The following is a 144179-nucleotide window of genomic DNA, read 5'->3' on the forward strand; positions in this document are numbered from 1 at the left end:
ACCTCCCTGAGGACTGTCATTATGGTTTGGTGACGCCAGGCATCGTGCAGCATGGTGACCCCTGTCGGGACTAAGGCATCAACCCCCTCCCATAACCTCCTGTGCACCAGTGTCCCATTTGGATATCAAAATCCCCCCCCCCCTCCACTTTAAGGTCCTTCTCCCCTTGATATCCCAGATCACTGCCGCCAAACCCCAGGGCTGAGATTCTCTACCTCCTTAACCTTACAGTGCCCCCTGATACCTCCCCCTACGGATACTCATTCCAGGTCCAACATGGTCCAATCCCTGCAGTGATATGGAACCCCTGATCCTGACCCATTAGGGGACCATTACCAAGTCCTTGGCCTTGAGCAGACACTGCCCTTGACTGACTGCACCAAAAGCCCTGACTGACAGCAGTCCCTCTTGCTTTGACTGAGTACTACCCGCTTTAGGCTTTAAGAAATGGACGTATGGTTGATGAACATACAGTCTGTTTACTGTGCAGGCACATGCTGTATGCGTTGAGATTGACAGTGTGTTTTGTTGCACAGCAATATATCCACCCTTTTCCCAATGATCGATGTCAAGCATAACAAGCTCCCTGGCTTTGGGTCTACATTGAACAACAAGGCAAGGTTTTAAGCTCTGGCTGAGGGGGGCAGGGCTCAAAAAGGAAAAGCAAGGCAGGGCAGGGATGCTGTGGGAATCCAGGTAGGTGCTAAGTAAATGTGCATTGAGGGAGCAAGCAAGCAAGCAGCCCTGAGATATACCCTTGTAGCATCTATGAGCAGGAATCCTGTACTTGCACACTAAGTATACATGTAGCAGTATACCAGTTAGGTGAAGATAAGTCCCTAAATGCAGTCTTCAAGTTCAGAAGCATTCGGTCAGTGGATCAGAGATGTGGTGCAATGGTGTGGTAAGGCTGACACATTGATGCCAGCATCTGCTGCTCAAGACATTGGCGGCAGTTGCACAAGATGATCACCCAGAGAAGCAAGCTGGAAATCCCAGGTACCTTCTCCAACTTTCATATAAGGAATCTTGACATTGAGTTTCAAGCCAGTGCATGGTAGAATAAGAAACTGCATTTTAACGAAGGGAGATTCACTGGCAGTGAGTATGATAAAAAGCAATATATACCCGAATAATAGGTTCATTCTCAAGGAGCTCATTATGACATCCGTAAGTCAGTCAGTCAGAAGTCAATCATTGCTCGAGAAAGGCTCACTGGACTTTCCACACAATTTGCCCAGACATGAGCCTGTTGTTCAGGGCCTAGGAAAATGCCATCAAAAGTTTAGGATAGGCTGGGAAGGGAAGGGAAGGGCTGGGGTGGGTGGTGTAGTTAGTAGAGAAGAATCATCTTGGAGGAAAGGGTAAAACAAACCAAAAGGTGCTATGAAAGAGAATAGAAAGTATGACCTGATGGAGAGACAAAGGCACAAAGGTTCTGCCACTACCTCATTTACTTAATCAGGACAAATGATGGAAAATATATCTATGAAGGACCATAAATTAACTCTCAATTACATCAAAACATATCAAAAAGAACATCCATAATAAGGTTGTGGATGCTAAGGGCTTTGTTTATGAGTGGATATTCAACTTGGTGATCTACCAGCAGAGCTCAAAGGGACAGTGATGTTAAAAGGAGTAAGGTAGGAAAGGGAGGTGCCAATGGAGCAGGATAGTAACAAAAAGGGTCAACTGCAGTTACTTTGATGAGCCCTTCATAGAATGCTGAGTGGGACTGTGAAATGATACTTTGTGGGTTTCAAACTTGGGCTGACCACAGGAAAGTAGGAAGGTAGAAGACTACACAAATTAGAGGTGGATGTGGACCATTCGGTTCTGAGTCTATTCTGCCATTCAATGAGATCACATTTGATCTGTTTGTTTTGAGTTCCACATTCCCACCTACACCTGACCATTCCTGATGAAGGGCCTTTGCCCAAAACGTCGATTTTCCTTCTCCTCGAATGCTGCCTGACCGGCTATGCTTTTCCAGCACCACACTTTTGGCTCTAATCTCCAGCATCTGCAGTACTCACTTTCACCACCTTAAAACTTGTTAGACAAAGAAATCAATCTAGCTCAGGAGGAGATAAGGGTCATTAGGAGGTGGAGAGGAGTGTTGGGGGGTGGGGTGGGTGGGAAGAAGGCAGGTAGGTAGAGAGGACATATTGAAGGGGTCGTCCACTGAGGCAATATAGGAAGAGCTCAAAAGTAAGATTGATGCAATCACTCTGATAGGATTACACTATAGGCCCCCCAATAGCCACCAAGACATTTAGCAACAATTTGTGGGAAGATTATGGAAAGAACTATGACGGAGTTGTCATAGTTGGTGACTTTAATTTCTCCAATATTGTGTGGGACTCCCTTCGAGCAAGAGGCTTAATTTATTAAGTGTATCCAAGAGGATTTCCTCAAGCGGTATGTGGATAGTCCAACTATCGGGGCCATACTTGACATTGTATTGGCTAATGAGCCTGGACAGGTGACTGACCTTAGGGAGAGCATTTTGTAAACAGTGATCACAACTCCCTAAAATTTAAGATAGCAATGAATAAGTCAGGACCTTGCAGGAAGGAACTAAACTGGCAAATTACTAGGCAGAAGTGAGGACTGCAGATGCTGGAAACCAGAGTTTAGATTAGGGTGGTGCTGGAAAAGCACTGCAGGTCAGGCAGCACCCGAGGAGCAGGAAAATCGACGTTTTGGGCAAAAGCCCTTCATCAGGAATGGAGGCAGGGAGCCTCCAGAGATATGTGGGAGGAGATAGCAAAGAGTACAATAGGTGAATGGGGGTGGGGTCAAGGCGATAGGTCAGAGAGGAGGGTGGACTGGATAGGTGGAAAGGGAGATTGGCAGGTAGGACAGGTCATGAGGACAGTGCTGAGCCGGAAGGTTGGAACTGGGGTAAGGTGGGGGGAGGGGAAATGAGGAAACTGGTGGCCCACATTGATGTCCTGGGGTTGAAGTGTTCCTCACCCCTCCAACCATAACAAGGTCAGAACCCCCCCCCGGTCCTCACTTTCCACCCTACCAACCTTCGCATGAACCGCATCATCCGCCGACATTTCCGCCACCTCCAAACGGACCTCTCCACCAAAGATATACTTCCATCCCCATCCCTATCTGCTTTCCGCAAAGACTGTTCCCTCTGTGACTACCTGGTCAGGCCACACACACCTCTACAACCCACCCTCCCCTACCACTGCAGGAATTGCAAAACCTGCGCCCACACCTCCTCCCTCACCTTCATCCAAGGTCCCAAAGGAGCCTTCCACATCCATCAAAGTTTCACCTGCACATCCACCAATGTCATTTATTGTACCCGTTGCTCCCGATGCGGTCTCCTCTACACCTGGGAAGACTGGATACCTCCTCGCAGAGCGCTTTACGGAACATCTCTGGGACACCCGCACCAATCAACCCCACCGCCCCGTAGCCCAACATTTCAACTCCCCCTCCCACTTTGACGAGGACATGCTGGTCCTGGGCCTCCTCCACCGCCGCTCCCTCACCGCCCAGAGGAACACTTCAACCCCAGGACATCAATGTGGACTTCATCAGTTTCCTCATTTCCCCATCCCCCACCTTATGTCAGTTCCAACCTTCCAGCTCAGCACTGTCCGCCAATCTCCCTTCCCATCTATCCACTCCACCCTCCCCTCTGACCTATCACTTTCATCCCCACCCCCATTCACCTATTGTGCTCTTTGCTACATTCTCCCCACCCCCACCCCCCTCTCATTTATCTCTCCACACTGGAGGCTCCCTGCCTCCATTCCTGATGAAGGGCTATTGCCCGAAATGTTGATTTTCCTGCTCCTTGGGTGGTGCCTGACCTGCTGTGCTTTTCCAGCACCACTCTAATCTAAACAAAAGGCAAATTACATCAGTATTAGACAGGAGCTAGGGAGTGTTAATTGGAAGGAGCTGTTACTTGACATGAGGGAATTGTTTAAGGACCTACTGATCAGAGTTCAGGACTGGCATGTTCCAGTGACGAGGAAGGACAAGGATGGCAAGGTAAGGGACCCTTGCATAATGAGAAAGGTTGTGAATTTAGTCAAAAGATAAAAAAGTACATAAGGTTTAGGAAGCTAAACCCGGACAGGGCCCATGAGGAATATGAACAAAACAGCAAAGAACTCAAGCAGGGAATTAGGAGAGCAAGAAGGGGCCATGAAACAACCTTGGTAAGGAGGGTTCAAGAGAATCCCAAGGGGTTGTATACATATATGAAAAATACAAAGATTATTACGGGAAAGTAGGACCGCTCAAGCATAAAGGAGGCAACTTGTGCTTGGAAGCAGAGGGTGTGATCCTAAATGAGTATTTTGTATTGGTATTTGGTCATGGAGGATAGTGAGATTAGTGTACAGCATGCTAATATGTTAGGGCATTTTGAGATCAAGGAAGAAGTGTATTAGGTCCCTTGAAGAGCATTAAGGTGGATAAGTCTCCAGGCCCTGATGGTACCTACCCAAGTAACTGAGGGGAGCAAGACAGGAGATTGCTGGGGCCTTTGTATCCTTGCTAGCCACTGGGGAGGTCCCAGAGGACTGGCAAGTAGCTAATATTGTTCCTCTGTTCAAGAAGGGAAATAGGGATAATCCTCAAAACTATAGACCAGTGAGTTCACAATGGTGGTGGGAAACGTTTGGTGAGAATTCTTAGGGATAGGATTTACACACATTTGGAAAAGCACAGCCTAAGTAGGGACAGCCAGCATAGCTTTGTGCAGGGTAGGTCATGTCTTACTAACTTGACTGAACTTTGAGATGTCAAAGGTGATCATGGAGGGCAGTGGGTGTTGTCTATGTGGATTTTAGTAAGGCTTTTGTCAAGGTCCCCCATGGTAAGCTGATCCAGAAGATTAAGATGCATGGATCCACATTGACTTGGCCACCTAGGTTCAGAATTTGCTTGCCTATAAAATGTAGAGTAGTGGTGGACGGATATTTTTCAGGCTGGAGGACTGTGACTACTGGTACTTTGCAGGGATCTGTACTGGGACCTCTGCTGTTTGAGATTTATATAAATGACTTGGATGAAAATATAGATGAGTGGCTTAGCAAGTTTGCAGGCGAAACAGATCAGTGGAGTCATGATAGTATAGAAGATTGTCAAAGGATAACATGGAACATAAATCAGTTGCAGATACGAATGGAGAAATAACAAATGGAGTTTAATCTGGGTAAGTGCGAGGTAAGTATATAGTTAATGGCAGGACCCTGAACAGTATTGATATATAGAGAGACCTTGAGGTTCAAGTCCATAGCTCCCTGAAAGTGGCCACTTAAATAGATAGGGTGGTAAAGGCATATAGTATGCTTGCCTTTATTGGTCAGGGAATTGAGGACAAGAGTCAGGAGCTAATGTTGCAGCTTTACAAGACTTTGGTTAGACCACACTGGGCATTGCATTCAATTCTGGTCACCATATTACAGGAAGGATGTGGAAGCTTTGGCGAGGATGCAGAAAACATTTAAGCAGGATGCTGCCTGGATTAAAAGGGTATGAGCTACAAAGAGTCTAGAAAAACTCAGGTTGTTTTCTCTGGAGCAGTGGATGCTGAGGGGAGACTTAAAAGAAGTCTATAAAATTATGAGGGGCATGATAGGGTTGATGGATTCTGGAGGGGGGAAAAGGTTCTGACCAAGTGTCTAACACTAAGAGGAATAGGTTTAAGATGGGAGGGAGAAAGTTCAAACACAATGTGGGGGGTAGGCTTTCTTAGCGGGATAGGAGTCTGGAATGCACTGCTGGGGTGGTGGAGGAGGCAAAGACAATAAGGCCTTTTAGGTAAGCACATGAATGTGCAGGCAGAAGGGATTAATTAATTTGGCATCATATTTGACACAACATAGTTAACTGAAGGGCCTGTTCTGTACTGTACAGTTCTATATTCTAAATGGCAAGTCATGAAGTTACAAATTGCCTCAATACAATTCAGCCTCATGATTGCCTGTGGAGGGGTTTGCATGATGCAAGATCTACCCTAATTAGCGGCAATGCTGACCTTTCCAGTGGTTAGGTTGATGCTGGGCCATTCAAAAAGAATTCTTTGAGAATTTAGTTATTTGATTCAACTGTCTAACAAGCCATTCACAGGCAAGAGTCAACAACATAGATTTGGAATCAGATGTAGGTCAGATCAGGCAAGGACAGCAGATTTGGAGAACAGAACAGCTGAAGTATTGTGTGATTCTAATCACCACATTGAGCATCTGATTGCACTAGAGAGAATGCAGAAGAGATTCACCAGGATGCTGCCTGGGCTGGAATGATTCAGCTATGAAGACAGACTCGATAGGCAGGGGCTGTTTTCCTTAGATCAGAGAGAGAATGCTGGTGAAGGGTGTCTGTACGTGTGCACATGCATAGAATCTAAATGACAAAGTTCCGAGGAATGTAGTCAGCTAGGTAGGGAGAAACACCCAAAAGAGAGGTCAAATGACTATGGGGCACAGTTTCAGAGTAACAAACAGGTGATTGATTGGGAATTTGAAGAAAAGCTACTTTTACCTGTAGGGTTGAGTGCATCTAGAACACACCATCTTTAAAAAAAAAGGGTAGTCAAGGCTGGAATCCAAGACATTTAAGAACTATTTAGATGAGCACTTGAAATGTCATAGTACACAAGGCTATCAGCCAAATGCTGGCAAACAGGATTGGAACAGATGGACATTTGATTCCTGGCACAGACAACAGGCTCAAGAGCCTCTTTCTGTGCTGTTAAAAAGAAAAATATAATTTCCTTTCCAAAAAGGCTTTAGTGAACCAACTGGGTTTTTAAACAACAAACTGAATGCAGCTCCATGATCATCAAAAAGAAACCTGGAATTAGTGGTCTAATGCTTGGGTCTCTGGATTATTAGCCCAGTGACACTACCATCACCTCCCACTATCAGCATTCCCATAATCCCAGTATTCTGTCTGAGAGATAGATGATAATGAATGTTTTCAGAAACTTAAGTCAGGGACAAGTATTTTAAAAATCCGGAATGAAATGGAACACTGACATTCTGAAATCTTGTGATCCATATTAACCCAATGGCTGCCAGTATAGCCAACAGCTCACTTCTGCTCTAGTGTTTTCCATATGTCCCAGATTTCTATACATTTCAACAAACTACCTTTCCTCCAACCTCCATTTAATCTATTCACCTAACCCTAAATACCAGACTTTTTTTTTCTCCCCACCCCCAACTCAAATGTTAACGAGTAAACATTGAACCAGCTGCTGGACAACTAAATTAAGTCCACGGGGTCAGATTCCATCCAGACAGTGAAATTCCTAGTGTGCTGGAGAGAGTCAACATTTTTATTTTAAGAGTCATCTGGTTTCTTATAACTAGCAGCCAGGTGGGATTAGAAACTGCGAGAGCACTAAAGTTAGCTTTTTGGACATCGGAATCCTTCCAGAGGACTAAATGTTGTAATTATTCCAGTTAGCTATTACTCCAAATTTACACACCATTCAGTACACAGTATCATTTTATTTGAGAATTATGCATGACTTCAAAAATTACAACGCCCAAGAAGCAAAACTTCAAGAACAGAGAGGTAATAGCTCACTAACAAATCGAGGCAAAGATTTTATTCAAATTTTAAGAAAGGTATTAAATTATCAAAAAGGAAAGAAGGGAGAAGGATCATTACTTCCTAATAAAGTACACACAGAATCAGAAATGTAATTTAGGGGGCTGGGAATTTCAACTCAACTGTACAAGTACAATTGAAACAAACAAACAAACAAAGTCATTTTAAAAAAAGAGTTTGCACAATTATAGTGGATTTAAAATTGCTACATACTCCATGCTGTTAAAAACATCTGAAGCAAAATGTTTGAATAGGGGCAAATTATAGCTGGCTCCAGAATAAATGCCAGCTGGAAGAAATCCCCTGCCCTTCAAATAGCGCCATGAGATCATGCATGTTCACTAGAGAAGGCAGATTATGTCTTGGTTTAAAATATTACAGTATCAGCCTGGTTTGAACCAACATTTTGCAAGGGCACTAACATAGAACCAAGGCCAAAAGTAACAAATGAATCGGTGAATGAATTTCCACATCCTAGAACTAAACAGATAAATGCCCTCTGTTGTACATCATTTCACATGCAGCACTCAGTAAGAGTGCAGGGGGAAAAAGTTGAAATCAGCTCATTTCAGTTCAATCCATTACAGCAAGTACAAACAAAGCACATTTCTGTATAAAATCATCTGTCAATGTTATTGCTGAAAAAAATTGGCACTGTACACAAATTTCATGAACAAGACAAAATACAATTTTTCAAAAATAGGATTGTATACAATTTCTATTTAATTTTATACATTTTTACTGAATTTAGAGATCACTTCTATTTTCACTTTTCTTTAAAAACAGCAGCAGATCCTTACAAAGTCAGGATCTTACAAAGTCCTGTTCATTTTAAGCACCCATTATGGTTTTGCCATCAACTGCAATCTAATAGCTAGAGGCCCAGACAATATTATTTTAAAAAAACCCTGGAGCCACTGCTGACTTTGCTTGAACAAACTGCTTTGGAGTTTAGCCTTGAAGCACAGGTGAAGGGATTATTGTAGAAAATACTGAGGACAAGAACAGCATCATGATCCAAATACTGAGGTAAAACAAATATAAGCCTCTAAACACATACTTTATTGGAGGGCATGGTTGTGAGAAATCGCTGCTTCAACAATATAGCAGCCAAACAAACAAACAGTCTGTGCAGTAAGAACATGTTTTCTTGATCTCCAGTTAAGGGCTCAGTTTGAGGAAAGATATCTATAATAGATACACTTGCACTGTCTCCAGCTCTGGGTCTAACCCCCGGATCTAAACTTTGGTAGAAGTAGTTACGAATAGTGGCGCTTCCATGTTTCAATAGCAGTTATAGTCAGGCCTAAAAGGCTGGGTGCAAAGACAGTATGCAATTGTGAATCACCGAATAACAGATCAGAGAGCAGAGAAATGGCTGGCAATACTGACTAGTTCCAAACAGCATAGACCAGTGTAGCCCAAGAAGGAAATAATACTAGCCATTGAATCAGACTGTAAAATTTTAAATAATGATTTTTGACAATCAAGGAATGATTAAGATATAGATGGCAAATTCTTTTTGACAAGAGATCCAAGGTTACACAACTGGAGTTATTCAGACAGGTTCCCCAATACTACAGATTGCCCCAACCACAGTTAGTACGTGACAGACCAAAGCCCAGAAAAAGACGTCATTGTAGACTATTTGTGAAGTAGAACTATCCAGCATTAATAACATCCAAATTTGGATTTTCTATTTGCTGTAACAACAGCAATTATTTTGGAAATAAGAAAAACTACCAGTAAAAGTAAATGTCTGTATTTACTACAAAGTGAAAGGCAAAATTACTACAAAATTACATCCTAATTAATATTTGCACCAAAAGCTAAATTTGATTATATAGTAAAGGGATGCCATGGCTTCAGGTCTTTGCAAGAAGGCAAAAAAAATCATTAAACAGAAAAATTCAGTTTTTGTTTCTAATCAAGAAAAGGCAACACATTTTGTAGATGGAGATATGAGGCACAAATCAGCGGTAGGATTTAAGTACTGGCTCTTTCACAGTCTAATTACAAGGTCGATGGATGTGACCTTTGTAGCCAAGTCTTGTACTTGATAATGACCTCCCTCTCTTCTTCCAGGGTCATGTCAAGGTAGTCTTCTTCATGCTCTGGGATGTCTGCTAAAACCTCTTCCACAATTTCACGTTCCTTTTGCTTTTTTTCTGAGGACTCTTCTGAGGCAGGTACGAAACAAAAAAAAAAGCCATTTAAAAAAAAAATTGTCTATGCTGCAGCATAGTTTCATTCTTGGCTGAAATGTAGAAACTTCACGATTTAGCTGCTGATAAGGCTTTAATTCACATTAAATACAATCTCAGGAGGGAATCTAGTCACCACTGCGCCATTTACATGGATTATGACACCTCAGGGTAGAAGGGACCACATGTCCTCAATGTCCAATTGCTGTTATCACTGGAAAAAAAATTTATTAGGCCAGCGATATAAATACAATGGGTGACAAGAACGGCTTGAATTAACTTCAACCGTAACCATCTAGTATTCAAGCCAGGAGCACAATGACATGCTTTCTAATTGCCTTGATGAGTGCAGCTCCAACAGTACTCAAGGAGCTCCGTTGACTTTAGGAATTGGGAAATCATATTGTGGCTGTATAGGACGTTGGTTAGACCACTTTTGAAAAACGGCATGCAATTGTGGTCACCTGTCATAGGAAGAAGGATGTTATGAAACTTGAAAGGGTTAAGAAAAGATTTACAAGGATATTACCAGGGTTGGAAGGTTTGAGTTTTGGGGAGAGGCTGAATAGACTGGGGCTATTTTCCCTGGAACAGAGGCTGAGGAGTGACCTTAGAGGTTTATAAAATTATGAGGGGCATAGTTGGGGTAAATAAACAAGGTCTTTTCTCCAGGATGGGGGAAATTCAGAAGGCATTAGGTTTAAAGGTGGGAGGTGAAAGATTTAAAGAGGGACCCGGGACAACCTTTTCCACAAAAGAGGGTGGTGAGTGTATGGAATGAGCTACCAGAGGAAGTGATGGAGGCTGGTACAATTACAACAACATTAAAAGGTGGTTGGATGGATATATAAATAGAAAGGGTTCAGGAGGATAATGGGCCAAATGGGAGTAGAATAATTTAGGATATCTGGTCAGCATGGACCAGTTGAACTGAAGGGTCTGTTTTCATGCTGCATATCACTGACTATGACCATCCGGGACAAAGTAAGCCACTTTATGTGCGCCCCAAATACCAGCTTCAGTTTCAACTTCAATCCTTTCATCATTGATGCACAAGTGGCAGTACTCTCAGCTACAAGAACTCCAGCAACTCACCAATGCCTGCCTGGGTTTGGAGTGATTCTGAAGTCCAGAGTAGCTTTGTTGTTCAGCTAGCTTGCACTGTACTTGACCGGAAAACAATTCAAACTCCATGAAGCAGCATTTTGAAGAGGGGGTGGGGAGGTCACTGGACCCAAAACATTAATACTGCTTTCTCTCCACAGATGCGGCCAGACCTGTTGAGGTTTTCCAGCAATTTGTTTTGTTTCACGTTCATAATTGTTGCCAACCTGACTCTGAAATGTACCTCACGTTAATGTCAATCTATTTATTGCCACACACAGAAAAAGAAAGGTGAATAGGAATTAGGAGCTTTGTGCTTCTATTACAAATTAAACCTTTTCCTCACAAGAAAAGGCATGCCACAGGACAAGATGGGCTCGCATTGCAACACCTGAAATATTCCAAAGAATGGAGGAAAGGGAAGGAAAGGAAAAAAGGAAAAAAAGGAAAAAAAGGAAAAAAAAAAAAGAGTGCCAGAAAGGTCATACATGCCAAGGGGGGAAAAAATCAGAACACAAATTCTTTGTTAGAATTAAATTCCAAAAATCTTCTACAGATTATTTTCTTAAAAGATAGTTCAAGTAGTAGTCAGAGATTCCTTATTCTCTTCACAAGCTTCTCCCTTTCAAACCAAGTGTCAAGTCAGTAATTCATTTTATTAATACACTGTCTAGCTCAGTGACATGGGCCACTGCCCCATCTGTGTACAATGTCTTATATAAAAAGGTCTATGGTTACTACTTCAAAAATCAAAAACCTGGTGACATTCATGCCAAATCCTAGCTGATATTTATCCCTTCAACATCACTCAGATTACGGGATCTTCAATTATACTGAGTTTGAGGCCTTGCTGTGTAAAGTTTGCTGTCATGTCACCTACACTATATTTCCAAAACAAAATTCATAGAATGCTCCAGATGTTTAACAGGCTGAGCTCATGAAAGATGCTAAAGAAAGGTTTATAGTTTGTTCTTTTCTCAGTAGCTTTGCACATTGACTCCAACTGCAGCTTTGCTAGTTAACACAATTACCTTCAACATCCATATCCTCTGGTGATGTCGATGAGGGAGGTGAATTAAGTAGACTTGATGGAAGGTATCCACCATGATCGATCAAGGCCTGAACAGCACGCTCAATGTTCCCATTAAATCTCCTGAGGGCAATTTCAGCAGCAGAATGATCAAAACCCAAAAACGCCACCTGTAAGGGAAGACATTATTGAAGAGGATTTACCAGTTATTAAAATTTCCTAAATTCAGAAACTTTAGGTGAATCACCAAACTGGAGTGCAATCCAGTGAAACCTGGAGCAGGAAACAAGTTGGACAGGGGTACTTAAGTCTGAGGTAACATGCTAGCTACTTGAAGAAAGATAGTTAAGTTGACAGAAAAGTGAAGGTGCATTGTGCTTCCCAACAAGCAGTGAGAAACATATACCTTGAGATTCATGACTAGTTTGAAAAAGGAGAGGAGGCATTGAGTGGGGCCCTATAAAAAGGGGGATCCTGGGGGACAAAAGTTGGAATATACAGGGAAGGGTTACACATGCAAGATCAATGCTTAGGTCTAGAGAATCAAAGCTAAGAGATACAACAGATGGAGGGCTCTGGCAGTTCCATGCTGCTGGGAACTAAATGGATGGTGCATTCGTCAGAGTGGCAGTTGGGTTATGAGGAAGTTCTGGGGTCAAATGATATAGTGAAGGGTGACATGATTGTAGAGTGTGGAGGTGTCTTAGTACAAAGCTCACAGAGGACCGGGGGAAGGGTGAAAGAGGAATACGCAAAAATAATGTGAGTTAGTTAATATTACGAGTAAAATCATATTCAGCAAGCCTTGTAATCTTATACGGAATTTTAAAAAAAACACTTTAGTTATGACTTCACCTTTACCAGCACATACTGTAATGTTGGCCTCAATCAAGTAAGGCTAGAGAAAGAAATACAAAGGCAAAATAATACTCTGGATATCGGCTTCTCTTGTTCTATTTATGATTATCTGCAAAATGCAGATGGTGGGACTGGTAAGACCATAAAGACAACCAAAAGAAATAGCAACAGGAGTAGGCTATTTGCCCCCTCGAGCCTGCTCTGCCATTCATAGCCATAATATACAACATGGATAAAATTATTTGAGATATGTATTGCAGGGTGATTCAACCACAGAATTGTGCTCTTGATCGACTGGCACCTGGGGCAGGGAGAGGAGGGTGGTATTGAGGAGGAGGAAAACAAGCCAAGGATTGGGAGTATGGTCAATAGTCTCTCAATTTTTGCTCTAACACTTTTGCAAGAACATTTATGTAGATTCAACCAGCTTGAGGGCAAATTATCAATCCATGTAACAAAAACAATGCAAACCTGGTTAATAGTTTCTTCAGAAACTTCGATTCTGTTACTTGGTCCAGCTTCCTCATCATCCATATAGACTTGCTCTGGGGTGTGTTGAAGTATCTGAAAATAGTGCAATTGGTGGAGGATCAGTCCAATTACCTACAATAAAATAGCCCATCTCAGCAATGGGCAACTTGGGATATTTAAAATGGATACAATAAAAAATGCTTTTAATAACCGGTCCATTGAACAGAATATGGATATGTCTAAATGATAAGGTTGAGAAATTTTGTTATTTGATAAGTTATGGGTGCCTGACATAACTGGAGGAAAAACAAACCAAAAGAGCTTCAGAGTTCATCATGTTGATATTTAAAGCTGAAATGTACATTCAGCCTGCATTGGATCCAGTACATCATCTTGATATTTGGGTTCAAGTTTTAAGCTAGGAACTGATACCCAGAGGCTTGTTAAGGAGTTCTTTGGCACTTAGGCTTTCTGCTGGTGTGCATTAAAAAAAGAGGATACACGTCACTTGGGTGAATAGTGTTCAGCTCAACACCCGAGCAACAAATAAGCTGATTGCAAGTAAACAAGTCATTGCAGTCGATTTTGAATATTACTTTAAAAAGGTAATCACCTTTTAAATGCTTCTTGTTCCTGTAGGTTTGGAGGAGACCTCTGAAATGCGGTAAGGTAATTCAACATTTAATCTAGGAATTCACGAGGACTTCACCTTAAGTGCTGCTTTATATTTATCAATTAGAAATCACAAGAGAAAACAGTTTCAAATCATTAGGATCTCGCTCAATATCCTCAAGCTTTCAGGAGAAACATGTGAAGACGTTAAGGCAGTCAGAGCACAAACAGCAAGTGAGAAGGACTAGGTGAGTGGGACTCCAGTCTTTCAACCCCGCTGATGGATCTCCTTTGCTAGGACCTACAGTATATCAGACAGCATGTCTGCCTGCTCCCTCAATCCATCATTTTAAATCCTGGTCATATTGCACTTCCTTATGGGCCTGCAATTATACCATTATACAGAATTTGTTTCACCCAGTAGGATGTGCACTCATACTGAAACTATCCCACTTAATTCTTCATTGATATCAGTTGTGGAGCCAAGATCTCAATATCTTGCATCAGTCCCACCGGGTCAAATAAGTAAGGTTCACACTCACCAATCATTCTACACAGCATGAACTATCACCTGCAGCATTCCCTCTATGCACACAATCTCCAATAAATTGTGCAAGAGAGCATAGCACCTCAGCAGAATTTACATGTTTTGTGCACTGCCTCTGGTAACCACCACTGCTTCCTTCAAGATACAGGAGTCTTAATTATAATTGTCTGGTTACACCAATATACCGTAGAAACAAACACGACTAGGCAATTTATAAGTAGACAATATAAAACAAAATGTCCTCTTTAGTGGCTGATTAAACTTTGTCACAAGTGACAATATTAACTATTTTGCAGGAATGGATAGGGCAAGGCAAAAGCTAAATTTATAGTAAGTTTGCAACTGAAAGATTTATGATTTGTGCAATATAAGGAGTAAACTAATCTGATACAAATGGAAACATTGTATTTTTTCCCTCCAGGTGAGGTACGTAAATGGTAGAAGATTATTCAGTTCCTATTTTGAACATTCAAGATACCAATTTCAGTATAACAAAATGTAGAGACAAACAGCTACTTCTGATTTATATAAATAAGTTTTAGCTTTAGTCACAGAATGGTACACAACAGATTCTCAATCCTCAAATCACCACGACATCCCCACACCTACCTCAAAAGCACAGTTGTGTAAGGTCCCTTTGATGGAGATGGCCAACTTGGGTACATTTTACAGTAAACATTGACTCCTCTGTCAAAGGAGGACAATAGGGATAGGCTAGGTAATTGCAGACCACTTAGTCTGACAGCGGTGGGAAGCGTTGGAAAAATTCTAAAGGACAAGATTAATCAATATTTGGAAAGGGAGGGATTGATCAGGGATTGTCAGTACTGACAATCAGAGTAGCCAGTTGACTCAGTGGTTATCACTACTATCTCACAGCGCCAGGGACCCAGGTTCGATTCCATTGTCAGGCGACTGTGTGGAATTCCCATATTCACCCAGTGTTTGTGAGAATTCCCCCAGGGGCTCTGGTTTCCTCCCACAATCCAAAGATGTGCACGTTAAGTGGATTGACCATACTAAATTGCCTATCATATCCAGGGATGTGCAGGCTATGTAGATTAGTTATAGGAAATACAGGGTTACACAAAGATAGGTTTGGGGGCTCAGTCTGGGCGGGATGCTGTTTGGAGAGTCTTGCAGACTTGATGGGCCGAATAGCCTCTTTCCACACTGACGGAGATCCTCCCTGACTAATTCAGAGTTTTCTTTTGCAAAAAAGTGAATAAATATACTCAAGAAAGCGCAGTTGATGTGGTCTACACAGACTTCAGGAACATTTTTGATATAGTCCCTAAAGAAAGACTGGTCAAAAATATAAGCACTCATGGAATCCAAAAGGTAAGTTGGCAAAACAAAAAAAAAAAAACTGGCTTAAAAGTAGAAGGCAAACAATGATAGTAGAGGGTGGTTTTGTGATTGGAAGCCTGGTGTCCAGCAGTGTATCACAGGGCTCGGTGCAGGATCCTTGATGTTTGTTATGTACATTAACATCCAGGTCATTAATGTAAAAGTTTAATTAGTAAGTTTACAAATGACATGGAAATCTGTGGTGTTCTTAATAGCAAGTAGGATAGTCTCAGGCTAAAGTCTGCTCTGCCTAGCTGGTAAACTAGGCAGAGCAGTGGCAGACAAAATTTAATCCCAACAAGTGTGAGGTGATGCATTTTGGGAGGTCTAACAAAAGGATGGACACAATGAATGGTAAGCCCATACGGAGTAGTGAGGAACAAAAGTACCTTAATGTACTAGTCCACAGAAGGTGTCAGCTCAGGTAGACAGGCTGGTGAAAGCAGCATTCATGATGCTTACATTCATTAGTCAGGTTGTTGGATATAGGTGCAAGGGAGTCTTGTTACAACTTTATAAAACATTGGTTAGCCCAGAGATGGAATACGGTGTACAATTTTGGTTGCCACAGTATTAGAGGAATGTGATTGAACTGGTGAGGGTGCACTGGAGATTCACCATGCTGTTGCTTAGGATGAAAATTCTCAGGTATCAGAAGGGCCTGGATAGGCTGGGTCTGTTTTCCTTGGAGCAGAGTAGGCTGAAAGGAGATCTGATTGAGGTACAAAATTATGAGAAGCATAGATAGAGTGGATCGTGAGAATTGCTTCTACATGGCAGGCGTGTCAAAGACCAGACAGCATAAATTTAAGAATGAGGAGCAAGTGGTTTGGAGGAAATCATCTCCGGAAAGGTTTTTTTCACCCAGAGGTTGAAAAGGTATATGAACATGCTGTCTGAGGGGGTGGTGGAGCAAGGTACCTTCACAACCTTTGAGGAACATCTGGATGAGCACTTAAAATGCCAGGGCATAGTAAGCTGTGGACCAAGTACAGGTAAAGGGGATTTGTGCAGTTTGGTGTTTGCTAGTCAGCAAAGACATGGTGGACTGAAGGGCCAGTTTCTATGCTATACAACTCTGACTTTAAATTGAAGTTTTCAATACTCTCTCAAGTGGAGATAAGAAGCTATGCATAAACTAGCTTTCATATTTCCTGTATTTCTGCTGAAGGGCCTTTGCCCGAAACGTTGATTTTACTGCTCCTCGGATGCTGCGTGAACTGCTGTGCTCTTCCAGCACCACTAATCCAGATTCATATTTGTTACATTGACAATAACTTCATTGAATGCAAAGTTCTTCCTTTGGGTTGAAGATGCGAAAGGCAGTTTATAAAATGAAAGCATTTTCCCAAACTAATTTCAAAAGAGAAGCAATCTCATGGAAACTGACTCCACTGTTTGGGTGCAAACAAACTCCATCAAAATGACATTACAGCTTAGTGCATACTTGAATGACATTTTCTTAGGTGAATTTGCATTTTACCCCTCTGCTCGCCTGATTTTTTTTTTTTTAAAATTAATAATCACATATCATCTGTCATTAATAGAGGAGACGAATAGCGCAGATTTTCAGAGATATTCCTTTACTGGCCATAGCCAAAACCAAGGTAAAAACAATGACTGCAGATGCTGGAAACCAGATTCTGGATCAATGGTGCTGGAAGAGCACAGCAGTTCAGGCAGCATCCGAGGAGCTTCAGCAAAATCGACATTTCGGGCAAAAGCCCTTCATCAGGAATAAAGGCAGAGAGCCTGAAGCGTGGAGTGGTAAGCTAGGGGAGGGTGGGGGTGGGGAGAGAGTAGCATAGAGTACAATAGGTGAGTGGGGGAGGAGATGAAGGTGATAGGTCAGGGAGGAGAGGGTGGAGTGGATAGGTGGAAAAGGAGCTAGGCAGGTCGGACAAGTCCGGACAAGTCAAGGGGACTGGAAGTTTGAAACTAGGATGAGGTGGGGGAAGGGGAAATGAGGAAGCTGTTGAAGTCCACACTGATGCCCTGGGGTTGAAGTGTTCCGAGGCGGAAGATGAGGCGTTCTTCTTCCAGGCGTCTGGCGGTGAGGGAGCGGCGGTGAAGGAGGCCCAGGACCTCCATGTCCTCGGCAGAGTGGGAAGGGGAGTTGAAATGTTGGGCCACGGGGCGGTTTGGTTGATTGGTGCGGGTGTCTCGGAGATGTTCCCTAAAGCGCTCTGCTAGGAGGCACCCAGTCTCCCCAATGTAGAGAAGACCGCATCGGGAGCAACGGATACAATAAATGATATTAGTGGATGTGCAGGTAAAATTTTGATGGATATGGAAGGCTCCTTTAGGGCCTTGGACAGAGGTGAGGGAGGAGGTGTGGGCACGGGTTTTACAGTTCCTGTGGTGGCAGGGGAAAGTGCCAGGATGGGAGGGTGGGTCGTAGGGGGGCGTGGACCTGACCAGGTAGTCACGGAGGGAACGGTCTTTGCGGAAGGCGGAAAGGGGTGGGGAGGGAAATATATCCCTGGTGGTGGGGTCTTTTTGGAGGTGGCGGAAATGTCGGCGGATGATTTGGTTTATGCAGAGGTTTGTAGGGTGGAAGGTGAGCACCAGGGGCGTTCTGTCCTTGTTACGGTTGGAGGGGTGGGGTCTGAGGGCAGAGGTGCGGGATGTGGACGAGATGCGTTGGAGGGCATCTTTAACCACGTGGGAAGGGAAATTGCGGTCTCTAAAGAAGGAGGCCATCTGGTGTGTTCTGTGGTGGAAAACCAGTCAGGAGCGAAAATTAAGAGGCTTCCTTTTTTGTGGACTAAAATCCCAACACCATCTTTGAAATCACTACCACAGAATTCTGTACAATGAAAGTTCCTGACCTCTATAGCACGTTCCAAGTTATTATTGGCTGATCTAAATGCCTTGGCTGCAGCTTTTTCCGAATACCCCATTGCCACCAAAGAATTCACTGCTTCTTGTTTCTTCCTTTTTCTTTCAGCCTTCTCTTTTCTCCGGATTTCAGCTTTCTCCTACAAAGTACAGAATCAAAAACACAGTCTCACCTGTCAGATGTTTGCGTTACTGAGTAGTTGGAATCAAGAGTTCAAAGTGTTTTGGCCTTTATTTTTGTAAAGGAAAAATACACCAAATTAGACAGCATTTTGCTACTCTATTTGGCTTCTCCACCATAAAAGGAACTTGTTATTGTCCATATGTACAGCACAAACAGTGGTATAGTCAGTTTTATGGACATGTTAAATGGGAAACAAGTTGAAACGATTAGTGGCTAGGAGAAAATCCATGATAAATCCCTATCCCTAAACAGAGGGGTTCAGGTTCAAGCACCACACACCCCTTCCCTTCAGGTGTATAATCACATCTCTATTGAAAAATAGGTTAAATAACAAAAAGATTGTTAAAGTCATGTCAATCAATCTGCCGAGAGAAACAGAAGAATAATCTAAGCAGTTTGATGTATTGCAAAAATCCATGTGACCTTTATTTTCAGAGAATTATTAGGAGAAAGTATTACCTCAATTTAAAATGCTCTACTTATGAGAAATGATTTGAATGAGATTGAAATATCTTTCTGGAAAACAAGTTACATCAAATTTAAAAAATGATTCTCATCTAGATTCTATCCTCAAAAAAGGTGTGTTTACTCCATCTGCTTTAGTCTGCCCCAGATTTTCCACTTACTCTAGAATACTTTTTTTTAAAAAAACACGCTCAAGGTTTTTTCCAAATTGAATAGATTGGGAAGCTGGCTTACAAAAAGATCAAAAATTAACAAAGAAAGTGTGTGAAAGACGTTTATACAGTTTTCAGTTCAAAACAAAATTTATTGTATCCTAGGACAGTAACATTATAAAATTAGATATTAGGCAGTCTGGGAGCAATGGTTTCCCTAGCAAGAGCTTGTTTGGCTTTGTCAAATAACTGATTCATTTACCATGCTGCAATGGTTGTATTTAATATTGCACCTCAACTAGCTGCAGTTCCCGGTAGCACAGAACAGCTGCTGGCCATCTGGAAGTAGGTGTTTGGCCATTTAAAAAATACGAGCACTGATGGTAGCTCGTTAGCTGCAAAATGGTCCAAATCAGCTTTCCTATTTGATTTAAACATGGGATTGGTTTCCCCAACCCTTAAACTTTCCAGTCCTTTATCAGAGTCACAACTAATCTGACCAAGTGGAGTTCAAGATGCCAGTATCACTCGAGTGACCAGCACCACTGCACCAGATAAGATTAGAACATAGAACATTACAGTGCAGTACAGGCCCTTCAGAACCTCAATGTTGCTCCAACCTGTGAAATTAATCTGATGCCCATCTAACCTACATATGGATAATAACAGAATGTCCAATGTCCAATGCCTATTTAAATGCCCTTAACATCAGCAAGTCTACTACTTTTGCAGACAGGCTGTTCCATGCCCTTACTAAGGGAACTACTCTCAATAACTGTCCTAAATCTATCACCCTTCAATTTAAAGCTATTTTCCCTCATGTTATCCTTCACCAGAGGTAAAAAACTCACTGTCCACCTTACCTAACTGTATTATCTTAGACATCTCAATCAAGTCACCTCTCAACCTTCTTCTCTCCAACGAAAACCGCCTCAGTTCCTTCAGCCTTTCCTCATAAGGCTTTCCTTCCATACCAGGCAAAATCTTAGTAAGTCTCCTCTGAACTCTTTCCAAAGCTTCCACACGCTTCCGATAATTTGGTGACCAGAACTGTACACAATTCTCCAGGTGCGGTCTTACCAGTGTCTTGTACAGCTGAAGCAGGACCCTGTGGCTCTGAAACTCCATCCCCCTACCAATAAACGCCAACACACCATATACCTTCTTAACAACCCCATCAACCTGAGTTTTATGGACCTGGACACCAAGATCTCTGTTCAGCTACACTGCCAAGAATTGTACCATTAGCCCAGTACCCTCTGCATTCCTGTTACTTCTTCCGAAGTAAACTACCTCACTTTTCCACATTAAACTCCATTTGCCACTTCTCAGCCCAGCTCTACATCTTATCTATGTCCCTCCGTAACCCACAAAATCCTTTGGCATTATCCACAACTCTGCCTACTTTAGTGTCATCTGCAAATTTACTAACCTACCCTTCTATGCCCACATCCAGTTCATTTATAAAAATGACAAACAGCAGCGACGCCAAAATCAGATCCTTGCAGCACACCACTGGTAACGGAGCTCCAGGATGAACATTTTGCATCAACCAACACCTGTCTTTTTACAGCTAGCCACAGTAGCTGGTCCTTGAATAAACTCCACATTTCAACTGTGTCTATCCCCTGCAGTTTCCTTCCCCATCCTATGCATCCTAAATCTTGCCTAATCACAACATAATTGCCTTTTCCCCAGTTATACTTCTTTCTCTAAAAAGTATATACTGATCCCTGCCCATTGCTATTGTAAACATAACCAAAGTATGGTCACTATCACCAAAGTATTCACCTACCTCCAAATCTAACACTGACCAGGTTCATTCCCCAGTAGCATTGACACTTGTTGGTCTGTCTACGTATGGTGTCAGAAAATCCTCCTGCACACACTGAACAAAAACTGACCCATCAAAAGTACCCGAACTATAGTATTCTCAGTAAGTATTGGGGAAGTTAAAATCCCCCATAACTACCCTGTTACTCTTGCTCCTATCAAGAACCATCTTTGCTATCCTTTCCCCTACATCCCTTGAACAATTTGGAGACCTATAGAAAACTCCCAACAGGGTGACCTCTTCTTCCTGGTTTCTAACCTCAGCCCAAACAAATAATCTCAGTGAATGAGTCCTCAAAAATTCTCAGCTGCTTGTAATTCCACCCTTTGTTAACAATACCACCCCCCCCCCCCAACATTTGCCTCCTTCTGTTCTACTGAAGTATCTAAATCCCAGAAGCTGCAATAACGATTTCTGTCCCTCTAGCAATGTCTGAAATGGCCACAACATCGAAATCCCAGGCACCAACCTATGCTGCAAGTTCACCCACCTTATTTCAGATGCTCCTGGCATTGAAGTACACATTTCAAACCAACATCCTGATTGCCGGTGCCCTCTCACGACCTTGTAAACCTATCCCTGACCTCACTATTCTCAACCCCTTGTACACTGGAACCATAATTCAGGTTGCCGTGCCCCTGCTGCATTAGTTTAAATACCCCGGAAGAACATTAGCAAATTCCCCCTCAAAATATCAGTATCCTTCTGGTTCAGGTGAAGACAATCCTGTTTGTAGAAGTCCCACCTTCCCAAAAACAGTTCCAATTATCCAAGAATCCAAAACCCTCTCTCCTGCACCATCCCTGCAGCCATGTGTCCAGCTCCACTCTCTCCCTGTTCCTTGCTTCACTAGCACATGGCGCAGGCAACAAACCAGAGATAATAATTCTTTGTTCTAGCACCAAGATTCCATCCTCGCTTGCTGAATTTCTGCCTTCGATCCCCATCTTTCTTCCTACTTATGTTGTTGGTGCCTATGTGGACTACGACTTGGGGCTGCTACCCCTCAAGGATCTCAAAAACACCAGCGACATCACAAACCCTGGCACCTGGGAGGCAACACACCAAGCACGAGTCTCTCTCGTTCCCACAAAACCTCTGATCTCTCCCCCTATCTGTGGAGTCCCCAGTGACTAAATCTCTGCTCCTCTTCCCCCTTTCCCTCTGAGCAACAGGGACAGACTCTGCGCCGGAGACCTGTGCCTCATTGCTTACCCATGGCAAGATCTCCACCCCCACCACCACAACAGTATGCTTGTTGTTGAGGGGAACCACCACAGGAGATCCCTGCACCGCCTGCCGGTTCCCTTTCCTACCACTGATGGTAACCCATCTACCTTCTTCACATGGCTGTCGAGTAGCTGCCTCCCTGTAACTCTTTTCAATAACCTCCTCCGCCTCCCAAATGATCCAAAATTCATCCAGCTCCAACTCCAGTTCCCTAACAGTTTGAGGAGCTGGGGTTTGGTGCACTTCCCACAAATCAAGTCAGCAGGGACACTGGAGGTGACCCTTACCTCCCACATACTGCAGGAGGAACATTCAACTGCCCTAACCTCTATTTCCACTATTCTAAATTCCCAAATAGATCACTGGAAAAAAAATGAAACATGAAAGAAAACACTTGTCACCTTACCGGCCAACACAGAATTTATTTTTGGTTGCAGGAGGCAGATGGGTGAGAGACACCGAGTAGTGTTTCAGGTAAAGCAAGGTAGGTCCAAAAGTGGCAGTAACAAAAGTTATATTACTAGGTATTCCGTAATATAAATTACCTCTCTCCTGTGGTAGATGTGCGATGCAGCAACTTCAATATCATCATTGCACGCTCGTAAACCTAGCCGTGCCTCCTGGGCTGTGAAACCAAGACACATCAGTTGCATCACCTTTGTATCATCCACAGAAAGCTTTCCCAATAATGTTTCTGCCTGAAACAAAGTTAATATGGTTAAAAATGAGGAGGATGATTTATTGTAGAGAAAAGTATAAACTGACACTTAAGAATTGAGTTGCAATGTAAAAATTTAAGAAATTACAATTTGAAATGTACAAGAACAGCGATCTTGGGATATATGTGCACAAATCATGGAAGGTAGCATGAAGCATTGCGAAGGAGAGAGAACAGAAACATAATATAAGAGGAAGCTATGACAGGTCTTTAACAAACAAAAAAAAAAAAAAAGAGTTGCATATGGCTATTTTGAGATCAGAATCTAGGAAGGTTGTGAAAGCTTGAGGAATGATGGTGAAAGAAAGAGTCAGAAACCAGAGGACACCAACAGTAAAGGGAGGCAAATGTAATTATACTTGAAGGGTATTAGTCAATCAATTAAAGATTTAAAAAACAAAAAACTGCAGGACCATGGGGAGAGAAATTAAGAGGGCATGGAGCAGAACTCATTGAACTACATTTGTAGAGAACTGATACAGAAGTGATTCCTTTGTGTTGTAATTATCCTTATGATTTTACTTCTACGATCCCTCGGAATAGAACATAGAACATTACAGCGCAGTAGAGGCCCTTTGGCCCTCTATGTTGCACCGCCCTGTCATACTAATCTGAAGCCCATCCCACCTACACTATTCCATGTAAGTTCATATGCCTGTCTAATGAATAATTTCTGTTTGTTTGCATGATTTTTCTTGATGTCAACATTAAGTGGAAAACAGAAACTTGTGTTTTGCTGCCAAATAAAAGCAAACATTAATGCAGAATTAGGTGGAACTGAAAGTGATCTTAAAATAAAGTTAATGACTACAAAACAGAAGAAGGTGGAGATAAAGGCCTGCACCTCATTCAGATGATTTTTAGTCTGATCCAGCTTTCCTTTATGGTACAATACCACTCCCTGAAGAAGCTTGAGTCGCAAATATAGCACCTGCTCATTGGCAGTATTACCCTATGAGATGCAAATGAGCAAACAAAAGTAAACAGAACTAGCTTAGACAACACATCAAAATACAAGTCATGGCAAAAAACAACAAAAATACATAGGTGCATAAATAAACATACTGAAAATTCCACAACTTTCTGCTCTAACAATAGTTTGGAAATACCTCCAAGATGGTAGTGATAGCATGGCAGTGAATTCACTTAAGGTTTAAGTAATGATTTAAAAAAAAGGTAAAAATCAGAATTTGCAACAAAGTTAATGTAGTCTAGGAGAGATTACTGCTACTTTCAGGCTGTGTACTGACGTGGCAAATTTAGTGCTGATTTAGAGTTTTTAAGAATATCTTAAGAAAAGCATTGATGCGACCAAGCAAAATCAAATATCAAGAACCATGAAACATCAACCTTCAGGTTGTAGAGTCGCTCCAAATTCTCGCCATAGCAGTTATTCAGCCGGGTCTGGGCTCGTTTTAATCTCTCTTCTGCATCACGAAGGCAGTCGAGTTGCTCCAGTTGAAGGTAACACCACACTATTTCCAGTTGTAGGACCGCATGGTTATCTACAATGTTCAGGAGTTCAGACCCACATTTCCTGGAATACAAATTCTATCAAATTTAAATCACAAAATATTTACAGTTGACAATTAATCACTTCGAAGCTCCAGAAAGTGACACTCACATCAAATGAGCAAACAAAAAAAATTCTCAAATCCAATTTGTTTACCCACAAACTTTAAAAAAAAAACTTTATTCCCATTGAGATCAAAGTCTGAATTTTGACTCCAATTTGAAATAAGTAATCAGAGAACACAGTAAAGCTGCAACAATATAGCTGTTTAAGTTAACAAAATGCTATCAAAATCAAACAATAAAAAAAAAGGTGAAACTAATTTTGCAACAAAATCTTTGTCCCATCCTAGGAGATTTTGGTGTCTTATCAAATCTCTTATGGACTATGGAGGAAAATAGAAGGGAATAGGAAAGAGGATCTCTTTAGCTTGGCTATTAAAATCACAGAAGACACAATGTTCAGCAATACAAAAGGGCAACAGTACTATTTTCTTCCCTCAAGAGAATCTCTGTCAACAAAAATTGTTTGTTTAATTAAAATATAAGTTATAAACAGTGTTAAATGAATAAAATCAGGATACTGAATTACAAATAGCAGGATAAGACTAAGTCAGAAGTCCCACGACATCAGGTTTAGTGTCACAGGTTTATTTGAAATCACAAGCTTTCAGAGCAGTGCCCCTTCATCAAGTCCCATCCAACGCTTCCACATCAAGAATAAGACCAAAGCCTAGATCTTATGCAATGATGTGCTTAATTCAAACAGACAGTTTCATTGAAATGTAATTTTTATTTGAGCTAGTTAACTGCAGCCCTGATTGGGAACTATAATGCTCCAGAGAATCTCCTTGGTGCCTTGTAGATGGAATAGTGTAGTTTAGTTGCATTAGCCATGCAGGATTACATGGCTCAACGCTACAGCAGGCGCACAGAGGGGAGCCGGAAGGTAAGCGGAGACCAGTTTAAGTTAACGTTTTTCTTTTCGCAGTCTGTTTTTTTTCCCAACTAGGAGCAGGAACCCGGAAGTCGTCAACAGAGGCTCTGGGAAGGTAAGAAGTTTGAGTGGAGAAGGAACCAGAGACACGACATGTGTAGTGTCTCCCATCCTCCCACATTAAAAAAAAAAGGACTGAGTCGGCTGAACAGCTAAGCTACTTAGTTTTGGAGACTAAGTGTAGAGTTATGGCAGCACAGGCAGTGCAGGATGTTTGAGGTAGGGGTGACCACCGATGCTCCTGCCGACTTCACCTGCAGGAAGTGCAGTCAGCTCCAGCTCCTCACAGACCACGTTAGGGAACTGGAGCTGGAGTTGGATGAACTGAGGATTATTCGAGAGGCTGAGAGGGTGATAGATAGAAGCTACAGGGACATAGTTACGCCAGAGAACAGAGGTAGCTGGGTAACAGTTAGAGGTGGGAAGGGGAGGAAGCAGGCAGTGCAGGGATCCCCTGTGGTCGTTCCCCTCAACAATAAGTATACCGCTTTGGATACTGTTGGGGGGTGGGGGGAAAACGGCCTAGCAGGGGTAAGCTGCAATGACCGGGTCTCTGGCACAAGGTCCGGCTCTGAGGCTCAGAAGGGAAAGAGGGAAGAGGTGGAGAGCGCTAGTTATAGGAGACTCTATAGTTAGAGGGACAGACAGGTGGTTCTGTGGACATGGGCGAGACTCTCGGATGGTTTGTTGCCTCCCGGGTGCCAGGGTCCGAGACATCTCAGACTGCGTCTTCAGAATCCTTAAGGGGGGAGGGTGTGCAGCCAGAAGTCGTGGTGCACATTGGCACCGATGACATAGGTAGGAAGAGGGGTGGGGAGGTCATTCAGGAGCTCGGAGTTAGGCTGGAAGCTAAAAGCAAGGACGGACAGAGTCGTCATCTCTGGGTTGTTGCCGGTGCCAAGTGACAGTGAGGCAAGGAATAGGGAGAGTGCGCAGTTGAACAAGTGGCTGCAAGGATGGTGTAAGAGGGAGGGCTTCAGGTATTTGGACAATTAGACTGCATTCTGGGGAAGGTGGGACCTGTACAAACAGGACAGGTTGCACCTGAAGCAGAAGGGCACCAATACCCTGCGAGGTAGGTTTGCTAGCACTCTTCAGGGGGGGTTTAAAATAATTTGGCAGGGGGGGGATGGGATCCGGACTTGTAGTCCAGTTAGCTGTTTTTAGTAGGTTAGCTGTTTTTCAGGATGTCCAAGAATGTAGGAGGCTGTGGAGAAGGTAGCACTGACAGGAAATACTTGCAGACACAGATGGGCTCAAGTGTGTATACTTCAACACAAGGAGTATCAGAAATAAGGTGGGTGAACTTAAGGCATGGATCGGTACTTGGGACTACGATGTTGTGGCCATCACGGAAACGTGGATAGAAGAGTGACAGGAATGGTTGTTGAAGGTTCCTGGTTACAGATGTTTCATTAAGATTAGAGGGGGTGATAAAAATTAGAAATGGTATAATGGCTGCAGAAAGGCAGTTCGAGGGGGACCTGCCTTTGGAGGTAGTATGGGCTGAAGTCAGAAATAGGAAAGGAGCAGTCACATTGTTGGGTGTTTACCAAAGGCCCCCAATAGCAACAGAGATGTGGAGAAACAGATTTTGGAAAGGTGCAGAAGCCACGGGATAGTAGTCATGGGCGATTTCAACTTCCCAAATATTGATTGGAAGTTCTTTAGATCAAGTAGATTGGACGGGGTGGTGTTTGTGCAGTGTGTCCAGGAAGCTTTTCTAACTCAGTATGTAGATTGTCCGACCAGAGGGGAGGCCATATTGGATTTGGTAACGAACCGGGACAAGTGATGGGCTTGTTAGTGGGTGAGCATTTTGGTGATGGTGACCACAATTCTGTGACTTTCACCTTGGTTATGGAGAGAGATAGGGGAAAGAGGAAGGTAAATAGGATGCTGCAAGACAGGATCTGAGGAGCATAAATTGGGAGTATAGGCTGTCAGGAAAGGATTTGTTGAAATGTGGAACTTTTTCAAGGAACAGATACGACATGTCCTTGATATGTATGTACCTGCCAGGCAGGAAAGAGATGGTCGTGTGAGGGAACCTTGGTTGACGAGGGAGGTTGAATGGTCTGGAGGAAGAAAAGGAGGCTTACGAAAGGTTGAGGAAACAAGGTTCAGACAGAGCGTTGGAGGGATACAGGATAGCCAGGAGAGAGCTGAAGAAAGGGATTAGGAGAGCTAAGAGGGGGCATGAAAAATCTTTGGCGGGTAGGATCAAGGATAACCCCAAGGCCTTTTATGTGTATGTGAGAAACATGAGAATGACGAGAACGAGGGTAGGTCCAATCAAGGACAGTAGTGGGATTCTGTGTATTGAGTTGGAAGAGATAGGAGGGATCTTGAATGAGTACTTTTCTTCAGTATTTACTGATGAGAGGGACCATATTGTTGAAGAGGAGTGTATGAAATGGACTGGTAAGCGAGAGGAGATACTTGTTAGGAAGGAAGATGTGTTGGCATTTTGAAAAACTTGAGGATAGACAAGTACTCCAGGCCTGACAGGATATATCCTAGGATTATGTGGGAAGCAAGAGAGGAAATTGCAGAACCGTTGGCAATGATTTTTTCATCTTCACTGTCAACAGGGGTGGTACCTGGGGACTGGAGTGTGGCGAATGTTGTGCCCCTGTTCAAAAAAAAGAGAATGGGGATAACCCCGGGAATTACAGGCCAGTTAGTCTTACTTCGGTGGTAGGCAAAGTAATGGAAAGGCTACTGAGGGATAGGATTTATGAGTATCTGGAAAGACAATGCTTGATTAGGGACAGCCAGCATGGATTTGTGAGGGGTAGGTCTTGCCTTACAAGTCTTATTGAATTCTTTGAGGAGGTGACCAAGCATGTGGATGAGGGTAGAGCAGTGGATGTAGTGTACATGGATTTTAGTAAGGCATTTGATAAGGTTCCCCATGGTAGGATTATGCAGAAAGTCAGGAGGCATGGGATGGTGGGAGGTTTGCTGAAAATGTGTTGCTGGAACAGCGCAGCAGGTCAGGCAGCATCCAGGGAACAGGAGAATCGACGTTTCGGGCATAAGCCCTTCTTCAGTCATTCCTGAAGAAGGGCTTATGCCCGAAACGTCGATTCTCCTGTTCCCTGAATGCTGCCTGACCTGCTGCGCTGTTCCAGCAACACATTTTCAGCTCTGATCTCCAGCATCTGCAGACCTCACCTTCTCCTCATAGTGGGAAGTTTGGCCAGTTGGATAGAGAACTGGCTAACCGGTCGAAGTCAGAGAGTGGTGGTAGATGGTAAATATTCAGCCTGGAGCCCAGTTACAAGTGGAGTTCCGCAGGGATCAGTTCTGGGTCCTCTGCTGTTTGTAATTTTTATTAATGACTTGCAAGAGGGAGTCGAAGGGTGGGTCAGTAAATTTGCAGACGATACGAAGATTGGAGGAGTTGTGGATAGTGAGGAGGGCTGTTGTCGGCTGCAAAGGGACTTAGATATGATGCAGAGCTGGACTGAGGAGTGGCAGATGGAGTTCAACCGTGTCAAGTGTGAGGTTGTCCATTTTGAAAGGACAAATAAGAATGCGGAATACAGGGTTAACGGTAGGGTTCTTAGTAAGGTGGAGGAGCAGACGAATCTTGGGGTCTATGTTCATAGCTCTTTGAAAGTTGCCACTCAGGTGGATAGAGCTTGTAAGGAGGCCTATGGTGTATTAGCGTTCATTAGCAGAGGGACTGAATTCAAGAGTTGTGAGGTGATGTTGCAGCTGTACAGGACCTTGGTAAGACCACATTGGGAGTACTTTGTGCAGTTCTGGTCGCCTCATTTTAGGAAAGATGTGGAAGCTTTGGAGACGGTGCAGAGGATAGGTTGAGAGTGGAGAATAGGTCGTACGAGGATAGGTTGAGAGTGCTCGGCCTTTTCTCATTGGAATGGCAAAGGATGAGGGGTGACTTGATAGAGGTTTAAAAGATGATCAGGGGAATAGATAGAGTAGACAGTCAGAACCTTTTTCCCTGGGTACAACAGAGTGTTAGAAGGGGACATAAATTTAAGGTGAAGGGTGGAAGGTGTGGGCGGGGTGGTGGGGGGGGGGGGTAGGTTCTTTACCCAGAGAGTGGTGGGGGCATGGAATGTGCTGCCTGTGGGAGTGGCAGAGTCAGAATCATTGGTGACCTTTAAGCAGCAATTGGATAGGTACATGGATGGGTGCTTAAGCTAGAACAAGTGTTCGGCACAACATCGTGGGCCGAAGGGCCTGTTCTGTGCTGTATTGTTTGATGTTTTATGTTCTTAATAGAGTGGGGTAGGGGCGGGGGAGAGGAGAAGGGGAGGAATATGGGTCTGCGTGGGATGGTTTTCAGAGGGTTGATTTGGACCGAATGGCCACTTCCTACACTTTGGGGATTCTATTCAAAAAACATTTACGAGGATGTTGCCAGAGTAGGAGGGTTTCCGTTATAGGGAGAGGCTGAATCAGCTGGAGATATTTTCCCCTGGAGCATCAGAGGCTGAAGGGTGACCTTATAAAAAGGTATATAAAATTAAGAGCAACATGGATCGGGTGAATAGCCAAGGTCTTTTCCTCAGAACTAGAGGACACAGGCCCTTTTTAAAATCTTTTCTCTCACCTTAAACCCAGGGGGCAACTTTTTCACACAGAGAACCGTATAGCCAAGAGGTGGTGGTGGTGGAGGAGGCGGCTGGTATAATTACAATATTTAAGATGTAAATGATATAAATAGGAAGGGTTTGAGGGGGATATGGGCCAAATGCTGGCAGGTGGGAGTAGATCATTTTAAATATATCTGGTCGGCATGGGTGAGTTGAACTCGAGTCTGTTTCCATGCTGTACATCTATGACATGAAGAATGGGCAAGAAATGCTGGTCTAGCTAACAAATTTCCCTTGAACAAATTTTTAAAAATCCCAATAGGGAAAATTAATCTGATTTGCAGAACAGAACTTCAGTTTCATGACTGAAATGTTTGAATCTGAAAAACGGGAATCTATGACTAAATAAACATGCAATCATTAGAAAAAGTACAGGAACTCTTGCAACAGCAAACTAAAAGTCAAGTTCTGGAAGGTACAGCATATACAGTGCAAGTAGGAAAAACTTCTTTAATATGCCATAGCAAAAATTAATGTTGAGAGTCATTAACCACAGCACATTTTAATGATAAATACAATATTGTAATAAAAAAGCATTACCCAAATTCTTCATCAGAATCCAACAGATACAACAATGCTGAAGCATAATCTTTCTTCTTCATAAATGCTCTGCCTTTTTCATGTAGTGTCATAGCTAACAATAGTGCCTAGGAAGCAATGAAACGGAAATTTAATGAAAAAGCTTAAGGCAAACTGGAGTTGAGCATATTGCCATTAACAGCCTGACAGGAAATCGGTCAAAATCTGTGTGTGTTCTCAAAAATGAGTTTTGGGGGCGTGGGGCGCTGGCAGGGGGAAAAACCAAAAATGACTATACACTTAGTTGAAGTTAAATGCTTCTAGTGTCTTACAGGTGGAATGGAGTAAGGTGCAAATTCCAGAAACTAAGGTATGGTCACCAAGCAAAATTCTGACTTGCAATTATATAGGTATGACAATCTTAAATATCTCAAAACAATACCATCACCATCCCCAAAAGAAGCAGCAGCAATGTCATGTGGCATTAACACAATGCCAACTGAGATAGATTTCAAACAGGTCTAGCATCTCAAGTCTGGATATACATGAGGTGGTGTGGGCCATTAGCAACAGCTGAATTCTACTTTGGTCAGAGTATTGAGTACAGGAATTGGGAGGTCACGTTACAGCTGTACAGGACATTGGTTAGGCCACTGTTAGAATATTGTGTGCAATTCTGGTCTCCTTCCTATCGGGATGCTGTTGTGAAACTTGATAGGGTTCAAAAAAGATTTACAAGGATGTTGTCAGGGTTGGAGGACTTGACCAATAGGGAGAGGCTGAATAGGCTGGGGGGCATTTTCCCTGGAGCGGATGCGGCTGAGGAGTGACCTTATAGAGATTTACAAAATTATGAGGGGCATGGATAGGATAAATAGACAAAGTCTCTTCCTTGGGGTGGGGGATTCCAGAACTAGAGGGCATAGGTTTAGGGGTGAGAGGGGAAGATATAAAAAGAGACCGAAGGGACAACTTTTTCATGCAGAGGGTGGTGCATGTATGGAATGAGCTGCCAGAGGAAGTGGTGGAGGCTAGTACGATTGCAACATTTAAAAGGCATCTGGATGGGTATGTGAATAGAAATAGTTTGAATGGAGATGGGCCATGTGCTGGCAGGTGGGACTAGATTGGGTTGGGATATCTGGTCCAACTCGTCCACGCTGACCAAAGTGTCTGTTTCCGTGCTGTACATCTCTACGACTCATGTCCAAATCTTCCATTACCATCATGTAAGGAGCTCAGCCAATGTTCAAAGAGTGCAGAAGGACATGCCAAGCGCAGCATCCCTTAACATAGTATAGTGAAGCTATACTACTGGACTACATAAAACAACAGGTGACAGAACAAGCTCAGCAATCCACAACCAACTAGATCAGATCGGAGCTCTGCTGTCCTTTCAAATCCAGTCACAAATGATGGTGGACAATTAAAAGTAACTAGAGGTAATGGACCCTCAAATATCAGGAGCCCAGCACATCCATGCTAAACATAAGGCTGAAGCATGTGCAATATACTCAGCCAGAGATGCAGATGGACAATCCAATTCAGCCTCCTCTGCAAGTCCCCAGTGTTGCAAGTCTTGAGCTAATTCAATTCAGTGATTCAAAAAAAAAAACACAGCTGGAGACACTAGATACTGCAGAGGCAATGAGCCCTGTTAATATTCCAGCAGTGGTTCTGAAGACAAGATAATCAGACAATATTCCAACAATGGTTTTGAGACATACAAGATGATCAGAGGATTAGATAGGGTAGACAGTGAGTCTTTTTCCTAGGATGATGTCAGCATGTACAAGGGGGCATAACTACAAATTGAGGGGTGATAGATGTCAGAGGCAGGTTCTTTATGCAGAGAGTGGTAAGGGCGTGGAATGCCCTACCTGCTAATGTAATCAACTCAGCCACATTAGGTCAGGCAGCATCCAGGGAACAGGAGAATCGACGTTTCGGGCATATGCCCTTCTTCAGGGCATATGCCCGAAACGTCGATTCTCCTGTTCCCTGGATGCTGCCTGACCTGCTGCGCTTTTCCAGCAACACATTTCCAGCTCTGATCTCCAGCATCTGCAGACCTCACTTTCTCCTCAGCCACATTAGGGAGATTTAAACAATCCTTAGATAAGCACATGGATGATTTTGGGATAGCGTAGGGGACGAGCGGAGAATAGATCACAGGTCGGCACAACACAGAGGGCTGAAGGGCCTATTCTATGTTCTAAGACTTACCACACCCTTAGACAAGCTGATCCAGTATAAATACAACTGGAAAATTACCAGGTACATCCTACACACATACAAGACAAATCCAATCCAGGGCCAATTACCATTACATCAGTCTACTCTCAAATCATTAGTAGTAAAAAAGGTAATGAAAGGTGTTATCAATAGTGCTATCAAGCAGCATGTGCTCACTGACACCCAGCTTGGGTTCTGCCAGGGCCACTCCTGACTTCATTATTGCCTTGGTTTAAAACAGGGACTAAAAACAAAAAAAAAGGAACTCCAGAGGTAAGGGGAGAGAGTGACTGCCCTTGACATTAAGGCAGCATTAGACTAAACGTAGCATCAAGGAGTCCTGACAAAACTGCTATCAGAGGGGAAAAAAAAAAAGGAAAATCTCCAATGTTTGAAGTCATCCCTAGAAAGATGATTGTGGTTTTGGAGATCAGTCATCTCAGCTGCTGGATGGTTGTGCAGGCATTCTTCAGTAGTGTCCTAGGCCCACCTACCTTGAAGCTGCTGCTTTGATGACCTTCCCTTCTTCATAAGGTCAGAAATGGGAATATTTGCACAGTATTCAACATATTTCATAACTTGAGATACTGAAACAATCCATATCCAAAAATCAGCAAGACCTAGGAATATCCAGGTTTGATCTGGCAAGTAACAATCATGCTACACAAATGGCAGGCAATGACCATCTCAAACAAGAATGAACTTAACTATTGCTCCATGCCATTAACAATGAATCTCCACTATCAACATCCTTAGGGTAATCGTCAACTAGGAATTGAATTAAACCAATCACAGAAATACTGTAGCTTTAAAGGGTAAGTCAGAGGCTAAACTAGAGGACTGTATTATGTTCTTAAAAATTTATTCGTTACATGCAAATCACTTACCTTTTTTTCTGCAGCAGGAATAGGGATTGGCCGCCCTTTCTGATCTGCGATTTCTAAGTATGGAACATTACTGAGATCTGTATTTTCACCTAGAAGAGAAAAATGTTCCATTTATTTCAAACACCCACTCAAAATAAAGTCTACAAATTAAAAAAGTGTTCAAGTTAATAATGAATAATGAAATATCACACGGTCAACTGGAGTCCACACCCCTATGTAATCCAAGGATATTGGCAAATTTTCAGCAACAGGTTTCACCTAACACCTTTAAGAGCACATGAAGGATTGCTATATGTCATCATCTTTCCTCACTGAAGTCAGAACAGGCACAAATTGTTCCCATGCTGTTGAAAACTTCACATATTTCAAATGTTGCTAGGAAAGGCAAGCAAAACAATGGTTGCTCTTCCTGCTCACAAAACACTCTCTCCCTCTCCCCCCCCCCACCCCCCCCCCCCCATACTACCCCCCTCATAACCCCAGCTGATTCACTTACTAAATCTACTGAAAATTATTACAGACAGAATGTTGAAGGGGTTAGTAGCAAGGCAAGAGAATTTCAGGACATGATATAAATCACACATGACTCAGACAGTAATTAATTACTGGTTCCATAAACATGAGGGATAGGAAATTTTATCCCAAATTATTTATTTATTTAAAGAAAAATAAGATAAGCTTACCATGCTGAGCTAAGATTTCAGCACCCTTTCTGGTCCTAGATATTTTGGCTTTCCTCTCATCCTGTTCTTTCATCTCCTCTTGATAATTTATCTCCTGTTCTTTTGCTTCTTCTTCAGTCAGAGTTATTTGCATAACCATAATTAACGAATTATTTTTTACATTCTGTTCGGCAAGCGATCGATCTGAAAAAAAATGAGACTTTTGCCATGAAAAATACTATATGACATTGTGTATTGTGACATTAAATTTCTATAAGTTTATTGGAATGGGAAGGACCCAGTTTAATTTTTCCTTAAAATTTTTCCTTAAAACTACTGATCTCTGCTTTGTTACTGAACAGAGCAGGTTTGTTTTAGTTTAGAAATATCAGCATATATTAAGCATGTAAATACATTAAATTCTAATGGTCAAACCTACAAAATAATTGAACCAGAAGCTGAAGTCTGTGATTCAGTTAAGGAAAATTGTCCATTGCTACTTAGATTAGCAAGTGACAAAACAATGAAAATGATTTCCTATAGGGCACCACAATTACTTAGCTAATTATCTATTGGTAAGAACATGACATCCACAATAAAGGAAAGGTCTCACAAGGCCTTTACTTGTGGATTAGAACCCAGACAGTGATTAATGTGGGGAAGTCACTCGAAGGACTGGAGGTTAATACAGATCTTCTTTGCGGACTTAGTATTGTTCCATTCTAATAATATTATTGCAATCCACTTACCCATTTTAAGAACTTTGGAGTTCATTATGAGTTTAACATGTTGTTCATTCATTCCAGTCAATTTCGCAATTCTGTGCAGGAATGAAAGTACGATTATGGAGATGCAATTCTCAAAAAAGGCATGACTATAAAAGACTATAGTCCAACTTCTATTGCTTATACCAGTGTGAAGAAATGCAAGGTAGCAAAGTAGGCATTTTAAAGACATCTGGTCTCTTTGGTATTTTTAGATAGTTTTGCCTTACTACCCTCAGTTTCTAAAAAGTTATTTTATTTCCCAGCACAAAGTATAAACTGCATAAAGTAAACCAATGTTAGCATACAATCCATTTATCAAAGCCTGCATTTTGTCTTGTAAAGTTTTATCATTTGTAGCAGCAATACAATACAGGCTTTGATAGCAATGCCCAATTCCAGAAAAAAAATCTATTCTCTATTACATTTTAATAGAGTAAAAATAGGAATGAAATTTTATTTTAAAAAGTAGATACAAATAACATTTGCTAATAAGTGCATATGGAAGAAATCACATTTGTTTTATAATGCACCAATCTTAAACTGATAATTGTAACCATCTTCTAAAGAATTCACAGCTCAAACAGGCACAGGACTTACTCAGCTCTTAGATCTTTGGCTGAAATGTTTAGTTTAGTTGTCAACTTAGTTTTTTCTTTTCTTTTTGTCTGCAATATTAAAAACAATAGTTTTCAAACTGTATTCACTGATATATTCTAAATCATATTAATAAACCATATTTTAAGTTTTGAAGAGAACAGCCAGCAACTATAAAAAGTCAGTTTTAAATCTAGTTGCTAAAAGTCTGCATGATTTGGAGATGCTGGTGTTGGATTGCGGTGTACAACGTTAAAAATCATAACACCAGGCTATAGTCCAACAGGTTTATTTGGACGCACTAGCTTTCGGAGGGATGCTCCACAGCCATCTGAAGGAGCACCCCCTTGAAAACTAGTGCTTCCAAATACACCGGTTGGACTATAACCTGGTGTTGTGTGACTTTAAAATCAAACTCTGCAAGTACCCTGCACAGAGCAAAAGTTATTTGAACAAGGATCTGGAGTTTCTCTGTTAAAAAAGGTTCTTCAATTTAAAAAAAAAAGGTAAATAATTGTAGCAAATGTTATTTTTGACTTGGAAAGAACAAATGTCACTCAGATACAAATGGAGTTTCAGATCAGAGTTCATTAAATGGTTGCAACATTACAAATGAAACAAAAAGTCACTTACATGACTAGTATAATTGATACGGATTGTCGCAAGTCCAGTGTCCTCAAATGTCTTTTTTGCATTCAAGCCTTGCAGTGAATTACACCTCAAATTTTCAAGAATATTTTCCACCATACTCGAATCAATGCACAACTGTAATGCATATTTCTCACCCAGAATCTGATTGGAAAAAAGGAGATTTTAAAGAATCACTTTTATTCTTGACATAAATTTAAATACTCATGCCAACACTTCATGAGATTATACAAGTATTGATCAGTAACAAACACAAGTAAACACTGAAGAAATTCAGCAGGTCCAGCAGCTTCTGTGGTGACAGAAACAGAGTCACCATTTTTAAAACTTAGTCTTAACTGTTTCTGTCCAAAGAAGCTGCCAGACTTGTTTAATTTCTCCAGCATTTAGTTTGTTTCAGATTTCCAGCTAATGCAGCATTGCACTCATATTCAAGTGTAGATTAGTGATTAACAAAGCCTATCTACCAGGCAAGCAACAAACCCTTGGTATTCATCACCAGAATGATAGCACTGAATACTACCTTTAATTTGGTTATTATTGCTTAATAGCAGAACCAAATAACTTTTAATCTATTCTGTATATCACATGGCCCAAAAGCTGCAAACAAAAAAAAGTGGATATTCACTGAATCAAATGTTTTTAATGCAATCCATTTTCTCTACATCAAGTAAAGTGCTTTTTTTTTTAAAAAAAAACAGAATTGAAATAACTACAGTAAAAAAAAGAGAAATGTAAGTATGGGAAATCCCAGTTTACCCACAAGACATGGGTTCAAGCATCTGGTTGCAGAAATGCATTTACTGCATTGGTAATGAAATTTAATTTTTAAGTGTGACTGTTTTTGATCTCTAGGATCTTACAGCACAGAAAGAAGCAATTCAACTGTCTATCTACTTTGTCCAATTCCCTGCCCTATCCCCATAACTAAGAATAACAATTTTCCAAATTTTGAATTTTTTTTAAAGTACAGAATTTGGTTCAACCACTCTTGCAGACAGTATATTCCAGATCTTAAATAAATACTGCCGGTTTAAACAAGTGATAAAAAAAGTTATTAACCAAGATCCTTATCAACAGTCTATGCTTACCTGTGTCTCATTGCAGTTAATAAAGTATAATAAAGCAATGTTTATTTATCAGGGTAGGTTATTCCAGGTGAAAGCTTAAAAAAAAACGATGTTCAGGTTTTAAGAATTGAAAAGTATATATATAAAAAACACCCTGAAAGTTCATGATTATAGGTGCAGCTGGTTAGTTGGTTTTAATGTTGTTTTATAAAACAAAATCAGCTGCAGGATTTTTTTTTAGATTACTTACAGTGTGGAAACAGGCCCTTCGGCCCAACAAGTCCACACCGCCCCGCCGAAGCGCAACCCACCCATACCCCTACATTTACCCCTTACCTAACACTACGGGCAATTTAGCATGGCCAATTCACCTGACCTGCACATCTTTGGATTGTGGGAGGAAACCGGAACACCCGGAGGAAACCCACGCAGACACGGGGAGAATGTGCAAACTCCACACAGTCAGTCGCCTGAGGCGGGAATTGAACCCGGGTCTCTGGCGGTGTGAGGCAGCAGTGCTAACTGCTGTACCACCGTGCCGCCCACAATGTTATTTTAGTTTCACTTAACATTCAACCACTCTAGGATTTTTCATTATAATGGCGATGAGGTTGTTGCAAAACAAGTAGCAGGTAGACATTATCACCACCAGAAACATTATTTGAAACTCTCTTCTCCCTAGAATTTGCAGAATGGATCCATGAGCTAGGGTTAAGTTCTTGCCAATAATACTTTGCAAATGCTCCTGGTGTTAAGGTTGATGTAAAAGGGATATCAGTTCTGTAAATAAAATTTAAAGATTAATTTTCTTATTTTCAGATGATTTTAATGGTTAGACAAAGCTTTAAAACATGGGCAAATAATCCATTGATATTTTCATCTGTACACCGCTTCATAATTTTCCAACAAATACACTTATGTACCTTCAATGATCATTTTAAAATATTTTATTTTATCTGTTTCTATAAAATTGATCCCATACTAGAATGCTTTCTGAAAACATTCACAGCATGAAGTTCACACTGCAAGAGAGAGTGTGCGCGCTGCTGTTTTGGACTGCTTTCTCTTTGCAGATATAGGACCAGTGTTAAGATAACAATTGTATCTTCAAACAAAAAAAAAATGCACAAACACCTTTACAGCCAGACATTGCTAAGAGTAGAAACACCTTGAAAAGACAGCATATTCCATGGACAGTTTGTTGTTTAGTGAGAAGTGGAGTTTCCCTCGCAAAAGAAATCTGACATTGCTGGTTACTACATATTTGCATGTGCAAGATGTTTCTTACTAGTACTGCAACTTATGTTCCATACTTTTAGTTCTGGTGAAGCATCTTTATTTTCGGCTGTATAAGGAGGCTCCCAAAGTTTGACCTTTTCGTTCTCCAGTAGTGACCTAACTTGGTCCTGAACCACATTCTCTGGTGGGCCGTCAGTTGCCATTCTAAAGAAAGAATAAAATAAAATCCCAGTTAAAATATTGTATTGCAACCAACACTTCGAACAAATATTCTATTACTATTAATGAACCTGCCCTGTAGTTAGTGATTAAACTCAATAAAAGCCCATTTCATGATATTGATACAATGCAATCTAGGAATTAGGTACAACAGGAAGCTAGCAAGCAATTAAACTGGTTTCTCACAATTCAGGATTTCTGTAATTCCACACTAAACATACTGAAAACGAGGAGGGAAATAAAGCTAACTGGCTCAAGATTAACATCACTCAAGGAATCTATTTTAAATTTCAAAAATACTTTTTGTAAAAAGTATATTACATATATAATACATTAATATGTAAAAAGTATAAAACACACACGAAGAATGTAGTTCAGTTTTGTACAAAGGAAACAAAAAAAAGTCACTGGAGTTTCATTCAATCCAAACAAACAAACAATCCAGAGGCATCTTGCTTATACAAGACTACACACTAAGATGGATTTGAGACACTGGGAAGGTTTGATAACTGAATGGACCCCCATTTAACTTTAGCAGAAAGATCTCATACAGCAGCTGCCCCAAGCTTTAGTGCATCATTCAGTATGTAGTCCTGGACCTTGGAATGTGCCAGTCTGCAACGGCTGGTCAGGGCCAGCTCCTTGCTCTAGACGGCTGAAAAGATTTTCAGGCAGACCACTCTTTCGCCGAGTTAATGATCCTCCAGGTGCAGTCGACGTGTCTGTGTGTCCCAGGAAACAGACCGTAGAGCACAGAGTCTGCGTCATGGAGCTGCTTGGGACAAATCTTGACAAAAATCATTATCTTACTCCAGACTTCCTTTGCAAAGGCGCATTCCAGAAGGGGATGCAAGACATTCTCATCTCACCTGCAGCCACTGAGAGGGCAGCATGCGGTGGCACAGTCAGACTGGGCATACAAGGATCTCACAGATAGTGCCTCTCTTACCATCAGCTAAATGACTTCTTGGTGGAAGGTTCTGGTGGTGATGAGATATTCTGCTAAAATGACTTTGTCTGCTCAGGGAACCACGTGACAGGGTCCATCCCCTCCTTTCCCTGCAAGGATGCTACATGCTGACTGGAGTGTGGAAACAGGCCCTTCGGCCCAACAAGTCCACACTGACCCGCCGAAGCGAAACCAACCCATACCCCTACATTTACCCCTTACCTAACACTACGGGCAATTTAGTATGGCCAATTCACCTGACCCTGCACATCTTTGGACTGTGGGAGGAAACCGGAGCACCCGGAGGAAACCCACGCAGACGCGGGGAGAACGTGCAAACTCCACACAGTCAGTCAGTCGCCTGAGGCAGGAATTGAACCCAGGTCTCAGGCGCTGTGAGGCAGCAGTTCTAACCACTGTGCCACCGTTGCCCTGCTATAAGAAAGATAGAGGCTTTGGAGAGAGTGCAAAGAAGGTTTACCAGGATGACTGGAGGGTTGAATAACCTCACAGAAGCGGCGGGGGGGGGGGGGGGGGGGGGGGGGGGGGCGGGGGTGGAGAAAAGGAACGGAACAGACCTGATCGAGGTATACAATAAGAGGAAATGGATAGAGTCAATAGCCAGAGACTTTTCCCCAGGGCAGGATTGACTGGTACGAGGGGTCATAGGTTTAAGATGGTAGGAGAAAGGCTCTTTACGCAGAGAGTTGTGAATGCATGAAATGCGTTGCCAGCGGTGGTGGTGGAAGCAGAGTCATAAGGGAAATTCAAGCGACTGCTGGACATGGACATGATATCAATGAGTTGAGGGATGCGTACGTTAAGTTATTTTATTTTGCACGACATCATGGGCCAAAGGCCCTGTTCTGTGCTGTAATTTTCTATGTTCTATAGAAAGGTGCCTTCTTGAACCAATGCTCTTGCTGGCTGGTGAGGAGGTTAATGTGCTGAAGTCGATGCAGTCCATCCCGTGGATGATACACACTACTGTGACTGTGCATTGATGGCAGAGTGAGTGCGTATTTGTGTGTGTATTTGTGTGTGTATTTGGTGTCAATTAAGTGGGTTACTTGGTCCTAGGTAGCATCGAGATTGATTGCTGTTGGAATTGTGCTCTAGACAAGTGGGGAGCAATGACTTGCACTTGGGAGGAGTCAGTTGGTGAGTTGCTCAGATTTCTAGCCTCTAATCTGCTCTAAAATCAGTGAGTACATGGGGCTAATAGAGTTCATTTTCTGATCAATGATATGGACAGTGGATGACTCAGATTGTGAAGCCACTGGGGAAAGTGGATAGATTCTCTTTTGTTAGAGACAGGTGCTGCTTGGCATTTGTGGTACATTGGCCACATATTAGCTTCAGTATGATCATTGTCCATTCCCACCTTCAACATCTTGAGCATTCTTTAGTACTGAGCATTTTTGATGTTCGCACAAATGTCACCTTCTGAAGAGCAGGACATTGTTGCAGCTGAAGGTGCTCAGGCCTAAGATACTACCAAGGAACCCTTGCAGTGAAGTACAGGAACAGAGATAATTAATCTTCAGAAATCTCAACCATGTCAAATGTGTTCCAAAACAGCAAGAGCTTTCCCCCAATTCTCACATCCCACTTTTTGGCTGGCTACTTGGTGACATAGCCAAATCAAATGTTGCCTTGATGTCAAAGGCTATCACACTCACATTCAGCTCACTCTGTCCACACTTAAACCAATGCTACACTGAGGTTAGCAGCTGAGGTAGAATTGAATGTCAGTGAGCAGGTGACAGACTGAAAGTGCAGGCGTCAGTTCAACAACATTGTTGAATCATCTCCAACTTGCTACAGTGAAGACTAAAGAAAGTGTGTGGTGCTGGAAAAGCACAGCAGGTCAGGCAGCATCAGAGGAGCAGGAGAGTCGACATTTCGGGCAAAAGCCCTTCTTTAGGAATCATTCAGAAACTAAATTTCCAGCATCTGCAGTCCTCACTTTCTCCACGATCAAGAGTAACCTGATGGGGCTATAATTGGCCTGAATCCATTTGGTCTTTGTGAAATTATGCATGTTGCAGATGCTGGTGGTGTTGTAGTTATAGTGGAACAGTTTAACTTGTGGTGCAATTAGTTCTGGAGCATAGCATTTCAGTACAACTGCGAGAACTTTTCCAGCCCCAACAAACTTCACAATATGTAGCAGCTTCGGATCATGGTTGGAAAAAAACTTCTCTGATCAGGACACTAAGCTGATGACCCACTTAGCAAATCTGGATGAAGGTGAGAGCTAAACTCTGTTCACCACAGCATAAGCCACTGTCTTGAGATGGAAGGCTATGACTGACACTTAGCACTGCTGCCTCACAGTGCAAGGGTCCCAGGTTCAATTCCAGCCTCGAGTGATTGTGTGGAGTTTGCACATTTTCCCTGTGTCTGCGTGCGTTTCCTCCAGGTGCTCTGGTTTCCTCCCACAGTCCAAAGATGTGCAGGTTAGGTGAACTGGCCATGCTAAATTACCCCATAGTGTTAGGTACATTAGTCAGAGGGAAATGGGTCTGGACGGGTTACTCTTCAGAGGGTCAGTGCAGACTTGTTGGGCCAAAGGGCCTGTTTCCACACTGTACAGATTGAGCTAATCTAATCTAATATAGCATTCAAGAAAAACTACTCTACGGTGGTCGGTATTAGGATTCTCACTGATGGGTCCCACCACCAAGGAAATGATAGACAGGCAGTGGTCTCAATAGGGAACTTTATGCAGTCTGCCGTACCATGTAAAAGCATGGGTCACATTAGTATATCACCATTCTTTAGTTCAAGCTTTTTAAGAATGGGGTAGGGGATAAAAAGAGGAGAATCAGCCAGCAAATGGGTTTAGTCAAAGTGACTGTAGTTTGCATTGCTCAGTGAATTTCCAGTTGGTCACAAAAGTTCACTTTAGGAACACATTAGGAGCAGGGGTAGGCAGTTCAGCTCTGAGCCCACTCTGCCGTGCAACACAATCATGGCCGATCTTAGCTCAGTCTCAACTCCACTCTCCTGCATGCTCCCCATTGCCCTTTATCATGTTTCTGACAAAACAAACCAGATCTATTTCTTTACACAGTCAGAATCTGGACAACACAGACAGGCCCTTTTGCCCATGCTAACCAAGATGTCCATCCACACTAATCCCATTCCCCTGCACTTAGCCCATATCCTTCTCATCCTTTCCAATCCATGTATTTGTCCAAATGCCTTTTAAAATGTTGTTAATGTATCCACCTCAACCACTTCAACTGGTAGCTCATTCCATATGTGTACCACCCTCTGCATATCACCTACTTGCCTGGTGGATTGCAGCTCCAAGAATACAACACCATCCAAGACAACCACCCTGTTTGAACAATAAAACAGGTAGCTGTGGGCATTTTCTAAAAGATGGACTACAGCTACTCACCAAGTTTTTTTTACAGCACCTTCTAAATATGCAACTGTGACAAGTTGGACAAAGGAAGTATAAACATGGGAACTTCAACACCTGCAAATTCCTTTCCAAGTCATTCACCATACTGACTTGGAATCATGTTGACATTTCTTCACTGTCAGTGCGTCAAAATCCTGGAACACCCTCCCCAACACGACATGTACTGTAGCAGTTAAGACTGCAGTTCAATACAATTGCTTGAGGATCAGCAGTAAATGCTAGCCTTACTTGTGATAGCTATAACTCCTCGTAAAGCAAAAACTAGTCCAGTTTACATAAATTTATGTATGAAATAAATATCTGTTTAACAATCCACTTTGTCCAACTCTACTTCCACGCTACATAAATCAGAAACATTTCATACAGAATAATAAAGTTGGAGACATAATTAGTTATACAAGTGGTATTTATTTACTGAAAAAAAGTTATAAAAACTGATCTAAAACAGATCCATACAGTCACTCTTTCTTAAAACTGCTACTTGATTCTGCCTGCACTGCACTCTGGGGCAGTGAGTTTCACAGATTTACAACCTTCTGATTCCTCATTTCCATTTGAAATCTACCTACTCTCACTCCATATCTATGACCTCATGTTTGAGACAATCCCACAAGGGGGAAAAACATTTGTTCAACGTCCACCTTATCAATCGCATTGAGCATTTTATATATCCCAATTAGATCCTTGTAAGCCTTCTGTTCATATACCCATCCAGCTGCCTTTTAAAATGTTTAATTGGACCAGCCTCTACCACTTCCTCTGGCAGCTCATTCCATACATGCATCACCCTCTGCATGGATAAGTTGTCCCTCAGGTCTCTTAAAATCTTTCCCCTCACCTTAAATTTTTGCCCTCTAGTTTTGAACTCCCCCACCCTGGAGAAACCACCTTATCTAATTACCCTATCCATGCCCCTCAAGATTTTAATAAACTTCTACAAAGGTCATCTCTTAAACTCCAACACTCCAGAGAAAAATAGCCTCTGCCTATTCAGCCTATCCCTATAGCTCAAACCCTCCAACACTGGCAACAGCTTTGTAAAATCTTTTCCGATCCTTTCAGGTTTCACAGCATACAGCAGAGAGGCCAGAATGACACAGTATTCCGGAAGTGGCTTACCTCCTCCTTTCTGATTGATGCTAGCAACTTCCCCACTACAGAGGTCAAACTAGCTGGTTTACAGTTTTACTTTTTGCTTATTTCCTTTTTTGAATAAGGTTGAAAATATGCTAACCACCTTTCCAGAAATCAGGGGATTTTTGAATATCATAACTAATACATCCACCATCTCCATTGCCACTTCCTTTAATACCCTAGGATGTAGGCCATCAGGCCCTGGGGCCTTATCTGCCTTTAATTTCAACAGTTCTCCCTAATCATACTAACTTCACCAATTCCTGTATTTTTGGAAAGAAATCTTCCATTATGAAAAAAAAAGACAAAATATTGGTTTAGTGCCTGTGCTACCTTTGAGTTTCCCCATTATTACCTCACCATTCTCATCCTCTAAAGGGCCAACACTTGCTTTTTAAGGAGCTTTTGGTGTCAGTACTTACGTTTTCTGCTAGTTTCCCTTAATTGTTCATCTTAGCTCTTCTGATTTTGGTTTTAGTAAACCTTTGCTAACGTTTAAAATTCTCCCAATCCTCCAGAGTGCCACTAACATTTGCAGTATGCTATGCCCCAGTTTTGCCTTTATGTTATCTTTGACTTCCTTGTTAAGCCATAGATTATTTTTCATCTTACAAATCTTCTTCCTCTCGGGGATATATTTTAAATCAGAAGGCATTTAGTATCTGCCAAAGCATCTGCCACTGTTCTTCAACTGTCCTGCCCAGTCAAATTGGCGCAATTCCTTTCAAGCCTGTAAAATTATCTTTCCAACACTAAAACTCTCATATGCAACTCTGTCTTCACTCTTTCAGTTAGAATTTGTAACTCTAGCATATTGCAATCATTCCTTACAAGAGGATCCTTAAATACAAGGTTATTTACCAATCCTTCCTCATAATCCAAAATCTAAAGTAAAGTAACCAGTTCTCTGGTTGACTCCATATGTTGCTCTGAGAAACAATTCCCTCATATGCTCTATCAACCTTTCTCAGAGGCTACCCTTGCCAAGTTGATTAATCAAACCAAACAGCGGCACGGCGGCACAGCAGTTAGCACTGCTGCCTCACAGCGCCAGAGACCCGGGTTCAATTCCCACCTCAGGCGACTGACTGTGTGGAGTTTGCACGTTCTCCTTGTGTCTGCGTGGGTTTCCTCCGGGTGGTCCGGTTTCCTCCCACACTCCAAAGATATGCAGGTTAGGTGAATTGGCCATGCTAAATTGCCCGTAGTGTTAGGTAAGGGGTACATGTAGGGGTATGGGTTGGTTGCGCTTCGGTGTGGTCTTGTTGGGCCGAAGGGCCTGTTTCCACACTAAGTAATCTAATCTAATATGGATGAGCAAATCACCCAAAATTACCATTGTGCCCTTCTCACAAGCCCTTCCTGGCTTATACTGTGCTCTACTTCGGAAGGGATGTTCACGTGTGTGTGTGTGTGTGTGTGTGTGTATATATATAATATCTGAATTCTGTCTTTCCCTTTTAATATTTTCTTGTGCACTGAGCTTTCCACACTCTCCACTCTTATGAATTTGTGATAACACTCAGCCTCATCTCTATCATTTGTAGTAGTCCTGGCTGTTATTTTCCAACTTTTAAAGAAAAATGAAAAATACTCAGGACTTGACGATTGCTGAAAGAGACATTTTACTAAGGCTTTGTTTCTTGCACGCATCAGGACATTTCAAGAATACTAATTCAGCAGGAAAACCAAAATTTATACTGCAGGTTGGTTTTCCCCTTGGCTTTGTATTCTTGAAAGGTCTTGAGTATAACACAAAAAGCTTAAACAAGATGTGACTTTTTAAAGCAATTCTCAGTTTTCTACTGTGAAACAACTCAATTTTTTCCTTTAGATCAACTTTTACAGTTAAAACTATAATTGCATACATGTCATGAAAACAAACTACCCAATAAGACAATGTACAAGACCAGCCTTTTGTGTTGTACTTTCGATATCTAAAGCTGGGGATTTCCAACCAAAACGCATTAGATCATAGAACAGGTTGTGTTAAACAAAGTCCGTGCAATAAAATAATTCACTTTGTCCAGAGTTCCAGAATACACTCACAAAACTGTTCTAATCTTGAATATTAATCAGTGATGTGATATTTATTGGATCAGAAACAAGAGGAAGTTGTCTCAATTGTTAAATAGGTAGGAATACAAAAAAGGAAATCTGTTAAAAAAAGCTCTAAGTGCAACTTGTTAGGCGTACATCACAGTACAGTGTACAATGGTTAATAATAGTTTCATTTTCATTTTATAGGAAAAAATGTTACACATTTTGAAATTAGGGAGTAAGCTCAGTGTTAGAACATAGAACATAGAAGAATACAGCGCAGTACAGGCCCTTGGGCCCTCGATGTTGCGCCGATCCAAGCCCACCTAAACTACACTAGCCCACTATCCTCCATATACCTATCCAATGCCCGTTTAAATGCCCATAAAGAGGGAGAGTCCACCACTGTTACTGGCAGGGCATTCCATGAACTAACGACTCGCTGAGTGAAGAACCTACCCCTAACATCAGTCCTATATCCACCCCTCCTTAATTTAAAGCTATGCCCCCTTGTAATACCCGACTCAATACGCGGGAAAAGGTTCATACTGTCGACCCTATCTAACCCCCTAATCATCTTGTACACCTCAATCAAGTCACCCCTAAACCTTCTTTTCTCTAGTGAAAACAGCCCCAAGTGCCTCAGTCTTTCCTCATACGATTTTCCTTCCATACCAGGCAACATCCTGGTAAACCTCCTCTGCACCCGTTCCAATGCCTCCACATCCTTCCTATAGTATGGCGACCAAAACTGCACACAATATTCCAGATGCGGCCGTACCAGAGTCTTATACAGCTGCATCATGACCTCAGGACTCCGGAACTCAATTCCTCTACCAGAACCAGAATAAGAGTCCCAAAGAATGTTGTGTACTTAAGATTTGTAGTCCTTGTTTTTAAGATTCAATTAACTGTTCAAATGCTAGAAGAAGCTAGAGCTTGTTTCAAAACAGACAACTTTGCAGAGGTATCCCAAGGGAGCCTGGCCCCATCCACACAACAGGATTTACCCTTTTTAGTAAGGACGACTAGGTCAGTAAGGAAATCTGTACTGTCCTCACTCCCAAGAACTGAAGTCAAGTAGAGACTGACCAACAAATAAATTTTCTGCTGTCTGCTGAGATGCTCTTTAAACTAAAGAGAGGAAACCCACGCAGATATAGGAAGAATGTGCAAACTCCACAGAGTCACCCGAGGCAGGAATCAAACCTGGGTCCCTGGTGCTGTGAGACTAATGTCCAAAAAACGGAATTATTAAATATAGAGCTAAAATATCTAACCACTAAATCAAGTTATATGCAGTGCTAATCAGACTTCGAAATACTAATCAATCAGCACATTCCCCTCTCACCCCAATAGACTGAATTAGATGCCGTGAAAAGACAGGTGAGATTAAGAACACTTGCAGTCCAGCACGTAGTGGTTTCGGTTTGTCTAGCCGGTCCTCCCGAGTGTTTAGGGGGCTTTGTGAAAGATTTGTTTGAAGATTGAACTGTGCAGCCCGGAAATGTATGTCAGTGCTTCAGGCGAGAGGAAAGAAGAACAGATGATTTGATGGCAAAAGGTTAAAGAAAGTAAGTCGGATGATTTGTCACCTGGAGAGGAGCAAATTATGCCTGGTCAGTCAGTCCTCGGCTGGCCGCTAACCCAGGCCAGAGGGGTGAAGCCGTTGCCAAAAACCGAAAGCGTCAGTCGGCGCAGATCCCCAATACCCGGGGCTGCTGTTGATATAAGCCGTTACAGGGGGCAAGGTGTCCAGGCTTTAGTTATCCCACCGTTGTACGGGGTGGGTAGGCCCAAGCTGCCGGCTGTACTGCGAAAGGGCTGTGGGAAACTATGCACCGGCCGAGCGTTCCTTACCTTCTTCCCTCTTTCTCTGTGCCAGATACCTCAGCAATCACCTCTCTCTTTTTGTTGTTATATTGATCACGTGACAAAGACACGGTAGGTGACGATTTTATTCTCATCGACCGGCTTCAGGCGTGACCTGACGTCACGGCCAGGGGCGGGGTTATATTCGCTCCGCCCTTCGCCCTAAACCGTGACTTTCCGTTCCGCCCCTTCCTCTGGCCCCGCCCCGTGAACTTCGGCTCCAGCTCACCCTTTTCTCCGGCCCCGCCCATTTCAGTGACGGCACGCCCCCTTCCGTGATCTTGTATGGGCTGGTTTCGATAAAGAATCAGGGTCAAGCAAGTATATTCAATATGAAATCAAAAATTGCTGGCGAGAATCAGCAGGTCTGACAGCATCTCTGGGGCGAATGCAGAGTTAACGTTTCGAGTCCGGTGGCTCTTCATCAGAACTGAATGATATTCAATGTAACTGTCGCCAGGCAGATTCAGTATTTCCGTCTTTATTTCACTGGACGTTTATTATATTTCTACACTGCAGCCCGTTAGTAGCATGCACTCATTTACTTTCTAATATTTAACAAATCCATACATAGACCGAGTTTATGACGTCAGAGATAACGGATCGTGTCCCTCACGCAGACCGCGCCCTCTCAACAATGCCGACCCCGCCTGACCAGCCCCACTCAATAAAAGCCCTCCCACCTCCCCTCAACTATGCCTTCCCAACTGACCACGCCCACACAAAGACCCGCCCACCTCCTTGCACTGACCACGCCCCCTCAGCAATGCACTCCCCACCTGGCCACGCCCACACAAAGACCCGCCCACCTCCTTACACTGACCCCGCCCCCTCAACACTGCTCTCCCCACTTGACCACGCCCACTCAATGACCCGCCCACCTCCTTACACTGACCACGCCCCCTCAGCAATGCGGTCCCCACTTGACCACGCCCACTTATTAAAAGCCCGCCACCTCCTCATTCCTGAAGAAGGGCTTATGCCCGAAACGTCGATTCTCCTGCTCCTTGGATGATGCTTGACCTGCTGCGCTTTTCCAGCAACACATTCTTCAGCACCGCCTTACACTGACCACGCTCCCTCAACAATGCCCTCCCCATCTGACCACGACCACTCAGTTAAAGCCCGCCCACCTCCTTAAACTGACCACGCCAACATAACAAAACCCACTTCCACATTGACCACGGTGAAAGTGAGGACTGCAGATGCTGGAGATCAGAGTCAAGATCAGAGTGATGCTGGAAAAGCACAGCAGGTCAGGTAGTATCCGAGGAGCAGGACAATTGCCCGAAACGTCGATTTTCCTGCTCCTCAGAAGCTGCCTGACCTGCTGTGCTTTTCTAGCATCACTCTAATCTCTATAATGGACATGCTGACCAGCCCCCTTAACCAAGATTGCTCACCCACACTGAACAACGGTCCCCTGCACTAACCATGCCTCCTTCCCTAATCCTGAATTTCAAACGAATTCTTGCCAAAGTCCAGCCTTGTGACTGCTTGCTCTGCCCATTAATCACAATAACCACACCCTCTTCTGCAGGCCCACCATCCCCCCCCCCCCACCAAAATCCGAAACAACTGCAAATGTGACAGATGGGTACCACGAGGCGTGGATTATTTTATTTCCCCCTCTGATTGTATTTTGATTTAATCCCTACCCTCACCTTCACTTCTTTGATCACGTAGGCACTGCTTCTAAACACTGCTTGTCACTAGCCACTGTTGTGGAAAAAATATAGAGAATCACCAGGAGACGCAGAGAGTTCCTCAAGAAGTAGGTCTTTTATTTGCAAACAAAAAACTGTGACACCGAGAAAGCAGATTCTCAATGCCCACGAACCTCAGGGTCCATGGATTTTTATATCTTTTTTATCATGTTTCTGTTGGCTTATCAGCATGTCCAACTATATTAATCACTAGCTACACAATAAACCAGTGATGTTAGTTCCCATTATCTCTTTAGTTGTATATTCTACTTAATGTTATTCTAATGTCACAGTTAGGTATTTATTGCTAACTCTGCTACAGTGATCTTCAATTCTAGACTAACCTGTCATGAGAGATATTTAGCTATTCCATCTATTACAATAGTCTCCTGTCTCAAGCTTACTCTACTAACTATTAATTAGATATTTTGATGTCATGTCCCAAATATTTATTGTCCAATCCTGTCATAACACAAGAGAAACTCGCTTTATTACTTGTGTTATCTCATCCCACCATAGTGACCTTTCAGCCTTAACCTTACTCTGCTAATTGGTGTAAGAGCAATCCACTAGTCTTATCCCATTCTACCTTCCACAGACCACAAATTGTCAGTGGTCTTCATGCTTTAACCCTTCCCATGCTTTCATGTTCTTTATTTTCCATACCACTCAGGTGTTTTTTTCTTCTTGGTGATGGAATATGAATAAAGTTTTCTGCACTTGTTTTTCAATGTCTTGCACCACACGCACAACATGGGTGCTGGGGAGAAATAAGCACTTCTGCTATTAGACGGTAGTGTGAGGTTTTCAATATATAAACAGTGGATTTACAATCTCCTTGTCCAGAGGACTGACTCCAAACTGGATGCCACAGCTGATGTACATAAATAAAGAATGTCAGGATAACAGACTCAGTGCTAAAAAAATACTGCAGATGCTGGAAATCAGACCCCAAAATAAAAATTGGCGGAAAAACTCATTGAGGATCAGAGTTAATGTTTCCAGTTCAGTGATTTTTCTTCTGAACTGTTCCCTAGAGTCAGAGATGTACAGCATAAAAACAGACCCTTGGCTCCAACTTGTCCATTCTGACCACATACTCTAAACTAATCCAGTCCCTAGATGTAGGTTTGCTCACTGAGCTGAAAGATTCCATTTCAGATGTTTCGTCACCATTAGTGACATCATTAGTGAGCCTCCAGATGAGGCACTGGTGGTATGGTCCACTTTCTATTTATATGTTTAGGTTTGCTTGGGTTGGTGATGCCATTTCCTGTGGTGATGTCATTTCCTGTTCTTTTTTCAGGGATAAAAAAGTGGTAAATGGGATCCAAGTCAATGTGTCTGTTGATAGCGTTCTGGTTGGAATACCATGCTTCTAGGAATTTTTGTGCATCTCTTTTTGGTTTGTCCTAGGATGGATGTGTTGTCCCAGTTGAAGTGGTATCCTCCCTCATCTGTATGTAAGGATACTAGTGAGAGTGGATGTTCATGTATCTTGATGGCTAGTTTTCTGCCTATTTGTCCAATGTAGCGTTACAGTTATTACAAGGTATTTTGTAAATGACATTAGTTTTGCTTGTTTTCTGTATAGGGTCTTTCAAGTTCATTAGCTGCTGTTTTAGTGTGTTGGTGTGTTTGTGGGCTACCACGATGCCAAGAGGGTCTGAGTAGTCTGGCAGTCATTTCCGAGATGTCTTTGATGTAGGGAGTGTGACTAGAGTTTCTGGATGTATTTTATCTGCTTGTTTGGGTTTATGGCTGAGAAATCAGCGCACTGTATTCATTGCGTAGGTGATTCTCCTCTGCTCTGCGTAGTTCCTCTGTGCTGCAGTGTGTGGTGGCTCACTGAAATAATAATTTTAATGCAGCTTTGTTTGTGGGTGTAGGGATGATTGTTTCTGTAGTTCAGTATTTGGTCAGTATGTGTTGTTTTCCTGTAGACACTGGTTTGAAGTTCCCCATTGGCTATTCGCTCTACTGCAACATCAAGGAATGGCAGTTTGTTGTTATTTTCCACCTCTTTAGTGAACTTTATGCCAGTAAGGGTATTATTGATGGTCTTGAAGCTTTCCTCTAATTTGTTTCATTTAGTGATGACAAAAGTGTTATCCATGTAGCGGATCCAAAGTTTGGGTTGGATGTATGCAGTGTATTCAAAAAGGACGGGTACCCAATGAAGACAGTTCACTATTAATGGCCCACATTCACAGCTCTTGATTCTCCAGGGTGATGTTTACCCATTCTGTTGTCTACCCAACTGCTGTTCTATCCGTTAGCTCCATTTCCCTCCTCAACACCTCATCTTCAACATATACCAATGATTCCCTTCCTACAATCAGTTCTGAAAAAAGGTCTCCATACCCGAAAGGTTAGCTCTGCTTTCTCTCCACAGATGCTGCCAGGCGTGCTGAGGTTTTTCCCAGCAATTTCTGTTTTTGTTTCTGATGAAAATACCTGGTGTGTCTGGGGGAGGGGGGAAGACAATGGAGCAGGTGCTGAGGCCCTAAAATTATTGAACTCAATAAATCTCCAGCTTCCCAAGTGGAAAAAAGATGCTGTTCTTCCAGCTTGCGCTGAACTTCACACACATACACAGATTCTACCAGAGCTAGAGATTCTCCCAGCAATTTCCATTTTTGCTCGACCACAATTTGCTCACTTCCCCTTCGTTGTGCTTGCAACACCCATTAAAGCAGATCCCGAACGCGGCTACATCCCTTGCCCAGTTTTGGCCACGCCCCACTTATAACCCCGCCCCTTTTACCCGCTCCCTGCGTCACTACCCGATTCTTCTCGCTTCCTTCCACCCGTCATGCTCTCCTGAGTCCAGCCACGCCCTTCCCTGGGATTCAGGCCCCGCCCATCCTCGTAATTTTCCCACCCTGTTCATTACGTACAGCGTCAGGCTCCGCCCCTTACCTCAGGCTGCGCCCTCAAGGGGCCTGCCCGAGTGTAGAAGTCTTTTCAAATTTGGAGGTCAGTTAACAGGCGAGAAGAACAAGGTAACTGACTTGCGAATTGTAAAAGCAAGTTCACCCTTCCTGTATTCAGTTTAAATTGGTAACACTTCAAGTGTTCAACTGTGCGTAGATAAGATATCAAATGGATCCCTTCAAAATATATGTCCAGATTTTTAAACATTGATCTTTTTTTCCTTTTTATGAATAGCTATTGATTATTATAGCTCATTTAAATGTATTCTGACCTGGTTTATTAATTTTCCGGATTAACCTGTTCAGAGATGTTATGATACATCCCTGGAAACAAGTGGGTCTTGAACTTGGGCTTCCTAGCGCACTACAATTGCGCCGAAAGAGCCCTTCTTTCCTAAGCCTTTTTATACGCACACTCAGGCCTGGTTTATGAGTGCTAATTTAAATCCATTCCATTTAGGTTTATAAATGTTGAAATCCACCCTATTGTTTATTAACATTGGGCTAAATCAAACATATCTTAGGTATCAATCTTAAAGAATTCGGTTTCCTTTCTTTACCATTTATTTATTTGTTAGTCTATACTTTTCAGAATCCTACCATTTATTCCCAAACATTTTGTACACTAATTCACATTTGTGTAGATTGAATTCTATTAGTTACTTGTCTGCCCATCTAAATTGCTATACTTATCAGAATTGTTATTATTCTTTTAATAGTAGAGGCAAGTAAAAATTGAGGCACTAGAGATTGGACAATTATTTGGGTAAAAATAATGTGTTAGGGTATGGGATAAACGCAGAAGATTGGCATTAAGTACTGCTGTAGGGACCTGGGTTTAGTTACAGCCTTAGATGACTGACTGGAGTTTGCACATTCTTCCCGTGTCTGTGCAGGCTTCCTCTGGTTGCCCTTGTTTCCTCCCACAGTCCAGGGATGTGCAAGCTTGGTGGATTAGCCATGGGAAATGCAGGGTAATGGGGCTTGGTCAGACAGGTTAATCTGGGTGGGATGCTCTTTGGTGTGGACTCGATGGGCCGAATAGAGATTCTATAATTCTATAAGAGCCTGTGCGCACAAGACTGGCCAAATGGCCTCTTTGTGCACCCTAAGACTTCTGTAATTCTGTAACTATTTGCAATCTGTAGTTTTCTTCATTTAATATTTTTAAGGCAAGACGTTGATAGTTTCTTTTCAGATAAGGAAATCGAAGGTTATTGGTAGGAATGTGGAATTCAGAACACGAACAGATCAGCCAAGGTCTTAAACGATGGAGGGTAGGGTTAAAAGTGGAAATAATAGTAAGAAGGCAAAATTAAAGGCTTTTAAGTTGAATGTGCATTGTGTTCTGAACAAAATAGATAAATGAACTGCACAAATACAGGTTAATGGGTATGATCTTACAGCAATTACAGTGACAGAGTTATAAGGAGATTAAATCTGGTAAGTAAATATTCTGGGGTTTGAGACTTTTCAAAAGAACATGCATGACCGAAAATGTTCGGGGGTAGCATCCAGAGGTAACTGAGAGATTGCTGTCTCCTTTGTTTTCACAGACTCAGAGTCATAGAGATGTACAGCATGGAAACAGACCCTTCGGTCCAACTTGTCCATGCCAACCAGATAGCCCAACCCAATCTAGTCCCACCTGCCAGCACCTGGCCCACATCCCTCCAAATACTTCCTATTCATATACCCATCCAGATGCCTTTCAAATGTTGCTATTGTACTAGCCTCCACCACTTCCTCTGGCAGCTCATTCCATACAAGTACCACCCTCTGCGTGAAAAAATTGCCCCTTAGGACTCTTTTATATCTTTCCTCTCTCACCCTAAACCTATGCCCTCTAGTTCTGGACTCCCCCACCTCAGGGAAAAGACCTTGTCTATTTATCCTATCCATGTCCTCATAATTTTGTAAACCTCTATAAAGTTACCCTTCAGCCTCCGATGCTCCAGGGAAAACAGTCCCAGCCTGTTCAGCCTCTCCCTATAGCTCAAATCCTCCAACCCTGGCAACATCCTTGTAAATCCTTTCTGAACCCTTTCAAGTTTCACAACATCTTTCCGATAGGAAGGAGGCCAGAATTGCATGCAATATTCCAACAGTGGTCTAACCAATGTCCTGTACAATCGCAATATGACCTCCCAACTCCTGTACTCAATACTCTGACCAATAAAGACAAGCATACCAAACGCCTTCTTCACTATCCTATATACTTATGACTCCACTTTCAAGGAGCTATGAACCTGCACTCCAAGGTCTCTTTGTTCAGCAACACTCCCGAGGACCTTACCATTAAGTGTATAAGTCCTGCTAAGATTTGCTTTCCCAAAATGCAGCACCTTGCATTTATCTGAATTAAACTCCATCTGCCACTTCTCAGCCCATTGGCCCATCTGAACAAGGTCCTGTTGTAATCTGAGGTAAACTTCTTCACTGTCCACTACACCTCCAATTTTTGTGACATCTGCAAACTTACTAACTATACCTCTTATGCTCACATCCAAATCATTTATATAAATGACAAAAAGATCCAGCACCGATCCTTGTGGCACTCCACTGGTCACAGGCCTCCAGTCTGAAAAACATCCCTCCACCACAACCCTCTGTCTTCTACCTTTGAGCCGGTTCTGTACCCAAATGGTGAGTTCTCCCTGTATTCCGTGAGATCTAACCTTGCTAACCTTGTCGAATGCCTTACTAAAATCCATACAGATCACACCTATTGCTCTGCCCTCATCAATCCTCTTCGTTACTACTTCAAAAAACTCAATCAAGTTTGTGAAACATGATTTCCCACGCACAAAGCCATGTTGACTACCCCTAATCAGTCCTTACCTTTCCAAAGACGTACATCCTGTCCCTCAGGATTCCCTCGAACAACTTGCCCACCAGCGACGTGAAGCTCACTGGTCTATAGTTCCCTGGCTTGTCCTTACCACCCTTCTTAAACAGTGGCACCACGTTAGTCAACCTCCAATCTTCCGGCACCTCACCTGTGACTATCGATGATACAAATATCTCAGTAAGAGGCCCAGCAATCACTGCCCTAGCTTCCCACAGAGTTCTAGGGTACACCTGATCAGGTCCTGGGGATTTATACACTTTTATGCGTTTCAAGACATCCAGCACTTCCTGTTCTGTAATATGGACATTTTGCAAGATGTCACCATCTATTTCCCTACATTCTATATCTTTCATCTCCTTTTCCACAGTAAGTACTGATGCAAAATACTCGTTTAGTATCTCCCCATTTTCTGTGGCTCCACACAAAGGCCGCCTTGCTGACCTTTGATGGGTCCTATTCTCTCCCTAGTCACCTTTTTGTCCTTAATGTATTTGTAAAAACCCTTTGGATTTTCCTTAACTCTATTTGCCAAAGCTATCCCATGTCTCATTTTTGCCCTCTTGATTTCCCTCTTAAGTATACTCCTACTCTTCTAAGGATTCACTCGATCTATCCTGTCTATACCTGACATATGCTTCCTTCTTTCTCTTAACCAAACCCTCAATTTCTTTAGTCATCCAGCATTCCTTAAACCCACTATCCTTTCCTTTCAGCCTAACAGGAATATACTTTCTCTGGACTCTCGTTATCTCATTTCTGAAGGCTTCCCATTTTCCAACTGTCCCTTTCCCTGTGAACATCTGCCCCCAATCAGCTTTTGAAAGTTCTTGTGTAATACTATCAGAATTGGCCTTTCTCTAATTTAGAACTTCAACTTTCTGATCTGGTCTATCCTTTTCCATCACTCTTTTAAATCCAATAGAATTATGGTTGCTGGTCCCAAAGTCTTCCACCACTGACACCTCAGTCACCTGCCCTGCTTTATTTCCCAAGAGTAGGTCAAGTTTTGCACCTTCTCTAGTAGGTACATCCACAAAGTTTTATGGAGACATGCCTCATACCTGCTATACCTGACTCTGCGTGGACTGCACAATGTTCTCAGGTAATGCAAATGGTGATAGGTTCTGCCTCCTATCAACACCTCTTGGTGCTCAGATGCAGCAACACTGATCAGCTACTGCTGTTTAAACCTAGAATGTCTTACAGCAAAATGCCATCCCTATTTCTTGCCGTGCCAGTTTACTTCCACCATCCTGACAGCAGTTGACATGTTGTTACGACATGGGGTAAACTCCTGTGCTAATTTAAACCAGCCACACAGAAAGGTTCACCTCATGCCGTAATCTGTTAAAATTCAAGAGACAAAGAACTACTCCAGAGGTCACTATTTAAAGTAAAAATTAACAATTTTATTCTTTAAGTCCAACAGAGAATATTAAAACCAACAACTATTTACAACTCGTTTCTCTTATACCTTATCTTTTACCTCCCACTCTACAATACTGGTCCGATAGAAAATCCCGATGAGGATTTCAAAAAACAATGATGATGTTTCAAAACTAGTCAGCTTTGTCGATTTTCTTTGTAGATTTTCCTCTAGGTTGGTTTTGATGTTGTGCTGTGCAAACTTCTTATAGACAGGTAGCTTTCAGAGAGCTGTTAAACTAGCAGTCTATATTTGTGGATTCCTTCGCAGTTCTCCTTCTTACTGTTCAAAATGTCTGGTTTTATGCCCCAAAACATCAGAAAGTATTAAAACCAATGAAACAATCAAAATATTAAATTCAAATTTGATTGGATTTTGGTATCTTGGGTCATAATTTAAACTGATTGGCTGAATTTGAATTTGTTTTTCGTTTCATGGCAACTCATCTGCAGGTATTGTTTCAACCACGTGTTACATTTTTACTTTGTTCAGAACTCTCTGTGCTTTGTCAGTCCTTGCTAGTTTTTCAACTCTCTTAAAGGTACAGTACACTTCTACACCTTCATAACAGTACCACCCCAGCAGAAGTGAAGAATGCTCTGGATGAAATTTGCACTGCCACAAATGCTCTGGAGACAAAATTCCCTGAGGCTTTATTTAACTTGACTGGTGACTTTAACCAGGCCAACCTCGAGAAGGTGCTACCAAAGTACCAGCAACATGGCCCTGCCACACCAGATGATCGAACATCCTTGACCACTGCTACACACCCAACAAAGACACCTGCCAATCTATACCCCACACACACTTTGAAAATCAGATCACAATGCTATGTTCTTCTTCCCAGCTTACAAGCAGAAGTTGAAACGAGAGGACCCCCTCACGGAAAGTAGTACAATGCTGGTCCGAGGCAGCGGAAGAGCTCCTCTCGGACTGCTTGGAATCAGTGAATTTGACCATATTCAAGAATTCAGCAGACAACCTAGGCAAGTATGCCACCACCATCACGGACTACTTTTGCAAGTCCATAGAGGACTGTGTACCGAAGAAGTCAATTCATGTGTTCCCCAATTGGAAACCTTGGATGAACCGGGATATCCACTACCTACTGAAGACCAGGCATGCAGCATTCAAGTTGGACGACCCAGAACTAGAAAGGAAGTCCAGATATGACCTCTGCAAAGTCATTGAAGATGCCAAGAGGCAGGACTGGATCAAGTTAAAGGCCCAAACTAACCCTACAGACATCTGCTGCCTTTGGCAAGGCCTATGCAACATAATGGGATGCAAAATGAAGCAGAACAAAATAGCAGACAGATACATCCCTCTCTAATGCACTCAATGCTTTTTATGTTTGGTTTGAGCAGAATGCCAGTGGCGTGGTGTCATTTGACCCAGATGCACCTGTTCCCTCTGTCACTGCTGCAGACATCAGATCAGTCTTACTGAGAGTAAGCCCAAGGAAAGAAACTGTCCCAGATGGAGTCCCAGCCGTGCACTCAAACCCTGTGACATCTTTAACCCCTCCTTGGTACAGTCTGAAGACCCCACTGCTTCAAGAAGACCACCATCATCTCAGTACTAATGACTACCGTCCAATGGTTCTGACTTCCAGAATCATGAACTGCTTGAAGAGGTTAGTCATGACCCACATCAACTCCACCCTCCCTGCCTGCCTTAATCCCTTGCAATTTACCTCCTGCTGAAACAGCTCCGCAGCAGATGCCAATTCCCTCGTCCTACATTCATCCCTGGAACATCTGGATAACAAGTACACCTACATCAGGCTGCTACACATTGCCTTCAACAATATATTCCCCACCAGACTAATCCCAAAACCCCCGAGAGTCAGTTCCTGGCTCTGCCCACTTCAACTGGATACGCAGCTTCCTGACCACAGACCACAATCAGTGAAGATAGACAACAGCACCTTCTCCATGATAATCATCAACACTGGTGCCCTGTAACGATGTGTACTCAGTTCCCTACTGTATTTACTGTATACACAATTGTGTAGCCAAATTTCATATGAATGTCATCTATAAGTTTGTTGATGGTACAAACAATGATGAGTCAGAATACAGGAAGGAGATAGAATGATTGCAATGTCAGCAAAACCAAAGAGCTGATCTTTGACTTCAGGAAGAAAGGAGGAGGACACGTCCCTCTCTACAACAATAGAGCTGAGGTGGAGAGGGTAGAGAGCATGAAGTTCCTAGGAGTGACGACAATCAACAAAATGTCCTGGATCTCCCGTGTAGATGCAGCAGTCAAGAAGGTACAACAACACCTCTTGTTCCTCAGGAAGCTTAAGAAATTTGGCATGTCCATAATGATGCTCACCAACTTTTACAGATGCACCATAGAAAGCATTCTATCTGGGTGCATAATGGCTTGGTACAGCAACTGCTCCGCCCAGGGCCGTCAGAAACTACAGGACGTTGTGTATAAAGCCCAGGCCATCACGGAAGACAAGCTCCCATTGATGGACTCCATCTACACTTTTCGTTGCCGTAGTAAGACTGCTAACATCATCAAATAGCCCTTCCACCTTGATAATATTCTCTTCTAACCTCTTCCATCAGGCATAAGATGCAGAAGCTTGAACACATGCACCAACCGGTTCAAGAACAGCTTCTATGCAGAACGGATGTCTCTAATTTCAAATCTTGCTTTTGTGCACCTCCTGTGCAGTCATACAGTCATAGTGTCATCGAGTAATACAGCGTGGAAATAGGCCCTTCAGCCCAAACTGGTCCATGCTGACCAAGATGCCCACTCTGCTAGTTCCATTTGGTTCATATCCCTCTAACCCCTTCCCATCCATGTACCTATCCAAATGTTTTTTAAATGTTGCTATTGGACCTGCCTCAACCACTTCCTTTGGCAGCCCATTCCATATATGCACCAGTCTCTATGTGAAAAAGTTGCCCCTCAGGTTATTCCTAAATCTTTCCCCTCTCTCACCTTAAAACTATGGCCTATAGTTTTCAATTCCCCATCCCTGGGAAAAAGACTATATGCATTCATCATATCTATGCTGGCATGATTTTATACACTTCAATAAGGTCACCCTTCACTCTCCTACATTCCAAGGAATAAAGTCCTATCCAGACCAACCTCTCCTTAGGCCAACTAGTCCTGACAACATCCTCATATATCATCTTTGCACTCTTTCCAGTTTAACTATGTCTTTCATTTAACAGGGTGACCAAAACTGTAAACAATACTCCACGTCGGCCTCACTAACGACTTATATAACTGTAACGTAACAACCTACTCCTAATCTCATACCTCGACCGATGATGCTAATTGCCATACCCTATCTACCTGTGATGCCGCTTTCAACAAATTATGTACCTGTACTCCTAGATCCCTCTGTTCCACTCCTAAGGACCTTAACATTTACTGTCTTACCTTGGTCTGATGTTCCAAAGTGCAACATCTTACGCTTAGCTGTATTGAATTGCATTTGCCAATCCTCAGCCCACTTCCTCAACTGATCAAGAGCCATCTGTAATTTTTGATAATCTTCCTCGCTATCAACGATACCTCCTAATTTTGTATCATCTGCAAACTTTCTGATCATGCCTTGTACATTCACATCCAGATCATTTATGTAAATTACAAATAACAAAGCTCTCAGCACTGACCTGTGTGGCACACCACTAGTCACGGGCCTCCAATTCGAGAAACAACCTTCAAACATCACTATCTGCTTTTTACCATTGAAGCCAGTTAGCTAGCTCTTGCCGGATCCCGTGCGACCTAAACTTCATGATTAGCTTGCCATTTGGGACCTTGTCAAAGGCCTTACTAAAGTCCATATGGACAACATCCACTGTCCTACGTTACCTTTTTGAAAAACTCTAAAAGATTTGTCAGGCATGACTTCCTGCACACAAATCCATGCTGACTATCCCTAATCAGACCATGACTATCCAAATGTTATCTTTTATGCCTTGCTCTGCCTAAGTACCGTATGATCTATGTCCTTGATTGCTATGATCTACCTGTATTGCTCTCAAAATGAAACTTTTCACTATACGTTGGTACATGTGACAACAACAAATCAAATGTCAGTTGACTGGAAGGCTGGTTTGCATGTCAGAGTGGGTTCAATTTCTCATACCAGCTGAGGTTATCATGAAGGTCCCTCCTTCTCAACCTGTCCTCTCACCTGAGACATGGTGACCCATTAGATTAAACCACCATCATTTATCTGTCTTTAATAAGAGAGCAGCCCTATGGTCCCCTGGAACTATGACGACTTTTCCAGGAGGGAATATGTTGGATAACAAGAAATTATCTTGAATCAGAGGTTTTGTAATTATGTGTATGAAGTTAGGAAATAAAAAGGGAAAGAACACACTGGTATGAATATTCTATAGGTCCTCTAACAGTAGCTAAGCAGTGGGACAGAGAATAAATAAGGAGCTAATGAGGGCTTGTACCAAAGTCAGTACATTAATCATAGGTACTTTAATGTAGATTGTACATTGAGGTAATCAATTTGGCAAGGAGGCCATGAGGAAGAATTCATAGTGTTTTTGGGACAGTTTTCTCGATCAATATATTGTGGATCCAACTAGGGTTAAGGCTATTTTGGATCTGGTGATGTGTAATAAGGCAGCTTTAATACATTATGTCAGAGAAAAAGATCCCCTTAGAAACAGAAACTATAACATGGTAGAATTTAGTATTCAATTTGAGAGGGAGGAACTTGGTCAGAAACAACTGTGCTAAACTTAAATAAGGGCAATTACAAAGGCTGCATTCATCTCAGACTCTGAAGTTTCCTTGACCTGAGATGGAGGGAGAGAACCTACAGTTTCTGACAGGCCTTCTGGTGGTTCTGAGGGGCCAGATATGTTTTTCTCGTGTTCCATTTGTGAGGTAACAGCTTTCAGGTGATCCACATGTTTGTACAGGACTGACTCACCTACCTGAACTTTAAGTCACGGGATCTGACCTCACATTCACTACTCCTCATACCCATATAGGGCCATTTCCATGGTTCCGGTAACAAATTTTGTCCCCTGCATTAAATTGTCTCTCTCACTTAGAGGAGAAATGTGGCTATTTGACTTCAAGAAATATTCAATCTTCCCGTTGTCCATGACCAATACTCCTAGAAGCCCATGTATTGCGAATGATTCTCAATTGTCATCCCTGAGTTTGCCGAACAGACTTAATACACATTCACCCATTTTGGATGATATCTATAATGACAAGGAACATTGAGCCCATGAAAGGACCGGCACAGTCGAGATGTGACCAAGTGCAGGGTTACCCGGCCATTCCCATGAATGTGGGGCTACTGCTGGCAATTTTTGTCCTTTTTGGAAGTCCAGATACTGCCCCACCGACGCAGCTACATCAGCATCAAACCCTAACCACCAGACATAGCTTCTTGCTAGCATCTTCATCTTGGAAACCCTGGTGGAATCCAGCCAGTATCTGGCGGTGACCTTTACACGGGACAAACGCTCTTGCATCCCAAAGTAATATACCATCCTCTACAGTGATCTGGTTCCACCGAATCCAGAAAGGTTTCAGTCCTGGTTGTGATGGCTCTTCTATCTCCCCAAATACCACCAACTGTTTTAGTTTTGCTTGGACAGACTTTTTTGTGTCCACAGATATTGTCAGTGGCGACTGGAAGGGTATCCAGAAAGTGTAAAACCAGAATGGACTGTTCCAGGGGAGGCACCACCAGTGGAGTATATACCAGTGGGAGGTGGCTGAAGACATCCGCATTAGTGACTTGGCTTCCTGGAGGTGTTCTATCTTGTACGTGCTGAGAATAAGTGCCCATTGTTAAAATCTGCCAGAAACTATTGGGGTGGGGGCACCAACTTGTCTTCCTTCAGTAGTCCTAGCATGGGTTTGTAATCTGTTATTATGAAAATTTCCCATCCATACAGTTACTAGTGGAACTTCTTCACATCAAAAATGACTGCCAACCCTTCCTTCTCTGTCTGGGCAAACCTACGTTCAGTATCACCCAGAGTCCGGAGAGCATATGCTATTGTACGTTTCTCTCTATTGGGCCACCGGTGAGCTAACACTACCCGGATACCATACAGGAGCCATCTCATGTCAGTACTACCTCTTGCTTAATGGGCTATTACCTTAGGTGACAACAACTACTTTTTCACGTCCCTGAAGGCTACATCTTGGCTGGGTGACCATTTCCAAGGCTGACCCTTTTTAAATAGCAGGTGAAAAGGTGGGAAGATGGAGGCCAGGTTACATATTAATTTTCGATAATAATTTACTAACCCAAGGAAAGACCTAAGCTCTGGTACAGATGTGGGAGCTGAGGCTCCTTTGATTGCCCTCACTTGATTTTCCAACTGGTGTAACTCAGTTTTGCCAACTTTGCTTTCAAGTCCTCTCTGTGAGAGATTGGGGTATTTATCCAATTGCCAGAAGTGATTTACTGTTTGCATTAAATCTCCACAAAGGTGAACTGAGTCGTCAGGCTTCATAATCGATATGACCGGTGCTGCTCATTCTGCAAACTGCAGCCTCCTGATGTCCTTTGCTCTCCAGCCTCCTGATGTCCGCCTTTACTTGTGTCCGCAATGCAAATGGTATTGGGCAGGGGTCAACATGTAAAGTGGCTTTGGCAGCTTTGATAGTCCCAAGCCTTTCCTGAAAATCACCTGGGTATTTCACTAGGATTTCACTGATGCAGCCATTTTCTAATCGGAAAATGTTGAGCCAATCTAGGTGAATCTTTCTCAACCAATTCCCTCCCAATAGACTCGGTCTCAAGCGTCTTACTACCATCAGTGGTAACTGCACCAATGGCTTCTCATATGAGACCAAACTCATATTTTTAATTTGCAATGGTTCTCCAGTGTATGTTCTCAGTTGGCTGAGATCTTGTGCAAACATAAAGGTTTGAGACTGGAACAAATCTTGTTAAAGACAAGGTCTGCAACCACAGACACAGCTGCGCTGGCATCACCCTCCATGGGAACTGGATGATCATTTACCCAAACATTAATTTTAATTGGTTCTGGATGTAGGTTTACTCACTGAACTGGAAGGTCATTTTCAGATGGTTCGTCACCATACTAGGTAATATCTTCAGTGAGCCTCTGAATGAAGCACTGGTGGTGTAGCCCGCTTTCTATTTATATGTTTGGGTTTCCTTGGGATGGTAATGTCATTTCCTGTGGTGATGTCATTTCCTGTTCTTTTTCTAAGGGGGTGGTGAATGGGATTCAAGTCAATGTGTTTGTTGATAGAGTTCCGGTTGGAGTGCCATACTTCTAAGAATTCTCGTGTGTGTCTCTGTTTGGCTTGAATTACAGAAGCAATCATCCCAATATCCACAAACAAAGCTGCATTAGAACATTGTTTCAATGATCCAGCACACACTGTAGCACAGAGGATCTACGCAGAACAGAGGAAAATCATCAATACAGTATATTCAAAAAGAGCGGGTACCAATGAACACAGTCTGCCGTTTCTCAACAACAAATCCAAACAAGCACACAAAACACGTCCAGAAATTCTAGTCACACTCCCTTACATCAAAGGCATCTCGGAAATGACTGCCAGATCCCTTGGCATCATGGTAGCCACAAAGCCACCAACAAACTAAAACAGTAGCTAATGAACTTGAAAGACCCTATACAGACAACAAGCAAAACTAAGTTTTCTTACTCAAGTCAGGCCTTGTAGGACTCCTTTGCTAACTTGAGTCTGCATATTGGCAGCAACTTCAATGGCTTGCCAGTGTGGATCCTGAAGAACGATTTAGCAACTTGGCTGAGGTTCGGCTTTGATATGGGGTTCTGCTGTGGACATTGCAAGGGTCTGGCTGCTCAGGATATGCCTGGCATGAGGGTAAAGTGGTTTTCCTCAAGCTCAGTTCAATAGGTGAGGTCGTCCACTTCCATTGGGATGCCCTATAATTCTCATGCTCCACTTGCTGCATTTTCTAATGACAAAGCCAGTTGTAGTGCCTGTTTAAAGACCAGTGGAACTTCAGCTAGTAGATGCTTTTGCATGGTTATACCATTAATCCTAAATACCAGCGTCTCATTTGGGGTTAACCCAAAATCATGTTCCTCTGCCAGTCATGTTAACCCCGCTAAACATCCTGATATGGATTCCCCCAGTACTCTTGTCGAGAGAGGGAGTCATAATTTACTAAGTTAAAAATCACACAATGCCAGGTTACAGTCCAACAGGTTTATTTGGAAGCACTAACTTTTGGAGTGCAGCTCCTTCTGAAGAAGTAGCGGTCCAAAAGCTAGTGCTTCCAAATAAACCTTTTGGACTGTAAGCTGGTGTTATGTGATTTTTAACTTTGTACACCCCTGTCCAACACCGGCATCTCCAAACCATGGTTTGCTAAAGAAGGTGAAGCTCTTGTCAAGAGGAAGAAGAAGGTTATGTGAGGATGAGATGTGAAGGCTCAGTTAGGGGGATTGAAAGTTATAAGTTAGCTAGAACAGATCTAAAGAGAGGGCTAAGAAGAGTCAAGAGAGGACATGAGAAGTTGTTGGCGAATAAGATCAAGGAAAACCCTAAGGCCTTCTGTAGCTATATCAGGAATAAAATAATGCCTAGAGTAAGATTAGGGCCAATGAAAGATAGTAATGGAAAGTTGTGTGTGGAATCTGAGGACTTTGGAGAAGCACTTAATGAATACTTTTTGTCAGTACTCACATTGGAAAAGGGCAATGTTAGTGAGAATACACAGATAGAGGCTACAAGATTAGATGGGATTGAAGTTGACAAAGATTTTAGCAATTTTGGAAGATCTGAAAATAGATAAGTCCCCTGGGCCGGATGGGATTTATCCTCGTATTCTCTGGTAAGCCCGGGAGGAGATTGCAGAGCCTTTGGCTTCGATCTTTGTCATAATTGTTGACAGCAGTAGTGCCAGAAGACTGGAGGATAGCAAATGTTGTTCCCTTGTTTAAGAAGAACCTTGGTAACTGTAGGCCAGTGAGCCTTAGTGAGGCCAGTGATGTTGTTGGTAAGGTATTGGAAATGGTTATAAGAGATTTTTAATTATGTGGAAAGGAATAATTTGATTAGGGACAGTCAACACGATCGTGCCACACTAACCTTATTGAGTTCTTCGAGAAGGTGACAAAACACGTGGATCAAGGTAAAGCGATTGATGTGGTGTATATGGACTTCAGTAAGGCGTTTGATAACGTTCCACATGGTAGGCTATTTGGGATTGGAGGTGATTTAGTGGTTTGGATTAGAAATTGGCTAGCTGAAAGAAGGCAGAGGGTGATGGTTGATGGGAAATGTTCATCTTGGAGCTCAGTTACCACTGGTGTGCCGCAAGGATCTGTTTTAGGGCTATTGCTGTTTGTCATTTTTATAAATGATCTTGATATGGGCGTAGATGAATGGGTTAGTAAATTTGCAGATGACACTAAGGTAGGCAGAGTTATGGATAGTACCGAAGGATGTTGTGGGTTACAGAGGGACATTGATAAGATGCAGAGCTAGGCTGAGAAGTGGTAAATGGAGTTTAATGCAGAAAAGTGTGAGGTAGATCACTTTGGAAGAAGTAACAAGAAGGCAGAGTACTGGGCTAATGGTAAAATTCTTGGCGGTGTAGATGTACAGAGAGGTCTTGGTGCATAAATCCCTGAAAGTTGTCATCCAGGTTGATAGGGTTGTTAAGAAGGCATACGGTGTGTTGGTATTTGGTAGGGGGATTGAGTTTCGAAGGCATGAGGTCATGTTTCATCTGTAAAAGACACTTAAGGCAGCACCTGGATTATTGCATGCAGTTTTAGTCACCGCATTATAGGAAGGATGTGGAAGCGTTGGAAAGGATTCAGAGGAGATTTACGAGGATGTTGCCTGGTATGGAAGGGAGGTCTTACGAGGAAAGCCTGAGGGAACTGAGGCTGTTTTTGTTGGAGAGAAGAAGGTTGAGAGGTGACTTATTTGAGACATATAAGATAATCAGAGGGTTGGATAGGTGGAAAATTAGAGCATTTTTCCTCGGATGTTGAAGGCTAACATGAGGGGACATAGCTTTAAACCGAGGGATGATAGATTTAGGACAGCTACCAGGGGTCATTTCTTCAGTCAGAGTAGTACGGGCGTTGAATGGCCTGTCTGCAACAGTAGTGGACTCGTTGATGTTAAGGACATTTAAATGGGCATTGGACATAAATATGGGTAATACTGGAACGGTGTAGGTTAGATGGGCATCAGATTATTTTCACAGGTCAGTGTAACATCAAGGGCCGAAGGGTTTTACTGCGCTGTAATGTTCTATGTTCTGAGAGCCAAATAAAATCAATAGAATCTCAGGATTAGAGGAGGTTTGGAGTCTTAATATTCCTTAACACCATCAACCTTTGGAAGACTTTAGTGTCTGGTGCTTCTGGGAAAGTTAAGCGCCTTATAACTGAAAATGCTGCAGGTCTGCAAGCAGTCCGAAGGATTACTCGTTGCTTTTTATCTGCCCCAATGTCGTTAGCCTGGAAAAGATATCACATTCTTTCCTCATACTTTATTGCCAGTCTTCGATGGCAGGATTAAATGAGTCATGCTTCTCAAATAAAGGCATAATGCCTGAAATTCTTACTCCAACTCCAAGATGGCTGTTGTGAACGAATGTTCTTCAGGCATATACTGTTTGACCACTCTCTTCACCACTGAAATAACTGCACAGAGGCCGGTATCCCGTCACCCAGTCACCCTTTATATACTTGTGCACAGTACACTGGCTATGGCCAGCCAGCCAGGAGTCAGTCTCCTGAACTGAAGAGATTCTAAATCCCCTGTTTGTATACTTTTTTTTTCCCCTGTAGCCAAGTCACCCTTTCTTTTGTAGTGCACAGTACATTGGCTGTGGCCAGCCAGCTCAAAGTCAGTCTCCTGAACTGAGGCGATTCTAAATTCCCTGTGTTACTTTTTATTGTATCAAACTGTACAAAATGCAAACAAACAGTCAGTGAACAATGAACAGCAGCAACGTACAGGGGAAAGGGGTGACAAGGTCAAACCCCAAACCCCACTGTGCAACCAATTCACAGGGAAATGTGGCCGAACCCCAGATCCCTACTTAACTTACCAAAGAGGAATCAGTAAATACAACAGATACAAAACACTCTGATCAACCAAATAATAAAACAGTACATATTACATAGACATCCCTGATAAACCAGCAAATGGCTTGCCTGGCCACCTTCAGGCCACTCAAAGGCAGCCGGCCCCTATGCCTCTTCCAGCTCTTGGCCTGCCCTGATACACCTTCAAGCCATCTCCAGGACAGCCAATCCTGCCTCCCACTCCCATCCTAGGACAACGGCGATCAGGATGGCCTATCAACCTTCTGGCTTCCCAAACCACCCCTTAGCACCTTCCAGCTACCTCTCAGACAGCCTGTCCTGGTAATCCTGTATTTATATACATTTTTTAAAATCCCCAGTTATATATTTTTTCTAAATCCCCTGGTTATTTCATTTCACTTGGTGAGATTCTAATGTTCTGGTTGTACTCTTTTTCTAAATCCCCTGATTAAATGTTTTCTCAACTGAGGAGATTCTAGTGTGCTGGTTATATATATTTTTTTAACTGAGGAGATCCTAATGTCTTGGTGATATACTTTTTTTCTAAATCCCTGGTTATATATTTTTTTCCTTGTTGGAACCAGTTCCCCACAAATGAATAAAACCAAAAACAAAAACTCATAGTAACGATGGCTGTGGCCGGTCAACTCAGTCAGACCTCAACTGAGGAGATTCTAATGTCCTGATTATATTTTTTTTCTAAATCCCCAGGTTATATGTTTTTTTTTAACTGAGCAGATCCTAATGTCTTGATTATATATTTTTTTCTAAATCCCCTAGTTATATTTTTTTTCCTTGTTGGAGACAGTTCCCCACACACGAATAAAACCAAAAATAAAAACCCATAGTAACACTGGCTGTGGCCTGTCAGCTCAGAGTCAGACTTCAGCTGAGGAGATCCTAATGTCTGATTATATATTGTATTTAAATCCTCTGGTTATAATTTTTTTCGAGGATCTCCAGTTATATTTTTAAAATTTTTTTTGATTTTCCCCTCCACCTCACTTCTACCAAACAGCAGTAGTTTTTTTTTCTCCCCAGCACCCATGTTGTGTGCGTGTAGGTGTTGGACTCTGAAGAAACATCGAATGCAGAAAACTTTATTCGTAATCCACCACCACGAAGAAAAAACACTTGAGTGGCCAGTGACAAGCAGTGCCTTTCTCTTCAAGGACAATGCTTACCTGAACAAAAATGTGAAGGGGAAGGTAGGAATTAAATCAAAATAGAATTGGAGGGGGAAATAAAGCATTACAAGCCCCGCAGTGCCCACCTCTCCCTGAAAACCTCACGATCGTTGGTAGACACTGCACGCTGCTTCTACAGGGACACCCAGGCCTGAAAGAGGGGCAGGCATCGGCCGTAACGACCCCCTCCACAGCCACCACCTGGACATGTTAATGGCCAGCTGACCATGCTCAGGAGCAGATCCACGAGGAGATCCTCTGACCTGCCCTTCCCCCTGCACTGGGTAATCCCCTGGTTATACATTTTCTTTTATTCACAGTTGTACAGAACATAGGACAACAGTAACAATACACAAGAGAAATAGGGACACAATCATAAGGTGCCCAAAATCTCATAAAATCAACAACACTACATAAAACGTATATAGAATTTTCACACAACTGTCCTTTCAAAGGTACCACAATGACAGAAATGGGTTCGGCACATTTCAGCCCCTAAAGGCAAAGTTTACAGCAGACAAAAGCCCACAATAAAGAATTGCAAACACTTTACACATCAGCTGCACTCAGGCATGAAAAACATCAGCTTATAAAACGTAACATAGCCAAAAACAACATTCAACAATGAAAACCACTGATTACATAACTCAACGCCTCCTGACCCCCTCCTGCCCTTGGATACCCTACACACCTCCTGACACCGGTCTACACTATGTACTGAACAGACCTCCCTTGGCTAGCCTTCCTGCAGGACAGTTAAGAACAAAGAAAATTACAGTACAGGAACAGGCTTTTTGGCCCTCCAAGTCTGTGCCGATCCAGATCCTCTATCTAAACCTGTCGCCTATTTTCTAAGGGTCTATATTCCCTCTGCTCCTTACCCATTCATGTATCTATATAGATTCATGTTAAATGACACTATCGTGCCCACTTCTACCACCTCTGCAGGTAACGCGTTCCAGGCACCCACCACCTTATGCTTTCCATGCATATCTCCTCTAAACGTTTCCTCTCACATTTTGAACTTGTGACTTCGAGTAATTGAGTTTCTCAATCTGGGAAAAAGCTTTTTGCTATCAACCCTGTCTCTATCTCTCATGATTTTGTAGACCTCAATCAGGTCCCCCCTCAACCTCTGTCTTTCTAATGAAAATAGTCCTAATCTACTAAACCTTTCTTCATAGCTAGCACCCTGCATACCAGGCAACGTCCTGGTGAACCTCCTCTGCACCCTGTCCAAAGTATCTACATCTTTTTGGTGAAGTGGTGACCAGAACTGTACGCAGTAATCTAAATGTAGGTGAACCAAAGTCTTATACAACTGTAACATAACCTACTAACTCTTGTATTCAATACCCCGTCCGATGAAGGAAAGCATGCCGCATGCCTTCTTGGACCACTCCATTGACCTGCGTTGTCACCTTCAAGGAACAATGGATGTGAACACCCAAAGCTCTCTATACATCAAATTTCCCAGGACTTCCACTTTTACTGAATAATGTGCTGTTGAATTGGATCTTCAAAAATGCATCACCTCGCATTTCCCTCGATTGAACTCCATCTGCCATTTCTCCGCCTAACTCTCCAATCTATCTATATTTTGCTGTATTCTCTGACAGTCCTCTTCACTATCTGCTACTCCACCAATCTTAGTGTCATCTGAAAACTTGCTATTCAGACCACCTATACCTTCCTCCAGATCATTTATGTATATAACAAACAACAGTGGTCCCAGCACGGATTCCTGTGGAACACCACTGGTCACGGTTCTCCATTTTGAGAAACTCCCTCCCACTACTACTTTCTGTCTCCTGTTGCCCAGCCAGTTTCTTTTTATCCATCTAGCTAGTTTGCCCTGGATCCCATGCAACTTCACTTTCTCCATCAGCCTACTATGGGGAACCTAATCAAACACCTTACTGAAGTCCATGTATATGACATCTACAGCCCTTCCCTCATCAATCAACTTTGTCACTTCCTCGAAGAATTCTATTAAGTTGGTAAGACATGACCTTCCTTGTATGAAATCATGTTATCTATCACTGATAAGCCCATTTTCTTCCAAATGGGAATAGATCCTATCCCTCAGTTGTCAGCCTTCCGGTCTTCCACCACCCTGTGTTCTGACCAACCCTCCCCAGACCCACTTTTCCCTGGTTATGTATTTTTTTTCTTTCTTTTTTTAAATAAAACCTGAGTTATCCCGTTTATTTTTTTTTCTTTTTATTTTTTTCCCTGCACTACCGCTTAACAGTTTCCTCTAGTTATATTGGTTGGCCAGGGCTTTCTGATTGGCTCTGGTTAACAATGACTAGGAGAAAGTAAGGACTGTAAATGCTGGAGATCAGAGTTGAAAAGTGTGTCAGGAATTCCTAATGAAGGGATTATGCTCGAAAAGTTGACTCTCCTGCTTCTCGGATGCTGTGTGACTTGCTGTGCTTTTCCAGCGCCACACTTATCAACCTGGGTTAACAACCCTAGTCAAAGACCTTAGATTCAACAGGGTCCACCCGGTTCCAATCGCTACAGATGATTTATTGAAATGATTCTTGAATAGACTTGTTAACCTTTGTCAGACCCTGCAGTATTTCATGTAATTCTGGGTACCACACTTCAAACTATAATCTTAAAAGTAGAGCGCAAACATACACATTAGACTGAATACTCACTTATCAAGAGAAACAGTGTTGAAAATCATCTTATTAAAGCTTAAAAGTTAGACTTCTGCTGCCTCATTGAGGAAATAAAACATGACAATTGAACACAGAGCTCAATTTACTTGTATTTAAATTACTGAGAAAGAAAACCCACATCATCTTGAGGCCAGGCCCCAAATAAAAGCAAATACAAGTTTGGCTTTCGCAATCCACATTTCTCCAGCACTCTGGGTGAGTTATGTGGAAATATTAGAGATTAGTTATGAGAACTTTACCCAGAATTATGGGACAGCTCTGGGGCACAGCAGGAAACAGTAAAGGTAAACAAGACCTTACTGATAGGAGTCTCGATAGTTGGGGGTAAAATAGGAGATTCTGTGGCTGCAAACGGCAATCCAAGATTGTGTGTTGCCTCCTGGGTGCCAGGGGTCCAGTACATCTCTATATCTTGGAATGGGTGCAGAATATTCTCAAGGGAATGGGTGAGCAGCCAGAAGTCATTGTTCACATTGGCACAAATGACATAGGTAGAAATAGGATTGAGGTCCTGTGGAGTGATTACAGAGAGCTTGGAAAAATGTTAAGTACCAGGACCTCAATGGTAGTAATCTCCAGATTACTTCCAGTGCCACATGCTTGTGAGGGTAAGAACAGGAGGATATGGCAGATGAATGAGTAACTAAAGAATTGGTGCGGGGGCAGGGATTCAGATTTTTAGATCATTGGGATCCTTTCTGGTGCAGAGGTAATCTGTTCAAGAGGGATAGGTTGCACCTGAAATGGAGGGCGACCGAACACCCTGGCATGCAGATTTGCTAGTGTGACAAGGGAAGGTTTAAACTAGGTTGGCAGGCAGGTGGGATCCTCAACAGCAGGGAGGCAAGTGCAAGGCTAGATGGAGATATAGTAATCAGAAATAACACGTTGAAAAGACATGTCAGGCTGGTACGTGATAGGGAACAAGGGATGCCAAATTGCTCTATTTCAATGCAAGAGGTTTGACAGGTAAGACCAATAAACTCAGGGCACGGATATAATAGCCATTACAGAAACATGGCTAAGGGAAGGAGGACAGACAGCTTAATGTGCTAGGTTACAGGTGCTTTAGAGGTGGAGGAAAGAGAGGAGGAGGAGTTGCATTTTTGATGAAGGGAAATAACTGAGGGATCATCCTGTAAAGCTTTGTGGGTGGAGTTAAGAAATGAGGTGATGGTGACGTTATGGGGTTTATACTATGGACCTCCAAATAGTCAACAGGAATTAGAGGAACAAATATGTAGGGAAACTGGCGAGACTTTCTGGAGCAATAGAGTTGTCATAGTAGGGGGTTTTAACTTTCCTAACATAGACTTGGACTGCCATAGTTTTAACAGTTTAGATGGGCTGGAATTTGCTGAGTGTATTCGGGAAAGTTTCCTGAAGCAGTATGTAGAGAGTCCTACTTGGGAACGGGCAAAACCCAACCTATTGGAAAATAGGACAGGGCAGGTGATGGAGTTGACAGTGGGGGAGCACTTTGGGACTAGTGACCATAGTTGTAATAAGTTTAAAACAGTTATGGAGAGGGACAAAACTGGTCCACAGGTTTAAATTCTAAATTGGATCAAGGCGAAGTTTGATGGAATTAGACAGAAGCTTGCAAGGGTTGATTGGAGTAATTTGCAGGCGAAGGGACCTCTGGCAAGTGGGAGGCCTTTAAAAGCTAGAGTTCAAGGTCTGTATGTTCCTGTGAGGGTGAAGGTCAAGGTTGGCAGCAATATGGAACCCTGGATGACGAGATACTGAGGCTTTGACCAGAAAAAAGGCATGGCTCAGGTACAGGCAGCGGGGATCCAGGAAATCCCTGGAGGTAGACAGAGACTATAGGAGTTTACTGAAGAAGGAAATCAGGAGGGTAAAAAGGGGAATGAAATAGCCTTGGCTGAGAAGATTAGGGTGAATCTAAAGAAGTATTTTAAGTATATTAAAAGAAAAAGAATAACTAGAGAGAAAATAAGGCCCAACAAGGACAAAATTGAACATGTATATGTAGAACTGCAAAAGATGGGTGAGGTTCTCAATGAATATTTATCCTCTGTGTTTACCATGGCGAAAGACATGAAGACTTGGGAACTTGGAGAAGTTAGTAGTCATATCTTGGGGACAGTATTGGAGGTGTTAGATGCATTAGAATGTATGAAGGTGGATAAATTTCCTGGTCCTGACCAGATATATCCAAAAACACTGCAAGAGGCTAGAGAAATTGTGGGGGCCCTGGTTGATATTTTTGCATCATTGTTAGCCACAGGTGAGGTCCTGGAAGACTTGAGGATAGCAAATGTTATGCCCTTATTCAAGAAAGGCTGAAAAGAAAGTCTTGGGAACTATAGACCAGTAAGCTTAACATCTGTGGTAGGTAAGTTACTTGAAAAGATTCGGACAGATACATTAGATTAGATTCCGTACAGTCCACACTTTGACCCAACCAGTCCACACCGACCCTCTGAAGAGTAATCCACCCAGATCCATTTCCCGCTGACTAATGCACTTATCACTATGGACACTTCAGCATGGCCAATTCTCCTGGCCTGCACATCTTTGGACTGTGGGAGGAAACCGGAGCACCCGGAGGAAACCACGCAGACACGGGGAGAATGTGCAGACTCCACACAGACAATCGCCTGAGGCTGGAATTGTACCTGGGATCCTGGTGCTGTGAGGCAGCAGTGCTAACCACTGAGCCACCTTGCCACCCCTATACATATGTTTGGAAAGACAGTATTTGATGAGGAGTAATCAGCATGGCTTTGTGCATGGGCGAACATGCTTCACAAATTTGTTGGTGTGATGAAGTGACCAGGAATATTGATGCGGGCAGGGCAGTAAATGTAGTCTATATGGATTTCAGTAAGGCCTTTGATAGGTTTCATATGGTAGTCTGCTCTGGAAGGTTAGATTGCATGGAATCCAGGGCGCGCTGGCAAATTGGATACAAAATTGGTTTGATGATAGGGAGCAGAGGATAATAGTGAAAAGATGCTTGAATTACTAGAGGCATGTGATTAGTGGCGTGCCTTAAGGGTTGGTGCTGGGCCCAAAATTGTTTGTTATCTATATCAATAAATTGGATGAGAATGTACAAGGTGTGATTAGTAAATTTGCTAATGGCACTAAAATAGGCAGTATCGTGTACAGTGAGGAAGGTTATCAGAAATTGCAGCAGGACTTTGATCAGCTGGGGAAGTGTGCCGAGAACTGACAGATGGAGTTTAATATAGATAAGTGTGAAGTCTTGCATTTTGAAAAGTCAATTCAAGGTAGGAGTTTCATGGTGGAATCACAGGTAGACAGGGCAGTGAAGAAGGCTTTTGGCACATTGGCCTTCATCAGTCAGGGCATTGACTATAGAAGTTGAGAAGTTATTTTGCAGTTATACAGGACATTGGTGAGGCCAGACCTGGAGTATTGTGTTCAGTTTTGGCCACCTTGTTACAGGAAGGATGTTGTTAAACTGGAAAGAGTGCAAAGGAAATTTACAAGGATGTTGCCAGGACTCAAGGAACTGAGTTATAGGGAGAGGTTGGACAAGCTAGGACATTTTTCTTCAGAGCACAAGAGACTGAAGGAGAACCTTTTGACGTGTATAAAATTATGAGTGGCATGGATAGGGTGAATGCACTGTCTTTTTCTGAGGTTTGTGGAATCGAGGCTACAGGGCATCAGTTTATAGTTAGAGGGGAAAGAATAAATGGGAACCTGAGGGGCAACCTTTTTTTTACACACAGGATAGTATGCACATGGAATGAACTGCCAGCAGGAGTGGTTGAGGCAGGTACATTAACAACATTTAAAAGGCATTTGCTCTATACATGGATAGCAAAGAATTAGAAGGATATGGGACACGTGCAGGAAAATGGGGTTAGCGTGGATGGACACTTTGGTCGGGATGGACATTTTGGTCGGTATGGACCAGTTTATGCTAAAGGGCCTGTCTCCATGCTGCAGGACTCTATGACTGTATGGCTATCTCTCTGTCTTCCTACTAATTAGCCTTGTTATTGTTTCCTGGCATTCTTTGTATTCTGAATAATAATCTCACTTGCTTGTATAGTTTTTTTCTTAAGGCTGATGTTTTCCCTAAATCTTCTTTAGTTAAACATGGATGGTGGGTTTTCATTTTCTTTATAATAGGAATATACTTATTGAGTATCATGCAATGTTCTTTATGTTGCCTGCGACTGTGTCCCTACTGAGCTAACGTGTAGCCTAGTATACCAATTCACTTCATGTTCATGTTCACATTGTTGCCCTCATTTAGGCTTAAAATAATGGTCTTAGACCCGAACCTTTCTGTTTCCAAATGGACATAAAATTCAAACAAATTTGGCCCTCCTGAGGATGCCTTAACTCTTCGGTCATTAATTAACCTTGTCACATTACACAAAAGCAAATCTACCCACACTCTGGTCAGTTCCAGAATGTGTTGCTTTAAGAAACCACCACAAATGAACTTCGCATCTAGGCTACTCCTATCAATCTGATTTTTTTCAATAGATGTGTAAATTAACATCACTCATAATTATTGCCATCCCTTTATGTCAAGTACCCAATATTTCTTCTTGTATGCTTTGGCCCACCACATCATGGGTACTGTTAGGGCCTGTACTCCACTCCCAATAAATATAGAAGCAGAATTAGGCCTTTCAGCCCATCAAGTCTGCTCTCTCCATTCAATCATGGCTGATATGTTTTTTGACTCCTTTCTCCTGCCTTCACCCTATTACTCTTGATCCGTTTTATGAATCAATAACCTATCTGTCTTAAATATAGTCCATAAAATAGTCTCCACAGCCTTCTGTGGCAATGAGTTCCACAGATTCACGACTTCTGGTTGAAGAAATTATTCCTCCTCTGAATTCTAAAGGGTCATCTCTCCCCTCTGAAACTGTGCCCTAGTTTATCCTAGTGAAACACCTTCTCCACGTTCAATCTATCCAGGACTCTCTGTATTCTGTAAGTATCGATAAGATTACTCCCTCGTCCTCCTAAACTCCATTGAGCACATCCAGAGAACTCAACTACTCCTCATATGACAAGCCATTCATCCCAGAATCATTCTTGTAAACCTCCTTTAGACCCATCCAGCAGGACATCCCTGCTCTTGCATTCTACACCTCTCAAAATGATTGCTAACATTGCCTTCCTAACTGTCAAATGAACCTGCAGGTTAACCTTAAAAGGATCCTGAACTAGGATTCCCAAGTTTCTTTGTGCTTCAGATTTCTGAGACCTTTCCCCATTAGAAAATAGGCTTCACCTCTATTCTTCCTACCAAAGTGCATAACCTCATCATTTCCTACATGGTATTCCATCTGCACTTCTTTGCCCATACTCCAGCCTTTCCAAGTCCTTCTGCAGCCTCAACACTTCTTGTCCCTTCACCTATCTTTGTATTATCTGCAAACTTAGCAATAATACCCACCGTTCCTTCATTCAATCATTAATGTACAACATGAATAGTAATGGTCCCAACACTGACTCTTGCAGAACTCCACTAGTGAGTGGTTACCATCCTGAAAAAGATCCCTTTATCTCCACTCTCTGCCTTCTGCTAGTCAGCCAGTCCTGTATCCACACCAGTATCTTACATCACATGTTAGAACATGTGTTAGCAAGATTCTTTCAATTAGTTTGGTAGGAGACAATGGAAGGATGGTTACAGCAGGTTAGGAAAAGGTAACAATAGTGACTTGTTGCCCCACTACTCCTTATTTACATGCAGATTGATTCTGCAACCTACTCCTAATTCAAATCTCATCTCTAATGTATGCACAAATGCCCCAATGTCTGTCAGATCAATTTATTTCAATCTGCACCATCAACTCATTTTTTTAATAAATGCTGGGTGTATTAAGATACAAGTCTTTAGTGTTGTCTTTTTGTCATCTTTGTAACACCGAGTATTGATTGCTGCTACATTCCTAGGTTTTTTTCTCTTTGCCCCTTCCTGCCATTCTTGGATCCTTGTTCCATACATCACTATTTTCCTGTCTTAATTCTTCTGTACTTGTTGATATATCACACTTTTGGCTCAGTGGTTAGCACTGCTGGCTCACAAGGCCAGGGACCTTGGTTTGATTCCAGCCTGGGGCAAATGTCTTTGTGGAGTTTTGCACAGTCTCCCTGTGTCTGCATTGGTTTCCTCCAGGTGCTCCAGTTTCCTTCCATAGTCCAGAGATGTGTAGGTTAGGTGGATTGGTTATGCTACATTGCCCATGTTGTCCAGAGATGTGCTTGCTAGTTGGATTAGCATGGGGAAATGCAGTTATAGAGATAGGGTTGAGGGAACTCTGGGAGGGATGCTCTTGAGAGGGCTGGTGTGAACTCGATGGGCCAAAGGGCTGTTTCCATATTGTAGGGATTCTATGATTCTATTTGATCCCTTGCCCCTAGCAGTTAGTTTAAAACCCTCTCTATTTCTCTAGTTATGCAGTTTGCAAGAATAATAGCCCCAGCATGATCATGTGTGCCCCGTCCCAATGGTATAGCCCACAATTTCTTCAGTATTGGTACCAGTGACACACAAACAAGAACCCACTTGTTCCACACCAGTCTTTGAGCCACAATTTCATTTAATTTTATGTACTTTGACGATGCTGTCACTTTAAGAGATAATTTTGTCCTGTATTTTTTAAAGAGAGGTTGTAAGGCAGAGGTGCAGAATTGTTTCTGAGAAAGTCAATAATTTGTGGGCCTTGGGTTATTTTTACAATTGGATCAATGGAAGCAGCTTGGGTGTGGCCAGCTCTCACAGACCAGGCTTTCTAGGTTTATTTTAGATTTTGGGCTTAGTTTTGAGCTTTGAGGTCTCAAAACAGTTGGCGCTTCAGTGAATGTCTCCTAGCTGCTATTCTCTCTAAATCTTTACTTGATGTGTTTTTTTCTCCTGGATTGAAGATGCATATGAGAATCTGTGTCTGAATTTGCCTTTTTGCCAAACCTCAAACTTATTGGACAATTGGAGGAGGTGATACTGTTGCCTTTAGGGTCTCCTTTAGGGTCTCCTTTCCTGCCTTATTCACAGAGATACCCTCCTGTACCTTACTGGTCAAATCAGAAGATCCTATTATAAGTGGCATGGCTCTCACCTGGTACAAATAATCCAAGTAGCTTTCTCACACTCCTTTGCATTGCAGTGTCAATAGTTCAGCCTCTTCATAATCTCTGAACCAAAGCAGACATGTTTATGTTGGCTTTAAATACTTTATCAACTTGACCATCAATTTGTAAACTATGTTAAAACTTAAGAATAGCAAAGACCTTAACTACTTAACACAGATTCAGAAAAACAGCTACCTCAGCAAGAATCAATTGCAATCAGTTTGAATCAAAATCAAACATCTTCTGTCTTGGTTACAGCTCGAGTCATAGAGTCCTACAGCACAGGCCCTTTGGCTCAAACTGGTCCATGCCGATCAAAATGTCTATCCATGGTAACCCCATTTCCCTTCACCTGGCTAATATCCATCAGATGGCCTCCTTTTTTAGAGACCGCAATTTCCCTTCCCTTCATTGGTTAAAGATGCCCTCCAACGCATCTCGTCCACATCCCGCACCTCCGCCCTCAGACCCCACCCCTCCAACCGTAACAAGGACAGAACGCCCCTGGTGCTCACCTTCCACCCTACAAACCTCCGCATAAACCAAATCATCCGCCGACATTTCCGCCACCTCCAAAAAGACCCCACCACCAGGGATATATTAGCTTGGTGAGGCTGGTGGCAAAAAAGCTGTTTGTGTGTCAGGAGCCTGGTGTGCAATAGCAAATCACAGGGATCAGTGCTAGGTCCCTTATTTGTGATATTCATGAATGATGTAGAAGAGATTATGGGAGGGATGACAGCAAGTTTGCAGGCGACACAAAGATTGGCCAGATGATTGACAGTGAGGTAGAAAGTTACAGGAAGATATAAATGGATTGGTCAGATGGTCATATCAGTGGTAGATCGAATTTAACCCTGATAAATGTGGGGTGATGCGCTTTGGAAGAAGGAACAAGACAAGGGAGTACTCAATGAATGGCAGGACACTAAGAAGTTCAGAGGAACCTTGGGGTGCTTGTCTACATATCCCTGAAAGTAGCAGTACAGGTTAATAGAGTAGTTAAGATAGCATAAACTCACCAGAATGTTGTCTGAGATGGAGCATTTCACTTATGGAGCAAGGTTGGATAAGTTTGGGGGGTTCTCTTTCGAGCAGAAAAGGTTGAAGGGGACCTGCTATTGTTTATGATTATAAGGGTCATGGATAAGGTGGACAGAAAACAGCTGTTCCCCTTCGTTGATGGGTAAAATTATGGCAGGAGGTTTAGGGGATTTGAGGAAAAGATTTTATACCCAGAAGATGGTAGGCATTTGGAATGCACTGCTTGGGAAGGTAATTGAGGTGAAAACCTGACAACTTAAAGTACTTAGATGAGCACTTGACATATCGTAACATTCAAGGCTCTGAGCCTACAGAGGGAAAGTGGGACTAGTGGTAGGTCGAACTATATTTTTGGCAGTACAGACTTGATGGGCCAAGTCTCTTCTGTACTGTATGAATCTATTACAGGCTGGGTGAGACTACTGATTTTGAAACAAATTAGAAAGGGATAACCCAAAGATAATTAGGGAGTACAGTTTTATAATTTTAGCATCACATCAAATTGATGAGTGCCCTTAACAGCAAGAATGAGAAAATACAAAAAACATTCACCTACTTTCAGAATGTGCAAGTAACTAGCAAATTTATTTCAAAAGAGAGAAGTTTGGGGTGACACACTTCAGTGGGGTGAATAAAGATGATGAGTATTAATATGGTGGAGGAGCAGAACAATGTAGGGGCACACACACACACGTCACTAAAATTAGCAATGCAGATTAATTAGGCCACATAAAATCAAACTAAGCATTGGAGTTTCTTTCTCAAGAGACAAAATGTAAAAGAAAAGTTATTTTAAACCACATATACTCTTAGATCACATGGAGTAGTGTATTATGGTTCTATTCACTTCTTATCTTGATCTCTTCCATAGTTATAATATGACAGTTATTCTTGGGACATCAGTGATTGTCACTCTGATGATTAAACCATGATGAGGTTTATTTTGACGTTTCTTTTTCTCTCCTTTAGATATTTACATTTGTGATTAGTATGGGAAAGGAACTAGCAGTACCACACTCCACAGATTATAGAACATAGAAAAGTACAGCACAGAACAGGCCCTTTGGCCCATGATGTTGTGCCGAGGTTTAAACTTAATGTACAATATAGTAACTTAACCTACGCACCCCTCAACTCACTGCTATCCATGTGCATGTCTAGCAGTTGCTTAAATGTCCCCAGTGACTCTGCTTCCACCACCACTGCTGGCAACGCATTCCATGCATTCACAACTCTCTGCAGAAAGAACCTACCTCTGATGTCTCCTTTTTACCTTCCTCCTAATATCTTCAAACCATGACTCCTCGTACCAGTCAATCCTGCCCTGGGGAAAAGTCTCTGGCTATTGACTCTATCTATTCCACTCATTATTTTGTACACCTCAAACAGGTTTCCTCGCTTCCTCCTTCTCTCCAGAGAGAAATGTCCGAGCTTATTCAACCTTTCTTCATAAGGCAAGCCCTCCAGTCCAGTCCAGGCAGCATCCTGGTAAACCTTCTGTGCACCCTCTCCAAAGCCTCTGTATCTTTCCTACAGTAGGGCGACCAGAACTGGACACAATATTCCAAGCGTGGTCTCACCAGGGATTTGTAGACCTGCCGCAAAACCTTGCGGCTCTTAAACTTGATACCCCTGTTAATGAAAGCCAAAACACCATATGCTTTCTTAACAACCCTATCCACATGGGTGGTAACTTTGAGGGATCTATGTACTTGCACACCCAGATCCCTCTGTTCCTCCACACTGCCAAGAATCCTGTCTTTAATCTTATATTCAGCATTCGAGTTTGACCTTCCAAAATGCATCACTCTGGATTTATCCAGGTTGAACTCCATCTGCCATTTCTCAGACCAGCTCTGCATCCTGTCTATGTCGCGCTGCAGCCTGCAGTAGCCCTCTATACTATCGACAACGCCTCCAACCTTTGTGTCATCTGCAAATTTACTGACCCCCCCCCTCAACCTCCTCATCCAAGTAATTTATAAAAACTACAAAGAGTGGAGGCCCAAAAACAGAGCCCTGTGGGACCCCACTCAACACTGACCTCTAGGCAGAATACTTTCCATCTACAAGCACTCTCTGCCTTCTGTCAGCCAGCCAATCCTGAATCCAGATAGCCAAATCTCCCTGTATCCCATACTTCCTGACTTTATGAATGAGGCTACCATGGGGAACCTTATCAAATGCCTTGCTGAAATCCATATACACCACATCCACTGCTCTACCTTTGTCGACCTGTCTTGTCACCTCCTCAAAGAACTCAATAAGATTTGAAGCATGACCTGCCCCTCACAAAGCCATGCTGACTGTCTTTAATCACACTATGCTTTGCCCAATAGTCATAAATCCTATCCCTCAGAATTCTTTCCAAAACTTTGCTGACCACAGACTTAAGACTGACTGGTCTGTAATTGCCAGGGATTTCCCTATTACCCTTCTTGAAAATAGGAACAAAATTCACCTCCTTCCAATCCTCCAGTACGACTCTTGTGGAGAGGGAGGAGGCAAATATCCTTACCAGCAGCTTAGCAACCTCCTTTCTCGCTTCCCGTAGCAGCCTAGGATAAATCTGGTCTGGACCTGAGGACTTATCAATCTTAATGTTTTCCAAAATTTCTAGCACATCAACTTCATCAATCTTGATCTGGTAATGACTGTATCCCAGCTCCTCAAAGTTTTCATTTATAACAAGTTCCCTTTCCTTGGTGAAAACCGAAGCAAAAAAACTCATTTAGGGCTTCCCCTATCTGCTCAGACTCCACGCACAAGTTCCCTCCACTATCTCTTATATGTCAAGGAAACTGGATTTGGCAAATGCCTCAGGTATTCTTTGGGTCATGATAACACTGGACAATATGTCACAATTGCATTGTATGTGTGCAGTGGCCATGGAACACAAATTGCAACCAGTGCATGGAAAAAAAGACATTAATTCATACGAAAATACAAAATAGGAGAAGTAGGCTATTCAGCCTCTTGTCAGTTCTGTCATTCAATAAGATCAAGGCTGATCTGTTTATGTTTTGACTTTCACATTCCCATCTACTCCTGATAATTCTTGCTTTCCCTCACTAACAAGAATCTATCCGCTCTGTTTAAAAATGTTTGATGTCTTCAAAGTGTCTGAACAGAGTTCCGAGCTCACAAAATCCTCAAAGAAAATAATTCCCCACATCTGTCTTGAAAAGGCAATTCCTCTCTTGAAAGTAGTCATGATTTGGAGGTGCCGGTGTTGGACTGGGGTGTACAAAGTTAAAAATCACACAACACCAGGTTATAGTCCAACAGGTTTAATTGGAAGCACACTAGCTTTCGGAGCAACACTCCTTCATCAGGTGGTAGTGGAGGGCTCAATTGTAACACAGAATTTATAGCAAAAATTTGCAGTGTGATGTAACTGAAATTATACATTGAAAAATTGATTGTCTGTTAAGCCTTTCATCTGTTAGAATACAGTGATAGTTTCACTTCTTTCATGTGTAAATCACAAAACCTTTTTTTTTAAAGTTGCACTCTCGGGTTAGCTGTTAACAATGGTGATAGCTAGACAATATGTTGAAGGTGTTGGCCCCCTGTGTTCTCTGTCTATGCCACGATGTTTAGATTGATTCAGATTATAATATTGAATATAATTTATTTATATTAAATGATTTTCCATAACATGGTGTCGCACAGGAATGCAACTACCATGGTATAGGAGAACTACCTATATTCAAGATGTGGTCTCACCATAACTGAAGCGTAACATTACTTTTATGTTCAGTTCCTCTGTAATAAAGGATAGCATTCCAGTAGCCACCTTGATTATACGCTGTATCTGTATATAGATGTTTTGTGAATCATACACTAGAACACATAAATCCTTGTGCAGGTCGGATATCTGCACATATTCTCCATTTAAGTAATACTTAGCTTTTTCATTTTTCCTGCCAATCCATTTCCATCTGAAATTTTCTTATGTCTTCTTCACAACATACTGTTCTACCTATCCTTCTGCCATATGCAAATTTAGCTACCATGCCATTTGCATCCCTCTTCTAAGTCATTGATGTAAATTGTACAAGGTTAAGGCCTCAGCACAGATCCATGCGGAGCTCCATTCATCACATCCTGCCAATCAGACAAAGACTTATTTATGCACACTCTCTGATTTCTACCAACCAGCCAATCTTCTATCTATTTTGATGATACCTCTTACATAACGAGCTTTTATTCTTTGTAATTACCTTTAATGTGACACCTAATAAATGCCTTCTGGAAATCCAAGTACAATATGTTTATAGGCCCCCCTTCATAGGTGGGTTAGCTATCATAGATGCAGGGTTATTGGGATAGGATGGGGATGTGGGATGTTCTTCAGAGACTCCAGGGACCAAATGACTTTTATCTGCACTGTAGGGATTCTATGAAATTATTCACAGCACATTTTACTCCTTCAAAGATTCTAATAAAATTTCTTAATAATGATTTTCTTTTGACAAAACCATGCTGACTCTCTCCTCGAACTTTCAGTTTTAAATGTGTGATTATAATTTCTTTAACAATCAATTCTAATACCTTTGCACGACAACTATCTGGCCAATCTGCCTTTCTCCCTGCTTGAATACAGGGGTTATATTTGCTGTTTTCCAGGCCAATGGAACTCATCCTGAATCTTGACAATTTTGGAAAATTGACACCAAAGCATCCGCTACCTCATTAGAATTTATCCTTGCATCTTAAAAAAATTACCATCTGGACCGTGGGCGGCACGGTGGCACAGTGGTTAGCACTGCTGCCTCACAGCGCCAGAGACCCGGGTTCAATTCCCGACTCAGGCGACTGACTGTGTGGAGTTTGCACATTCTCCCCGTGTCTGTGTGGGTTTCCTCCGGGTGCTCCGGTTTCCTCCCACAGTCCAAAGATGTGCAGGTCAGGTGAATTGGCCATGCTAAATTGCCTGTAGTGTTAGGTAAAAAGGGGTACATGTAGGGGTATGGGTGGGTTGCGCTTCGGCGGGTCGGTGTGGACTTGTTGGGCTGAAGGGCCTGTTTCCACACTGTAAGTAATCTAATCTAATTTTTCAATCTGCAGGTCCATCAGTTTGGTTCATAACACTTCCCTAGTGATTATAAGCTTGCTGATTTCTTCTCTCCCTTCCACCTTCTGATTTACTGGAAAACGTTCTTGGAATGTTTCTCATATCCTCTATATTGATCCAGATGCAAAATATAATTTAATCTGCTGTTTCTTTATTATCTAATATTAACTCTCCATTCTAATTCTCTAGGGTCAACACTCACTTTATTCATTCTTCTCCTGTTTAAATATCTGTAGAAACATTTGCTATCCTTTTTTTTAGTATTCCTAGCTTTATCTCAGACATTGTGGCTCTGATGTCAAGGAGTGTTTGAGTAGTGGAGTATTGTGTTCAGTTTTGCCACCTTGCTATAGGAAGGATGTTATTAAACTGGAGAGAGTGCAGAAGAAATTTACAAGGATGTTGCCAGGACTCCAAGGGCTGAGTTATAGGGAGGTTGGACAAGCTCGGACCTTTTTCTTTAGAGTGTAGGATACTGAGAAGGGATCTTCTAGAAGCATATAAGATTGTGAGGGGGATGAATAGGGTGAATGTACACAGTCTTTTATCCAGGGTTGGGGAATCAAGGACTAGAGAGCATCAATTTAAGGTAAGAGGGGAAAGAATAAATGGGAACTTGAGGGACAACTCTTTACACAGAGGGTGGTACGCACATGGTGTACCAGCGGAAATGCTTGAGGCCGGGTACATTAACAATTAAAAGGCATTTGAACAAATACATGGAAAGGAAAGGTTTAGAAGGATATTAGGTAAAAACAATGACTGCAGATGCTGGAAACCAGATTCTGGATCATTGGTGCTGGAAGAGCACAGCAATTCAGGCAGCATCCGACGAGCAGCAAAATCGACGTTTCGGGCAAAAGCCCTTCATCAGGAATAAAGGCAGAGAGCCTGAAACGTGGAGAGATAAGCTAGAGGAGGGTGGGGGTGGGGAGAAAGTAGCATAGAGTACAATAGGTGAGTGGGGGAGGAGATGAAGGTGATAAGTCAGGGAGGAGAGGGTGGAGTGGATAGGTGGAAAAGGAGCTAGGCAGGTTGGACAAGTCCGGACAAGTCAAGGGGACAGTGCGGAGCTGGAAGTTTGAAACTAGGATGAGGTGGGGGAAGGGGAAATGAAGCTGTTGAAGTCCACATTGATGCCCTGGGGTTGAAGTGTTCCGAGGCGGAAGATAAGGCGTTCTTCCTCCAGGCGTCTGGTGGTGAGGGAGCGGTGGTGAAGGAGGCCCAGGACCTCCATGTCCTCGGCAGAGTGGGAGGGGGAGTTGAAATGTTGGGCCACGGGACGGTTTGGTTGATTTGTGCGGGTGTCTCAGATATGTTCCCTAAAGCGCTCTGCTAGGAGGCGCCCAGTCTCCCCAATGTAGAGGAGACCGCATCGGGAGCAACGGATACAATAAATGATATTGGTGGATGTGCAGGTAAAACTTTAATGGATGTGGAAGGCTCCTTTAGGGCCTTGGATAGAGGTGAGGGAGGAGGTGTGGGCACAGGTTTTAAAGTTCCTGCGGTGGCAGGGGAAAGTGCCAGGATGGGAGGGTGGGTCGTAGGGGGGCGTGGACCTGACCAGGTAGTCACGGAGGGAACGTTCTTTGCGGAAGGCGGAAAGGGGTGGGGAGGGAAATATAGTGTCCACTTTGCCAAGTTATCCTTGATTCCATGAGCTTTATTAGTTTCCCATGAGGCCTTGGTTAAATCAATGTAAACTACATCAATTGCCCTACCCTTTCCAAACACCTCGTCACAGCCTTGAAAGATTCCAGCACATTTGTTAGGTATGACATCTAACAAAGCCATGCTGATTATCCCTGATCAAACCTTGCCTTGCTAAACTGAAATCAGTTTTCTTCTTCACTACTTTTCCCAATATTCTAGTATGTAAATGCAGGTCTCTTCCCAGAATATTCAGGATTAAAAGTACTACTTTTTTTTTTGTCTCTTGGGTTTTAATTGATCTATGGGTGTGCAATCTGGGCCATAAACATGACCCTCATTGCAAACTAATCTGTTGGTCTATTCCTCAAGCATTTTGGACAATAAATATTCTGTATCCCAAATAATGTTGGATTATAAATGTTAATCTCAGTCTTACAATGTGCATTATAGTTCCTGCCAGTACTAGATTTTTTGGTCCGTTAAGTCTGAAAGGGAAGTGCCGTCTGTGGTCATCTAAGTGTCTCATCCTGCTCCTACCATTATGTTATCCACTGCAAGTTGGTCCAGGCCAAATAGGTAGCCTAACAGCTATTACTTGGGCAGCTGGTGTCAGACAAAAAAAGGGTGTGTGCATATTTTGGAGGCATCCCCTCCAAGTCATGCTCTTTTTTTAACTCTCCTCTCTGGCCTTCCAAACTGGCTTCCCACATCCCATGACAACTTGCTGAAGGTTGTCAGCAAGGCCCAGCTAGTAGCTTGAAGCCTAGCTTCATAACTCCCTTTTGTTTGGGGACTGCCTGTAATCCCAGCAGTGACTACAGTTCATGATGGCACTTACCTTTGGGGATGTAAGTTTTGACATGAGGCAATTAATATCTCCAAAACCTTAAAATGGCTGCAGCAACTACGTTCTCACTGACAGGTTGTCCTAAACAACACTTTAGTCATGTTGTTATGGGGTACACAGGGCTCTGATAGAGACAGAGTTTTGGATTCCAATTTTTGAAATAAGCCCACAGCAAAAAATCTAAAATCAAATCAAAGCTAGAATTTATTAACAAAACATTCAAAACATGGGGAATTACTTCACTATTGCATCCATACATCTCTTTAAGTTAAGGAAGATAAACAGGAGTTCTGAAAAAGGGTAATTGGACCCAAATGTTAATTGCTTTTTCTCCACAGTTGCTGCTCGACCTGCTGAGGTTCTTCAGCAATTTCAGCCTTTGTTTCAGATTTTCACATCTGAATTGTTTTATATCAGAACCAGAGTTTAGATAGTTTAGTAAATGCAGACATATTGAAAATTAGATTACACAAATTATAACTTCTTGAAGGTCAGAGTCCAGTAATGGATTCCTTGGTGATCTAGGCCAAATCATTTTCTTGCTTGCAGGCAAAATGTGTCCTCCTTTCAAGTCAGCAGCTTGGCTACAAAGATGGAAGGTCTGAGGCGGCTGCCAACTCAGTATAGAGACCTGATCTCTCTATAGAATTCATACAGCAACTGACTTTGAATCTAGAATTGTATATTTAGTCTTTTGCAGCCCACTCCAAGTTGAGTTATGTGATAAAGACAGGCATTTCAGGTGCCAACAGTCTATTTCAGTGGGCTAATTGAAAGGTCATTAACAAAGCTTTAATTCCCCCATTTGAGATTCCATTGCAAGGTGACAAGGCAATTGTAAATATGTTACTGTCCATTTTCACATAACAGGTCTTGATGTTTTCCTTTGTCCAGAGCAAGTTGTAAGCAGATGACTCGTATTCAGTTCCTTTATGTAAGCTTTATCTGGAATGCTTATACAATTCGGGGGTTCAGAAGCTTCTAGAAACAGGATTATGTGATCAGCTGTGGCTAATTTAGGAGTCCAGAAATGTTGTCCATTTTTAAAAGAATCAGAATTTAAATACAGTATAGAAGAGAATGCTGTTTTCTTTGGCATTTTTCCTCATGTCCCGGCCATGACAACTTAAGGATTCTATGATACATCCACTTGTATATGATTTATCAGTATCACTAAACCAAACATTGTGAAGTGTTGCATTACATATTTATTGATTTACTGTTGTCATAATTTTCTTCCCATTTAAATTGATTAAATTGTGCAATATAGCGTACGAGGCAATTCACTTCAGTGGACACATAAGTTCAATAAATAGTCAATTTAATGTTAAGTATTGATGAAAAATTTTGTTGAACCTTTTTATCTTTCACTCATCAGACAATTTGCAACTATACAATATAATGGGAAAACAACATTTCAGGGAAGTATTTTGACCAATTAGAGACATTCCACCTCTTAAAATTTAAACACATTTTGGCAATTAACTATTAGTCACTATATAACTGGTGAAGTCTCCATGGCGACGCCTCTACTAATCAATGAATTGCTAACCCATCAGCACTCTCCTCTCATATAGTGTAACTTTTATTTACCCTTTATTTGGTATTCTTGCAAATTATCCTGATACATGCAAAATGAATGACTTCAACAAAATCTGTCTTTTTTCAGCAATCCAGTTTGACAGTATTTGATTCAGATTACCTGTGAAATGAAGCCTTTTTATTTCAAAACTTATATTTTATAGCAAGTGTAAAGCGTAGGAATATGAATAATACAACTCAGTATTAAAAATAAAACTAATCAAATAAGTATAAAAGCTATTAAAAAGAAAGGTGATGTGTACTTAAATTGATTAATTTTTCAGTTTTTAGAATTGAAATAAAAACTTTATAATACTTCTCACTGATATATAAACTGAGTTTGTTACCAAAATCCATGCATCATGTTTAGTCACAAATTCACACCTTCTGCAGTACCTTTGACATAACAAGTGTTTTTTTTACGTAATTAAAGTGTTAAATCAAGAATTAGGTGAAAATTAGAGGGGTGACCTGAAGTTATAAATTTTGAGGAGCCTTTTCTTTTGATGAGGTGAAATAATAATTTTTTAGAAATGGGAAGTGTGATGATTCCAGGTATTTTTTAATCAACTTGTTATGGTGTGACACAGATGGGACAGTCAGGACTTGAACCTGGACCTACAGAAGCAGAGGTAGGGACATTACAACTGTGCCACAAGAGTCATAGGGTGATGATTGTAGGCTTTGCTATTCATGTTGGAATGGGAGGAAAAGATACAAATTGCTGAAACTGGAAAGTCTGAGCAGTAACATATACTTGTTGTTAACAAAGTGGGCTAGAACAAGGTTAGAAGGCCAAGAATGTTTGCAAATAAATTACACAAATCAGAAGCAGATTATTCCATTCAACTAATTCATGTTGGTGTTATTACTGCACACAAGTCTATTCCTACTCCAGTTACCTTTTCCTAACCTGCTGTAACCATCCTTCCATCGTCTCCTACCAAACTAATTGAAAGAATCTTGCTAACACATGTTCCAACATGTGATGTAAGATACTGGTGTGGATACAGGACTGGCTGACTAGCAGAAGGCAGAGAGTGGAGATAAAGGGATCTTTTTCAGGATGGTAACCACTCACTAGTGGAGTTCTGCAAGAGTCAGTGTTGGGACCATTACTATTCATGTTGTACATTAATGATTGAATGAAGGAACGGTGGGTATTATTGCTAAGTTTGCAGATAATACAAAGATAGGTGAAGGGACAAGAAGTGTTGAGGCTGCAGAAGGACTTGGAAAGGCTGGAGTATGGGCAAAGAAGTGCAGATGGAATACCATGTAGGAAATGATGAGGTTATGCACTTTGGTAGGAAGAATAGAGGTGCAGCCTATTTTCTAATGGGGAAAGATCTCAGAAATCTGAAGCACAAAGAAACTTGGGAATCCTAGTTCAGGATCCTTTTAAGATTAACCTGCAGGTTCATTTGACAGTTAGGAAGGCAATGTTAGCAATCATTTTGAGAGGTGTAGAATGCAAGAGCAGGGATGTCCTGCTGGATGGGTCTAGAGGAGGTTTACAAGAATGATTCTGGGATGAATGGCTTGACATACGAGGAGTAGTTGAGTTCTCTGGATGTGCTCAATGGAGTTTAGGAGGACGAGGGAATAATCTTATCGATATTTACAGAATACGGAGAGTCCTGGAGAGAATGAACGTGGAGAAGATGTTTCACTAGGATAAACTAGGGCACAGCTTCAGAGGGGAGAGATGACCCTTTAGGATTCAGAGGAGGAATAATTTCTTCAGCCAGAAGTAGTGAATCTGTGGAACTCATTGTCACAGAAGGCTGTGGAGACTATTTTATGGACTATATTTAAGACAGATAGGTTATTGATTCATAAAAAGGATCAAGAGTAATAGGGTGAAGGCAGGAGAAAGGAGTCAAAAAACATATCAGCCATGATTGAATGGAGAGAGCAGACTTGATGGGCCGAAAGGCCTAATTCTACTTCTATATCTATGATAACAGACTATGAGGCATATTTGATGTCTAATTCGAATTCTTAAGTTCTTTATAGCCAATGACTTATGTTTGAACTGATTTAAAGAGGAAAATGTGACAGTCAATTTTATAGTCAGTAAGTTCCCTCAAACAGCATCCTTTTTGTTTTACTGGTAACGATTATGATGAGATTCACCTTGATTGGGAAAGTGGAAGAATTTCTTAAATATTAAGAATTATTAAAATCAAGAGACCTTTGATAGTTGCCTGAATAAGCAGATAGGACTTCAGTTATATATCTCATGCTGGAGGCACCATAGATCTGCGCCATACTTTTGTATCGAACTAACTTCTTTCTTCACAATTTTAAGTGGGGTTTTATTCTATTTATCTTAATCAAGCTAAGATTGTTGACATAGTGGAGTTTCATACATGTTTATTATGTTTTCAGATGCCAATCTCTGGTTTTAATCTCAGCTTCAAATATCATTTGAATTGCCTTGTCATGATCAATATGTTTCATTGGCTTTTGAACAGATTGAGTGATAAGTTTTATAGTAGCTTGATGCTTCATCTCAGTGAGGAGTAAAATGACAAAGCTTAATTATTTCCCTGAAAACTGGCTTCTGACAAAAGCAAGGTAATACAAAAATAGCAATGCAGTGCAAAGAAGAAGTACAACAGTTGATTTTTCACAAAATACAGTTAATAAGTTTACAACATTGTAATTTACACATGATTTTAACAACTCTAAAATTAGTGACCCCAATTACTCATGCAATAAATGAAATGCTTGGTATTTACTCAATGCACATCTCATTATTAAGGTTCATAATCAACCAGGGTAATCTTGTTTTGTCCCATTTAATATGTCATTTCACTAAGTTTCATTAATTTCCTTTGCAGACTCTCTTAAGGAGCTATTTTCTTTTCAAAAACAAAATTCTTCAACAGACTTTTAAAGAAAGCTAACATTTTCAAAAATGGAGTAGTCGGTGTTTTCATTTGGAATTTCATTTCCAGGGAACAAGTCACTTTTTAGGGCTTAACAGTTACTGTTTTGGTGAAGATGTCATACTACTTGGCATATAAGCCAAGGTTCTTGGCAGTGTCAGACTTCCTTGGAGTCTTCATTTGAGGGAATGGGTAATTGTCCCCTTTTATGGCAACTGGTACTATTTTAGTGAGAAGCCCATTTTTGCTTGACCATATACTTGATCTCTCATTTGGAAATGAAAATCTTTTATTGATCTTAGGAATGCAGTGATTACGGTTGGTGAAAGAGTGGGTTGCCTTTAATTCATTGGGTTTGCAGGTGATGTGTGTTGTTACTTCACCACTGGCTCCTTTATAATTACATAACTTAGTTCTATCTTTATTGAGTAGGACTTTTTTGCTCATTGAGGGTGGCTGTTGATTTTGATCATCTGGTTCCTTGTTTGCCTGCAAGTGACTCTTTTGACCAGTGTTCTGTGCTTGCAGCACACGGTAAATATCTAGATGTGTGCGCCAAGGGGTTTCGCCATCCTGAACATAATCTTTGTTTGGAAAGTCAAGTGTGACATTGTTAACAGGAAGGTGTTCTTCAAATGCCTTTGGTTTTCTCACTGTGCAGTTGACTGACACTGTTTTGACTTGGAGCTTGAAAAACAATCCACTTTCATGTTTACTTTTACCTGCAATTTAAAGAACATTTGAAACATTACTAAAAACAATGTAAAAAAGCACAAAGTGTTAATGAGTAACCATGAGCCTTGCTTAGTGGTCTCACTATTTTTGAATCACAGATTAAATTACAAGGTAATGGAAGATAATTAATTAAGAAATTTTGTAGATTGTTTTCAGTCAACTTGTTCAGATATGTAAGAAAAGACTAAGTTAATACTAGACAGTCAAGTCACTGCTTTGGCAAGGGCACACCATGTCTGACAAATGGTAATTGAGTTCATTGACGAGGTACCACAGACAGTAGATGAGGGTAGTGCTGTGGAGATTGTATATTTGGACTTTCAGTATTTGATATGGTACCATTTGGTACGTTGGTTAGCAAATTACAAATGTTTTGGATTGATGAGTCTTTGGCAGCATGGATTAGATAGGAACAGAGGGTATTTTTCAGACTGGAGATAAGCTAAAAGTGATGTTACTCAGGGATGGGTGTTAGGACCCTTACTTTTTCTGATTTATATAAATGATTTGGAAATGGGTGTTGGAGGGCAAAAATCTCTAAATTTGCAGATACTAAACTAGGAGGATAATGGATTGCGCTGTGTGACTTCAGAAGGACATTGACAAGTTGACCAAATGGGCGAACACCTGGCAGCTGAATTTCAATGCAGAGAAAAGTGAAGTAATGCATTTTTGTCGAAGTAACAGAGACAATACAGGGTCAAATGGTACAACTTTGAGTACAGGAACAGAGGGACCTCAGATCAAGTGCATAATTTGCTGAAGGTGGCCAGCCAAGTTGAAACAGTTCTTAAGGTGGCTTATAGGATCCTTGAGTTTATAAATAGAAGCAGAGTATAAAAGCAAGGAAATTATGCTATACATCTACAAATCATTGGTCAGACCAAGTTTGGAATATTGTGTTCAATTCTGGGCACTTTATTTAAAGGAAGGATGTTAAGGCCCTGGAGAGAGTGCAAAGGAGACTAACTGGAATGATTTTAGGAATGAATGATTTTAGATACAAATAAAGATTCGAGAATTTGGGCTTATTCTCCTTGGAGCAGAGAAGATCATTGACCCTATTGAGGTGATCAAAATGATAAACAATTGATAGGGTAAAGAAGGATGTTCTGTTTTGTATGTCAGTAACTAGGGGTCACAATTTCAAGACTGTCAGCAAGAGAGTTAGGAGAAGGTAAGAAAAAACTTCTTTACTCACTTAGGATTTGGAATGGTGCTGCCAGGAAGAGTAGTGGAGGTAGATTCCACGGGGGTTTCAAAAGAGAGCTGGATATATATTTGAAAGTGATGAATTTGGAGGGCCATGGAAATAAAGATGGAAGGTGGATCCACTGAGGTAACTTTATTTGGGGAGCCAGTAAATACAAAGTTTGTGCGAAGATTTGTAGCTCGGGTGCTCGTTGTTGTGGTTCTGTTCGCCGAGCTGGAAGTTTTTGTTGCAAACGTTTCGTCCCCTGGCTAGGCGACATCATCAGTGCTTGGGAGCCTCCTGCGAAGCGCTTCTTTGATGTTTCCTCCGGTGTTTATAGTGGTCTGTCCCTGCCGCTTCCGGTTGTCAGTTTCAGCTGTCCGCTGTAGTGGTTGGTATATTGGGTCCAGGTCGATGTGTTTGTTGATGGAGTTTGTGGATGAATGCCATGCCTCTAGGAATTCCCTGGCTGTTCTCTGTCTGGCTTGCCCTATGATAGTAGTGTTGTCCCAGTCGAATTCATGTTGCTAGTTGATGTTCATGTATGCGGATAGTTAGCGGTCTTCCTGTTTGTCCTATATAGTGTTTTGTGCAGTCCTTGCATGGTATTTTGTACACTACATTAGTTTTGCTCATGTTGGGTATCGGGTCCTTCGTTTTGGTGAGTTGTTGTCTGAGTGTGGCTGTTGGTTTGTATACATGAACATCAACTAGCCACGAAACGACACAATCAGCTATCCTTAGTAGCCACACACGCAGACAACAAGCAACATGAATTCGACTGGGACAACACTACTATCATAGGGCAAGCCAGACAGAACAGCCAGGGAATTCCTAGAGGCATGGCATTCATCCACAAACTCCATCAACAAATACATCGACCTGGACCCAATATACCAACCACTACAGCGGACAGCTGAAACTGACAACTGGAAGCGGCAGGGACAGACCACTATAAACACCGGAGGAAACATCAAAGAAGCGCTTCGCAGGAGGCTCCCAAGCACTGATGATGTCGCCTAGCCAGGGGACGAAACGTTTGCAACAAAAACTTCCAGCTCGGCGAACAGAACCACAACAGCCAGTATACACATTATGAGCCTTCTTCTATAATGTAACTTTTTTATGATTCTATGTTATGACATCTCTGGAACAGTAGAACTTATGTTTATGCAAGAATGCAGAAACTGAAGAACTTGGTGATTTAGTTGGTTAGACCCTAGACATGGGATTAAACTACTCTCTCACTCTGAGAGTCCTATATGAAATTAATAAATTAATTTCAATAAATATCCTCATGGAAGCAAACCTACAACATGAAAACGACCTTTTACTTGCTCCTGCTGGCAACATCATTTCAGAAGCCTTAGGATAATTCTTATCAGAAAAACAAAACCATGTCCGACTGATGCATTAAAAATTATTTGCCAGAAAATGGGGTTGGTGCATACTGCTATAGCAGAATGACTGTACCCTATATCTGTGCCTTTCAGAGCTTGACGCTGACACTGGTGCATCAAATAGTATCATTTAGCTGCACGTGTAATACTAAACTTTGTTGAACACAAGAATCCTGTAATGCTCAGAATCATTTTTGTCTAGTGGCCAATTTGGCTGTGAGGGGATTATTAGTTATTTCATATTATGATTTCTGTTACAAAATTAAAACTAATTCACATTAAGCCAATTGCTAGGAACAACAAGGATGTGGAATAAACCCAATAGTGGCTGGTTGAGATGGTTGAGTGGTGCCCATTTTTTCCTCAAAATTTCAGGCCTATAAAGTTAAACTAATTTCAATTCATTGAGCACAATATGGCCAATCAAAACAGATTAGAAAGTGGTCATCAACAGGCACAACATCAAAGCAGTACTAACAGCTCAACAAGCATTAATGGAGATGAGAAGAGTAGAGGTTAAAGGTTGGATTTATGTGGATTTTTCAAATGGAGGCAGGCAGCTGAAAAATAATGGCAACATTGTACATGCTTATGTCCTACAGGAGCTTTGCACACAAGAAATTTTGAAGACAGGAGGGTGTGTCAGATTGAAAACCAGTCAGGACGCTTGTTTAGGTAAATTAAGATTAAGGATTTTGTTTGAAAAGCCTGGCTTCATGGAGGTTTTCAATTTTATTGAAGATGGCCAATGTTTAAGAGCTGTCGACTTCAGAATAGCTGAATGCAGGCTTGCATCAAATCAGGATGAGTCAGAGGCCAGAAAAGTTTCTATAGGAAAGACTAAATAATGATCATAATGGAAAGAGCTATCCCTTTAAAACAAAAGTTGCAACGTCCGATCGCAAGTCGGAGAAGTCAAAGATGTGACCAGTTTAGGGGTCATCACCCTCCTGGTATCATTTGGGCATCCAAACAGCAAGCAAGGCTGTTTGGACTCCAATTGATCACCAGGAAAGGTGCAGCTAGAAATATGAACTGTGTCCTCAAAAATCAAACATTGGAGATGAGGAGCTTCCTCCCTGCACAGGAAGAGTCAACCACTGGTTATAAGGACAATGCAAGCAAAGAAGCAGGAGCTCAAAGGAGACCTGAGAACTATTCACTTTAGAATGTAAAATATGACTCCATTCCCCAGATTTGTCCCTTCAGGAAATCAAAATATATGGGAAGTGGGTGGGGAAAAAGGAGGCAAGGCTGATCAACCATGACTAATGAATGATGCAGCTCAGCTCAGGAAGCCATGTGCTCTCCTATTTCTTATGTTTTATGTTAACTTTGTACCCAACAAACCTGACAACAATCCACGACTCACATACACTGCCCCATCATTTCCAGGAACTCTCTCCAAGATAGTTTAGTTTGATGAACTGATTAGTCAGTGTGGTACTATCACTTTTTAATTGACTTCTGTTGTTACTGGTCATGTTCTGGATTATCCATTGAGCATATGCTAGGCTACTCACTAATATTTCAGAAAATGTGTCACACAATGATGTCACCGAACAGGTGCTGGGCTACTAACTTCCCTATAAACCACATCATGTCCTCTATTGTACTGCCTTTCCTTTCTACAGTAAAGAGCCTCAGTTTGTTCAGTATTAACTGATGAGAATTTTCAGTTGATATCATTTTTTGCTAATCCTTTGCTCGTTCTATTTTACTCTTATACCCTATTGTTTTGTGAAGGCCAGAACTGTGCATTGTATTTGAAGAAAAAAGGACAACTTGTCAATCCCTGCAGTACAATGCATGCCAATTTGTTCATCATGTACAAAGTGCTTAGTTTGATTTTGTATGGTTTTTTTTCCTGCAAGCTATTAAAAGCGTCTGTTTACAAAAGTCAGATCCCATTTACTTGGCACATCTAGTATACCCATGATTTGATTTTAGTACTGTAAGTGCAGTCAAAAGAGCAGAACATATTGTACAGTAAAATGGACTGCAATGCAAGCATCAGATCTGTCCTGGAGTAGATCACTATTACTTCACATATTGATACATTCATATAATAGCTACTGATCCCAGTAATGACTAATTTTATCTCTGTGTCTGTGTTCAACTTTTCTCCCCCCAGTTAGGAAACAGCTCTCCAAAAATTATTGACAGTGCTAGTGGAAGATATTGATAGTACATCTGAATAATTATGGGCAAAATTATGAAACATAGAATTCTGGCCTAAGTGCAGGCAATGGCCCCTCACCTCCACAGTTGTTGGATTGCTAAGTGGCTTAAATTCAGACTTGTGCACTATCCGCGGGAAGGAAGTGCTTTGAAATATATCCGCCAAACACCCAATTGATCCCCAATCTCAGCAATACCATCAGGAGGGATGCACACTGCAGTAACTGCAGCCAGCCTCTGGGGGGTGGGTCTAATGCAAGTAGAAAATGATACAAAATGGGATTGTTTCATGAGGCCATTCTAGCAGGTCCAAAATGAGAAAGGATGGGGCAAGCTGCAACTGTGAAAAAGTGGTAAGAGCAAGGAATACCAGGAGTTGGAGTCCTCTATTGGGAACAGTGCCTAAACAGGAAATACCATCCCTACTCTACCCTCCAGCCCTCAAAAAGACTGCCAAAGGCCTTACTTTTTGTGTGCTAAATACCAGTAGTCTGCCTGATTCTTTTCTTGCTGCTGGTAAAATAGTAGTAGAGGTTGGTAGGTGATGAACATAGCACTCTCACTAACCCCTCCCAGTCCTACCATCCAATTTTACTTTATGGGGGAATCAAAGTCAAGGTTTGACTCCATCCAGTACTAGAGTTATGCTCTAGCATTTAAATCTACCCCCTCGACCAAGCCTTTTAACTATTCCCCCTAATATTACCTTAAATGGCTCAATGCTTAACTTTGTTTCACAATGTTTGTGAAACGTTTTGAAACATTACATTGTTGTGTCCATATTAGTGAATGTTGTCATTATTTATAAAAACACTTATATTTCTCATTTTTAAAAAAAATATAATTCCAAAATAGTTAACTATGCTTTATAAAGTTGTCAGAGTGGGACTGTTTAGGAATTTCCAGACATGTTCATTTTAATGGCTGAGAGCAAAATGTATTTGCATCTATATATACTAAGCCACAGCTGAGAAAATAAAGTTGGATCCAACAAGAACAGCTATGCAAAAGACTGAACAATGCAGAAGTTGCAGAACAACCACACCCTTCAAATTAAACTTGTGACTTGTTTAAGATATATCCAGTACAGGTTGTAAATCCAGAGATCTTTCCATTCTGATATGAAATCACCACAAGGTCCACAAAAACAAAATTAAGCACTACAATTGAATCCTGTCGAGATGCCACTGAAAAGATAATCACACCTTTTTAAAAATATTAAACAGTTTAAATTGTGATGCTTAATTTTTTTTAAAATAAAAAATCTGTTCTCATTTAGGTGCAGGAACTTAGCAGCAATGCTAAAGACCTTGCTATATTACAGCAGTGACTGCACTTTTGTGGCTGTGGAGGATACGAACATGTGAAATAAAATCTGAAGTAGACTATTCAGTCCCTCAAGCCTGCTCTGCCATTCAATAAGATCATGGCAAATCTGTTTCTGTTTCAAATTCCACATTTCCACTGACCACCAGTACCCTTAGGTAACAAGAATCTATCTAATCTGCCTGAAACATATTCCAATGACTTCATCTCTGCCATGTTAGGCAGAACGTTCCAAGTCACACAAAATGAAAAATGTTCCCAGCTCTGAAAGGGTGAAACCTAATTTTTAAACTGTGTCTTCCTAGTTCTGGGCTGGCCACAAGAGAAAACATTCTTTCCATGTTCACCTTGTCAACTAAGTTATTCAAATGCTGCGACTATTGTGGAATTTGGTCCAATATTTCAAAAACTTTTTTTTTGGAAAAGTAAATTTTTAATCTACTTCGGAGGTTTTAATTGAGTGGAAACCAACTTGAAAAGCCTGCTTCCCAATTATGTGAGTTCCCATTATAAAGGCTATCCTAATGGCTGCAGAAGTGCAGCCTTATGCTTGGGACAGCTGAAAACTCAGAAGGCTAGCTGTTGATCTATGCCAGTACATCAAGGTGTTGTCTAATGACATGAAAGCTTCTTACCAATTGTTATGCTAAAAATAAAATTGAAAACTCATTTAAATAAAATGAAATTCTCAGCCACAAAATTACATTTGAAGTAGATGTGCCTGCGGCTATGATATAAATTTTCCCTTGATGTGTTAAACAGAGATTAAGATGACTCCACACATTATGTGACATGAATATAAGAGCCCATTGTAGTTAGAGGTAGTAGATTAGTATGGAGAGAGAATGGTTAACTAAAAGAAGACAGAGTGTTAAGATAAGGAGGGCATGTAAGGATGGCAATCTGTAACTAGTGGAGTGCCACAGGGGTCAGTGCTGGACAACAATTATTCTGGGAACTGATTTTAAAAAATTCTCTTCACGAAGTGTTCTGATTCTATCCAATCGGGAAAGTTACTGCACAGAAATAAGTCATTTGCCCCATTGTGTACGCACTGGCCAGCAAGTAACCAGCCTAATCTGACTTTCCAATCATTGGAATTTAGCCTTGTTAGTAATAACACAATGCATATTCGCATTTTTAAAAATATTTTCAGGATTTCTGCCTCTACCACCTGTCAGACAGTGAGCTTCAGAACCCTGACACCATTCAGATGATTAGCCATTGTACCTAGACTGCTCATAATTGAAATTAATAAAATTAGGTCAATGTCCTCTGTGGGAGGTTGCCCTTTCCTACACTCTTTAAATTTAACCCAACATTTTGTCTCACAAACTTTCTAACAATTTTCTTCCATTCTTCTTATTATGTTATAGTTTCAAAGCATTTCACCTATTCAGTCATAATAATTATGGTGATATGTTATTTAAGAATGCAGAACCTTAAACCTTACAGTAAGGTCAGTGACTATGACATTTTAAATTCAGACTAAAAATCTAGAATCCAACAATACCCGATGTGAATGATGACTAACTATAGCAGCAGAAGTAGCCCATTTAGTCTGCTCCACCATTCAGTGAGATCATGGTTGATCGGAATCCTCAACTCCACTACCCTGCCTTTTCCCTATAACCCTTGATTTCCTTATTGGATAAAAATCTCAGCCTTCAATATACATAATGACAGCCTCTACAACCCTCTGCAGTGAGGAATTCCACCAATGCATTACCCTCAAAACAAATTCCTCATCTGTTTTAAATGTGTGATCCCATATTTTGAGATTATGCCCTTTGATCTCCTGCAAAGGAAACAACCTTTCTGCATCTACCTTGTCAAGTCCCCTAAGAATTTTGTATCTTTTAATAAGGTTGCATCTCATTCTTCTAAATTCCAACAAAGTCAGGGCCAACAACTCAACCTCTCTTCATAGACAGTCCCTGCATACATGATTTTTTTGTTGGTGAACTTTCTCTGCACTGCCTCCAATAAATATTTCCTTAGATAAAGGGGCCCAAAATTTCAAAATAAATTGATCGCTGATCTATCAGCAGCTGGTGCATTTCAAACAGGATTCAGTTGGACTCAACGTACCAAGAAAATTTCCAATGGCATTCCAGATCCTGATAGTTGACATTGACTTTCTTGAGAGGGTTTCTTTGAGGATGTTGGCTAAGATTACAACCAAGTTTTTCCTCAGATGCTTTTCATAAGTTGAACAGGTTGAAAAGACTAAGTAGCAGAAGGAAGCATACCTGAGTATTTCAGGGGCAAAGGAGATAACTGAAAATATGAAATGTTTTGAATCTTCTTCAAATATATATTTTTAAGATGGAACTCAAACATACATGACCAATAAGCTAGGACAACCCCTTTACACCGGTCAGGAAAACAAAACAGAAATGGCACAGTCAAAATCCAATTATTCCCCAAAGCCAATTTCTTTCAGAAGGGCTAGAGACAGAATAATTATTACACATAATTTGTGATTTTTCTAACGTATGCAAGCCATTTCTGGGTTCAATCATGAATCAATTGATTGACATCATATGATCAAAAAAAAAGTAGGCCATTTACCATCTTGAGCTTGCTCTGCCATTCAGTAAGATCATGGTTAACCTAACAAGGTACTGGTCATTGGATGAAAAGTCATTGACCTAGAACATCAACTGCTTCTCTTTCCACAATTGGTGCCTTACCAAGTGAAGTTCTCCAGTATTTTATGTCCCTATTTCTGATTTCCAACATTCAATTATTTTACTTTAGGAATCGAGTACCCACTCTGATGGTAATGGGGTAACTCCCCTATTTGTTTCAGAATCACAGTCATTATAGCATAGAAGGCCCATTCAGCTTTACTATATGTGCACCGACTCTCCAAATGGGCACAATGCCACTTTGCTGCAACTGTGAACATTGTTCTGTTTCAGATAACAGCCTCATTCCCCTTTGCATGCCTTAAATAAGCCACACTCAAGAGGCGATGCATTCCAGATGTTAACCCTATGCTGCCTGATAAAGCCTTTTTAATTTACTTTGGCTTCTGTTGCTAATTATTTTAAATCTGTACTCTCCCTAACGAGTGGAATCAGTTTCAACCTATTTACTCTGAAAATAATTTATATATACTTTCTGTAAAGATAGTTCTTATCCTTTGTTGGGTAACGCTGCCAGATGTATTACTCTCACCTTTATAAAGCACCTTTCTCCACGATCTTCAAATAAAAAGGTAAAGTCGCCATACTCCTACCAGACCATAGTGCAGAAAGAGACAAATATTGGTGCTTTAACCTGAGGGTCACCAAGCCTCAAACGGGGCGGGGAGGGAGAGACCTCCGCAATAACCTCAACCTGCGAGAATTGAACCCATTACGTTGGATCAGGTCGGTTAATTCAGTTGGCAGAATGGCTGTTTGATCTTTGTTAATATAAGGGGAAACCGTTTCTCTTGGTCGTAATGTCAATAACTAGCGGACGAAAACTAAAGAATAATTAAGTTTTTTTGACCATGAAATATTATCACACACGACCGACCGACTGACCTCCCCACCAAAATCACCGTGACCTTCTTTGTTTGTACGTGGTCTATTATAATTTGCAATCCACTGCCTGAAAATGTGGTGGTGTCAAATAATAACTTTGAGAATATACTTGAACAGGCCAGTGGAGAGTGGGCCGAATGGTCTCTTTCCGTACCGTGTTATTATTGTACGGTGGTCTCATCCCAAATGCAGCAAGTAGACATCACGTTAAAATGTAGCCACAACTGCGTACCCTACCAGATTCAGTCTCCCAGTTGTGGAAAGAATCTTTAGAAATGTCCTGTACGTGAACCAAGTTTTCTCATCGCAGAATTCAGCACTTACCAGTTTTAAAAACAACATGAGTCTGTTCTTTTTGTTTCTGTCGTATGGAGTCATACTGCTCCTCCAGTTCATTTATATCCATTAGAAGCGATTTGTCCTCTCTGCTGCTGCTCTGCTGGTATTTCGCTACCGGGTAGTTCCGTCTGTTGACTATTTGAGCCAGGTACACTTTACCCCAAACCATCTGCTGCCAAACGCAGGTTAACTTTGGGCAGCAGCTTGATAAGAACATCCTCGTTTGCTTAAAATCAGCAAACACACACTGCTGATGACTCAGCGGCCACGGAGGAAGATTCATTTCCGTCCACTCCACGAATGCGAGGAGGGTTGGTTCACTGTTACAGAACACCAGCAACTCTCAAAGTCACCCAACTGCAAAAAGAATCCATTCGAAAAGGCCAAGCAGAACCTTTTGTACCAAGGAACATGTTACACTGTTTACTGTGCTTAAAAAAATGTCAAATGACGCCAAAATAGCTAGAGGAAAACAATTAACACTTTCCTTCCTGCCAATTTGCATTGTACAATTTAACGAAGTAAAAAGAAACAAGATAATATAGAGGAGAACATGTTTCCAGTTTCAGAAGGCTAGGAACACAGATGAGATGAGCAACAGAACCAGAAAGTGACATCAGGAAAAATCGTTTGTAGGTAAATTTGTTTATACACACCATCTGACCTGAATGGTCAATAGCACATTCAGTAGAAATTTTCAAAAGAGAATTTGGTCAAACAGGGTAATGGGAAAGAGCAAGTGAAGAGGTATAATTAAATAGCTCTTTCCATTGTATAAGAGTGGCAAGTTTGCACAAAATCATAAATCACAGTTACCATCTAAACATTTTTTAAATAATCTGTACAAACATTAGAAATAGGGGGGAGGCTGGTGACAATAATTCCAAATATTTCTCTGCCTTTAAACACAGGAACAAACTACAGAGAAGGGCCCATGGAGTCGGACTATCTGAATCACTTTTTCAAACAGGTGTAACTGGTCAAATCGCTGCCTTGTGTGCATATTATCCTTATACTAAATTAGATAAATATCTGCTGAATGCCATAATGAATCCAAGATAATTCTATTTTATAACTTGGGATTTATTTCAAGTAACATGTTTTAATTCCTCTGATTTTGCAATCAGCAACACATTAATGGTGTTACTTGCCTTAACCTTCAGGTTTCTTTATTCTGTAGCAGGTGGTGAGCATTGTTAACCAGCGCAATGTGTATTGTCCATCCCTAAATGCCCTCGAGAAACTATGATGATTCATTTCTTAAACTACTGCAGTGATGTGGCTTTAAATTACACTTGGCAGTAATTATACTGAAAATTGTTGCCTGATTTTCTCCTTAATGACAGTGAGCACCAATTCTTCATTTCATTCCTACAGCAAATTTTGAGCCATTGGAATAAATCCCTCATGATATTATCAACAGGAAAATGATTAATTGCAGTTGGGGAGAGGAACAGCAAAGCAGATTTGAACATGTGTGTAACCTAACCTGAGAGGGGCTTAGGCTTGGGGCTTTTCCTTACTTGCAGTTGCGAAGAGGAACAACTGAGCAGAATCAGATCCTACTTGGCAGCTGGGCTGAGTTTGAAACAAAAATCCAAGAATGCCATCACAGGAAACTTAAGTGCCAAACTGAGGTGAGAAAGCAAAAGGATTCTGGTAATCCAAGATGGAGGATCGGAAACATTTCTGGCTATAACAGCTGCTCCTTTTTTGAGGTATTTTAGGTGCCGGAGGTGATTTCCTTGAATTCCAGGAGCAGCAATTATTGTTCCATATGGTGTTGCATTGTTTTGGAACTTTGGAAAAAAAAGTCAAAACAACAGCAGTTTTAAAGGGGAGAAGGACAGACAAAGGAAGCACATGGTGAGGACAGTGCAAGAGAGAGAGAGACAGACAGACAGACAGACAGAGAGAACCTGCACAGTTACTGCCTTGCTGTTTTGAATTCATGTGTTGCTGGACATCGGAGTGCATCTGGGAAAATTAACAAACAGTGAAGTTCGCAACTAATCTTGGAGGAAGCTATTTGGGTGAAGTTCACAACACAGAATCAGATAAGTTAATCATTGTTTAAGTGTGTCCAACAGAAAGACTGCAGTTGTGATTAGAGTTGGTTCTTTGTTGGTTATATGTTTTTGGAGATATTGATTAAACTTAAAATATAAGCCATAACTATTAATTTAACCTGGGGCAGTGTTTTGTAGAGGAAGAAGACAGTATTATTTTTTGGGTCTGTAGATTGTGAAGGAGCAAATATGGTATTTAGTACAGTGATGTATACTTCTTGTCAGATGTGGAAGTTTACAGAGAGTTTAAGGGTTACTGTGGATTATATCTGCCATAAATGCTGTTGGATGTGAATCTTATCAGATCGAATGGATCAGTTGGAGAAACAGTTAGAAGCAATGAGGAATTTGCAACAGCAACAGTATGTGAAGAATGGCAGTTATAGGAAGGGGGGAAAGTCTCAGATACAGTCACATAGATTGGTTAACTCCAGGAAAGGTAAGAGAGGTAGGCACCTAGTGCAGGAGTCTTTTGTGGATATACCCATTTCAAACAGGTATGCTATTTTGGAAAATATAGGGGGTGATGGATTCTCAGGGGAATGTAGCATGAACAGCCAAGTTTCTGGTATTGAGACTGGCTCTAATGCAACGAGAGGTACATCTGCTTCCAAGCGATCAATTGTGTGAGGGGATTCTGTAACCCGAGGTACAGAGAGATGTTTGTATGGCCAGCAGAGAAAAAGCAGAATGGAGTGTTGCTTCCCTGGTGCCAGGATCAAGGGTGTCTCCGAGAGGGTGCAGAATGTTCTCCCAGGAGAGAGGGGCCAGCAGGAGGTCATTGTCCACATTGGAACCAATGATATAGGAAGGGAAAATGTTTAGATTCTGAAGGGAGATTACAGAGAGTTGGGCAGAAATTTAAAAAGGAGGTCCTCAAGAGTAGTAATATCTGGATTGCTCCTGGTGCTCTGAACTAGTGAGGGCAGGAATAGGAGGATAAAGCAGCTGAATGCATAGCTGAGGAGCTGGTGTATGGGAGAAGGATTCACATTTTTGGATCATTGGAATCTCTTTTGGGGTAGAAGTGACCTGTACAAGAAGGATGGATTGCACCTAAATTGGAAGGGGACTAATATACTGGCAGGGAAATTTGTTTGAGCTGCTCAGAAGGATTTAAACTAGTAAGGTGGGGGTGGGGTGGGACCCAGGGAGATAGTGAGGAAAGAGATCAATCTGAGACTGGTATAGTTGAGAACAGAAGCGAGTCAAACAGTCAGGGTAAGCAGGGACAAGGTAGGACTAATAAATTAAACTGCATTTATTTCAATGCAAGGGGCCTAACAGGGAAGGCAGATAAACTCAGCGCATGGTTAGCAACATGGGACTGGGATATCATAGCAATTACAGAAACATGGCTCAAGGATGGGCAGGACTGGTAGCTTAATGTTCCAGGAAACAAATGCTACAGGAAGGATAGAAAGGGAGGCAAGAGAGGAAGGGGAGTGGCATTTTTGATAAGGGATAGCATTACAGCTGTGCTGAGAGAGGATATTCCTGGAAATACATCCAGAGTAGTTATTTGGGTGGAACTAAGAAATAAGAAAGGGATGATCACCTTGTTGGGATTGTATTATAGACCCCCCAATAACCAGAGGGAAATTGAGAAACAAATTTAAGGTTTAGATGGAGAGGAATTTAAGTGCATACAAGACAATTTTCTGAATCAGTATGTGGATGTACCTATGAGAGAAGGTGCAAAACTTGGCCAGGGCAGGTGACTGAGGTGTCAGTGGGGGAGCACTTTGGGGCCAGCAACCAGTGACAGGATATATGATAGGACAGTGACAGAATATATTGAATCTGTCAGGAGGGTTTCTCACGAGATGAAAAGAGATCGGTTAAAGTGTGTCTGCTTTAATGCAAGGAGTGTCTGGAATAAGAGTGACGAACTTAGAGCATGGATCAGTACTTGGGGCTATGATGTTGTGGCCATAATGGAGACATTGGTTTCACAGGGGCAGGGATGGTTGCTTGATGTTCCAGGTTTTAGAATGTTTAAAAGGAACAGGGAGGGTGAAAAAAGAGGAGGGGGTGTGGCATTGCTAATCAGAGAGTGCATCACAGCTACAGAAACGAAGGTTGTTGAGGAAGGTTTGTCTACCGAGTCAGTATGGGTGGAAGTTAGGAACAGCAAGGGAACAGCCACCACATTGGGGGTTTTCTACAGACCACCTAATAGCAGGAGAGAGATTGAAGATCCCGTAGGTGGGCAGATTCTGGAAAAATGCAAAAGTAGCAGGGTGGTTGTTATGGGTGATTTTCACCTTTCCCAATATCGATTGGAACCTCTGAAGTGCAGATGGTTTGGATGGAACCGTATTTGTCAGGTGTGTTCAGGAGGGTTTCCTTACTCAGTATGTCGACAAACCGACGAGGAGAGAGGCCATTTTGGATTTGGTGCTCGGTAATGAGCCAGGACAGGTGTCAGATCTCGCGGTGGGAGAGCACTTTGGTGAAAGTGATCACAACTGCCTCACATTTACCATAGCCTTGGAGAGTGAAAGGAACAGTTATTAAGGGAAGATATTTAATTGGGGAAAAGGAAATTATGACGCTATCAGACAGGAGTTGGGAAGTACAGATTGGGAGCAATTGTTCCACAGAAAGGGCACAGCAGATGTGGAGACTATTTAAAGAGCAGTTGTTGCGAGTGATGCACAAATTTGTTCCTCTGAGACAGGTAAGAAGGGGTAAGATTAAGGAACCTTGGATGATGAGAACAGAGAAGCGTCTTGTCAAAAGGAAGAAGGCAGCTTATGTAAGGTGGAGGAAGCAAAGATCTAGCACAGCTTTAGAGGATTAAAGGCTTTAGAGGATTAAAGGCTTGCTAGAAAGGAGCTCAGAAATGGACTGAGGAGAGCCAGGAGGGGGCATGAAAAAGGCTTGGCAAGAAGGATTAGGGAGAACCCAAAGGCATTTTACTCATAAGTGAGGAATAAGAGAATGATCAGGGAGAAGGTAGGGCCGATCAGGGATAGTGAAGGGAACTTGTGCGTGGAGTCTGAGCAGATAGGGGAAGCCCTAAATGAGTTTTTTGCTTTGGTTTTCACTAAGGAAAGAGAACGTGATGTAGATGAAAACTTAGAGAAGTTGGGATACAGTCTTGACCAGATCAAGATTGATGAAGATGTGTTAGAAATGCTGGAAAACATTAAGATTGATTAAGTCCCCCAGGGCCAGACCAGATTTATCCTAGGCTGCTCCGGGAAGCGAGAAAGGAGGTTGCTAAACCACTGGTGAGGATCTTTGCCTCCTCACTGTCCATGGGAGTCGTACTGGAGGATTGGAAGGAGGCGAATGTTATTCCACTTTTCAAGAAGGGTAATAGGGAAATCTCTGGCAATTACAGACCAGTCAGTCTCTCATCTGTGGTCAGCAAAGTTGTGGAAATAATTCTAAGGGATAGGATTTCTGACTATTTGGCAAAGCATAGTGTAGTTAAAGGCAGTCAACATGGCTTTGTGAGGGGCAAGTCATGCCTCACAAATCTTATTGAGTTCTTTGAGGAGGTGTCAAGACAGGTCGATGATGGTCGAGCAGTGGATGTCGTGTATATGGACTTCAGCAAGGCATTTGATAGGGTTCCCCATGGTAGGCTCATTCATAAAGTCAGGTAGTATGGGATACAGGGAGATTTGGCTACCTGGATTCAGAATTGGTTGGCTGACAGAAGGCAGAGAGTGGTTTTAGATAGAAAGTATTCTGCCTGGAGGACAGTGTTGAGTGGGGTCCCGCAGGGCTCTGTTCTTGGGCCTCTGCTCTTTGTAGTTTTTATAAATGACTTGGATGAAGAGGTTGAGGAGTGGGTTAGTACATTTGCAGATGACACAAAGGTTGGAGGTGTCGTCGATAGTATAGAGGGCTATTGCAGGCTGCAGCGCGACATAGACAGGATGCAGAGCTGGTCTGAGAAATGGCAGATGGAGTTCAACCTGAATAAATCCGAAGTGATGCATTTTGGAAGGTTGAACTTGAATGCTGAATATAAGATTAAAGACAGAATTCTTGGCAGAGTGGAGAAACAGAGGGATCTGGGTGTGTAAGTACATAGATCCCTCAAAGTTGCCACCCAAGTGGATAGGGTTGTTAAGAAAGCATATGGTGTTTTGGCTTTCATTAACGGGGTATCAACTTTAAGAGCCGCGAGGTTTTGCTGCAGCTCTACAAGTCCCTGGTGAGACCACACTTGGAATATTGTGTCCAGTTCTGGTCGCCCTACTATAGGAAAGATACAGAGGCTTTGGAGAGGGTGCAAAGAAGGTTTACCAGGATGCTGCCTGGACTGGAGGGCTTGCCGTATGAAGTAAGGTTGAATAAGCTCGGACATTTCTCTCTGGAGAGAAGGAGGAAGAGAGGAGACCTGATTGAGGTGTACAAAATAATGAGAGGAATAGATAGTCATTAGCCAGAGGCTTTTCCCCAGGGAAGGATTGACTGGTACGAGAAGGCATAGTTTGAAGATATTAGGAGGAAGGTAAAAAGGAGACATCAGAGGTAGGTTCTTTATGCAGAGAGTTGTGAATGCATGGAATGTGTTGCCAGCTGTGGTGGTGAAAGCGGTGTCATTCGGGACATTTAAGCGATTGCTTAGGGGTGCGTAGGTTAAGTTACTATATTTTACATTAGGATTAAGTCTTGGCACAACATCGTGGGCCTAAGTGCCTGTTCTGTGCTGTACTTTTCTATGTTCTATAATTTAATTAGATTTAAAATGGTGATGGAAAAGGATAGACCAGACCTAAAAGTTGAAGTTCTAAATTGGAGAAAGGCAAATTTTGACGGTATTAGGCAAGAACTTTTGAAAGCTGATTGGGGACATATGTTCGCAGGTAAAGGGACGGCTGGAAAATTGGAAGCCTTCAGAAATGAGATAATGAGAATCCAGAGAGAGTATATTCCTGTCAGGGTGAAAGGAAAGGCTGGTAGGTATAGGGAATGCTGGATGATTAAAGAAATTGAGGGTTTGGTTAAGAAAAATGAAGCATATGTAAGGTATAGACAGGATAGATCAAGTGAATATATAAATTAGATTACTTACAGTGTGGAAACAGGCCCTTCGGTCCAACAAGTCCACACCGACCCGCTGAAGCGCAACCCACCCATACCCCTACATTTACCCCTTCACCTAACACTACGGGCAATTTAGCATGGCCAATTCACCTGACCTGCACAGGTTTGGACTGTGGGAGGAATCTGGAGCAAACCCAGGCAGACACTGGGAGAAGGTGCAAACTCCACACAGTCAGTCACCTGAGGCGGGAATTGAACCGGGGTCTCTGGCACTGTGAGGCAGCAGTGCTAACCACTGTGCCACCGTGCTGCCCACAATCTTTAGAGTATAAACGAATTAGGAGTATACTTAAGAGGGAAATCAGGAGGGCAAAAAAGGGACATGAGATAGCTTTGGCAGATAGAATTAAGGAGAATTCAAAGGGTTTTTACAAATACATTAAGGACAAAAAGGTAACTATGGAGACAATAGGCCCCTCAAAGATCAGCAAGGCAGCCTTTGTGTGGAGCCGCAGAAAATGGGGGAGATACTAAATGAGTATATTGCATCAGAATTTACTGTGGAAAAGGATATGGAAGATATAGACTGTAGGGAAATAGATGGTGAGGTCTTGCAAAATGTCCAGATTACAGAGGAGGAAGCGCTGGATGTCTTGGAACGGGTAAAGGTGGATAAATCTTCAGGACCTGATCAGGTGTACCCGAGAACTCTGTGGGAAGTGATTGCTGGGTCTCTTGTTGAGATATTTGTATCATTGATAGTCACAGGTGAGGTTCTGGAAGACTGGAGGTTGGCTAATGTGGTGCCACTGTTTGAGAAGGGTTTTAAGGACAAGCCAGGGATCTATAGACCAGTGAGCCTGACCTCAGTGGTGGGCAAGTTGTTAGAGGGAATCCTGAGGGACAGGATGTACGTGTATTTGGAAAGGCAAGGACTGATTAGGAATAGTCAACATGGCTTTGTGAATGGGAAATCATGCCTCACAAACTTGATTAAGTTTTTTGAGGAAGTAACAAAGAGGATTATAAGGGCAGAGCAGTATATGTGATCTATATGGACTTCAGTAAGACGTTCGACAAGGTTCCCCATGGGAGACTGATTAGCAAGGTTAGATCTCATGGAATATAGGGAGAACTAGCCATTTGGATACAGAAATGGCTCAAAGGTAGAAGACAGAGGGTGGTGTTGGAGGAGGGTTGTTTTTCAGATTGGAGGCCTGTGACCAGTGGAGTGCCACAAGGATCGGTTCTGGATCCTCTACTTTTTGTCATTTACATAAATGATTTGGATGTGAGCATAAGAGGTACAGTTAGTAAGTGTGCAGATGACACCAAAATTGGAGGTGTAGTGGACAGCGAAGAAGGTTACCTCAGATTACAACAGCATCTTGACCAGATGGACCAATGGGCTGAGAAGTGGCAGATGGATTTTAATTCAGATAAATGCGAGGTGCTGCATTTTGGGAATGCAAATCTTAGCAGGACTTATACACTTAATGGTAAGGTCCTAGGGAGTGTTGCTGAACAAAGAGACCTTGGAGTGCAAGTTCATAGCTCCTTGAAAGTGGAGTCACAGGTAGATAGAATTGTGAAGAATGCGTTTGGTATTCTTTCGTTTATTAGTCAGAGTATTGAGTACAGGAGTTGGGAGGTCATGTTGTGGCTGTACAGGACGTTGGTTAGGCCACTGTTGGAATATTGCATGCAATTCTGGTCTCCTTCCTATTGGAAAGATGCTGTGAAATTTGAAAGTGTTCAGAAAAGATTTACAAGGATGTTGCCAGGGTTAGAGGATTTGAGCTACAGGGAGAGGCTGAACAGGCTGGGGCTGTTTTCCCTGGAGCGTCAGAGGCTGAGGAGTGACCTTATAGAGGTTTACAAAATTATGAGGGGCATGGATAGGGTAAATAAGCAAAGTCTTTTCCCTGGGGTCGGGGAGTCCAGATCTAGAGGGCATAGGTTTAGGGTGAGAGGGGAAAGATATAAAAGAGACCTAAGGGGCAACTTTTTCCACACAGAGGGTGGTACGTGTATGGAATGAGCTGCCAGAGGAAGTGGTGGAGGCTGGTACAATTGCAACATTTTAAGAGGCTTTTGGATGGGTATATGAATAGGAAGGGTTTGGAGGGATATGGGCTGGGTGCTGGCAGGTGGGACTAGATTGGGTTGGGATATCCGGTTGGCATGGACAGGTTGGACCGAAGGGTCTGTTTCCATGCTGTACATCTCTGACTCCAAGACTCTATAGGAAATAATTCAAGGCTAAATCATGACAGAGCAGCTTGGCCACATGGAATATCCTTCCTGTGCAGTGTGGGAACGTACGGACTATTTCAATATCCAAGATACCTCCATGAGCAGGACATACTTTCAAAAATCCACGTTACTTGAAATCCACATTTTGAATCTGAAACATTAGCCTGAGTCATTGCAGCAAATGTAAGGCTGAGGTCTTTGTGGATAGCATGCAGAAAGGTAGTCATGCCACAAGTAAAGATTGCATAGACCTAAGGAGAATGGCTGACCATCAGACAGTATAAAAGCATAAGGCAAATAGAGCAGTGGATCCTGGGAAATCCTGCACTATCTTGCAGATTTGCCATTTTAGACACCAGGAAAAATAACTTCTCAGCTGAATGCAGCAAGAACCAGGTTCATGACACCATGAGTGGTTTACCTGCATCATGGTGGGGGTGGGGGAGGGAAAAAAGAGTGAAAGAGTATTCGTGCTAAGAGATTCTATCATAAGGGAAACAAATAGACATTTCTGCAGATGTTTCTTCCTGATCCCAGGATCACTGATTCATTGAGCTGCTACAAGATGACCGAAGGGTCTGTTTCCATGATGTACATCTCTATGACTCTATGAAGGGGGGCAATGAATAGTTCAAAATTATGGTCCATGTCAGTACCAATGATGTAGGTAAGGAGAGGGATGACGTTCTGCTGGCAGAATATAAGAAGCTAAAAAATAAAAAGCAGTACCACAAAGTTGTAATCTCTCTGGATTGCTCCCAATGCCACATGCTAGAAAGATTAGAATTAGGTAATTAGACCATGCGTTTGCATTACTGAAGAGATGCTGTTGGAGGGAGGGATTAGAGACTAATTCTGGGAAAGCTGGGACTTGTACAAGGTTGTAGAATCCTTACTGAAATCTTACAGTATGGAAACAAGCCCTTCAACCCAACAAGTCCATACCAACCCTCTGAAGAGTAAATATCCCACCCAAACCCATTCCCCTTTACTGTACATTTATCCCTGACTAATGCACCTAACCTACACAGCCCTGAACACTATGGACAATTTAGCAAGGCAAATTCACTTAACCTGCATATCTTTGGATTGTGGGAGGAAACCAGAGCACCCGGAGGAAACCCATGCAGACACTGGGAGAATGTGCAAACTCCACACAGACAGTCGCCCGAGCTGGAATCGAACTCGGGACCCTGGTGCTGTAAGGCAGCAGTGCACCCCCCAACTGAATCCCAGCAGAACCAATATCGTCACTGTGGCTTTTGCAGTACAGGAAGGAACAGTTTAGAGTAGTGGGTGATGGAAATCTGAAAGGGGAAACACCAGAAAGGGAAACAAAGATAGAATTGAAAGATAGAAAATTAGAAAGCAAAAGTGGAAGGCAGAGGAAACACTGGCCTATAGCAAATAAGACATTAATATTAAAAAAAAATGCTGGACTGTTAAAAAAACAAGTCTAAAAGGTACTGTATCTGAATGCATGGAGCATTCACAATTATGTTGAAAAATTATAAGCACAATTAGTTATAAACAGGTATTATGTGGTTGCATTTATGGAGACATGGCTGCAGGGTGACCAAAGCTGGGATGTGAATGTCCAAGGTGTTTAAGAATGGCAGGAAAAAAGGAAAAAGATTACAGGTGACCTTGTTAGCAAAGGATGAAATCAGAGCAATTGTGAGATGACACATTGGTTTTGAAAATTTAGATGTAGAATCAATCTGCCTGGAGTTAGGAAGCAACAAAGTGCATGAGTGGGAGTTCTGTATAGGTACAAACCAGTAATGATAAGGTTGGGGATTTCATTAAACAGTGAATTAGAGAAGAATATGTGTGGAAATGTTACAGTAGTCGTGGATTACTTTAATCTATATATATAGAACTGGGCCAACCACATTAGCAATAATATTATGGTGGATGAATTCCTGGAGTATATGCAGAATACTATTTTTAGACCAGTATGCTAAGGAACCAATGAGGGAACAATATATGGTATTGTGCAAAGAGAAGTGGTTAATTAATGACCTTGCTGTGATGGGTTCTTTGAAGAGAATTACTCATTAGCTTAGAAAGTGTAGTAGTCCAATTTGAAACTAGGGTCTTGAATCTTGAATCTAATGCCTGTCCTCGGATGCTGCCTGAATTGCTGTGCTCTTCCAGCACCACTAATCCAGAATCTGGTTTCCAGCATCTGCAGTCATTGTTTTTACCTCGTTGATTTTAACCCTACTGCGAATCCTCTTGCAAGGATGCCTGCCTTGAAGAAGTTTTCCTCCTCTCTCTACAAGAATCTCAGGGAGTCTCTCTCTCACTGCAACTCCCAGGTCATTTCCTCAGCCCTGAAGCTCTTCTTCCCTGACCTATCACCTTCATCTCCTTCCCCACTGACCTATTGTACTCTATGCTACTCTCTCCCCACCCCCACCCTCCTCTAGCTTATCTCTCCATGCTTCAGGCTCTCTGCCTTTATTCCTGATGAAGGGCTTTTGCCCGAAACATCGATTTTGCCTGTCCTCGGATGCTGCCTGAATTGCTGTGCTCTTCCAGCACCACTAATCCAGAATCTGGTTTCCAGCATCTGCACTCATTGTTTTTACCTCGTTGATTTTAACCCTACTGCGAATCCTCTTGCAAGGATGCCTGCCTTGAAGAAGTTTTCCTCCTCTCTCTACAAGAATCTCAGGGAGTCTCTCTCTCACTGCAACTCCCAGGTCATTTCCTCAGCCCTGAAGCTCTTCTTCCCTGACCTATCACCTTCATCTCCTTCCCCACTGACCTATTGTACTCTATGCTACTCTCTCCCCACCCCCACCCTCCTCTAGCTTATCTCTCCATGCTTCAGGCTCTCTGCCTTTATTCCTGATGAAGGGCTTTTGCCCGAAACGTCGATTTTGCCTGTCCTCGGATGCTGCCTGAATTGCTGTGCTCTTCCAGCGCCACTAATCCAGAATCTGGTTTCCAGCATCTGCAGTCAATGTTTTTACCTCTTGAATCTAAAATTAAACTGCAAAGGTTTAGGGGGTGAGTCATCTATGATGGATTAGATAATTTCATTAAAAGGCATAAGGTGGATAGGCAATTGCTAATATTGAGGGAACAAATACATGTATTGCAATAGGTATATATTCCTTTCTGGCACACAGCACAACAGATAACGTAGCCTTACCATGGCTAATAAAAGAAATTAAGGATAGTATTAGATCCAAAGAGGAGTCTCATAAAGTTGCAAGAAAATGTAGCGAGCTTGAAGATTGGGAGCAGTTTAAAATTCAACAAGGAAAACCATGAGATTAAGAGGGGAAATCATAGAGTATGATAGTAAACTTGAAAGGAACATAAAAATGGACTGTAAAAGCACTTGTAAGTAGGAAACAAGATAAAGACAAGTGAAGCTAAATACGGGTTCCTTACAATCTGACAGGGGAAAATGGATACTAGAAAATATGGAAATTGCAGAAAAATTAAGCAACTACTTTAATTCTGTCATCAAAGAAGAAATAAATAACTTCCCAGAAATGCTAGCAAACCAAGGGTCTGGTGAGAAGAAGTATCATGATGATGGAAATGAAACACAAAGTACTATGGTGATTTTCCAGAGGGTATTCTTTTAATGGAAGATCACTACAGACTGTAAATTCGGTGTTATTTACCAAAATGTGGAGATGCCGGAGTTAGACTGGAGTGGACAAGGTCAAAATCAAAGTCCTGTGTGGGACCCTGAAATATCACATCTGTAAAGAGTGTGAGGGATTTTTCAAACAGTAAGAGACATTACAGGAAGAAATAATAAGGGGATTAGCTATTTTCCTTTCTCTCAGGAGAAAGTTACCTCTTGTAGACATTTTTTCTGTGATGTCCCGGGAATATTCAAAACAAAATTAAAACTGACTGCAACCCGGGTCTGTGTATGCTAGTTGAATAACATGCCTGTGGAAGGTGTGCTAGTGGGTGAGGGTCTACCAGCCTAGGTTCAAGCACCAGCATGCTGTGAAGGTCATAGTCAAAGTATCACCTACTAGTCACTCCAGCATCACTCCAGCATTACAGGTAAAGGTTACTGAGTTATGGAAGCCAACTAGCCAGAAAACTGGGCAGAAAAAAAGACAGGACAGTAAGGATCGCATCACTCTATGTGCTGCCAACCAGTCACTGTCAAAAGAATGAAAGGATTTCAATTAATCTGCAAAAACCAAAAATCACAAAATTGACTATTCAATTATTAATATTCAATCATCTACTCTTCATGAGCAACTTGGTGAGACTGTTTCATATATCTTTCTACTTTGTTTTAGATTCACCTCTTAATGCATATTCTTGAATAGATTTTATGCATTTATGCATAAACGTCTTAATCTATTTCTAATCCATGTATATTTTGTTATTATTTCCTTTGGAATTTAGCAATTAATAAATTCATTCTTTAACTAACTTAGGAAAACCTGGTTAATTTGGCCCTTTTTGACACAATAAATTCTTTTCTTTCTGGGAGAAAGGCATCTACAAGAGATGGATCCATTTTAAAATTAATCTTGCTATGACCAACTGAGATAGTGAAGGGAGCTAATTCATCCCTCCTCACCTGGAAGATTAACAATTTGCAGTATGTACCTGGAACTAAATTGGGGAAGCTCACCCAGTTCTGGTTGTAACAAACAAGGACTTTGTGCTGTCATTTGAACTCTCAGACAAAAGAATTAGTTCTTGTCAATAATCATTGTGAGTTTTCTTTTGAAAAGAAAGAAACCACAAAAGACTTGAGTTTGCATGGCTACAGGATAGAAATGCCTGCGTTTAGTGCCAGTGTGTTCCGAGCAGAATTGAGGGAATTTATTTTTGAGGATTTATCATTTATATCCCTCGAAGAGTCACAAGCTTCAGCAAAGTACCTAGGATTAGTTTTCACTTGAAAGCCAGGAAACTTGAAGTTTTAACCAGTGCCCAGTGGTTTACAGATGGCAATTGTGGACAATTAATGAGTAAAGTAACAGTACAGAAATTAAAATTAGAGCAGCAGAAATGAGAAATTCAAGGAAAGGAAAGGAAAGGAAAGGAAAGGAAAGAGGTAGAATGGAGAAAGGGAGGAAAGAGCAGGGAAGGAAGAGACAATTTCCGAGAAATTGACAAGGAAGGTTTTTATTCAGTTCAAGCTGAAGAGCAGGAACCTTATTGTGTACCAAGAAGACACCACTGATTTGGTCTTGAGGATAGAGGAAATTCAATTTGTTCATTTAATTTCTGTATTTTCAGTGACAGGTAGAGAAAAAGACATTCCTTTATTTCTTTTGTGCGGATAGGTTTTTGAGGGAACGTGCCAATAGGAAAGAAGAGAAAGGCTAACTCAAGTACATACCAATTAGCAAAACGTTTGTACCCCCAAGAGACAGCCTGACTAGACATAAATGGAATTTGAAAGGCTTAAGCAGTTGGCTTTTGACCAGTGGGTTTGGGTGTTTGAGAGAAGCCACTAACTAACAAAAATGTTTGCGATCGAAGTCCCTTGAGGAATTCAAAAATCTTATACCCTTCCCAATAAGGTTACACAGAAGAACAAATCCGATCACCCATGCTCTCATTGAATGGCAATGCAGACCCAATGGATTAAATGACTTGCCTCTTCTACCACATCTTACGGTCCTATGATCTTAATAGAAAATGACTGGGTGCAGGCAACCAATCACACTGGCTGATAATTATGAGCAGATCCACAAACCCTTGTTCCAGAGGAAACCATTCCCTGTTGAAATGACTGCAAGAACTGGTAACCCATCACTAAGTCTCCCTTTATTTACATGTGCACAGTACACGGGCTCTGACCAGCCATTCCCTGGAATGAGGAAACTCTCTGAATCTCCTGTTTTTTTTTGACACAACGTGCACAAATCTTTATTCAGTTTCCACCACCAGGAAGAAAGGAAACACCTGAGTGGCCAGTGACAAGCAGTGCCCTTCACATCAAAGGGCAATGCTATGTGATTAAACATTGAAGGGGAGGGCAGGGAATCCCCTGGATATTTTTCTTCTTGAAAGAGAATCTCCTATTTATTATAGGAGAGGGGCAGGCAGTTGGCCCTAACGATCCCCCCCATGGCCCGCTGCCTGGATCTGTTGATGGCCAGTTTGGCCAGGCCCAGGAGCAGACTGAGGAGGTCTTCAGACCTGCCCTCTCTCCTCTGTACCGGGTGCCAGAAGATCAGGAGCATGGGACTGAAGTGCAATCAAAAGCAGAGGAGGGGGTTTTTGCAAAAATCAAAAAGGGAGTGCAAACGCCCACACCCAACATATACGTGGTCCACGGACTCCACAGCGCCACAGAACAAGCAGTTTGGCTGGGAATCTGTGAACCACCGCAATCTGCGGTTGCAGGAGACTACTGCGTGCAGCATCCTCCACCCCAGATCCCCGAGAGAAAGGGGGAGGACCCCACCAAGGCGTGTCCGGATGGTGGATGAGGGAGAAGAGGTGGACGGTGTACAGCAGCAGTCTATACAGGGCCCGCCTTTTTACATCCTTAAAAAGGGTCACAATGAAAATTCCGGAGGCGGCTCAGGTTGTGTGGCACAGGCTCCCGCGGGAATTACGGGATCTTGGGGCCAATGAGAAATTCCGTCCGGGCTGGGGTGAGTGTGGACGGGATCCCACCACATACCGGAGCGTCCTCCAACTGGTGCACTACATCGGGTCCGAGCACCGCCGTTTTAAGGCGTCGGATGGCGGTGGCCACGTACCGGACGTCTACCGCTGCCCTGCTCACTATGTCCTGCGGTAGCGTCCAGCCCAGGCCCCCGGCACCCAGCACGTCCCCGACCCTGGTCACCATCGCCGCCACAGCCCTCCCCTCCGACAGCAACTCGAATCCGCGAGTACGGAGGTGTGGATTCCTGAGCAACGGCTCCCTGACGATAGCCGCTACTCCTGCCGGAGGGTAGGCGCGACGCAATTCAATCATGTTCCTGACAGTGATCAGGTCCTGGTAAAAGACAGGCAGCGTCTTGAGGGCGACCTCCAAACCGTCACGGTCGATGAACCAGGAGCTGCGTGTTGTAGTTGAGGTTACGCACCTGGCGGAAAAAATAAGTCACCAGGGCGCACCACCTAGGAGGAGGCTCGATGTAAAAGGTATCGCTGCAAGGTCTGAAGGTGGAATATCGCGACCTGGTTGCGGATGCACACTAGCGACTGACGGCCCTCCTCAATAGGGAGACTCAGAACCTGCGCAGTGACCCAGTGTACCTTTTTGTCCCAGAAGAGGTCGACCAACGTTCTTTGGATGTCAGCGACAAAGCCAGGAGGAGGGACCAAAGTGACCAGCCGGTACCACAGCATGGCGGCCACCAGCTGGTTTATGACCAGCACTCGACTCCTGTAAGATAGCACTCAGAGCAGTCCTGTCCAGCGGCCTAGGCGAGCCGAGACTTTGGCCTCCAGCTCCTGCCAGTTGGCCGGCCAGGATTCTTCAGCCGGGAACAGTAGTCTGGAACATTTGGCCCAGTGGATCCTGGCGGAAGACGCTGCTGAGTACACTGCCTGGCACTCCCCAGGTCAGCCGGATCGGTAGGCCGAGAGGACCACCCCCGTGCCTGCGCTGCGCAGAACCAGCCCCGACAACCTCCTCTGCAAGAGGCGCAGGAAAGGCTCCACGCACAGGGAATACAGCTGGCTGGACAGGGGGCAGCCTTGACGCACTCCTCTCACCGTTAGGGACCCGTTAACTTTAACCAGACACTGTGGCGGCGTACAAAAGTCGGATCCGGGCGACGAACTGCGTCCCGAACCAGAATACCCGCAGAGTCCCGAGCAGGTACTCGTGATCGACCCTGTCGAACGCCTTCTCCTGGTCGAGAGACAGGAAGGCGCCCGGCAGACCAGCCCGTCGACAGAAATGGATCAGGTCCCGGACCAGGTGGACGTTATAGTGTATCCTCCGGCCCGGGACCGTGTAGGACTGGTCCGGGTGAATCATGTGGGCCAGCACGGTGGCCAGGCGAGAAGACAACACCCTGGCGAAGATTTTGTAATCCGTGCTGAGGAGGGAGACCGGACGCCAGTTCTTTAAGGAACGAAGGTCCTCCTTTGGCAGCAGGACGATGACCGCCCTGCACCAAGAAAGGGGCAGCTGTCCGGCATTTAGACACTCCCCCAGGACTGTATTTAGTCGCTCCCCAGGACGTCCCAGAACGCCCTGAAGAACTCCACAGTCAGCCCGTCCAGCCCCGGGGCTTTGCCCCTCGAGAGCCGGTCGAGGGCGCCGGTCAGCTCCTCTAAGGTGACAGGAGCGTCGAGCCTTCCGGCGTCCTCCGGGCTGAGCTGCGGCAGGTCCTCCCACAGAACTCTGCGAGCATCCTCGCTGGACGGATCCGGAGAGAACAGAGCCGTGTAATAGTTCCGGACGTGGGCCCTGATGCCCTCCGGATCCGAGACGAGGGACCCGTCGTCGGCCAGCAGCACAAGGAGCTGCTGACGGGTGCCACGCCTTTTTTCCAGCGAGTAGAAGAAGGGGGGAGCCGCGGTCCAGGTCCTGGAGGAGCTGGATCCGCGACCTCACGTACGCGCCCCGAGCCCCGACGAGCTGCAGGTCCCGGAGCGCGGCCTTCTTCTCTTCGTACGCCCCGCGCAGGGCCGGGTCCGCGTCGGGCTGACCGAGGCGTGACTCCAGGTCGAGCAACTCCCTCTCCAACTCCCCGATCCTGGATTTCCGCCTCTTCGTCGACCCCCTCGCGTACTCCTGACAGAAGACGCGGACGTGAGGCTTGCCCACGTCCCACCATAACCTCAGGGAGGGGAAGCTTCCCCGCTTCCTTCTCCAGCCGGCCCAGAAACGGCGAAACGAGTCCCGGAACCGCTCGTCCTCCAGCAGCAGGTTGTTAAAGTGCCAGTACGCGGAGCCGAGCCTGGCGCCGAACGGAAGGAGTTCCGCCCACACCAGGTGATGGTCCGTGCACGACACCTGCCGCGTGGAGGCCTTCGGAAAACAGGAGGCATACGCCCACGAAACGTACAGGCGGTCGATTCTGGACGCTCCGACCCCAGGCCTCACGAAGATGAAGGCGATGGAGTCTGGATGGAGATTCCGCCAGACGTCCACCAGGTCGAAGGACTTGACCAAGTCCCCCAACCTCTTCCCCGACGCCCAGCCAGTGCGGGCACCGCCGTGGTCCCTGCCCTTGAGGACACAGTTAAAATCTCCCCCGAGGACGACGCACTGGTGTTAGTCGATGGAAGCGAGATGAGCGGACACTTCTTCGAAGAAGCTCGCTTGCCTCGGCCCGGCCAGGGGAGCGTAGACGTTCACCGAGTGAAGCACTGCGCCCCCCAGCCGAACCGTCAGGTGAAGCAAACGGCCTGGCACTGGCTCCCTGACCCCCAAGATCTCCGGCTGAAAATGCGGGGCCAACTGGATAGCCACCCCGCCAGATCTGCGGGTGAGGTGACTCATGTAGACCCCCCCTCGCCACTCCAGGAGCCAGGTGGCTTAGTCTCCCTGGGTAGTGTGGGTTTCTTGCAGGAAGCACACCGCATACCTCCCGTCCCGAAGGACCGAGAGGGTTTGGAATCTGCGCTGTGACTCCCTGCTGCCATTGATGTTGAGGCTGGCTATAATCGTCTCCATGTCGGAAGCTTTGTGCAACCACCACCAGTACAGATAACAAACCTATCTACATATTTACAGAGAGGACGAGGGAGGGGCACTGAAGTCCCTCGCCCTCACCAGGAGTGCCCCCAGGAAGTTCCTGACTCGCTTTCGCTCATTAATGTCGAGCCCAGGCGCCTGGTGGGCAGCGTGGGCCGACCAGTAAACTTTTTCGAAGGAGCTCCAGCGGTCGAGCGCCAGTTGGGCTCTATCCCGGCCACCCCGAGTTTCCTCGACAAATTCCCGGAGTTCCTCGAGGGGGATGAGGGGGAGATCGGTGGGGGGCACCTGGGACTCAAAAATGTCACTGCAGATGGAGTCCGCATCGTCCCCGGAGTCCACCACCGATTCCGAACCCTCGTCCGGGAGGTTGCCCTCGGGGCTGGTCCGGCGCCACAAACCAGCCTAAAACCCCCGGCGACCCCACCCCCAGGGTCACCGGCGGTACCTTCCTCGGCGCACCCCTTCCCGGAACGCCCCGAGTTCGGGTCGTCGGGCGGCAGAGGCTCGGGGCCCCGCTCCTCTCCCGACACCGGGACGCCTGGCTCCTCGGGGAAAAGGTCATCCCCCAGGAAAAGGTCATCCCCCAGGGCCAAGGCCCCCAGAAAAACAGTCTGGGAGGAAGGAGCGAGGATAACACACTCCTCCCCTCCACTGCTCGACGACCCAGCAGAGGGTCCTCCCTCGTCACCTGCACCATGGCCCTCGTGGTTATTGAGGTCCTCCCCAGGGGCCGGAGGTGTCGAGGCAGCAGGAGGCCCTGCTGTAGCCCCTGGGGGTTTTGGTAAGTCGGGCCGCGGTGCGGGACAGTCGAGGAGCACTGTTGGTTCATCCCCCGGAGAGGGGCAGTGCCGCCGGCGCGCTGCTGGAAAGTCCCTCCCCTCCAAGGGCCGGTGCCTCTTCCCCAGAGAGACCGGGGGGGACTTATGGGCCTTCTCCTCCCCGCCCGCCTCGGTGGTCATGGGGCCCGGGGTCCCTCTCCCCAGTTTTCCAGGAATACGAATGGCTGGGGGAAGACAGGGGGCGTGGCCAGGGTGGGGAGGGTCAGCTGTGTCACTTCCTGCCCCGCCCCCGGTTTATCAGGGGCGGGCGGGGCAGGGGCCCAGTTCCCTCTCCGGGGCCCAGAGACACGGTCGCTGCAGGAGGTGGAGCAGCGGTGGTTCCCCCAGGTTAGTGCCAGGGCGTGGCTGGGTTGGGCAGGGCTCTGGCTCAGGTGCCCCCGGGCGAGGTGTTGCAGTGCCAGGGGCAGACGTTGAATCCCGAGGGGTTTCTCTATCGGGGTGGGGAGTGGGTGTGGGGTCAGTGGGGTCAAGATCAGGTACGGGCTCGGGGGTTTGAGGGTCAGGGTTCCCGCGCTGGGGCGACAATGGCACGGCTGCAGGGGCATTGTCGTGCTGGGGCAGGGCAGGTCGTGGGCTAGTGTGGGGGAAGGGGATAGGGTGGTCTCCCCGTGGGCAGGCTTGACGCTCACCCCCCTCCCTGCCAGAGGTTGAAGTATTGGAAGCTTCTGGCTTCGGTGCCGGGGCTGGAGGTGTTGACTTTGAGGGAGGGGGAGTGTGTGCAGCGGCACCACCATCAGCCGTTGGCACGGGCTGGGCAGCCTTCTGGGTGGGGCAGTTTTTCCTTATGTGCCCCACCTCGTGGCACAGTTGGCACCGCACGCCGTCCACCGTCCAGAAGGAGCGGTAGGCCACGCCCTTGTGGAGGACGGTAAAATTGCCCTCGGTGAGGTGACTTCCTCCCGGGCCAGGCAAATAAATACCTGGTGCCGGAAGGAGTAGATGCGTCTGAGGGCAGGGTCCTTCAGACCGAGCAGGAGCGGTTGGACCCCTGACCGGATCTCCCCCAAGGTGGTGAGGTGGGGGAGAAGGAGCTCGCTGGCAATGAAGGGCGGGACGTTAGAGATCACGACCCTCTGGGCCGTAACCTCCAGAGGGTCGACGGGCAAATGTGTCCCGCCCACAGCGAGCCCCCTCTCCACGGCCAGGTGGACCGCCTGCTCGGTCTTCCGAAAAAAGACTGCCTTCCCGTGCATCCGGGCCGCAGCGACGATGGCCAGTGGGCCGACCACACTAGCCATGGCCTTGCTGCAGGCCTCGATGGACATGTTAGGGTGGGGATAAGCCTTGACCCCCAGGCGTTTGGTCAGGTGCCTGAAGGGGGTTGACATCGCAGCCGGGGTTGGGACAGCCGAGCCCTAGGCAGCGGCTACCCCGGCGTAGGTGTGACTGGGCCCCGCGACCTTCGGGCTCGTCATACTCTGCTGCTGAATGTTAGGCCCCAGGCAGCAGCAGCGACGGTGGAGGCAGGCCTCGGACAACAGCAGCGGTGGAGGTAGGCCTCAGGCGAGTCCACGGTAGGCCTTCGGTCGCAGTGGGGGGGCAGACCTGTTGGGGAGAGTCCCCAAGGCAGGGGTCCCAGGCAGCCCTGAAATTGAGTCCCAGGCAGTAGTGGTGGAGGGGCCCAAGGCGAGTCTCAGGCAGCGGCAGCAGTGGAGGCAAGCCTCAGGCAAGTCCTAGGTAGACCTTTGGTCGCAGCGGTGAGGGGGCAGACCTGTTTGGGGCGGGTCCCCAAGGCAAGTCCCAGGCAGCCCCAAAATTGAATCCCAGGCAGCAGCAGTGGAGTCCTGGGGAGGGGCCCAAGGCGAGTCCCAGGCAGCGGTGGTGGAGGTAGGCCTCAGACAACAGCAGCAGTGGAGGCAGGCCTCTGGCAAGTCCTGGGCAGGCCCTTGGTCGCAGTGGTGGGGGCAGACCTGTTGGGGGGGGGGAATCCCCAAGGCAAATCTCAGGCAGCCCCAAAACTGAGTCCCAGGCAGCAGCAGTGGAGGTGGCCCTCTAGTAACAGCAGCAGTGGTGGAGGTCCTGGGAGGGGCCCCAAGGCAAGTCCCAGGCAGCAGCAGTGGAGGTGGGTCTTCAGCAGTGGCAGTGGTGGAGGTCCTGGGAGGGGCCCCCAAGGCAAGTCCTAGGCAGCAGCAGTGAGGTCGGCCCCAAGCAGCAACAGCTGAGGCAAATCTGGGCAGGGTCCCAGAGACCAGCAGTGGGAGTGCTGGTCTCTTCTTCTCCTTCTCCCTCCTCTCATTCTTCCTCTTTCTTCCTTCGTCTCTCTGTAGGGCAGCTAGTCTAGGGATAGTCCCCTTCAAGGAGAATCCTTGCACATACACTCACAATAGGCAAACACCTGGGTGGCCAGTGACAAACACTGCCCTTCACATCAAAGGGCAGTGCTGTGTGATCAAAAACAGTGAAGGAGAGGGTAGGGACTAAATCAAAATAGAGCACATTCCTATTTAATTTTTTTCTTTTTTTTCTTTTTTAATCCCTTGTTTCTTTTTTTTCTTTTTCTTTCATTTTTTTAACAATCCTGTTATTTTTTTTCTCTCTTTTTTTGATTTTCCTCTTTATTTCTTTTAACCCCCACACTACCACCTAAGTGCGGTCGTGCTTATTTTATCCCCAGCACCCATGGTGTGTGTATATGTGTGAAACACAGTGAAAGACACAAAGTGCACGAATTTTTTTATTCAATTGCCACTACAGGGAAGATAGGAAAACACCCGGGTGGCCAGTGACAAATACTGCCCTTCACATCAAAGGGCAGTGCTGTGTGATCAAAAACAGTGAAGGGGAGGGCAGGGACTAAATCAAAATAGAGCACATTCCTATTTAATTTTTTTCCTTTTTTAATCCCTTGTTTCTTTTTTTATATGTATTTTTTTCTTTTTTTAATATATTTTCTATAATTTAACCCCCACACTACCGCCTAACTGCGGTAGTGCTTATTTTTTCCCCAGCACCCATGGTGTGTGTGTGCAGGTGTGAGACACAGTGCACGAATCTTTATTCAAATTCCACCACCAGGAAGTTTTTTTCAAAATTACTTACCTGTAGCGGGCATCGGTGTTTTGTTTTCTCTCTCCTTCACAGAAAGAGCGGGAGCAGCAGAGGAAGTGACGGCAAGCAGAGGGGCAGCCGAGACCCGGAAGCAGTTAGTGTAAGCTTAGCTGGGTTAGTTTTTTTTCCCCCTTTAAAAGCGTGAAGGAGAGGAACCCGAGGCACTACACGGGTAGTGCCTCCCACCCGCCCTCCTCCTCTAACCTAATAATAACATCTGTTGTGGCAAGCAGGTAAGTGCTGAATTTTGCTTGTATTATTTAGACACAGTTTTTGTTTAAACAGTTAGCTTTAGAGGGATGGCAGTGAAGGCAGTGCAATGTTCCTCCTGCAACATGTATGAGGTGAGGGATGCCATCGACGTCCCTGCCGATTACACTTGCAGGAAGTGCACCCATCTCCAGCTCCTCCAAGACCGTGTTAGGGAACTGGAGCTGGAGTTGGATGAACTTCGGATCATTCGGGAGGCAGAGGGGGTCATAGATCAGAGTTATAGGGAAGTAGTAACTCCAAAGATGGCAGATAGATGGGTTACAGTGAGGGGGACTGGGAGGAAGCAGCCAGTGCAGGGACCTCCTGCGGCCATTCCCCTCAAGAACAAGTATACCGTTTTGGATACTTGTGGGGGGGATGACTTACCAGGGGTAAGTAACGGGGCTCAGGTCTCTGGCACGGAGCCTGTCCCCGTTACTCAGAAGGGAAGGGTGAAGAAGAGCAGAGCAGTAGTAATTGGGGACTCGATAGTTCGTGGCACAGATAGGCGGTTTTGTGGGAACGAGAGAGACTCACGTTTGGTATGTTGCCTCCCAGGTGCAAGGGTACGTGATGTCTCTGATCGTGTTTTCCGGGTCCTGGAGGGGGAGGGGGAGCAACCCGAAGTCGTGGTCCACATTGGCACCAACGACATAGGTAGGAGGAGTGCTGAGGATGTTAGACAGGCTTTCAGGGAGCTAGGTTGGAAGCTTGGAGTTAGAACAAACAGAGTTGTTGTCTCTGGTTTGTTACCCGTGCCACGTGATAGAGATTCGAGGAATAGGGAGAGAGAACACTTAAATGCGTGGCTTCAGGGATGGTGCAGGAGGGAGGGGTTCCAGTTTTTGGATAACTGGGGTTCTTTCTGGGGACGGTGGGACCTCTATAAACAGGATGGTCTACACCTGAACCTGAGGGGAACCAGTATCCTTGGGGGGAGGTTTGCTAGTGCTCTTGGGGGGGGTTTAAACTAACTCGGCAGGGGCATGGGAACCCAGATTGTAGCTTCAGGGTGCAGGGCCTGGAGTGTAGGGAGGTGAGGAACATGGCATCAATTTCCAAGGAGGGTGCCTGTAAACAGGGAAGTGGCTTGAAGTGTGTATACTTCAATGCAAGAAGTATACGAAATAAGGTAGGTGAACTTGCAGCGTTGGTTGGTACCTGGGACTTCGATGTTGTGGCTATTACGGAGACATGGCTAGAACAGGGACAGGATTGGCTGTTGCAGGTTCTGGGATTTAAATGTTTTAGTAGGGTCAGAGGTGGGGGTAAAAGAGGGGGAGGTGTGGCATTGCTTGTCAAAGATAGTATTACAGCGGTGGAAAGGACGATGGATGAGGACTTGCCATCTGAGGTGGTTTGGGCTGAGGTTAGGAATAGGAAAGGTGAGGTCACCCTGTTAGGAGTCTTTTACAGGCCTCCTAATAGTCCTAGAATCATTGAAGAAAGGATTGGGAAGGTGATTCAGGAGATGAGTGACAGTAATAGGGTGGTTGTTATGGGGGACTTTAACTTTCCTGATATTGATTGGGAAAGCTATAGCTCAAGTTCGTTAGATGGGTCAGTGTTTGTTCAATGTGTGCAGGAGAGTTTCCTGACACAATATGTAGACAGGCCAACAAGAGGTGAGGCCATACTGGATTTGGTTCTGGGTAACGAACCAGGCCAGGTGTTAGAATTAGAGGTAGGTGAGCACTTTGGGGATAGTGACCATAATTCGGTGATTTTTACACTCGTGATGGAGAGGGATAAGTGTGTACTACAGGGCAAGAATTATAGCTGGGGTAAGGGAAATTATGATGCGGTGAGGCATGACTTAGGATGTGTGGCTTGGAAAAGTAGACTCCAAGGCAAGAGTGTAAATGATATGTGGAACTTGTTCAAGGGGCAACTATTGAGTGTCCTTGATAATTATGTACCTGTCAGGCAGGAAGGAAAGGGTCGTGCGAGGGAGCCGTGGTTTAATAAGGAATTGGAATCCCTTGTTAAATGGAAGAGGGCGGCCTATCTCAAGATGAGACGTGAAGGTTCAATTGGGGCGATTGAGAGTTATAGGGTAGCCAGGAAGGACCTGAAGAGAGAGCTAAAAGCAGCAAGGAGGGGACATGAAAGGTCCTTAGTAGATAGGATTAGGGAAAACCCTAAGGCTTTCTATAGGTATGTTAGGAATAAAAGAATGACTAGGGTAGGAATAGGTCCAGTCAAGGATAGTAGGGGGAAGTTGCGTGTGGAGGCGGAAGAGATTGGGGAGACACTGAATGAATACTTTTCTTCAGTATTCACTCAGGAACAGGGCATTGTTGTCGATGAGAATACTGAGGAACAAATAAGTAGAATGGATGGCTTTGAGGTATGTAGAGAAGAGGTGTTGGAAATCCTGGAAAAGGTGAAAATAGATAAGTCCCCTGGGCCTGATGGCATTTATCCTAGGATTCTCTGGGAAGCAAGGGAGGAGATTGCAGAGCCATTGGCCTTGATTTTTATGTCCTCTTTGTCTACAGGAGTAGTCCCAGAAGACTGGAGGATAGCAAATGTGGTTCCCTTGTTCAAAAAGGGGAGTAGGGATAGCCCTAGTAACTATAGGCCGGTGAGTCTCACTTCTGTTGTGGGCAAAGTCTTAGAGAGAATTGTAAGGGATAGGATTTATGCACATCTGGATAGGAATAATGTGATCAAGGATAGTCAGCATGGTTTTGTGAAGGGCAAGTCGTGCCTCACAAACCTTATTGAATTCTTTGAAAAGGTGACGAAGGAGGTTGATGAGGGGAAAGCGGTAGATGTGGTATATATGGATTTTAGTAAGGCGTTTGATAAGGTTCCCCATGGTAGGCTACTGCAGAAAATACAGAGATATGGCATTGAGGGTGAGTTGGAGGTTTGGATTAGAAATTGGCTGGATGGAAGAAGACAGAGGGTAGTAGTTGATGGCAAAGTTTCTTCATGGAGTGCCGTCACTAGCGGTGTTCCGCAAGGATCTGTTTTGGGACCATTGCTGTTTGTCATTTTTATAAATGACCTGGAAGAGGGGTTAGAAGGTTGGGTGAGCAAGTTTGCGGATGATACGAAAGTCGGAGGAGTTGTTGACAGTGAGGAAGCATGTGGCAGGTTACAGCAGGATATAGAGAAGCTGCAGAGCTGGGCAGAAAGGTGGCAGATGGAATTCAATGTAGCTAAGTGCGAGGTGATTCACTTTGGGAAGAATAACAAAAAGATGGGGTACTGGGCTAATGGTCGGATACTTGGTAGTGTGGATGAGCAGAGGGATCTTGGTGTCCATGTACACAGATCTCTGAAAGTTGCCACCCAGGTAAATAGTGCGGTGAGGAAGGCATATGGCGTACTGGCTTTTATTGGTAGAGGAATTGAGTTCCGGAGTCCTGAGGTCATGATGCAGTTGTATAAGACTCTGGTACGGCCGCATCTGGAATATTGTGTGCAGTTTTGGTCGCCATACTATAGGAAGGATGTGGAGGCATTGGAACGGGTGCAGAGGAGGTTTACCAGGATGTTGCCTGGTATGGAAGGAAAATCGTATGAGGAAAGACTGAGGCACTTGGGGCTGTTTTCACTAGAGAAAAGAAGGTTTAGGGGTGACTTGATTGAGGTGTACAAGATGATTAGGGGGTTAGATAGGGTCGACAGTATGAACCTTTTCCCGCGTATTGAGTCGGGTATTACAAGGGGGCATAGCTTTAAATTAAGGGGGGGTAGATATAGGACTGATGTTAGGGGTAGGTTCTTCACTCAGCGAGTCGTTAGTTCATGGAATGCCCTGCCAGTAACAGTGGTGGACTCTCCCTCTTTATGGGCATTTAAGAGGGCATTGGATAGGTATATGGAGGATAGTGGGTTAGTGTAGTTTAGGTGGGCTTGGATCGGCGCAACATCGAGGGCCCAAGGGCCTGTACTGCGCTGTATTCTTCTATGTTCTATGGAAGGTAGGAAAACACCCGGGTGGCGACTGACAAACACTGCCCTTCACATCAAAGGGCAGTGCTGTGAGATCAAAAACAGTGAAGGGGAGGGTAGGGACTAAATCAAAATAGAGCACATTCCTATTTAATTTTTTTCTTTTTTTTCTTTTTTAATCCCTTGTTTCTCTTTTAAGGGGAGGGTAGGGACTAAATCAAAATAGAATTGGAGGGAGAAATGGTGCACTCCATTCCCTGCGGTGCCCACCTCTAATGTCCCATTTATTTATTTATTTATTTATTTATTTTTTAATATTAACCCCCACACTACCACCTAAGTGCGGTAGTGCTTATTATATATATTTTTTTCCCCCAGCACCCATGGTGTGTGTGTGCGCAGGTGTGAGACACAGTGAAAGACACAAAGTGCACAAATCTTTATTCAATTTCCACCACCAGGAAGATAGGAAAACACCCGGGTGGCCAGTGACAAACACTGCCCTTCACATCAAAGGGCAGTGCTGTGTGATCAAAAACAGTGAAGGGGAGGGTAGGGACTAAATTAAAATAGAGCACATTCCTATTTAATTTTTTTCTTTTTTTTTCTTTTTTAATCCCATGTTTCTTTTTTTTTAGAAACAAAACTGTTGTTTTTTTTTAAAAGGGATCTTCTGGTTTAATTTTTTTTGCGCTAGTGCTTATTTTTTTCCCCAGCACCCATGGTGTGTGTGTGCAGGTGTGAGACACACTGAAAGACACACAGTGCACGAATCTTTATTCAAATTCCACCACCAGGAAGGTAGGAAAACACCCGGGTGGCCAGTGACAAACACTGCCCTTCACATCAAAGGGCAGTGCTGTGAGATCAAAAACAGTGAAATAGAGCACATTCCTATTTAATTTTTTTCTTTTTTTTTTCTTTTTTAATCCCTTGTTTCTACCTGTCATCCAGAGCTCCTTGATTGGCCCAGTTTAACAGCCCCAATCAAGGATCTCATTGTCAATGAGATCCACTTGATCGTTGTTCCAATCATGACACCTGGTCTCCAATCAAATTTGGGGAGAATGACAAAAATACTGAGCACCCATGGGAGAAAGGGAATGTTAGAAATTCTTCTCTGGACAGAAAGGCTGTTGCTGAGATGAATAGTAAGGCCAAGAAACCTGTATGTTTTAACTGCTGAATGGTAAGGCATAACCATGGTAGCTGCTGGAAATGATGGGAAGAGCAGTAGGATTTATCAGGGCGTAGACAACCTGTGAAGAGAATGGGAGTCATAAACACAGAAGATCTGGCTGTTGCTCGGATTGCTGCTGTGAATTCTTGAGAGTGTGGATGAGGTTAAACAAATCCTTGAAAGTTACAAGGATTTTGTCTCCAAAGGAATGGTGGCTACATTTCCCCTGGGTGAGACAAACAAGCCTGTACTGATACTGAGGGATACAAGGGTCAGCCACGAAATGCATGACCTTTCCACCAGTAAGTGCCAAGGCACTGGGAAGAAGGATTTAAGGAGGGTATATATGAAACTAACTTTACCGGGTGCATTTGGAATGTGACCCCAATAACCGCAGGTGCCATCCCTACTTTGATTGGTGACCTGCTCATTGGTAAGGACTTGGAAGGATCAAAGGTAATAGCTTCCACAGTGGTGTCTGAGAAGCCTATTGAGTTCAGGGAGACTAAACATACACAAGAGAAAGTGCCTGACATTTTCCCTGTGATTATGCAGTCTATGACTTGACAAGCTCAGTTAGTGGAGGCTCAGATTGCCTTCGCGTCTGGTTATTTGAAACCCTATTTGAGAGTCTTGGAGGCGCAAAGGAGGTAATAAATAAAATGTCCTTGGCAGCAGCTCAACATACTGACCCACTGTTAAAAACATGAGCACAAATTGTCACACTAAAGCTGAGACTGAAGCAGTCCCTGAGAGGTACCGAATTAAAAATTATTGCTGATGAGAAAATGCAGACCCCTCAGACTTGTAAAAAAGGAGTGGACAATGATCCACCAGGTAGTGGTGATACTAAGGTACCATAGGAAAATTATTTTGATTAGCTTACAAAATTCCAATGGCTTGCTGAGATATTTATATAATTGATAGTCACAGGTGAAGTGCCAGAAGACTGGAAATTGGCTAACGTGGTGCTACTATTTAAGAAAGGTGGCAAGGAAAAGTCAGGGAATTATAGACTGGTGAGTCTGATATTGGTGGTGGGTAAGTTGTTGGAGGAAATCCTGAGGGACAGGATGTACATGTATTTGGAAAGGCAAGGACTATTTACGGATAGTCAACATGCCTGTGTGTGTGGGAAATCCTGTCTCACTAACTTGATTGAGACTTTTGAAGATGTAACAAAGATGAGGGTAGAGCAGAGGATGTGATTTGTATGGACTTCAGTAAGGTGTTTGACAAGGTTCCTCATGGTAGACTAGTTAGCAAAGTTAGAGCAAATGGAATACAGGGAGAACTAGCCATTAGGATACAGAATTGGCTCAAAGGTAGAGGATGGAGAGTGGTGGCGGAGAGTTGCCTTTCAGTCTGGAGGCCTGTGACCAGTGGTGTGCCACTGTTTTTTGTCATTTATATAAATTATTTGGATGTAAACATGGGAGGTATAGTTAGTAAGTTTGCAGATGAGGTGTAGTGGACAGCAAAGAAGGTTATCTAAGAAAGACTAATGAGGTGAGGAGTGGCAGATGGAGTTTAATTTAGATAAATGTAAGGTTCTAGATTTTAGAAAGGCAAATCAGGAGAGTGCTTATACACTTAATGGTAAGATCCTGTGGACTGTTGCTGAACAAAGAAACCTTGGAGTGCCGGTTCATAGTTTCTTGAAAGTGGATTCGCAAGTAGATAGTGAAGAAGGCGTTTGATACGCTTTCCTTTATTGGTCAGAGCATTGAGTATAGGAGTTGGGAGTTCATGTTGCAACTGTATAGGACATTGGTTAGGCCACTTTTGGAATTTAGTATGCAATTCTGGTCTCCCTCCTATAGGAAGGAGGTTGCAAAATTTGAAAAGGTTCAGAAAAGATTTACAAGAATGCTGCCAGGGTTTGAGCTATATGGAGAGGTTGAATAGGCTGGGGCTGTTTTCTCTGGAATGCCGGAGGGTGAGGGGTGACCTTATTGAGGTTTATAAAATCATGAGGGGCATGGATAGGGTAAATAAGCAAGGTCTTTTCCCTGGGGTGGGGGAAGTCCAGAACTAGAGGGCACAGGTTTAGGGTGAGAAGGGAAAATTTTAAAAGGGACCTAAGGGGCAACTTCTTCATGCAGAGGGTGGTGTGTATATGGAATGAGCTACCAGAGGAAGTGGTGGAGGTTGGTACAATTACAACATTCAAAATACATCCAGTTGGCTATATGAATAGGAAGGGTTTAGAGGGATATGGGCCAAGTGCTGGCAAATGGGACTAGATTAGGTTAGTATATCTAGTCGGCACGGACAAGTTGGACCAAAGGGTCTGTTGCCATGCTGTACGTCTGTATGACGCTATGACTGTGACCTGCCCAACTAATACTAGTTACAATGAATCATAAAGTGTCTTTAATATTCAAATTCCCTGTCACTCAGGATTTCAACACCTCTTTTGAAGGCTAGCTTCTTATTTACTTCAAAGGCCAATTCAACATAGACTGCCTCAATGACTCTTTACCTCCCAGTTGCTCAATCTCTCCTTAAACTGTCTCTCACTGGATTTACAAGGCTTTACTCCACAATGTAATCATTGGCACAATTCCAGACCTTGAGCTGGTCTGAGCAGAATCCAACAGGAGCAAGCCTACCTTTGTCCTGACTGTCAGTTTAATTCACAGGCAACCACTGCTTTCAGGGTTTTTCTTTGGTTAACTGCCAGCTCACTGGTAAACAGGTTCCTTTCAACTCCACCAATGCTAATGAGTGCATCAGAGCTTCCCTGACACCCAATTGCACAGCAGCACAGAGCCAGTGGCCTTCTCCCACCTTTCTAGCTCCAAGCCCCAGCCAGCTGGGGCCTGCTAACAGCAATAATCTTGCTGCAGGTAAAATCAAATGTGGTAACCATTGGGATATTTGTCTTGAATGTGACAAACTCCAATTGCCCAATTGTTATCTTCCACACCTAATAAATTACAGTACACGGAGAGACAAAAAAAAAACTGTTTGTTTCAACTTCACACTTTATCAGTTCGTTAGATGTCAATATATGTAAACATGTCTTTTAGTCTGGTAAATTTAAGTGAGTAAACTGACATCACCTTAAGGTCAGTCTTAGTTCAACATTTTCGTTAGTAGCTTAATTTAAGTTGACTTTTACTTTCCACCCAACAGCAAAAAAGATGAAGAATATTAATTCTAAAGATAAATTGATATAAGATTAGCATACTTCAGGATAACACGATTAACCTTTTCCTCTCACTCTGGTATTGATTTGTTCTCCTTTCATTCTAGTAGCAAGCTGGCTGCCTGAGCTCCATAGCATAGAAATACAGGGAATGGCATGGTTCCATCCAGTACAGTGGATTTACAGAGCAAACCTGAGTGAAGGCTGCTGAATGTAACCTCCTGCCTCTCTCCTGTCCACATGCACATCTTCCACATTTAGACCAGTGAGCCTGTGTTCTGCTATCATAAACTGAGATAGGTGGTAGGACATTTATATCAATGATTTGGGTGAGAATTTAGGAGACATGGTTAATAAATTTGCAATGACACCAAAATTGGTGGTATAGTGGTTTGTAAGAAGGTTATCTAACATTACAAAGAGATCTTGATCAATTGGGTCAATGGGCTGAGGAATGGCAGATGGAGTTTAATTTGGCTAATTGTGAGGTGTTGCATTTTGATAAAACAAACAAATGCAGGACTCATACAATTAATTATTGGGCCTTGGGTAGTGTTGTAGAATAGAGATACCGAGAGGTTTAGGTATATAATTCTTTGAAATTTGGATCGCATGTAGACAGAGTGGTTAGGAAAGTGTTTAGCATAGTTGTCTTCATTGCTCAAAACTTTGAGTAGAGGAGTTGGGACATCATGTTGAGGTTGTACGGGATGTTGATGAGGCCTCTTCTGGAGTACTGTGTGCAGTCTGGTTGCTCTGCTATAAGAAGGATATTATTAAATTGAACAAGGTTCAGAAAAGATTTACCAGAACATTGCTGGGAATGGAGGATTTGAGTTACATAGGTGGGTTGGCCTTTTTTCACTGGAGTATAGAGTCTTTTCCCTAGACTGGGGGACTTCACAACTAGGTGGCATACTTAGGTTTAGATTTCTTTATCATGTGCACTAAAGTACAGAAGTACAGGAGTGCTGTGAAAAGTGCATGATGTTGCCACATGTGTCATTTTAGAGACACTTTTTAGATTACATTACAGTGTGGAAACAGGCCCTTCGGCCCAACAAGTCCACACCGACCCGCCGAAGCGCAACCCACCCATACCCCTACATTTACCCCTTACCTAACACTACGGGCAATTTAGCATGGCCAATTCACCTGACCTGCACATCTTTGGACTGTGGGTGGAAACCGGAGCACCCGGAAGAAACCCACGCCGACACGGGGAGAACGTGCAAACTCCACACAGTCAGTCGCCTGAGGCGGGAATTGAACCCGGGTCTCTGGCGCTGTGAGGCAGCAGTGCTAACCACTGTGCCACCATGCTGCCCAAGAGAAACATAGTTAAGAAGTTAAGCATTGCCCTCATAGAATAAGTAGAAAACTTAAGAAATAGGGTAATAATTAACATTAAAATCTTTCTTAATTTAAACTAGAAAAGTAAAGGAATTATGTTAAAAATTCAGCAGTATTTGATGAGTCATCCATTTATCCTGCTGTGTGGGACAACATAGAACATGGAACATAGAACAATACAGCGCTGAACAGGCCCTTTGGCCCTCGATGTTGTGCCGACCTGTGAACTATTCTCAGCTCGTCCCCCTACACTATCCTATCATCATCCGTGTGCTTATCCAAGGATTGTTTACATTAGCAGGTAGTGCATTCCACGCCCTTACCACTCTCTGCGTAAAGAACCTGCCTCTGATGTCTGTCTTAAATCTATCACCCCTCAATTTGTAGTTATGCCCCCTCGTACAAGTCTACCCTATCTAATCCTCTGATCATCTTGTATGTCTCTGTCAAATCCTTCTTAGCCATCTTCTTTCCAATGAGAACAGACCTAAGTCTCTCAGCCTTTCCTCAAAAGGCATTCCCGCCAGACCAGGTAACATCCTGGTAAATCTCCTCTGCACCTTTTCCAATGCTTCCACATCCTTCCTGAAATTTGGCGACCAGAACTGTACACAATATTCCAAGTGTGGCTGCACTAGCGTTTTGTATAGTTGCAGCATGATAGTGCGGCTCCAGAACTCAATCCCTCTACCAATGAAACCTAATGCACTGTATGCCTTCTTATCAGCAAGATCAACCTGGGTGGCAACTTTCAGGGATCTATGTACATGGACTCCAAGATCCCTCTGCACATCCACACAACCAAGAATCCCTCCATTGACCCAGTACTCGGCCTTCCTGTTATTCTTCCCAAAGTGCATCACCTCACATTTAGCTACATTGAACTCCATTTGCCACGTCTCAGCCCAATTCTGCAGTTTATCTAAGTCCCCCTGCAACCTGTAACGTTCTTCCAAACTGTCCACTACTCCACCGACTTTAGTGTAATCTGCAAATTTACTAATCTATCCACCAATGCCTGCGTCAAGTCATTTATAAAAATGACAAACAATAGTGGTCCCAAAAAACTTCTTGTGGCACACCACTAGTAACTGGACTCCAGGCTGAATATTTTCCATCAACCACCACTCGCTGCCTTCTTTCAGAAAGCCAATTTCTAATCCAAACTGCTAAATCATCCTCAATTCCATGCCTCTATATTTTCTCCAACAGCCTACCATGTAGAATCTTATCAAAGGCTTTACTGAAGTCCATGTATGCCACATCAACTACCCTACCCTCATCTACATGCTTGGTGACCTTCTCAAAAAACTCAATGAGGTTTGTGAGACATGACCTGCCCTTGTTGAAACCATGTTGACCATCTGAGATCAAATTAAATCAAATTGTTGCTTGCTGCCTGTTTTCAATGTCGCCACCCCAGATACTGTGGAGTCTTCCTCACTGCTCGCTCTTCCCATGTTGGACTATGATGCCAACACTGTTGGTCCTGCTGAAGCTGATACCTTCCCAATCACCCTCTGCTGCCTTGGCAAGGACCCATTTGCATGCTGAGAGACTGCCACGGGCCGCTGACAGACTAGGCTGAGACACCACCATGTGCCATTGAGAGACTGCCATGTTCCATTGGGAGACTGGGCCAAGAGACTACCACGTGCCATCAAGAGATCGGCGTGTGCCATTGAGAGACCAGGCTGCTTGACTGCCATGTGCCAATAAGAGACTGGACTGAGATACTGACATGTGCCTTCGAGAGTCTAGGCTGAGACACTGCCATGTGCCTCCAAGAAGCTGATCTGAGACACCATCATATGCCATCGAGAGACTGGGCTGAGACACAACCGTGTGCCATTGAGAAACCAGGCCAAGACACTGCTATGTGCCACCGAGAGGCTGATCTGAGACACCACCATGCGCCATCAAGAGACTGGGCCTAAAGACCTGGCCGACACACAGCCATGGGCACCTCATTGGGTCCGCACTAAGGCCGGGAAGAAACACCAAAGAGAGAAAGAAGAAAAGGAACAAAAAGAGAAATGAGAAAAGAGATGGAGCAATGAGTTTGGATTTATTTTTAAGATGAGATAGAAAGATTTAAAAAGGATGCGAGAGGCAGCTATGTTACAGAGAGTGGTTTGTGTGTGGAATGAACTGCCAGAGGAAGTGGTAAATGCAGGTACATCTGTGTGACTAAACGGTAGATGCATGACATCTGTGCTGTTGCAGGATCATGCGGGAAAATTGAGGCTGGTAGCTTATTTTTCAGCTAAACTAGACCCCATAGCGGCAGGATTGCCTAAATGCCAGCGAGCCATGGTCGGAGCTAAAAAGGCTGTTGTAGCATCCAGGGACATAGTCGGCTATGGTGAATTAACCCTACTGGTCCCACATGCAGTATCCTTACTGCTTTCCAAGCAGAAGACAGCACACATGTCGGCAGCATGTTGGCTCAGATACAATACTGGAGATGCCTAACATTACAATAAAGTGCTGGAAATGTGTTGCTGGAAAAGCGCAGCAGGTCAGGCAGCATCCAGGGAACAGGAGAATCGACGTTTTGGGCATAAGCCCTTCTTCAGGAATGAGGAAAGTTTGTCCAGCAGGCTAAGATAAAAGGTAGGGAGGAGGGACTTGGGGGAGGGGCGTCGGAAATGTGATAGGTGGAAAGAGGTCAAGGTGAGGGTAATAGGTCAGACTGGGGTGGGGGCGGAGAGGTCGGGAAGAAGATTGCAGGTTAGGAAGGCGGTGCTGAATTCGATGGATTAGACTGAGATGAGGTGGGGGGAGGGGAAATGAGGAAACTGGTGAAATCCGAGTTCATCCCTTGTGGTTGGAGGGTTCCTAGGCGGAAGATGAGGCGCTCTTCCTCCAACCATCGTTTTGTTGTGGTCTGGCGATGGAGGAGTCCAAAGACCTGCATATCCTTGGTGGAGTGGGAGGGGGAATTGAAATGTTGAGCCACAGGGTGGTTGGGTTGGTTGGTCCGGGTGTCCCAGAGGTGTTCTCTGAAACGCTCCACAAGTAGCCGGCCTGTCTCCCCAATATAGAGGAGGCCACATCGGGTGCAGAGGATGCAATAGATGATGGGTGTGGAGGTGCAGGTGAATCTGTGGCGGATATGGAAGTTTCCTTTGGGGCCTTGGAGGGAGGTGAGGGGGGAGGTGTGGGCGCAAGTCTTGCACCTCCTGCGGTTGCAGGGGAAGGTGCTGGGAGTGGAGGTTGGGTTGGTGGGGGGGTGTGGACCTGACGAGGGAGTCACAGAGGGTCCACACGTCGATTCTCCTGTTCCCTGGATGCTGCCTGACCTGCTGCGCTTTTCCAGCAACACATTTTCAGCTCTGATCTCCAGCATCTGCAGACCTCACTTTCTTCATTACAATAAAGTGATATAACGTCCTTAACCCTGCTCGCCTTCTCCCCACAGAAGGAGACGGAGACCCACATGACCGTGTTGCTGTAACTAATGAAATTTGCAGCCCCAGACCAGACTTGCAGGATTCGCCACTTCAGAATCCAGATATGGAGTTTTTTGTGGATGGGTCAGCATTCAGGGGCAAGGAGACACCCAACATAATTCTGGCCTATGCTGTGGTAACTACCCATGTGGTAGTCAAGGCGGGATCATTCCCTTCTCATCTGTCAGTGCAAGCAGCGGAGCTGATTGCCTTGACTGAGGCATGTAAATTAGCTAAGGGAAGGATAGTGAATATTTACACCAATAGCAGATACACATTTGGGGTTGTGCATGAATTTGGAACCCTCGGGGAAAAAAAGGGGCTTTTTGACATTCACTGGAAATCCCATCACACACCGTGGCCTGATTTCTGACCTCCTGGAAGTGATCCTATTGTCTAAATCGATCACTGTGTGTAAATGTGAAGCCCACACGAAAAATAATGATTCCGTTTCTCAAGGCAATGCAAAGGCAGACACAGCGGCAAGGACGGCAGCCCAGCAGCTGCAAAGTGATCAGTTTGATATGTATGACAAAAATTTGTACCCCAACAGCAGACGTATGGGAATTAGTCGCAGGCCATGCCGGAGTAGAAGCGTGAGTGGACAAGGGCAGGGTGCAGCATGAGGGAAAGGGGTGTGGTGTGGCCCCAATGTAAACCCTGTCTACCGTGATCGTTATTCCCATTCTATGCCAAACTGACACATGGTAAGGACAATGTGTCAAAAGTGGGGTGTACGACAATATTTTGGCACACTGGTACATGAATGGATTTACTCATTGTTCATAATATTTCTGGGAGTAATGTGTTATCTGTGCCACTAATAATGTGGGGAGGGGAATACAGATGAGTCAGGCAACACACCCCCAACCCCAAAGACCCTTTTAACATTTACAGATGGATTTTATTGAACTAACACCCAGCAAAGGGAAAAGGTATTGTCTGGTAATAATTGATATGTTTTCCAAATGGGTGGAAGTGTTCCCCACGTTAAACAGGATGCCAGTGCAGTAGCCAAGGCTTTGTTAACAGAAATAATTCCGAGATGGGACATCCCTGAAAGGCTTAGTAGCGACAATGGGACACCATTTGTCAATAATGCCCTACAGCAGATCAGTGATTACTTGTGAATAAACATGAGACAACACTACCTACCACCCAGCGAGCAGTGGGGCAGTGGAAAGAGAGAATGCTACTCTAAAAAGTAAATTGACAAAATACTGCGAGGAACTAGGGGTGACATGGACAAAGCCACTTCCAATTGTGCTAATGTACATCAGATCTAGGAGAGGAAGAGCCAATCTTAGCCCATTTGAGATTTTGTTTGGTAGGCCGCCCGAAATTGGCCCAGGACCAAAGGTAAGACAGATAACAGACCACTGTGAGGATGAGATGTTGTGGTACTGTATAAAACTCTCTACACTTTTGTCTCAAATACAAAATCAAGTGAAAGCAGCACTACCCCAACCAGCAGACAGGAAGCTGCATGATCTAGAACCTGGAGACTGGATAGTGGTGAAAGACTTCAGGAGGAAAAGCTGGAAGGCGAAGAGGTGGCTGGGACCATTTCACGACCATAATTCTATTCATTTCAAAATAGTGATGGAAAAGGATAGACCAGATCTAAAAGTTGAAGTTCTAAATTGGAGAAAGGCCAATTTTGATGGTATTAGGCAAGAACTTTCAAAAACTGATTGGAGGCAGATGTTCTCAGGTAAAGGGCCGGCTGGAAAATGGGAAGCCTTCAGAAATGAGATAACAAGAATCCAGAGAAAGTATATTCCTGTCAGGGTGAAAGGGAAGGCTGGTAGCTATAGGGAATGCTGGATGATTAAAGACATTGAAGGTTTGGTTAAGAAAAAGAAGGAAGCATATGTAAGATACAGACAGGATAGATCGAGTGAATCCTTAGAGTATAAAGAAAGTATGGAAATCAGGAGGGCAAAACGGGGACATGAGATAGCTTTGGCAAATAGAATTAAAGAGAATCCAAAGGGGTTTTACAAATATATTAAGGACAAAAGGGTAACTAGGGAGAGAATAGGGCCCCTCAAAGATCAGCAAGGCGGCCTTTGTGTGGAGCCACAGAAAATGGGGGAGATACTAAATGAATATTTTGCATCAGTATTTACTGTGGAAAAGGATATGGAAGATATAGACTGTAGGGAAATAGATGGTGACATCTTGCAAAATGTCCAGATTACAGAGGAGGAAGTGCTGGATGTCTTGAAACGGTTAGAGGTGGATAAATCCCCAGGACCTGATCAGGTGTACCCGAGAACTCTATGGGAAGCTAGAGAAGTGATTGCTGGGCCTCTTGCTGAGATATTTGTATCGTCGATAGTCACAAGTGAAGTGCCGGAAGACTGGAGATTGGCAAACGTGGTGCCACTGTTCAAGAAGGGTGGTAAGGACAAGCCAGGGAAATATAGACCAGTGAGCCTGACCTCGGTGGTGGGCAAGTTGTTGGAGGGAATCCTGAGGGACAGGATGTACTGTATTTGGAAAGGCAAGGACCGATTCTGGATATTCAACATGGCTTTGTGCATGGGAAATCATGTCTCACAAACTTGATTGAGTTTTTTGATGAAGTAACAAAGAAGATTGATGAGGGTAGAGCAGTAGATGTGATCTATATGGACTTCAGTAAGGCCAAGGTTCCCCATGGGAGACTGATTAGCAAGATTAGATCTCATGAAATACAGGGAGAACTAGCCATTTGGATACAGAACTGGCTCAAAGGTAGAAGACAGAGGGTGGTGGTGGAGGAGGGTTGTTTTTCAGATTGGAGGCCTGTGACCAGTGGAGTGCCACAAGGATCGGTGCTGGGCCGTCTACTTTTTGTCATTTACACAAATGATTTGGATGCGAGCATAAGAGGTACCGTTAGTAAGTTTGCAGATGATACCAAAATTAGAGGTATAGTGGACAGTGAAGAGGGTTACCTCAGATTACAACAGGATCTGGACCAGATGGGCCAATGGGCTGAGAAGTGGCAGATGGAGTTTAATTCAGATAAATGCGGGGTGCTGCATTTTGGGAAAACAAATCTTAGCAGGACTTATACACTTAATGGTAAGGTCCTAGGGAGTATTGCTGAACAAAGAGACCTTGGAGTGCAGGTTCATAGCTCCTTGAAAGTGGAGTCACAGGTAGATAGGATAATGAAGAAGGCGTTTGGTATGCTTTCCTTTATTGGTCAGAATATTGAGTACAGGAGTTGGGAGGTCATGTTGCAGCTGTACAGGACATTGGTTAGGCCACTGTTGGAATATTGTGTGCAATTCTGGTCTCCTTCCTATTGGAAAGATGTGAAACATGAAAGGGCTCAGAAAAGATTTACAAGGATGTTGCCAGGGTTGGAGGATCTGAGCTACAGGGAGAGGCTGAACAGGCTGGGGCTGTTTTCCCTGGAGCGTCGGAGGCTGAGGGGTGACCTTATAGAGGTTTACAAAATGATGAGGGGCACGGATAGGATAAACAGGCAAAGTCTTTTCCCTGGGGTTGGGGAGTCCAGAACTACAGGGAATAGGTTTAGAGTGAGGGGGGAAAGATACAAAAGAGACCTAAGGGGCAACTTTTTCACGCAGAGGGTGATGCGTGTATGGAATGAGCTGCCAGAGGATGTCGTGGAGGCTGGTACAATTGCAACATTTAAGAGGCATTTGGATGGGTATATGAATAGGAAGGGTTTGGAGGGATATGGGCCGGGTGCTGGCAGGTGGGACTAGATTGGGTTGGGCTATGTGGTTGGCATGGACGGGTTGGACCGAAGAGTCTGTTTCCATGCTGTACATCTCTATGACTCTATAAGTGCTCCTTACAACACAGACAGCTGTTAAGATCACCGAAAGAGCCACGTGGATACACTCCAGCCATTGCAAACGTGTTAGCTAGACTTGAGACATCGGATGACCCTGGAACCAAATAAGTGCAAGTAGTGAAACTCCAAGAAACAGATTGGACTTATGTATGTAGGGATTGTAAGGTTGCTAGATGCCTTATATAAATATGGGGCTGCCCCAGCTCACACTGTTAGCAACTGCCTTGGCAGAACTATTGGTAAGGGCAGGGGCATCTGGGATACAGCCGCAGATGGTAATCTTAACTGAGGGTGCTAAGGGAACCTTTGCATGCAACTCATGGCCATTTAGTAACCAGGACGACTATAAATGGGACAATAAATACTTATGCAAGGATTCTTGTGGTCCCAGTGATTGGCACTTAGTAGTAGCCACTACGGCTGCAGGGACACTTGACACGGGAAATAGGTATTCTATTATCAAGGAGGGAGGTGCCAGGGTATGGGCGATAATACCCAAGACTCAGAAGAGCGATGAGGGTGGCTGGTGGTGTGGAATAGATAGACCCTTCTCTGACATCTATAGGCAGGTGAATATAATGGTACAGTTGCCCTTCCGAGATGCTGTGCAAAAGGTCCTGCAGGAGGCAGTAGCACCAGGGCATGGTAACCAACCAAACCAGATCATGGACCTAACCCCAAGCAGGGCAAAGGGCATTACTGTCACGCCAGAACCGGTGTTGGGGGGGGGGGAGTTGGCTGGGGCTCGAGAGCAAGTCTAACCGGTAGTGGAATTGG

At 43.4% G+C, this 144179-nt stretch overlaps 2 protein-coding genes across 6 annotated transcripts; both read right to left on the minus strand.

Moving 5' to 3' along the window:
* Window positions 1-7482: 7482 nt before the first annotated feature.
* Window positions 7483-48747, minus strand: LOC122550131 (NEDD8 ultimate buster 1-like). 5 transcript variants are annotated; one of them, XM_043690762.2, is made up of 15 exons: window positions 48611-48747; window positions 39044-39173; window positions 36646-36804; window positions 36016-36083; window positions 35401-35471; window positions 34673-34855; window positions 33990-34078; window positions 30889-30995; window positions 24556-24742; window positions 24050-24157; window positions 23033-23185; window positions 18613-18762; window positions 13273-13365; window positions 11945-12113; window positions 7483-9782 (listed from the first exon to the last, which is right to left on the minus strand). In XM_043690762.2, exons 1-15 carry the CDS (start codon window positions 48715-48717, stop codon window positions 9619-9621), a joined length of 1938 nt encoding a protein of 645 aa, XP_043546697.1. In that variant the 5' UTR covers window positions 48718-48747; the 3' UTR covers window positions 7483-9618. The 5 variants fall into 5 exon arrangements, with proteins under 5 accessions (XP_043546697.1, XP_043546695.1, XP_043546698.1 ...); XM_043690760.2 differs by having other exon boundaries at window positions 7483-9785; XM_043690763.2 differs by lacking the exon at window positions 48611-48747 and adding an exon at window positions 48346-48568 and having other exon boundaries at window positions 7483-9785.
* A 39669-nt stretch (window positions 48748-88416) lies between these two features.
* Window positions 88417-103803, minus strand: LOC122550132 (uncharacterized). Its single transcript, XM_043690765.2, has 2 exons — window positions 103406-103803; window positions 88417-93430 (listed from the first exon to the last, which is right to left on the minus strand). Exons 1-2 carry the CDS (start codon window positions 103701-103703, stop codon window positions 92832-92834), a joined length of 897 nt encoding a protein of 298 aa, XP_043546700.1. The 5' UTR covers window positions 103704-103803; the 3' UTR covers window positions 88417-92831.
* Window positions 103804-144179: the final 40376 nt, after the last annotated feature.

This window comes from Chiloscyllium plagiosum, unplaced genomic scaffold (assembly GCF_037043375.1).
Source record: "Chiloscyllium plagiosum isolate Xiang-an unplaced genomic scaffold, Cpla_swu_hap1 HiC_scaffold_5, whole genome shotgun sequence".
In the NCBI taxonomy this organism is placed as follows: Eukaryota; Metazoa; Chordata; class Chondrichthyes; order Orectolobiformes; family Hemiscylliidae; genus Chiloscyllium; species Chiloscyllium plagiosum.

Excerpts from the sequence above, each read along its gene's own strand:
- LOC122550131 (XM_043690760.2), bottom strand. The coding sequence starts at position 48,717 with ATGAGAATAAAATCGTCACCTACCGTGTCTTTGTCACGTGATCAATAT. Across the intron at positions 35,472-36,015 it reads GCCAAAGATCTAAGAGCTGA|AATTGCGAAATTGACTGGAA; the intron begins GTAAGTCCTGTG and ends ATTCCTGCACAG. Across the intron at positions 13,366-18,612 it reads ACTTGGAACGTGCTATAGAG|ATACTTCAACACACCCCAGA; the intron begins GTCAGGAACTTT and ends CACTATTTTCAG.
- LOC122550132 (XM_043690765.2), bottom strand. The coding sequence starts at position 103,703 with ATGAATCTTCCTCCGTGGCCGCTGAGTCATCAGCAGTGTGTGTTTGCT. Across the intron at positions 93,431-103,405 it reads TCATGTTGTTTTTAAAACTG|GTAAAAGTAAACATGAAAGT; the intron begins GTAAGTGCTGAA and ends TTTAAATTGCAG.